General features: G+C 34.9%; 13 protein-coding genes across 16 annotated transcripts; 7 read left to right on the top strand and 6 right to left on the bottom strand.

Annotated features, from left to right (window-relative positions):
* Nucleotides 1–7,751: 7,751 nt before the first annotated feature.
* On the bottom strand, nucleotides 7,752–9,475 carry LOC105965832 (transcription factor MYB60). 2 transcript variants are annotated; one of them, XM_088824241.1, is made up of 4 exons: nucleotides 9,359–9,475; nucleotides 9,079–9,219; nucleotides 8,679–8,808; nucleotides 7,752–8,576 (listed from the first exon to the last, which is right to left on the bottom strand). In XM_088824241.1, exons 2-4 carry the CDS (start codon nucleotides 9,209–9,211, stop codon nucleotides 7,853–7,855), a joined length of 987 nt encoding a protein of 328 aa, XP_088680367.1. In that variant the 5' UTR covers nucleotides 9,212–9,219; nucleotides 9,359–9,475; the 3' UTR covers nucleotides 7,752–7,852. The 2 variants fall into 2 exon arrangements, with proteins under 2 accessions (XP_088680367.1, XP_088680366.1); XM_088824240.1 differs by lacking the exon at nucleotides 9,359–9,475 and having other exon boundaries at nucleotides 9,079–9,258.
* A 3,278-nt stretch (nucleotides 9,476–12,753) lies between these two features.
* Nucleotides 12,754–14,880, top strand: LOC105965835 (maltase-glucoamylase, intestinal protein). The gene is made up of 4 exons (XM_012990386.2): nucleotides 12,754–12,991; nucleotides 13,181–13,436; nucleotides 13,531–13,589; nucleotides 14,606–14,880. Exons 1-4 carry the CDS (start codon nucleotides 12,944–12,946, stop codon nucleotides 14,771–14,773), a joined length of 531 nt encoding a protein of 176 aa, XP_012845840.2. The 5' UTR covers nucleotides 12,754–12,943; the 3' UTR covers nucleotides 14,774–14,880.
* A 1,676-nt stretch (nucleotides 14,881–16,556) lies between these two features.
* On the bottom strand, nucleotides 16,557–18,238 carry LOC105965833 (pentatricopeptide repeat-containing protein At5g66520). Its single transcript, XM_012990383.2, has one exon. It carries the CDS (start codon nucleotides 18,104–18,106, stop codon nucleotides 16,592–16,594), a length of 1,515 nt encoding a protein of 504 aa, XP_012845837.2. The 5' UTR covers nucleotides 18,107–18,238; the 3' UTR covers nucleotides 16,557–16,591.
* A 6,403-nt stretch (nucleotides 18,239–24,641) lies between these two features.
* LOC105965837 (putative aspartic protease At2g35615) lies at nucleotides 24,642–32,647 on the bottom strand. The gene is made up of 2 exons (XM_088824805.1): nucleotides 32,227–32,647; nucleotides 24,642–25,693 (listed from the first exon to the last, which is right to left on the bottom strand). Exons 1-2 carry the CDS (start codon nucleotides 32,255–32,257, stop codon nucleotides 24,723–24,725), a joined length of 1,002 nt encoding a protein of 333 aa, XP_088680931.1. The 5' UTR covers nucleotides 32,258–32,647; the 3' UTR covers nucleotides 24,642–24,722.
* Nucleotides 32,648–41,641: 8,994 nt separating this feature from the next.
* Nucleotides 41,642–46,008, top strand: LOC105958126 (nuclear pore complex protein GP210). The gene is made up of 4 exons (XM_088824129.1): nucleotides 41,642–41,835; nucleotides 41,869–42,045; nucleotides 42,293–42,561; nucleotides 42,801–46,008. The coding sequence occupies exons 2-4, from the start codon at nucleotides 41,888–41,890 to the stop codon at nucleotides 45,770–45,772; spliced, it is 3,399 nt and encodes a 1,132-aa protein (XP_088680255.1). The 5' UTR covers nucleotides 41,642–41,835; nucleotides 41,869–41,887; the 3' UTR covers nucleotides 45,773–46,008.
* A 1,546-nt stretch (nucleotides 46,009–47,554) lies between these two features.
* LOC105958128 (GTP-binding protein Obg/CgtA) lies at nucleotides 47,555–50,736 on the bottom strand. 2 transcript variants are annotated; one of them, XM_012982128.2, is made up of 6 exons: nucleotides 50,581–50,736; nucleotides 50,045–50,222; nucleotides 49,758–49,866; nucleotides 49,054–49,136; nucleotides 48,885–48,947; nucleotides 47,555–48,803 (listed from the first exon to the last, which is right to left on the bottom strand). In XM_012982128.2, exons 2-6 carry the CDS (start codon nucleotides 50,177–50,179, stop codon nucleotides 47,634–47,636), a joined length of 1,560 nt encoding a protein of 519 aa, XP_012837582.2. In that variant the 5' UTR covers nucleotides 50,180–50,222; nucleotides 50,581–50,736; the 3' UTR covers nucleotides 47,555–47,633. The 2 variants fall into 2 exon arrangements, with proteins under 2 accessions (XP_012837582.2, XP_088680370.1); XM_088824244.1 differs by having other exon boundaries at nucleotides 50,045–50,225; nucleotides 50,593–50,733.
* A 2,409-nt stretch (nucleotides 50,737–53,145) lies between these two features.
* On the top strand, nucleotides 53,146–61,945 carry LOC105958129 (villin-4). The gene is made up of 23 exons (XM_088824128.1): nucleotides 53,146–53,473; nucleotides 54,333–54,433; nucleotides 54,675–54,774; nucleotides 55,141–55,209; nucleotides 55,313–55,549; nucleotides 55,642–55,819; nucleotides 55,904–56,036; nucleotides 56,369–56,531; nucleotides 56,609–56,756; nucleotides 56,901–57,001; nucleotides 57,323–57,478; nucleotides 58,136–58,204; nucleotides 58,297–58,365; nucleotides 58,482–58,619; nucleotides 58,699–58,827; nucleotides 59,028–59,175; nucleotides 59,292–59,302; nucleotides 59,387–59,527; nucleotides 59,624–59,749; nucleotides 59,869–59,934; nucleotides 60,032–60,368; nucleotides 61,072–61,277; nucleotides 61,379–61,945. Exons 2-23 carry the CDS (start codon nucleotides 54,378–54,380, stop codon nucleotides 61,490–61,492), a joined length of 2,895 nt encoding a protein of 964 aa, XP_088680254.1. The 5' UTR covers nucleotides 53,146–53,473; nucleotides 54,333–54,377; the 3' UTR covers nucleotides 61,493–61,945.
* A 7,857-nt stretch (nucleotides 61,946–69,802) lies between these two features.
* Nucleotides 69,803–71,291, top strand: LOC105958111 (F-box protein At5g07610). The gene has a single exon (XM_012982113.2). It carries the CDS (start codon nucleotides 69,921–69,923, stop codon nucleotides 71,076–71,078), a length of 1,158 nt encoding a protein of 385 aa, XP_012837567.2. The 5' UTR covers nucleotides 69,803–69,920; the 3' UTR covers nucleotides 71,079–71,291.
* Nucleotides 71,292–75,525: 4,234 nt separating this feature from the next.
* LOC105958112 (F-box protein At5g07610) lies at nucleotides 75,526–77,042 on the top strand. The gene is made up of 2 exons (XM_012982114.2): nucleotides 75,526–76,634; nucleotides 76,726–77,042. Exon 1 carries the CDS (start codon nucleotides 75,544–75,546, stop codon nucleotides 76,588–76,590), a length of 1,047 nt encoding a protein of 348 aa, XP_012837568.2. The 5' UTR covers nucleotides 75,526–75,543; the 3' UTR covers nucleotides 76,591–76,634; nucleotides 76,726–77,042.
* Nucleotides 77,043–78,702: 1,660 nt separating this feature from the next.
* LOC105958114 (F-box protein At5g07610-like) lies at nucleotides 78,703–79,895 on the top strand. Its single transcript, XM_012982115.2, has one exon. It carries the CDS (start codon nucleotides 78,735–78,737, stop codon nucleotides 79,893–79,895), a length of 1,161 nt encoding a protein of 386 aa, XP_012837569.2. The 5' UTR covers nucleotides 78,703–78,734.
* Nucleotides 79,896–82,676: 2,781 nt separating this feature from the next.
* Nucleotides 82,677–84,117, bottom strand: LOC105958116 (F-box protein At5g07610-like). Its single transcript, XM_012982117.2, has one exon. It carries the CDS (start codon nucleotides 83,946–83,948, stop codon nucleotides 82,767–82,769), a length of 1,182 nt encoding a protein of 393 aa, XP_012837571.2. The 5' UTR covers nucleotides 83,949–84,117; the 3' UTR covers nucleotides 82,677–82,766.
* Nucleotides 84,118–89,409: 5,292 nt separating this feature from the next.
* On the top strand, nucleotides 89,410–95,021 carry LOC105958130 (protein LSD1). Of its 2 annotated transcripts, none has more exons than XM_012982132.2 (7): nucleotides 89,410–89,776; nucleotides 89,875–90,012; nucleotides 92,622–92,732; nucleotides 93,255–93,367; nucleotides 93,522–93,602; nucleotides 94,434–94,505; nucleotides 94,618–95,021. In XM_012982132.2, exons 2-7 carry the CDS (start codon nucleotides 89,901–89,903, stop codon nucleotides 94,657–94,659), a joined length of 531 nt encoding a protein of 176 aa, XP_012837586.1. In that variant the 5' UTR covers nucleotides 89,410–89,776; nucleotides 89,875–89,900; the 3' UTR covers nucleotides 94,660–95,021. The 2 variants fall into 2 exon arrangements, with proteins under 2 accessions (XP_012837586.1, XP_012837587.1); XM_012982133.2 differs by having other exon boundaries at nucleotides 89,553–89,776; nucleotides 93,258–93,367.
* Nucleotides 95,022–96,846: 1,825 nt separating this feature from the next.
* ATL43 (RING/U-box superfamily protein) lies at nucleotides 96,847–98,364 on the bottom strand. Its single transcript, XM_012982122.2, has one exon. It carries the CDS (start codon nucleotides 98,243–98,245, stop codon nucleotides 96,995–96,997), a length of 1,251 nt encoding a protein of 416 aa, XP_012837576.1. The 5' UTR covers nucleotides 98,246–98,364; the 3' UTR covers nucleotides 96,847–96,994.
* Between the last annotated feature and the right edge of the window lie 5,747 nt (nucleotides 98,365–104,111).

Genomic DNA, 104,111 nt, shown 5'->3' with positions numbered 1-104,111 from the left:
ACTAGCGCATCTCGGCTCTCCGACGACCACCACCACCAGCAGCGCCTCCCAATTCTGCGACGACCACCACCACTTGCGCCTCCCGATTCTCCAACCACCACCATCGCAACCAGGCCTCCCGGCTCTCCGACGACCACCAGCAAAGCCGCTCTCTCTATCGGGTATTTTTAGAATAAATCTAATTTAATTGATTCAAATTTAATCTTCATTCAATTGATTTAATTCAATTGTTGTGTGTTTTTGTGTGAGATGTTCTGTTTTGCTACTGTGTCGGTGCTCATTTTTTTTTTTGTTTTTTTTTTTTTTTGGGAAAATTCTGAAAAATTCCGAAAATTTCCGAAAAATTCCGAAAATTTCCGAAAAATTTCCGAAAATTTCCGAAATATTTCCGAAAATTTCCGAAAATTCCGAAAATGAATATTTCCGAAAAATTCCGATTTTCCGAAAATTCCGAAAAAATCGGAATCGGAATCACTTTTTGAATTCCGAAAAAATCGGAATCGGAATCGGAAGTCGTTTTGGAGTTCCGAAAAAAATCGGAAATTTTCCGAAACACCCAAATCCGATCCGATCCGTCCGATTTCCACCCCTAGTGGAGACAATATAGAGTTAGGAGGTGACATGGCTCCCCCAACATTTCTCAAATTACCCATAGCTCTTTATTGTCTACACTACTTCCGAAATTCATAATCCGTTAGAACTCTATCGAAATAACATGTTCAATGCATTATCTCATTAGAGTTTCTAATAATGTTTCAAGGGTGTGAGTGCAATTATCGATACCACATGGACCTTAAAGTTATTTTAGCATACCTTAGGGGTGTGCGTGTAATTTACCCTAAATATTATTTTGGTTGTACTTTACACCATAAGCTAATTTTTTGTTGGCATTGTGCAACAATTTTTTTTTCAAAGGGGCAACGTGCAAAAAAAGTAATGTTTTTAAGGAGTACCGTGAAACAAAAATAATATATAATAGGGCAACGTGCAACAAGAATACTCAATTCCGATGAATAATTCCTCAGAATTTTGCTATTGGGAGCAATGTGCAACAAGAATAATATTTTTTTAAGGGGAATATTCACTTTTTAAAATTTTGAGGGGGTAAAGTGTGAAAATTAGAAATTTTGAGGGGGTGATGTGCAATTTACAATATTTATTATTAGGGCAAATTGCACTTCGCCCCCTTAAAAGAATCATTTTTTGCACTCCCACTCAAAATATAGAAATAAGACTGTCCCCCTTCGAAATATACAACTCGGTGCACTTTGACCCAAATGTGTATTTCCGGCCTAAGTCTTGCCTAATACACACATATGACAAAGTGCAAAAACATGATTCTTTTGAGGGGGCGAAGTGAAATTTGCCCGTATTATTATTATGAAAATTTCAATGCAAGCTCGGTTTCTTTATGTTCAATCAAACTATATTATACGTTACCTTAAATGCAAGGCTACAATTAATTGAACTTTAATGCATGAAATAATTTTGACGATTCGAATAATTTTCTTAGGGATTTTTATGCAAAAGTCCCCAACCAAGCATGTTTATTATTCTAGGTATAGGGGACATATCTCTTTCACCAATAAGCCCATCCCTTTAATATTTATTATAACTAAAGGAAACATTCATGTATATCCCAATATTACCCTCAATCATTTATACCCAATTCTTAATTGTAATCCAAATTAATCAATTTTGTCCATAAAAGTTCAATTTTGACCACAAAAATTCAATTTTGACTTTTTTTTGGAGTATAATTTAATATGCTCCAATTTCATCCTTAACTTACTTTAACTTCAATTTGACCCCAAATTTCACAAATTATTCAATTTTGACCCAAAACTTTTTTTTGCCGCCGGATTCCGGCGTTGACCGGCGGTCAACGCCGGTCTCCGGCGTTGACCGGCGGTCAACGCCGGTCTCCGGCGTTGACTTTTTAAACTTTTTTTTTTTTTTTTTCTTCCGGATTTTTTTTCCGGATTCCGGCGTTGACTTTTTTTTTTTTTTTTTTTTTCTTTTTTCTTTTTTTTTTCTTTTCTTTTCTTCCGGATTTTTTCGCCGGTTTCCGGCGGTCTCTTTCTTTAGTGTTTTTTTAAGTTTTTTTTTTTTTGTTTGGTTTGTTTTGTTTTTCCACGCCCGCCGCTACACGTTGACCGTAATTGTGCTGTCACTGACAGTAATTTAGCGTAATTATACTGTCAATGATAGTTAATTAACGTAATTGTACTGCCGTTGACATTACATTTATGTAATTGTGCTGCCGTTGACAGTAAATTAATGCAATATTATATTTTTTTATTTATTATTATTTTTTTTTATTTTTTTTGATTTGTTGACAAGTCAACGTAATTATATTACTGTCGTTGACAGTAAAATAACTGTAAACACAATAATATTACTGTCAACAACATCAATATTATTATTTTTTTGGGGTGTTTGTTTTGTTCGAGTTATTCACGAAGTAACGTAATAATATTACTGTCTACTATTGTAATATTACTGTTGCTATAGTAATATTACTGTCACTCACAGTAATATTAATTCTTTTGGTTTTTTTTTATTTTGTTTACATTTGTTGAACGGACAACATAGTAATATTACTTTATTATACAATAATAATGAATTTTGTTGTGTTAATATTAATGTGCTAGAGATTAATATAGCAATATCAATGTGTTAAACTATAGTTTAGTTAATTCTACTGTGTTTAACAGTAATATAGTTAATATTACTGTCATTCACAGCAATATTGCTGTTTAAACGGAAAAAAAAGTTACAGAAAAAAAAAAAAAAAAAAAAAAAAAATTAAAAAGTCAACGCCGGAGACCGGCGTTGACCGCCGGAATCCGGAAAAAAAATCCGGAAGAAAAAAAAAAAAAAAAAAAAAAAAAAAAATTAAAAAGTCAACGCCGGAATCCGGAAAAAAAATCCGGAAGGAAAAAAAAAAAATAAATAAATAAAATAAAAAGTCAACGCCGGAATCCGGCGGGAAAAAAAAGTTTTTGAAAAAAAAAAATTTGTGAAAAAAAAAAGTTTTGGGTCAAAATTGAATAATTTGTGAAAGTTGGGGTCAAATTGAAGTTAAAGTAAGTTAAGGATGAAATTGGAGCATATTAAAGTAAGAGGGGTTATTTTAGTCCTTTACATAAATCTGGACCATGTGTGGACTTATTGGTAAAGGAGAATATTGTCTGGATCTCTTTATGAATAAGTTCCCACTGATGGGCTTATTTGTAATATGCCCATTTTCTTATACGGTAATATAATTTAATAGTTCGAATTATCTATTGAGTTAAACTTTCTCTAAATTGATACGGTTGACACTAACAAAATTCTATTAATTTAATGAAATATTGAATAATCGAATTAATATTTAACATGTTTTACTTCTTAGGTCTGCTGAACTACTAGAAATGAGTCAAAGTTTGCAAAACATAATTAATTAGGTCCCCATGTCATTGAAAGCCTTAATTAAGATGTGTGATCTTAGGCAACATACCCTATATACCCTTCCATAAATATATTTGCAGGGCCACTCCTACACTCCACGTGGCCTCTTAAAATACAGGCCACCTGTAAAAGCACAAAAGAAAGAAATAAAATCACTTTTGAATTGGTTTATTCCATTTTGCTCCCTTAAAATATAGCATTTTGGTATTTGACATCCTTAAAAAATATTAATAACTCGCACTCGAAAAAAATAATTCAGCCACAATGCACCCTGGATTGAATTTTTATAACTTAATGAGAGCATGCAACTTCATTTTATGGTTTTTTTTTGTAGAGTACAGACTAACAAATTAAATTGTTATTGTTCTTCTATCCTCCAACTTAATTTCAAGGGTACAAAGTGAAGAAAAGAAAATTCCCACCGAGTCACTTAAAAACTATTTTTTTTACCAAGAAAAGAAAGAAGCATAAACTTTTTTCCATAAATTGTTCGATTGGTGGATTTTTATTGTAAATTGGTGAGAATATTTAGTAGAAGTCATTGTAAGAAAATATAATTTTCAAATAACTTGATAACAAATTAATAGCTGAAGATTTTTTTTTAAATATTTTTTTTGTGATGAAAAAAATATAATTATTAAATATATTATGAAATGTATTTTTACATTTGTACTTTTGTAGTTTCGGAATTGGCTCGAAGGATTGATGAATATAAAAAAAAATTGACATTATCCTAAAAAACACCACTTAAAATATTAATTTACCTTCAATAGCTAGCCATAAGAATCCATTAGGGGTGCATTGTGTATGATTTATTGTGTTTCAGGGGTGCAAAGTGATATTAAATTTTTTGAGGGTGCAGAATGCCAAATTGCATATTTCGAGAGTGTAAAGTGTAATTAATCACAATATTACGTGGTAGTGTAATAATTTATAATAGGAATTTCTTAATATTTGTATGAAGTGGTCCCTTAACAAAAAGAAACCTATTCATGAGGATCACAGCCATAAGGGGGGCTTGAATCACATGCATTGCCAGCCCATGTCTACTGTTAGGTAGCTTTGAAAATAATGTATGGAAAGTGATGCTCAAATTTTACCTATACTTGATTTTCCCTATAGTCAAATATCATTTATAAATTTTGCACAATATTATTTTTCATTCTGAATTCTGAAAGATTATGATTTTTAATTTTAATTAATTCCAATTTGATTCATCTAATTTCTACCAGTAATTTATTTTTCAAATATAAAGGAGTTATTAATGACTAAAAAAAAATCCAGTAGCAAGGGGTTGTATAATTAGTATATACAACTGGTTTACACTATGTTACACGCGATGAAATACACCAGGTAGATCTTAATCATTCTCATACACACAAACACACAACCACTAACATTGATGTGTTTAGATCTACGGTAAAAATTTACCTGGTGTAACTTTCACCGAATATAATATAGAAATAACCGTATACGACCCGATCAAGACATGCCTCGTTAAACACACACACACACACACATACTGAATTTATTAGCGATACCATGATGAAATTAGGCCTTGCTTCTTTTGTAAAGATAAATCATGATTAATAACTATAAAAATGAAGATTTGTTGATACTTAATATGTCAATAAATGTTGGGATATGCCAAAAAAAAATATCTTGGTTGGTCCAATTTTTTTTTTTGGGAAGAATGAAATTTTATCTTAATTTATAAAAGAAATTGTGTATTAAACCTTCATTAGAGTGTATAATCTTATTTTAATTATTAATATAATATTTTTAAAATCAGACCGATTACAAAATTAGATAGTCATCTCGGCTACAGTTGGACCGGTTTCACTCGATTGCACATAATTTTCTTTTTATCAATTACTTCATTCGTTCATGTTTAACTGTCACTTTTCGGCTTCGCGCAAATATGCCTATTGTGGTCTAAAAATTGCGAGAATCTTCAATTTTTTCATCAATTAACAGCTATTACGGTGATCCGTCCCTCAAATGACACAAATGCCCTTCAATTAGACAGATTCATGGCAATTCCGATGAAAAATACTCAAAATACTGTACTTAAGAAAAAAGTGCAACTACAACAAAATTTTGAAGGGGGAATCTTTTTTTTTTTTTTTTTTTTAATTTGTAGGGGGAAAGTGCAAATTTTGAATTTTTCTATAGGCAAAGTGCATTTTGTCCATATATATATATATATATATATATATATATGTAATTTGGATTAAATTGAGGTAAGTAACAAATCTACTCGCTAATTATTTAGTTAGTAAAATGTTCCTGTTTTGTTATATATAGAGCATGCATATGAATTGAATAACATAAAAATCTAGTAGTGTTTAATATAATAATGTTTCCCTTCTTGAATCAGAAACTCCATGGTTTCCCACACCGAAAGGTGAAGGAAACTCACATGTTTCTCTCTCTCTTTCTCAAATGATATTTATTAAAGAAACACAACATTTATTTATTTATTTATTGGATTTATTTATTTTTGTTTTTACAAAATTAATTGGCAGGAAATTCGTGACACCATGCTGTCAAAATATCCTTGCTGTCGTTTCTAGTTTCTTCCTTCATGTAGGAACTAATTAAGAAGGTCTTATTCATGCTTACTTTTTGTGTCAAAAACCATAGCTTATACTTACAAGTTACATACATATATCGCCCATTGAATAGTTCAACATGCAACCCTAGCTATTCACATCTCGAGGGGGCGGTAACCCCCTTCAGTTTAGCTATAATTTACCGTTTCAATAATTTAACACTTTTGGTCCTTTTTGTTAATCTACCGTTAGTTCGTCAGTTAAGGCAGTCATCGGCACACGCTTGATTCCGTTAGTACTAACGGAAAATTGACGAGGAGGACTAAAAGTGTTAATTTTTTAAACATGATGGACCAAATATGAATTTGGTGCAAACTTAAGGGATGAAAACTGTAGTTTCCCAAGAAAAAAGTATAATATACATGACAAAATGCACTTCGCCCCCGAAATTTCTCGATTATTTCACTTTCACCCCTACAAATTAAAAAAAATGAGATTCTCCCCCTTTCATAATTTTTTTCATACTGTAGTTTGCCCCAAATTACAATTTCTTGCAACGAATACGTTCAATTGAAGAGCAATATTTGCGTCATTCTAGGGACGGATCACCATGATAGCGACTAACTGAAGAAAAAATTGAAGATTATCGCAATTTTGGGTTCAAAATAGGCACAATTCCTTTTAGGAGAAAAAAGATTCATATATTTTTTTTCTTCTGAAATTAGTGAAATGGATTGTATTTTTCATGTATTAAAAAAGATATGAATATTAGGATTTGGACGGGAATAATGAAGTGACTCAGATGCCCTTGAAGTGGAAGGATAGATGGCCAATAAGACGGAAAATACATCGAAATTTATGATTTGTGGCAAAGTGCAACTGTGATAAAATTTTGATCGAGGAGTCTTCTTTTTTAATTTTGTAGGGGGGAAAGTATGAAAATTGAAAATTTCTAGGGGGCGAAGTGCATTTTGTCCTATTATAAATCTCATATTAATAATGGGATTTTGGCTTGGATAAAATATTTAATATTTAGCAATGAATAATCATTTATTTGAGATCATCATAATGTGGGGCTAAGGAGTTACACTCAACAATTTGATGCACTCTCTTTCATTTGGCCACTGATTTAAATGTAGTAGTGCTTTCTTTCTATTTAATGTTCTTATTTGAAGTCGCCATCTTTGCAGCTAGCCGGCCTAATAAATATGCCTACGAAGTGTTCAAGATCAAGATTTGGATTAATATTAGTTCTTGATTCTTGACTAATTAATTAGAGACAAGTACATACATATATTTATCACCACTTTCATTTGATTTAAGACATAATTAATGACATATACAGTAGAACCTTTGATAAATTTATACTCGATAAATCATTAATTTCGCTTAAATAATAATTTCTTACGGTCCCGATCCAGTAAAAATGTGCTGAATTATTAGTTTGATAATTTAATATTTTGATAAATTAATAAAAGTTTGTTACTTCTGTCTGTATTGATTTATAGAGGTTTAATTGTATTTACTTTATTCGGTGAAAATATATATGAAAACATTTAATACATAGAGATGAAGAAAATTGATGAGACAAATTGAATACTTCAGAAAATAGGGTCCATTTAGGAACACATACCTAATTATGAAGTTACAATTTTGTTAAAGAAAGAGCAATAAGAAATTGCAAAACAAAAAATAAAATAAAATAATTAAAAAAAAAAAAAAGAGCAAAAGGATCCAACTTTTTGGAACCCTAGCAGAAGATTAGTTACTAAAACGAACACAAACTAATGATCCTTTTAATTTTCCCCCCTCCATTTATTGTTCTTGGCAAATATGTCCCTCTACTAGAATATTGGTGGCAATTCCATCACTCCTTCCACTTGACCTGCACTTTCATCCAACAACCACTTCTCGAGAAACGACAACGGTGGAATATTATTGTTGTTTTCGATCTTCGCCTTATGCTCGTGCACAAATCGGACCTTCGATTTCTCACAATTAGCCATATTGCTAATCAAATCGCGATGATGATCGTCAAAGGACAAAATAGATTCCAACTCATCATTCGGAATATTCCCATTCTCGCCTTGATGCTCAATTTCCTGCGGCCTATAACACTGGAGTGAAGCAGAAGCTACACCCGACGACTGATGATCAGTCGTCGGGATCAATTTCCCGAAATCGCAATAAAATTTATCGCAATTTTCGGTCAAATTGGAAGTACTACTATTATTATTGATATTATTATTGGCATGTGGAGGGGAGGCCCTCATCCATCCTTCTAGAAGCCTCGATATATTCTCCGCACTCGAGGCGTATACCGATGAATTCTCACTTACCACAACCTTGTGATTATTATCGATGATTCTTTCGGCGCCATTATAACTTTTCGAAATGAATTGACGATAAAACGTCGAATCTTGAGACGCCGCCGCCATTTGTGGCGTTGGTGGTGCTTCGAAAGGCGGTAGTTGGAGTTTCTTGAGCTTCTTTTTCAAGTGAGTGTTCCAATAATTCTTGATGTCATTGTCTGTTCTTTGTGGCAAGTATGTTGCTATAGCAGCCCATCTGTAATTAAAATTACAAAAAAATTCACATAATTATAATTTTATCATTAATTAGCATAGATTAATTAAAAAAAAGAATTATTAAAATCAATTAATTAATTACTTGTTGCCTAATAAAGCTTGGAGATGGATAATCATCCCTTCTTCATGTGGGGTGAAATTGCCCCTCTTGATCCCTGGTCTCAGATAATTAGTCCACCTCAGCCTGCAACTCTTGCTGCACCTCAACAAACCTTAAAAAGAAAATGCAAAAACAAAATATAAAAAAATAAAAAAAAAAAAGTCGAGTTTTTCGAATATCAAGACTAGTATAAAAATCACTAAAACCAGAACCCGAAAACCCAAAACCCGAAACCTAAAACCCAAAACCAGAATAATCTTCAAAATATATATGGTGTGTGTGTGTGTTTTTTTTCAAGAATTCATCCAAAACACACACACACACACACACACATATATATATATATATATATATATATATATATAAAGACAAGAAGTAATACCGGTATTAGTAGGAACAGCTCTCCAATTACCAGGACCATGTTCTTGAATATAAGACACTAAAATGATGTCTTCTTCAGGTGTCCATGGTCCTTTCTTGATTCCTACTTTATCACAGCATGGAGGCCTTCCCATTTTAATTCCTATGTTGGGGGTGGTGGGGGTGGGGTGGGGTAGGTGTGTAAGAGAAAACTTGTGTTCTTGATAAATTAACCTTGTATATATATATATATATGTATGGTGATGATGATAAGAGAGAAAAAGGGCAGTTTTGTTATTCACCTGCAGGATATTTGGTGTGTACTTCTAAATTGAAGAAAAAAAAAGAAGTCAATTATGTGGATATATATACATACACATATATACATGCATACACCATTATTATATATCATAAGGGAGATTTAATGCTTTAAAGAATTACATATTTTTGCTCTTCTGATATATCTTGTGTGGGATCACGTGGTGGAACAGGAACTCTTTTATTTTTCTTGTTGACCTAAGATTTTTAATTAATTATTATGGAAAATTGCACATCAACCCCTGTAAATTTATAATTTTCGCACTTTACCCCCTCAATTTTTTTAAAAGTGAATGCCCCCTTTAAAATAGTATTCTTGTTGCACATTGCCCCGATATCAAAACTCTAATGGATTATTGATCGGAATTGAGTATTTTTGTTACATATTACCCCTTTAAACGCTATTTTTTTGCTGCATATTGCTCCTTAAAAATACTACTTTTTTGCATGCTCTCTCTTTAAAATGTCATATTTGTTGCACAATAATTGGCTTATGGGGCAAAGTGCAATCAAAATAATATATTTCGATGGGAAAATATCCCTTTTTTGAATTTTTAGGGGGGAAAGTGCAAAAACGAGAAATTTCCAGGGAGTGAAGTGCATTTTTGCCTAATTATTATTATTATTATTATTATTATTATTATTATTATTATTATTATTATTATTATTATTATTATTATTATTATTATTATTATTATTATTATTATTATTATTATTATTATTATTATTATTATTATTATTATTATTATTATTATTATTATTATTATTATTTTGTATTGCATGTGGTGTTAATTTCTAGTAGCTTAATAATTATGATTTATGTCGATAATTGATGGACAATAATTAACTTTAATTTGTTATTATTTATTTCCAGCAAAAGACACTTTGGGAGTACCTTATGCTCTGTATACTTGTACCTTGTCTTTTGATAATTTCTGATCAGAGGGAAACAGAGGGGGGGCCTGTCACCAAGAACACACACACACACACACTCACACACACACACACACACACACACAATATAGACAGACATATAGGATCTATACCTAGTATATTTACACATGCTACTGTGTGTTGACTGTATCTGTATGTTATGGCAGTTAATGGTGGTTGTTGATTGAACAGTGTTAAGTACTTTCGGGCCGGTACTTCTGCTATACGGTTTTGGGCCGGCCCAACTATAAATAGTAATTTTTTTTTTCTTTTTGGACAAAATGCACTTCACTCCCTATAAATTTTCAATTTTTGCACTTTCCCACCCTAAAATTTCAAAAAAGGGATACCTCCCCTTCGAAATATTATTTTGGTTGTACTTTGCCCCGGAAGTCAATATTTTGACGGCATTACGCAACAAAGTTTGAAGGGGCAACGTGGAAAAAAAATAGTGTTTTTAAGGGGTAACGCAACAAAAATACTCAATTTTGATGAGTAATTCAACGGAGTTTTGCTATTGGGGCAATGTGCAATAAAAATAACATTTTGAAGGGGCATTCACTTTTAAATTTTTTGAGGGGAAAAGTGCAAAAAATAGAAATATACGGGGGTGATGTGAAATTTGCCCTTTCTTTCTTTGTCTTTTCCTGAGAAAGATATAATATATGGTAAATTACGAATATACATTTGAGGTAAGGTAAATTCCCGAATGAACCCCTTTCGTTATTGAAATTACAAATATCCTCTCAAACTGATGATCATGAATAAAAAGAAAAGAGAAGAAACGAAAAACATGGGTAGTTCAACTGGTTCCCGGGTGGTAAGTTGGTACAAGTAGAAAAAGTATTGAAATTTAAAGTGTCTCTTAATTAAAAAATCCCTCTTTTTTTGTAAAATTAGATTTACGCCCTCAAACTATCAATATATTATTTTTTGTAACAAAAATTATGAAATATCTATGTTGTTGTCTTCTTGAAATAATTTAAAATTAGTAAATTGTGAAATATCTAAATTGTGTCCGCATGGTCAGGAAGTTGATCGTGGGAACATGATGGGGTTTGTGGCAGGGCGTTACTCTGAACTATGAATTAAAAAAAAAAATAGTTATTTTGCAATGATACTTTTTGAATATTAGTTTTGCCCCCTTAATATTTTTGTAAACATGTCTCTGAACTCTTTATTTTTATGTTTTTTTTTCCATAATTTTATATAAATTATACACTTCTGAGTTATGATAAAATAACTTTAAGGTCTCTGTAATATTGGTAATTACATCCACATCCCTAAAATAATTACCGGAGCCAAGATTTCATGTCCTGGGGACCAATATGCATTGTATGTTTGTATTTGTTTCCCGCGGGGCCGTTATACTATAGATGAAAATTTATAAATCTTATATAAACTAATAAATATTTAAGAAATGTTAGGAAAGTCATGTCACCCATAGCTTTATTTTGTCACCACCACTGCCTGAAACTAATAGTCCATTAGGACCCTAACGGAATAACGTATCCAATGCATTATCCCGTTAGGGTTTCTAACAATGTTTCAGGGGTGATTGTGATTATCAATTTTACAGAGACCTTAAAGTTATTTTAGTATACTTAGTGGTGTAGGTGTAATTTACTCTAGATATAAAATCATATTTAATATAACAATTTAAAATAAAATAGATACAACTTTTATTGTTTTAAGTAAAATTTAGGGTAAATTACGAGGACCCCCTGTGGTATGACCAAATAACTTACACACCCATGTGATATCGATAATTACAAATACCTCCTCTCAACTATTGCTCTGTCTAACAGTTACACCCTTACGGAGCTATGACTAACAGAATCTTGAAGATTCAATGGAATATTCGATATGAATTTCCAGATCTATCCCAGGGGGCTAAATGTAATATAGAGGAGGTAAATGTAATATGTTATCTTATCTGAGGGGTATCCTTAATTTACACAAATTTTTTTTTTTTGTTAAATAAAATGGTAAATTTAGACATTTCATTCATTCCGTTAGGATTTATAATCAGGTGTTAGTTTTAGGAGTATTTGTAATACCAATACCACATAAGTTTGTAGGCTACTTGGTCATACCTTAGGGGTCCCCGTAATTTCACCTAATTATTTTTTTTTTGAGAAAATTCAAATCCATTACTAGGAGAAGTAGGGGAGAGGGGAGTGGAACACTAGACCGTTACTCTATTGGTAAAGGCTAGATACCAACTCCCCTAATGAGGGTTGGCAATTTAACATAAAATTTATGAATGTACTTATTTTTTTTATTTTTTCTTCTTCTCAGTGCTTCTAAACAATAACCTAGTGCGATACCAGGGTCGTAAATAAGTCAAGTTCGAGCCAAGCTCGTCAAATTTTTCGAGCTCGAGCTCAAGCTCGTAAAACTTTAATTTACCCATAAAATTAAAACCCAAGTTGGGTTCTTGCTTACGACTTTTTCATTCTCAATGATTAAATGTAAAGTCAAAATGAAAAACAAAAATTCAAAAGAAAAACAAATTGCAAGATCTCTATCCCAAAACCAAAACCCCATCAGAAATCTAACTTCAAATTTCAACACCACCGTAGAAATCTACAATACCTCACTGCAAAATCCTCACACTCTCCCAATTTATTCTCATGGCAGAGGGCAACGATAATTCAGAAGTCAAACATGCCCAACAACCCGTAAGTTCTCTCTCCATCTCCGTTATTTTTTTTGTAATTAATTTCGCCGTAAAAATCCAGTCTTTGGTGATGGTTGATTCTTATTTTTTGCAGCGCTCTATGTTAGGGAGTTTTTCCCAATTGTATTCAAGAAAATCTGATTTTTTTTTTATAGTTTTTATTTATTTATAATTTTCCAATATTGTGTAGTTTTTGGAGGTGGTGTGCAAGAGTTCGGGCAAAATTAGGCGTTTTTCGAATGGAACCGAAGCGGGTTTTGCTGTTAATTTGATAAACAAGAAATTGTTTAATGGTGGTGGTAGTGGGAATAGCTTATTGGCTTCCCACATTGAGGCTGTTAAAGAAGGAGAAGAAAAAGAAGAAGAAGCTGTTAGCTTCGGCCCCAATTCGTTGCTCGTCGATTATGGGTCCGGTTGGAAGTTGCAAACTGTTGTTGAATCGCATGGTGAATTAATCGTTTGTGTTGCTATTTTTTTTTATAAGTTGTGAATATTGAGTGTTGTTGATATGTTATTGTTGTGTTTTTTTCCGTTTGATAGGCGATAAAGGAGGAGATATTGGCACAAAGAGAGTGAAGAAGGCTTCTGCCGATTACGAGGTTTGTTGTCTTTGTGAATTGTTGAGGTTAATGATTTGAGAAAATGGGTTTTGTTTGGAAATGATACTAATATAGGGTAAATTACAGCGACCCCTGATGTAAGGTCGAATTACGAAAAAATCCCTGTGTTTGGATAATTATAACCACCTCCTTAACTATGAATCTTCTTACACGTCCACCCTCTACCCTTATGGTGTCAGAATGTTCTCTAGTTTGTATTCGTTTTGTGCAAAAATGCAGTTATACACCACAATCTGATATTTACAAGCCAAGAGACACATCTTATGATCATCTTGTTTTAAAATGTGGAGCTCGAATGGGGTAAAACGGGTACAAACTGGAGAATATTCCACATAATCTAGAAGATTTCACTAAATTTGACACCGCAAGGGTGGACGTGTAAGAAGATTCATAATTGATGGGTGATTGTAATTATCCAAACCGGAGGGATTTTTTCGTAATTAAACCTTACCTCAAGGGGTGGCCGTAATTTACCCTACTAATATATTATGAATGAGAATGCTTGAACTGGAGTGGTGAAATTATATGCGATAGTTTGAGGTTTTGGATGTTAGAACAAATGTGGTTTTGGGGATAAAGATTGGTGTAAGTTTGTTGTTTTAATCAGTTCTCCATTGGAAAATCTTGAACGACGACTTCGTTTCAGTTTTAAAAGTTCCCAATTCAAATTGAATCAGTTGTTCACTCTTTGAAGTCTTGAAAAGAAAAAAAACGACGACAACCTTATTACTATGACAACCAATAGCCTTGTCACAAATTATGCAAGAACGGAAGAAGTATGTCACGTATCATCTTTAACTAATGTTAGTTCGCTCCGAGAAAGAACCTTCTATAGTTCATATTCCGATTTTCTCTGATATCATTGTATGTATAAGTGACACAATGCATAATTTTCTATTTACGATTTTCTTTATTCGGTTAGTTTCTTAATCGACTATAGGAGTTGGTTGATATTTCGATGCATAACAATTAATTATGCGTTTTTTTTTTTGCAGGACTATGATGATCCACATGCCAAGAGGGGAAATCAGTCGCCTCTCACTTTAGTGTACGTTGGAAAGATACTATTCGCCTTTCTTCTGATATTTGTGTTCGGTGCAGTTTTCACCTTGGCTTTGGAAAACCTGCCCCGATTCATCTTGTATATTAACTCGTCACTCTGATTTTATTTCTGCGTGTAAACTTTGTTTTTTTTAATAAATTAATTAAGTTCTTACTTGTACTGCTGCTGACAATGTTTATAATTTTATCATCATGTATTTCGTCTAAAGAAGCTAGTAGGAAAATTCTTAACGAAAAATGTAGTAGGAATACATATTAGATTCCGATTTCCGATCTGATTTTAAGTTACGAAAATATTTTTGAAAATTCTGAATATTTTTTTCCGGAAATTGCACTGATAATATTAATATGTATTTTGTGATACGGGTGACTAGAAATTTGGAATTTCCGATTCCCGCCGATTCTAATCCACAAAATTCCATTATTGGAACAAGTTTTTTCGTTCCAATTTCTAAATTTCGACTTTTGATTTTTCTGAAGGTTTCTGGAACGGGATTGGAATTAGGTTTCCACTTCCGAAAAGAATGTAACTTTTCCAACATTGCTAATTCCGATTCGTCCGATTTCCACCCGTAGACGCAATAGTTGTATTCAGAAGTTACTTAGAAGAGGAAAATTCTTACGAAAAATGTAGTAGGATATACTTTGATAATTGAACAAAATTCTAAAACAACATATGATTATTGTTCAGTAAGTTTTGTGCTTCAACCTCTTTTTAAGAGGCAACAGGTGTGGAAATGGAACGGAAAATTCACATTCCGACGGTTTCGATCTGATTTTTTTTCTTCTTTATTTGGAACAATATTTTTCATTCAGAACTTCGAAAGTTCCGATCCAGATTTATTTTTGGAACGGAATTGATTACATATTAGATCCCGATTTCCGATCTAATTTGAAGTTACGAAAATAGTTTTGAAAATTCTGATTGTCTTCCGAAAATTGCACTTAAAATATTAGTTTGAGTAAATAGCATTAAACCACTGCCCGCTTTTGCGGATTACCACTTCAAAAAATTTGATGGCCTTTTCATTTACGTGCGTTGCTTTGATTCGCGTATGCTTGTGAGTTTCTAGGAATTTTCGTGTAGAGGCTGAATCAATGTAAGTAAAATTTCACGATTAAAATGGAATTTCAGGGGAATTGGATGACTTTTTGAAATCTAATTCAATTGAGTCCTTAAAACTTTCAATTTCACCACCAACGGATATATTCAGATGAAAAGACAAAAAAGCCATGTGCCTCGCACATGCGCCGGAATATTCCAATATTCGCCTAAAAATTAGACGCATGTGGTTAAGTGGCTCGAAATAATGCGTTTGGGCGTGCCCGGTGCCCGTGCAATTTTTTTTGTTGAGGTGGTAATCCGCAAAAACGGACAAAGTTCCGATGGTTTAATGTTATTTACCCTATAGTATTAATATGTATGTTGTATTATGGGTGACTAGAAATTTGGATTTTCCAAATCCCGCAGATTCCAATTCGCAAAATTCCATTATTGGAACAAGTTTTTTCGTTCCAATTTTTGAAATTTCGCCTTGTAATTTTTCTGAAAGTTTTTGGAACGGGATTGGAATTAGGTTTCCACTTCCAAAAAAATGTAATTTTTCCAACATTGCTAATTCCGATCCGTCCGATTCCCCCCGCGTCAGAAGTTACTTGGGGTTTAAAACTCAGTTAGGATTTAGTTGAAAGAGGCAATTTATAATTTTCAAGATCACCTCTTGTATTTCATGACTTCCAATATTTTCATTCCAAGATTAAATTGAGCTTAAATATCGTCTCTTTACAAACTTCCCCTTGCTCTAAAAAAACTTCTACTTAGTCCAATCGAACACGAACATATAATTGTACCGGAACATGTGAAAAACGCAAGACGTAACATACGACAAACCAAAAATATTACGTTACGTATTATCAATTTAATCATACTCGTACAACGATATAGGACACGACACATCACTTAGTAAAGAATCGAGAATTTCACACATTCTATCGTCCCTCGGATGCACAACATCGCCTGCAAAAAACTCTCTAACAATTCCATTAACTTCCACAGCACTGCAACCCGGTTTTTTCCGCATTTGTTTCATCTCCATCAATCTCCTAACACTCTTCGCCACGTCATTCAAACCAGCTTCTCGGTACATATTATACGCAAGCACATAAATCCCGTAATCAACCACTCCCTTATTAGCTATCTTTCTCCACAACCTATTCCCGATATCAATTCTCCCATATACCCGACATGCCCCTAATAAAGCTCCCCATACATTAAAATCTCCTTCACCAATTTCACCGATTTTCTCATCAATAAATTCCTCAGCTTCCTCTAACTTACCGGATCTTGCCAAAAGATCAACCACACACGCATAATGTTCGATCTTTGGCCGAATCTTGTGGACCCCGCTCATGCTTTCGAACAAAGAAAGGCCGGTTTCGACCAATTTTGCATGAGTGCAAGCGGTTAGGACAGCAACAAAAGTGGCTTCTGTGGGTTTGGTCCCACTCGAGACCATGTTGTTAAACAGCTCGAGCGATATTGTGGCATCGCCATTCATTGCAAATCCGGATATGATAGCATTCCAAGCTCCACTATCTTTGTAATGAATCTTTTCGAAGATTTGTAAAGCCAATTTCAAGAAACCGCATTTCGAGTACATGTCAACCAATGCGGTAGCTAGTATGGGATTGGATGTGTATTTGCGTTTCTCGGCGTACGAGTGTATCCATATACCTTGAGCCGATGCACCGAGATGCGCACACGCTGTGAGAGCACTGACAAGAATGGATTCGTTGGGCTTCAAACTCGACTCCTCCATTCTTCTGTACAAGCACAGCACTTCTCTGAAATCGCTTGCTCGTGAATATGCTGCCATTATTGCACTCCAAGAGATCACGTTTCTCTCGGGCATTTCGTCGAACATCACCCTAGCTTTCTCGACGTCCCCTGTTTTACCGTACCCGTCGATCATGGTCGTCCACAGCACCACATCTCTCACGGGAATTTCGTCGAACAGGTCCTCTGCAGTCGCCATATCTAGAATCGAATTGTAGAAGCTAATCAGAGCGCTTGCGATAAATGGGTCATGGAGAAAACCCAACTTTGCAATGTGGGCATGTACTGAAAGACCCATATGCCGGAGCTCAGGCGAAACCATGGAACAAGCTTTAACTAGAGGTGTGAAGGTGTAGTTATTTTTTATGAGTCCGTCTTTGAGCATGTCTCTGTAGCATAAAATGGCATCTACGGGCTGGTTCGACTGCACATATCCTCTGATCATAGTGTTGTACTCAAAAGTTGTACGGCGCCGGTGATTTTGGAATGCGGAAGAAGCATAGGAGCAGAAAGTGGTGTTAGAGGAGGTGGCGGGGCACTGGAAGGAGGGGAATTTGAGACCATGGCGGCGGCGATTCGCTGAGAAAAATCCTCGCATAAACGTTGATGGTAGATTCCGACGGCTTGAGATGCAGTGGGATGCATGAGTCTGCGGCAGAGATAATTTTCTCGGCGGTTTGTGGGCTAAAGACGATTTCTTGCGCCGGTTTTCTAGTTAAAGTTAAAGTTTAAGAAACTACAATTTGACCCCATGTTTAGTATTTTCTGATATTCTAATTTCAGTCCCTCCAGTTTTGGGGGTTTCTTGATTATAGCGGGGGCAAATTGAAAAAAATCTTTTTTCTTTTTTTGGCCAAAAGATTTTATTATTCCATTATTGATAGGGTAAAATTTATTTTGCACCCTTGTGCTATGCGAAATGTATCATTTACTCCATGATGTATAGAAAACATCAAACACCCTCTACCGTTAGTTTTATTTTCTTGATTCCGTTAGTCAAACCTTTTGACCGACTGTTGCTAAGGGTTGTTGGCTTTTTTATTGACGAAAATACCCAAAAAATGGCTTTTTTTTTTTGACAAAATACCCAAAAAACCTCTATTTATATCTTGCTTTGTTTTTGGCCATTTTTCACCATTTTTTTTTTCGCTCTTTTCAGCTTTTTTTTCCCATTTTATTCAGTCAAGTTTTTACTCTTGTCAGCTTGTCTCTCTTTTGATTATGCATAAAAAAATTTTAAACAATCGAATCAATAAGAATGAAGCTTTGTAGATCATGAATGCAAAACCCCCCCAAAAAAAAAAAAAACTGAAAACCCCTCAAATCTAAAAGAAACCTTAAAAGTGAAATAAAACCTTATGAAAGAATACAAATTAAAAACAAAACTTTCATATTATAAAGGCAAAACCCAAAAAAAAAAAAATTGAAAACCCCTAAACTCAAACACTACAATCGACAAAAAACCCTACTTTAAATGAACGCTATAAATCGTCAACAATCCATAAAAATAAACTTTAAATAATTAGGGATTATATCATACATAATGCAGGGTAAGAAGTAATTTCACACTCAAATTTAACACTATTAAAAGTTTGACCACTGACCGTAAAAAATAGGGGACGTTTGATGTTTTCTATACTCCATGAAGTAAATGATATTTTCGCATAGTACAGGAGTGCCAAATGAATTTTACCCTTATTGGTGCTGTCCTCCAAAGGGAAATCTGAGGAAGAAACAAAAACTGCGGCAGGGGCCCCAGGTGGGGGTCAAACTGTAATAAAAATAAAGCTGGAAAACCTGGGCTGCTCCACGTAATAAATCCCATCTGGACGTAATAAACTTGTCGCTGATGTAAGAGGCCCGAACCTCAAACGGCAAGCTGACTCCGGAGAAGAAACCTTGGCCAATCTAAAATGAGATTCGATTACAAGTTATTTTGTCTTTTCCGGAGAAGAAACCTTGGCCGATCTAAAATGAGATTCGATTACAAGTTTGATGATGCTAGAGATAGATCACCTTAGATAGTTGAGATAGGATGAGCTGGAAGAGCAGAGTGGATCACTGGCTCACGAGCTTGATGACCTTGAGATACCTGCGATCATAGAACACGTGAACTAGGCCGGGGGTTGATCCGGCGGAAACCTCTCTGACGCCCAAGTAAGACGTGTTGATAGTATAAATAGTCCAGAGAATACATATTGTAGTATTGCTCAGATAATAGGACGTACCTTAAGGAATGAGTTCAAACCTTTATTTATACCTTGGGTGAGATTGTTGGGCTCAAACCTTGTTTGAAGGTGATTGGGCCTCGATGATAGTGGTCTTCAATATTGTGCTCGTGGTCCAATATATCAATAAATTATAAGCCCATTGGGTTGGCCCAATTATGCATATCATTAAGCCCCCCACTCTCGAGTCGATGTGGGGGCCATGTTGAAATGGGTGTCAGATCGTGTCGAGAGTAAAAATTGTAGAAGTCGATCGTTGGCGTATAGCCTAATGGTGTGCGAAAACGTGTTGGAGCGTGTGTCGGAGGGGAGTGAAGGCGCGTTGGCGCGTAGCGCGACCAATTTGTCGCGATATAAGTTACTTGAGTCGTCAGTGTTGTCCCGCGACGATGTAGTAGCTCGGATCAAGTTATCTCCTCGTGGGAGTTGTCTCGTCGTGGGGTAATATAATTGATCGAGTTATCTCCTCGTGGGAGTTGTCTCGCGATAATGTAGTAGCACGGATCGTGGGAGTTATTATTTATCGACATTGTCAATGTTTTGACGCGTTGCTTGTAGGTGTTTACATATAGCCTTGTGCGTGATGTACTGGAGGAGGGGATCGGGCTCTCAAGATTTTTTTTATGGGGATCGTGCCCCTTGTTATACCTCGTGGGTTGTAAGTATGTTTGGACCGTGGCCACATTTTAATGAAGGACCCATCGAAAACCAGTAGATAAGTTTTGAGTAATCAAGCTGGCCAGACTATATAGATTCCCATAATATCTCTAAGTGTTTCTAGGGTTGTAACCGTGCTAACTTGAGCTTGCGATTATATAGTAAATTTCAGGCAAGTTGTCTCCTCATGGGAGTTGTCTCGCAGCGAAGTTATAGGAGCATTGGACGCGCGACTGGGGAGAATGCGGATTCAGGTCGCTCTGAGCGAGTTGTCTCCTTGTTGGAGTTGTCTCGCATCGAGTCTTATTACCGAGCGAGGTGGCTCCGCGTGGGAGTTGCCTTGCAACGGGTTCATAGTGCCGAGCGATTTGGCTCCTCGTGGGAATTGTCTCGCTGCGGGTTGGTAGTACCGAGCGAGTTGTCTCCTCGTGGGAGTTCTCTCCCTGCGGGTTGGCAGTACCAAGCGAGTTGTCTCCTCGTGGGAGTTATCTCGCTGTGGGTTGTAGGACCGAGAGAGTTGTCTCCTCGTGGGAGTTATCTCGCAAGCCCCCCACTCTCGATTCGATATGGGAGTCAAGTCGAAAGGATCGCGTCGAGAGTAGATCTGTGTTGTAGTGTTCCATGTACTGTTGGTGTGGCGTGGAGAAATAATAATTTTTATTTAGAGAGCACACACGATTTGGTAGAGCGCGTTGAAATTCTCGCGCGATTTGGTGAAGCGAGGTGAAATCAGTACGCGATTTTGTGGAACGTGTTGAAATTCGCGCGCAATTTGGTTTAATTAGTAGAAAATCGCGCGCGATCTATTGTGTGTAGACATAGCCGCGCGACTTGATGGAGTAGCCGCAGGATTTGATGTAGAAGAGAGGTGATGGGTGATGGGACGCGCATTAATGGAGGAGAGAGGAAGGCTTGCTTTGGTGCTTTAGGAGATGTGCTCATGTCCACGTGCTTGTGCTGCTGCATTTCTCTCTCTTTTTTTTTATTTTTTTATTTTTTTATTTTTTTTTAATTTGTCTGCCAGCGCGCGCGCGTATCGATGAGGCGCGCGGTGCTCCACGCCTTCCTTTTTTTTTTTTTTTTTTTTTTTTTGCTTTTCTCTCTCTTGGCAGCGCGCGCGCTGAACGAGGCGGCGCGGTCTGGCGCGCGTGTTGTGCACGTGCGCATGCTTTATCCACGTGTTTTTTTTTTTTTTCGCGGGCGCTAACCGAGGCGCGCGTTTGCAAATGCGCGGCTGGCCATCGCGCGTGCTGTGCACGGGTTAGCCATTTTTTACGTCTTTTATTTTTGCGGGGGGGGGGGGGGGGGATTGCGCGCGCGCCACACTTTCTTTTCTCTTCTTTTTCTTCTTCTTGTTCTTGGGTCTCGCGCGCGCGATTTGAAGCTTTCGCGGTCGTACGCTGAAGGTCCTCATCGGTTATCTGAACCATTAGAGGAGCAAGTAGAAGTTGGTCTTGTTGAAGTTTCGGCGATCATACGCTGAAGGTCCTCTTCGGTTATCTGAACCGTTTGAGGGGGGGGGGGGCGGAGGTAAGGCCGCAAGGGAGTCGATAACCCTTGGCGAACGAAATATTTTAGGGGCTCTATAAACCCCCAGGGAGTCGATAACCCTTGGCGAATGAAATGTTTTGGGGGCACTGTAAACCCCCAGGGAGTCGATAAGCCTTGGCGAACGAAATATTTTGGGGGCACTATAAACCCCCAGGGAGTCGATAACCCTTGGCGAACGAAATGTTTTGGGGGCACTGTAAACCCCCATGGAGTCGATAACCCTTGGCGAGCGAAATGTTTAGGGGGAACAGTAAACTCCCATGGAGTCGATAACTCTTGGCGAACGAAATATTTTGGGGGCAGGGGTAAGCGCCCAGGGAGTCGATAACCCTTGCTAGCGTTGAAGGGCCTCATCGGTTGTCTGAACCGTTCGAGGGGCGGGAATAAGTGGATCCTGTTGAGGATCTAGTGGGACATCACGAGGAGGGTCTCGTGATGGATCCCGAGCATGGGAAGGAGGAAGTGGCAAGCCAGAGCCTCCACGAGGTGGGAGGTTGTTAGCAGTGTCACACTCCCCTGAGCAGCTGTCTCAAGACCATCTTGCGCGCTACGTGATCTTGTTTACCTTCCCACATACGGCGCCAAAATGATGATGATAGAGATAGATCACCTTAGATAGTTGAGATAGGATGAGCTGGAAGAGCAGAGTGGATCACTGGCTCACGAGCTTGATGACTTTGAGATACCTGCGATCATAGAACACGTGAACTAGGCCGGGGGTTGATCCGGAGGAAACCCCTCCGACGCTCAAGATAGACGTGCTGATAGTATAAATAGTCCAAAGAATACATATTGTAGTACTGCTCAGATAATAGGACGTACCTTAAGGAATGAGTTCAAACCTTTATTTATACCTTGGTGGAGATTGTTGGGCTCAAACCTTATTTGAAGGTGATTGGGCCTCGATGATAGTGGTCTTCAACATTGTGCTCGTGGTCCAATATATCAATAAGTTATAAGCCCATTGGGTTGGCCCAATTAGGCATATCAAAGTTATTTTGTCTTTTTCAATTTTTTATTCATATGTGCCTAATTTCATAAGAGGCTCACGTGCAAAATGTCAAAACCAAAAGGGGTTGTGTACCTAATTTCATACCATAAGGGGTTGTGTGCAAAATGTCAAAACCAAAGGGGGTTATGTACCTAATTTCATAATTTCATACCATAAGGGGTCATGTGCAAAATGTCCAAACACAAGGGGGTTATGTGCCTCATTTCATACCATAAGGGCGTCATGTGCAAAATGTCCAAACCACAAGGGGTTAAGTGCTATTTACCCTAAAATAACCAACAAGTGCTATTCACTTGATAAAGTGCTATTACAGAAATAACAACTTTGAGAAAATAAAATAATTAAAATAAAATCTAGAAATAGCAAAAAAAAAAAAAGAACTTCCAATATTCCAATAATACTAAATTACTAATCATTCGAGTTGTATATCCACCAAAATCTACTCCAACTCTTCAAGAGAAAATTTGGAGAAAAAACATGAAATTCTTTTCAACAAAAATATGGATAAAGACCGGATTTAATATCGGTGGAAGTGCAACGGGCATTAAGCGCCTTGATTCGATCGGGGCAGCGGCTGCGCGAAAGTTGGCAAATTTCGATATCTACATCGGTTTGATTGTAATTATGATATATTCTGAGGGCTTCTACGTAATCCTCCGACAACCGACCGGTCTTCTCGTAATGGTACCGAACCTCTCCGTAAGAGTATCCGCATCCGATTAAGTTAGGTCCGGTACAGTTTATTTCCCATGGATTACACGTGCGATTAGAATTCCTCAACCTCATGCACCATAAATAAAACTTCACCGCCCTTCTCGTAGCTAATTCCGGAGGCGGCGGCCTTTGATTGTCTGCTACTTCCGGCGGTTGATCGGCGGCGGCGGCAAAGAGTGCGAACACCAAAATTGCGGCGGCGAGAATTGACCAGAATAAATTGCTTGCCCTACTCGTTGCCATGGATTTGTATATCGATTTAGTATTCTGTGTTTGTGTGCGTGGGTAAATAATAAACATTCTCTCTATGTATATATATAGGGCAGAATTTTACTTTAATTTGGACTCTGAAAAAGAATTCCAATTAGATTAGAAAACTTTCGACAAACGGAAAACTAAAATGTAAAAACTTCACTAGAATTAATTCCAAGTAATTTTAGGGACCAATCTAAAATGAAATTTTAATAAAAGTTCAATTTTTAGAATATGTTTGGGCAATAAAATTAAGTTCTTCTTTGAATTTTGATTGGCTTTTCTAAATTGGATGTTTTCAGATTTTAAAATCTATTATTGGCTTCTATTTTCACTTTGTGTCAAGGATGATCCGTGAATGCTACATTCGGTGAAATATACTGGGTGGTTTTTAACCATTGATGTGGTTGAAATAAATTTCCACTGAGCACACTTACACATGGGTGTGTGTGATTCTGTGCAGATCAACAATTAATAATGATTCGATGTAGTGTGTAGGTAACAATTAACAATGATTCGATGTAGTGTGCAGATGAACAATTAACAATGATTCAATGCAAAAGTAACCATTCAATCAGCATGTCTACTAAAAACTGAACAACTTTTTATAGTTTGGCAAAAGATTGTTAGTTCACATGTTCAAGTTTTGGTGGATAACTAGAAACATGCATCCACTAATTAAACTCATAGAGAAATATTAATTCTAATTAACAATAATATTTTAAATGATTGATTGCATTCACATTCAATGAAAAGAAAACTACTTATTTATTACAATTGTCACATATGATTCTCTTTGCCTATAGGATATAATCATCCCATGCGCTACAATCCATAGCTTTAAATGCAAATCTCTCCTTAAAAACATCGAACGCCATGTACCAAAACTGTTGCATTATGCTGCCCAATACGCTAACCGTAGCACCCCGATTCACAATCTCAATTGGCAAGATTCCCAGACAAAAAGTATCTTCCGAAATTTGATGAAAAACGTTTTCAGGAATCATTTCCATACTCGCATCGCCTTGGAACACAAATCGCACAATTGGAAAAGATTTCAAGTCTCTGGTTAGAACTCTGTCATAGCATAGCCTGTTGTACACTCCTTCAGGTCCTTCGTGTAGGATGGACTCATTCCTCGTTATTTTGACAAGACTGTAAGGATTTTCGTTGGCGTTGTAACTAATCACTCTGATCACTTCAGCCTCGATCATTTTCACTACCACTTGTGGCATGAAGGTATAGGTTGAACTGCTATCGACTATCATTCCACCGGTGTAGTCATCTGAGTTTCTTCTGAATGTCTGTGGATCAACGGCTAACGTAATATCACCAATCACTATGCGTTCCAAATTTATGTAATATTTACTGTCTACAATCAACGGCGTCTCAAAACCTGTGAAGGTAATTATATCCGCTATAATCAACCTGCTATAGAGATATGACCTATCGCTGATATTGCCTAGGCAGTAAGCAAATTTCGTATAACCTCTCTGCGCACGGAGGGAAAGAGCACTGCCACCAAGCCCTAGAACACCATTGGCATTAATACCTTTGGAGTAAGATGAACAACCAAATACAATGCCTTTTAGCACTTGTGGACTAATTCCAAATTTAAATTGTTCCTTGGCAAGGACTCCTTTACTAAAAGCTGAACCATATTGTATCACAAAATTGCATTTAACATTGTCACAATCAATGTTAACTGCACCAGTTCCTCGGCAAATATCATCATAATCGTTGCAATCTTCTAGCTCATAGGTAGAAGACTCTGTTAGAATTTATTTCGTGCAGATATAAATTATTTGTGTCAGATTCAGTTTTTCGTTACTGTTGCGTGAAGTGTTGCAACAGTTCGTGAAGCAGTTCGTAAAAACAGAAATAAACGAGACACAAATTTTAATGTGGTTCGGATACAACTGTACCCTACATCCACGGGGACCTGCAAATAAAATTTACTAATTTTTAGTTTTACGAATACAATAATAGGACTTAATCAAAATACAAAGACTCCCTCTTTGTTGACGCCGTTCTTGTATACTACGCTGAATTATAAATCTTCAATTTGCAGCACGTCCCTTGCTCCGCACGGTTGAACTCCCTTCAACGCTGATTTCTTCAGTCGGCGGATCGATCTCCTCCCGAGATCTGTTTAAGCCCCTCTCCCGAAGAACCGGTCTTCTTTTTGTATAGAAGAAGCAAACTTGTGATACTCGTTGAATCTTGGTGTCTTCACCACAAAGCCTTGAAGCCGATATATTTTCTATGAAAATCACGTATCACGATGGAGCAATAAAAACGAGAGGAAAAAAATATTTCTCTGAAATCTTCTCTCGATAGAAAAACTCCGGAAGAGCAACAAAGAAAAGAGAATTATTTTTCTCTCCAAAAAGCCGCGCACAATCACGTTCTGATGTCTTCCTTTTTATACGTGATTTAATCTTCCTATACAAGAAATAAAGAAACCCATTAGGTTTTATTGTTAGACGTACAAAGAAGAGTTTTAATAGAAAAGAAATATTAGCCCACTACTAATGAATACTTAATTCCCATAAAATATAAAATACCAATGAAATAAAATCCATTAGGTTAGGGATTCTTATTCACGTAAGAAAAAGGATTTGTATAACAAAGGAAGGTCTTAGTCATAGAAATTCCTTGTTAACACATCACTTTATGTAATTAAATAAATTAATGACAAAATAAGAGTTTAAAGCATTAAGAAAACTTCCCTAGCTTTAGACACACGTTTTTCACACACGTGCTGAAAAACCGAAATTAGAATCCTCTCGGATTCTAACAATCTCCCCCTTTGTCATCTATTTATTATAATCAAGTCCTCCCCTTAATCAAATACCTGAGAAAATAAGACAATCAGATGATAGACGGAAGCAATAAAACAAAGATCATTATCAACTTTTTCTACAACAAGAGTGGCATCAACTGCTGCAATAGTAAGTGCCACAGTTTCAGCAACTGTTCCCACAGTAGTGGCTTCGGCAGGTGGTTCACAACGGAGTCGGCTCCCCCTGCATGTGTATCTCACTTTGTGAATGATCTTTAGGCAGCTCCTCTTGTAAATGCATTCATTCTTCCCCTTTGCTTACTCGGCTTGATAGACTTGGAAGGCGGTGGATGACAACGTGGTAAATTATCCACGTGATAAAAAAAACTCAGCAAATAATGTCTGCATTAGCACCCCCTTTTATATTCTTGTGAAGACCTAAACCAATTAATGACAATAAACATCTCTATAGGTTTCCACTTGGTGTTGTGGACTTAGAATCCCACCGATATTCTAACACTCTCCCCCTTTGGCATTGATTGGTCAGAACATTTACTCCCCCTAAATATATGATACATGCATGAACAAGGGTTAGCAAATTCAGAATAACATCTGCACATATAAACTGTTGCAACAGTTTATCAAACAGTTTAAGCTCTTAGCAAAAACAGCTTAGGAAAGCATATAGGTAAAATTGTTCAATTAAGCAGGGAACAACAAAAAAAATGCAGTAGCTGAATCAACTTCCCTTTACAATGAATTCCTCCTTAAATCACCTCCTCCTTGAATGACCTCCTATTCTTTTTATTGTGCCAAAAACTGTCGGATGAACTGTCTCAACAGTTGTCTGAACTCCCCATGTATTCCACTACTGTTCCAGCAATTGTTTAGTGCACTGTGGCAACAGTTGTTTGAACTCCCCCTGTGTTCATGCCAACTTTACTGTTCTTTTTCTTTTCTCCCCCTTTCTGGGCAATCACCATGCATAGATAAATTAACATGGACTAATGATCTTGATGTGTCGAGCAATCTGTTCAAACACTTAACAAAAAGATCAAACGAAGAGAGAATTTTGAAAGTAAGTAAGAAGAATCACCATACATGACGTGCACACAAAATCACAAACTCACAACTCAATACCACACGATAATTGCAATGCGAAAATCAAAGGATAGTGATATCAAATCCAACATTAAATAACAAAGACTACAGACTTTGCCAAACTTCCTAAGAAACGTGGAGATGAGAGGAGTAAACTCAATAGATCCGGCTGCAACAAAAAAAATAAATTTAACCGGCACATAAACAAAAATCCCGTCTCTCTTTCTCTCTCTCTGTTTTTTTTTTTTTTTTTTTTTTTTTAAATAATGCCTAATGCAAGACAAGAAGTAAACATGAGAAATAAACATGAGTGAAGAGACATATGTGAATAGGATACAACATGGGCTAACAAAACATATGAGATTTATCTTCACATTCACGATAAATGCAATCCCCAAAAATCCGACTGCCAATGCAACCAATAAATTTAATAATCCCAAGTCAAACACAAAGATGCTCTTATTAGGTAGCGTACACACACGTCTAATGGTAGCTTTTTCTCATGAAAAATAGAGCAATTAAAAGGAACGAGATTATGGTGGTCGTGCAATGTGTAGTCCCCTGGGCTTTCTAATTGAGCCTTGTAGTGAGTGTTCGGTCAAGTGGTTTACTAGCTCGACTCAACTAGGCTTCGAACTATTCACTGACCATATGTATAATTTATATTGGTCGTGCAATGTGTAGTCCCCTGGGCTTTCTAATTGGGCCATGTAGCGAGCTTTCGGCCACGTGATTTACTGACTCGACTCAAAAAGGCTTCGAACTATTCACTGACCAAATGGTTGTAGATATATATATTAGTAACAGTAGTTCAAGAGAGCTTTCATTCATTAAAAGAGGCAGCTTTTCCCTATAAAAACATCCAACCATGACAAGACTATTCAGATAAATAAATAAGTTGGAGCCTTTTAAGTAATCATTTTGGGAATTGGTGAAGTTCTACCCCCACAAAGTTTAGAAGAACACGAAGTATCAAATTCACATTTGTCTCAATCATATGCAGTATGCTTAATGCAGGTCCTATATGAGATGCAAAAACATATGAAGTGTCCTACCACTAAAAGTTGCAAGTCTGGACACACAGACTGTTGCAACAGTTCATGCAACTGCATCAAATTAAACAACATAAATTCCCAGCGATTTTCGCAAGGAATCAAATTTCTGTGCATCAAGGGTTTTTGCAAAAGCATCAGTTAATTCATTCTCCGTTGCACCATAATCAATTGAGACAACCCCCTTTTCGACCAAGCCCCTTATGAAAAGATGACAAATATCAGTAAGTTTAGTTCTCGAATGCTGGATTGGATTCATAAACTTATTTTTCGCATACAAATTATCACAATTCAGATTACCAAGTTTTTTATTCCCCAAACTAGCTTTGTCACAAGAAATGTTGGAACAGTTAGTACTATCATCAGATGAGTTTAAAGAAGTAATGGCAGATAAACAATTAATATCAGACTTCTGTACCCAGATTTTTTGTTGAGTTTTATTCACTAAATCAACCTTTATCTTGGGTTTTTGAGACGACACAAAAGTGTGATCAATTTTAGCGGAAAGTGGTGAGCGGGCCATTATTATTTTAACCATTTTCAAGTACTTAAAACACCTGGGTCGTATATGACCAGGAACATGACAAAAATGACAGGTAGGAACAAAAACTTTTCTTTGAAATGGCTGTGTTGGTGCAACTGTCGCAACAGTCTGTGAAACAGTGGATTGCTTAACAAAATTGATTTTTCTTTTAGGATTTTCTTTCTGTTTCGATGCACCAGTAGATAGCTGGTTACCCCCTATACCTATACGACAGTAGTTCGGCTGATTTTTGTTCAAAATTTCATTCAAAGTTACTCTACCAGTATTAAACTTAGAAATAACATCTTGGGTTTGAGCAAATTTAGCCTGCAAGCTATCTATTTCTCTACTAGAAGAAATAACATTTTGTTCAAGAGTAGAAATTCTTACCTTCAACACTTTATTTTCCTCTATGAGAACATGCTTATCATTTTCAAGGCGCTTATTTACCTCAGATACTTCAAGCCACTTCCGGTACATTTTTTCATATACATCTTTCACCTCTTCAAGTGTTGGCTCTTCATCATCACTACTGCTCTCAGATTCACCTGCAAAATTAAATGATGAAGTCAGACTGTTGTCCTTATTTAAAGATAATTCATCATACCTGAAATCTGTCGGACAGACTGTTGCAACAGTTCCCTCGGTTCTGCTCATCAAAGTAGTACCACTGAATGCCATAAAGTTAGTGGTTTGATCTCCTTTGTTGTTCTCATCCTCATCACTGTCCTCTTTATCACTCCAAACAGTGGTGAGTGACATCTTATTTTTATTCAAAGTGTTTGCACACTCGGCCTGAATATGTCCAAAACCCCCACACTCTCGACATTGTTTTCTCCTAGACTTTGCATCACCAAAATAACCATTATTAGAAAACTTTTTAAATTTGTTAGGGTTAACAGACTTACCTGATTGAGAGGAATTTTCTCTATTTTCGATTTTTTGACGCAGGCTTTCGAGGTTATTTGACATAATTGCTAAGGATTCTTCAACATCAATGTCACACTCATGAAATGTTTGGCCTTGTGAGATGCCATGGGAAGCTTCAGCTTGGAATGCCACATTCTTCACCTTTTTCTTTTCTCGAATATTTGCTCTCAAATTCATTTCTTGGGTTTGCAGTTTACCCATGAGTTCATCTAGCTTTAGTGTATTGATATCTCTCACTTCTTCGATTGCTGCAACTCTGTAAGCGAATCTTTCTGGTAATGAACGTAGTGCCTTTCTTACCAACTTTGTTTCCGAGTATTGTTCACCTAGTGCATACGATTCATTTGAAATATCACACAGCTTAGCGTGGAAATCGGCAATCGTCTCGTCCTCCTCCATATGAAGACTCTCAAATTTCGTGGCTAGCATCTGCAGCTTAGATGTTTTAACAGTTGATGTGCCTTCATACGTCACTTGTAGGATCTCCCATGCTTTTTTTGCTGATTCACACGATGCTATCAATTTGAACTGATTGTCACCAACGCCATTGAAAATTGAGTTTATCGCCCTTGAGTTGTAATTGGCAAGTAATATCTCTTCATTAGTCCATGCTTCTTTTGGTTTTACCGTTTGCATACCATCCGTTCCTTTAGCCATGGGCGGGGTCCAACCAGTCACGATAGCACGCCAAGCTCGTTCATCAACGGACTTGATGAACATCTTCATCTTCGATTTCCAGTAAGAGTAATTTGTTTCATCCAAGAGAGGTGGTCGTACTGTAGACGCTCCTTCACGATGAAACATATCTGCACAAAACAATTTAAAAAATTAAATCCCAAAATCTCACTAAGTGTATCTAGTGACATGCTCTGATACCAATTGTTAGAATTTATTTCGTGCAGATATAAATTATTTGTGTCAGATTCAGTTTTTCGTTACTGTTGCGTGAAGTGTTGCAACAGTTCGTGAAGCAGTTCGTAAAAACAGAAATAAACGAGACACAAATTTTAATGTGGTTCGGATACAACTGTACCCTACATCCACGGGGACCTGCAAATAAAATTTACTAATTTTTAGTTTTACGAATACAATAATAGGACTTAATCAAAATACAAAGACTCCCTCTTTGTTGACGCCGTTCTTGTATACTACGCTGAATTATAAATCTTCAATTTGCAGCACGTCCCTTGCTCCGCACGGTTGAACTCCCTTCAACGCTGATTTCTTCAGTCGGCGGATCGATCTCCTCCCGAGATCTGTTTAAGCCCCTCTCCCGAAGAACCGGTCTTCTTTTTGTATAGAAGAAGCAAACTTGTGATACTCGTTGAATCTTGGTGTCTTCACCACAAAGCCTTGAAGCCGATATATTTTCTATGAAAATCACGTATCACGATGGAGCAATAAAAACGAGAGGAAAAAAATATTTCTCTGAAATCTTCTCTCGATAGAAAAACTCCGGAAGAGCAACAAAGAAAAGAGAATTATTTTTCTCTCCAAAAAGCCGCGCACAATCACGTTCTGATGTCTTCCTTTTTATACGTGATTTAATCTTCCTATACAAGAAATAAAGAAACCCATTAGGTTTTATTGTTAGACGTACAAAGAAGAGTTTTAATAGAAAAGAAATATTAGCCCACTACTAATGAATACTTAATTCCCATAAAATATAAAATACCAATGAAATAAAATCCATTAGGTTAGGGATTCTTATTCACGTAAGAAAAAGGATTTGTATAACAAAGGAAGGTCTTAGTCATAGAAATTCCTTGTTAACACATCACTTTATGTAATTAAATAAATTAATGACAAAATAAGAGTTTAAAGCATTAAGGAAACTTCCCTAGCTTTAGACACACGTTTTTCACACACGTGCTGAAAAACCGAAATTAGAATCCTCTCGGATTCTAACAGACTCTTTCGGGTGAAATAAAGGACCCAACACATTAAGACCGCATGGTTCACAGTTTATCCAAAATAAGCTACTGGCGGTGTCCATGTAGACATTTTGGGACATATTTCTCGACCCAACCTTTAGATGGACGAGAAAACCTGTATTTCTCCATGAATAAAGTTCCGACTCAAGGTCGGTTAAGTGCAACAAAGAACTAGTAGTGTTGCTTACCAAATAACTTGCTCTATAGATAGAGCTTTTTAAATCGAAGAGACTACGATCTTTCATACTAAGTTTAGAATCAAAGAAAGGAGAGTTGAAAGAATGATGGTGAGTTAGTCTCGTGACTAACCGACCATCATCTTGACTTAAACTAATATGAAACAACAGTATTTTGAGATATGAATGAGAGAAAATAGAACTTTGGAATATAGTCTATGCATATCTGTTACCTATATATATATATATATATATATATATATATATATATATATATATATATATATATATATATATATATATATATATATAAAAGTCAATAGCAGTTGTACCATCAACCTAAAATTGACCTAAATAAGAGTAGTGAAAAAATACATCACTAATGAACCATCAACAACAAATCAACAAGAATACAAAAACACAAAAACCATGAGAAAAAGTTAGTTAAAAATTAGTTAGACCATTCACTCATCTTCATCATTGAACAAGAATACATGAAAGCAAAAACCCATGAGAAAAAGTTAGTAAAAAATTAGTTAGACTATGCATTCATCGTCATCATTGTTTTTAGCATTTAATTTTTTACCATACTATCAACCTAATATCAATCTAAATAGGGTTAGTTAGGGACATATTTGCCAACAGTGCAGGCCCAAACAATTTTTACCATTTTTTGATACCCCTCATATAGTATTTGAATTTAACATAACCTATTAATCATAACAAACTCAATTATGCCCTCACTACACAAACTGCCAAACCCAATTAGGGCTCTACCATCGTCTCATTCTCTCACTCTCGATCTCTCCAAACCCAATTAAGGCTCTACCATCGTCTCATTCTCTCACTCTCGAGCTCTCTCTACTTTTCTCCTTCTCTATCATTTTTTTCTCTACTCCACCACTGTCCTTCGCCACCTGGCGCCCTCTTCTCCGCTCCTCCACAACCGCCTCCTCCGACGTCGAAGTTAGCTGCCGGCGTTAACGGCAGAACATAAAGTGTTCAAAAGTGGCAAGTTAACGGCAGAATATAAAGTGTTCAAAAGTGGCAAGTTAAAGTACATATTTCGTGGATTGAAATATTTTAGGACATAAGTCATTTTAGTGGTAAAGTTTAGGGACATAAACTGTAATTTTCCCACAAAATTATTATCTGAGACAGTAATATTGAACACCACTACTTATACGTAATTACCAAAATCGCCCCGATATTTTTTTCCGTCTTACATCGACCCCTTGCAGTGTGATTTTTCACGTGATATTTTTATTTTTAAAAGATATTCCCTAAAAAATGTTGATTCTACCCCGAAGAGAAGCCTCTTAAATGTAGGTGGCATTGGTAGTAATAGTTTATGTTAGTAGACTTTCACGATTGCTAATATGAACCATCATAGCATATATAAGCAATTTCTTAAACAATGTGCATGGGCACAATCATTCTATCGAGGCATTTTTCGTCGAATATTTCCGAGGTTCTGTGTAAGATGGAAACAAAGTAAGATCAACAAAATTTTGGTAATCACGGATAGGTCGAGTGTTGTTCCGTGATTTAGCGTAATCACACGGATAGGTTTTCGTAATTTAACCTATATCTTAGCCCCAAAATCACTTCTTTTCATTCAAATCATAATCCTAAAATATGTAGTATGATAAAAAAAAAATGTATGCTACTCATCATATATAGCAAACAAGCTGCATATCCACCAAAATCTACTTCAAGGGAAATTTTGAAAAAAAAAACAAAGAAAAAAGAAATTTAACATCTATGACCACTTCACATATTTGAACAGAAAAAACTACCGGATTTTAGCCCTACGGTCGTGCAACGGGTGTTAAGCGCCTTGGTTTCATTGGGACAACGGCTGTAGGCGAGGTTGCAAATATCTATATCTACATCGGTTTGATTGTAATTATTATACATTCTGAGGGCTTGTACGTAATCCTCCGACAATCGACCGGTCTTTTCATAACGGTTCTGAACCTCTTCGTAATGGTATCTGCATCCGATTAAGCTAGGTCCGGTACAGCTGATTTCCCATGGACCACAGTACCGCGTTTGATTAGAGTTCATCATCGTCATGCACCATAAATAAAACTTCACCGCCCTTCTCGTAGCTAATTCCGCCGGCGGAAGTTGATTTTTGGCTACTTCCGGCGGTTTATCGGCGGCGGCAAAGAGTGTGAAGACCAAAATTGCGGCAGCGAGAACTGACCAGATTAAATTCCTTGCACTGCTGGTTGCCATGGATTTGAATATCGATTTTGCTTGTAGTTGTTTGTATTCTGTGTTTGTGTGCGTATGTAAATATTCTCTCTCTCTCTATACTTTACTTTAATTTGGACTCTATAAAAGAATTCCAATTAGATTAGAAAACCTTTCAACTCTTCTTTTCTTTTAAAGAAAAAAAAGACGTTTTTCCGCCCACAAAAACGCTTTCCACCCACAAATTGCAATGTACACTGATACGGAAAAGACGATACGGGGAAACGGGAAAACGAATACGGAGAAACGGCATGTTCCAAAAATAGAGATACGGGAATTTGGGGAAATGTGTAAATATTAAAAATAGGTATCTTTACAAATAAGCCCATCAATGGATACTTATTCATAAAGAGATCAAGACAATAAACTCCTTTACAAATAAGTCCACATATGGTCCAGATTTTTGTAAAAAACTAAAATAATCCTATACTTTAATATGTTCCAATTTCATCCTTAATTTAATTTAACCTCGATTTGACCCCAAATTTCACAAATTATTCAATTTTGACCCAAACACACATTTTTATGGACAAATTTGTCCGTCACCGCCGTTGACTGCCGGTCTTCGGCGTTGACTTTTTTTTTTTTTCCTCCTGATTTTTCCGCTACCGGTTTCCGGCGTTGACTTTTTCGATTTTTTTTCTTTAACATTATTTTTTCGTTTAAACATCAATATTGCTGTGATTGACAGTAATATTAACTATATTACTGTTAAACACAGTAAAATTAACTATACTACAGTTTAGCACAGTAATATTGTTATATTAATCTCTAGTACAGTAATATTAAAACAACAAAACTCATTATTATTGTGTAATAGAGTAATATTACTATGTTGACCGTTCAACAAATGTAAATATAATAAAAAGGCAAAAGAATTAATATTATTGTGAGTGACAGTAATATTACTATAACAACAGTAATATTACCGTCAACCACAGTAATGTTACAATAATAGACAATAATATTATTTACGTTACTCCGTGAATAACTCAAACAAACAAAAAAATCCAAACAAAGTAATAATATTGATGTGGTGGACACAATATTACTATAACAATAGTAATATTACCGTCAACCACAGTAATATTATTGTATTTACAGTAATATTACAATAATAGATAGTAATATTATTACGCTACTCCGTAAATAACTCAAACTAAACAAAAAACCCAAAAAATAATAATATTGATGTTGTTGACAGTAATATTATTGTGTTTACAGTTATTTTACTGTCGACGACAGTAATATAATTACGTTGTCTTGTCAACAAATCAAACAAAATAAAAATAAATAACGAAAAGTAAAAAATAATAATATTACGTTAATTTAATGTCAACGGCAGAACAATTACATAAATGTATTGTCAACGGCAGTACAACTACGTTAATTAACTGTCATTGACAGTATAATTACGTTAATTTACTGTCAGTGACAGCACAATTACGGTCAACGTTTAGCGGCGGATTTAAAAAAAAAACACTAAAAACTAAAAAAACACTAAAAAAAATCAACGCCGGAATCCGGCGGCGCAAAAAAACAGACCAGAAAAAAAAAATTAACGTCGGAAACCGGCGAAAAAATCCGGAAGAAAAAAAAAAATAAATAAATAAATAAAATCGAAGAGTCAACGCCGGAATCCGGCGGCAAAATTTTTTTTTTTGAAAAAAAAAAGTCAAAATTGAATTTTTGTGATCAAAATTGGATTTTTGTGGACAAAATTGATTAAATTTGAGTTACAATTAAGAATTGGGTATAAAGGATTGATGGTAATATTGTCATATACATGAATGTTTCCTTTATTTATAATAAATATTAAAGAGATAGGCTTATAAAACCCCTTAAAAATATAGTCGTGTAGTTATATATATTCTATATAAACATATATGTGTTTTTATTTATAAATAAATTATTTTTATATATTTTTATACAAACATATTCAAAATAAATTTTACTATCAACTATTAATTTGCAATTGATCATTAAATCATATATTGCTATTCAAACATGTTTTTAACTTTTTAGAAATTGCATAATGATCTGTAAGGTGTCAGGTAGATGTTTTTGAGTTTCCGAAACGCTGAAACGTTGAGAAGTTGAAGTTTTCGTGCATATAGACAATTTTTTTTTTTACTTTTTTTAAAAGCAAACAAAAGTAATTGGCCTAAACGATTTTTCGATTTGGGGGAACTGGTTGAATAATACTTCAAAATGAAGAAACTTTCAAAGAAAAATCACCTTGATATGAATTTATATACTTTTATTGTTACAAAACGAATTGATAGAAAATACAATTGTGCAACATTAAACATCATTTTTTTTTAAATCAATACGTCTAGGTGTAACATCTCATTTTTTGAATACTTGTAAAATTGAACTTGTGATAAATCAAATACATACTCGAAAATCATGTTGAATAATACTTTATTTTTAAATAATTGTCCAATGAGCACATAATTCGATCAATAAAATTAATTCATATATTTGGTTACATAATTTAGACGGAAAATTTGATGATGATTGCAGGTGGTATAGTTTAAATAAAAATTTAATTCGGATTCTAATAATTGGAAAAAAAAACCAGCATAACCCATAACCCAAATTAGTGGAATCCATATCGACTGATCCGCTCAAAATTTAATCTCATTTTTGAATGTGCTATAAATATATAATGCGAGCAGTGTTTAACATACCATTTCGTGTAAATAACAAACACATATTCTTCTATTAAAAAAAACGAATACATAGATTCACATGCTTCAACCAAGCAAAACTACGATTTGAATAACGAAAGAAAACAATAATAATAATAATAATAATAATAATAATAATAATAATAATATTAATATTAATATGAACAAAAAAGAAATTTAACACCTATTTATTTTTGTTTCAAGAAACTAAAAAGTAATTAAAAAAAACAATAAAAATCACTACCGGTCAATCTTATCTCGGTGGACGTGCAACGGGTTCTGAGCGCCATGGTTTTATTGGGACATTGTGTGAAGTCGAGGTTGCAAATATCGATATCTACATCGGTTTGATTGTAATTATGAAATATTCTGAGGGCTTCTACGTACTCCTCCGGTAACCAACCGGTCTTCCAGTAACGGTTCTGAATATCTCCATGAGATAATTTACAGCCCAGTAAACATGGGCTCTCCATTGGATTACACGTGTCCAAGTACGTGTAATTATAGCTAGTCGCCATGCACCATAAATGAAACTTCACCCTGCTCGTAACTAATGCCGGTGGTTGTTGAGTGTCCGATACATCTGGCGGTTGATCGGCGGCGGCGGCGGAAGCGGCAAAGAGTGCGAACACCAAAATTAAGGCGGCGAGAATTGACCAGAACAAATTGCTTGCCCTTTTCGTTGCCATGGATTTGTCTACCGATTTGTGTGCGTGTGTGAAATTGTGAATACTCTCTCTCTCTATATATTATATATAGCAAAATTTTAATTTAATTTGGACTCTGTCAAATAATCCCAATTAGATTAGGAAACTAATTACTTCACGAGTTTTTTTTTTTCTTTTGGCTCTTGGGCCCATTTGTTTTTTTCTTTCTTTTCGGACCAAATTAGGTTTGTGTTGGACAACAGCGGGATTAAATTATGTATTATTTGGGGGATTGAATTGAAAATTTTGAGAACTTTATTTTAGAACTTATTAAAATTATGGGGTGAATTTATAATTTTCTAAACTTCTGGCTTAGAGGGTATTTGAGTCTTTTCGTGTCAAAAAACACACCCCCAATAATGGAATTGCAAATGTATTTCATTTTTCTCTTTTGCTTGTTGAATTGTATTGGATTATTTGATGGTGTGGGGAATCTTTTAGTGGTTTTATGTGTGTGGTGGAATTGAGAAATCTGGTTTTCGGTTGATTTGGATAGATGGCGTTTTAGGAAATATTGGGGATTGAATTGAAAATTTTGAAAACTTTATTTTGGGCCTTATAGAAATTATGGGGTGAATTTATAATTTGTGAGTTAGAGGCTATTTGAGTCTTTTCGTGTCAAAAACACACCCCCAATAATGAAATTGCAAATGCATTTTATTTTTGGATTTGATTGAATTTCAGTTTTTGTTTGTTTAATGGTACTAGATTATTTGATATTAAGATATATTGGTACCATAAATTTTGGGATATGATTAGATATTAATATACATTGTATTATATTGTGGGATTTGATTAGCATGTAATTTAGAGATTTGATTTTATTATAATTAGGTTTTCCTTGTTTCGTTTTATTCTTTTGTATATAAATACCCATGCCTCTATTGAGAATGTTCATTGTGTATTAGTTTTGACAGTACTAACCCATCGCGTACCTTTGGGTCAAGGACCCAGTAGTTTGCTCGTGATCGGAATTTGCAGGGCCGGTTTTGAGGGGAGGCGAAGTAGGCGGTCGCCTAGAGCCCCGGGTTTTTTTAAGAATTTAGGGCCCCCAAATTCTTTTATACCCTTTATATATATTAGCATTTATCCAAAAAAAAATTCTTATATTATATTATATATATATAATTATTAAGAACCCAAATTCATTAATAGATATAAATCAAAGATTATTACTTGTATCTATTATTCTTCTAATTATGGGGCCCCTAATTATTAAATTTACAATGTATTAGTTATTTATTTATATGTATATTCACTAGTTTTAGTGCTAGTTCATGTAAATTATCCTTAAAAAAAATCGCGGTCGCTGCCCCGAACCCCTGCAAACTTTAATTCCACTATATTACAAATTTTATAGTCTTAATTGTCATTGGCTATATACCTTACAAAAATGAGTTAACATCGAGTTTATCAAGTTTTAAGAAAACAAATGAGTTTTATTTTAAATTTTAGAAGGGCCCCATTTTTTTTGCCGTCTTCAAATCTCGCCTGGGGCCCCCAAAATCTCAGGAACCGCCCTAGGAATTTGGATCAGTCAAAAGCAAAGAAATCCAGAGCAACACCTTAAAGCATATACATATACATATACATAACATAAATCTCCGGAAATCTCTATTTTCGGGGATTTTTTATATGATCTAGGCATGTCGTGATTTGAGTGGACTGATTGGATAATATTTGCAAAATATAGATACTTTCTAGCAAAATTTGGGGGATAAAAGCAAAAAACTATATACACGAATAAAAAATACAAATTTGGAATATGGGACATTAATTTGTTTCAAATAAAAAACACGTTCAACATAGTATCAGAGCCTGCAGCCAAAATGAAGTCATTCAATCATTCAACAAATTTTAAAACTGGACTAATGATAAATCAAATAAATAATCGAAAACCATGTTACATAATAATTTATTTTTAAATAATTATTGAATGAACACATAATTCGATCAATAAAGACAAAGATATCACACGAGTTCATATTGTCTAATAAAATGAAATCTAATAAATAACATAAAATAATAATAACATTACCACTTCACATGCTTCAACAAAAAAAACTATCGAATCTTCTGTCAATGGACGTGCAACGGGGCTTAAGCGCCTTGATTCGATCGGGGCAGCGTCTGCGGGCAAGTCTGCAAATATCGATATCTACATCGGTTTGATTGTAATTATGAAATATTCTGAGGGCTTCCATGTAATCCTCCGGTAACCAACCAGTCTTCTCGTAACGGTACTGAATCTCGTCATAAGATAACGTGCAGCCCAGTAAACAAGAGTTTTCCAATTGATTACAACTCGCGTATGTGTAATTACAGAGTAAACTGCAAAAAAACCCCTGTGTAATCTCTAAATAGCGAAAACCCCCCTATGATAAATAAACTAATAAAAACCCCCATTTGAAATTATTTAAATAGCACACTCGGCCCATTTATCATTTGAGTGTTGACTTCATATAAAAAGACACAAATACCACCGGGATTTTGCAATTAATAAATTCTTATATTTTTTAAATATTTTAATTATTTTATTTTTGTTATATCTTAATTATAAAGGTACAATGGGGTCTTTAATTTATTTTTGTTTTTATTATCACATAGTTTTTGTATATATTTTAAATTATCGCTACATCAAAAGAAAATTTAAATTCCGTAATTATATATTTAAAAAAACTTATACTTAATTTGATTAACAAATTTTTAATAATTTTTAAATTTAATTATTTAATATTTTTTAACAATATTTTAATTTCTAAACAATTAAATTAAAAGGAAAATATATATACATATAATATATATACATATAAATACATTTTTAGGGACAGTTTCGTCATTTCACGTCCAAAAACCTACTACCAGTCGCGCAATCCGCGAGTGAGCCACACTTACGACTAAATTTCATAGGGGAGTTTTTGCTAGTTTATTTATCACATGGGGTTTTTGCTATTTGGAGATTACACAGGGGTATTTTTTGTACTTTACTCTGTAATTATATCTACTCTGCCGTGCAGAATAAATGAAACTTCACCCTACTCGTATCTAATTCCGGCGGTCGTTGAGTGTCGGCTACTTCCAGCGGCTGATCGTCGGCGGCGGCGGCAAAGAGTGCAACACCAAAATTGGGGCGGCGAGAATTGACCGAAATAAATTGGTTGCCCTGCTCGTTGCCATGGCTTTGTACTTAGATATACTTGTATTCTGTGTTTGTACATACTCTCTCTCTCTCTCCCCTTTTATATATATATATATATATATATATATATGGCAGAATTTTACTTTAATTTGGACTCTGAGAAAGAATCACAGTTAGATTAGAAAACCTTTCACTAACGCGAAGGGGAAACTAAAAATCTCACGAAAAAAATATTGAGCTTTGGCTCTTGGGCCCATCACATGCATATGTACACCTACGTCCCATAGATATGTTAAAATAACTTTAAGATCCTTGTTTTTTTAGGGGTAAAGTGCAAATTATTAAAATTTTTTGGGGGCGAAGTGCAATTTGGCCATAATGTAATTATTGTCTTACTTAATCGAAAGTGCAATTTAGTAATTTACTCTAAATCTTCGACCACAAATAACGCCGTTCGACATCAGTCAAGGACACGTGGCCAACTGCCGTTCATCTTCCCCAGTTTCCTCTCCGCAAAACTCTACCGGCCAAAATCACAGTCCCCCCAACAAATTTCCTTTTCCAAAATGTAACTTCCACTAAAAACCTCTTCAAATCTCCCCCAATTTCACCTGAGTAAAACATCAAATCTCCCCCAATTTCACCTGAGAAAAACGAAAAACCATGCCGCTCTCAACTCCGTTTCTAGTTTCTTCACTCCTCCTTCTGTTACTGCACACGGCGTCGCATCAAGCAATCGCCGACGGCGACATACTTTTGCCTCCCAAAATGACTCACCCCGCCGAATATAGAATTGAAAGCAGTGACGGTTGCTTCAAATGGTAATTTATTTTTCTGTTCTTTTTTTTTTTGCCCTTTTAATTTAATTTATGATATATTTTCTCAAGTATCGCGACGTTGATAATTTATTTGTTATACAGTTAAACCTCTACAATTTAATAGACCAGCAAAATTCTATTAATTTAGCGAAATATTAAATTATTGAACGTTTTTATCGAGTCTAGAACCTGAGAGAAATTATTATTTAAGTGAGGTTATTAATTTATTGAGGTTTTACTGTATATCTAGGTCATGGGACGATCATGATTTGTTATCGGTGTTGCCGGAGTATAATTCCAGTAGCCAGCATTGTTCGACTAGTGCTCGATTAAAGTCTATTGCTCCTTACAATGGACGAAAGGAGACAATTGTTTATGCAACTGATTCACACACCGGAACGGTGGTTCGTTACCGTGTTTATGTCGATGCAATATCGAGGATTCAAATATTCAACAACCCTCCCAAGCTTGATGTTGATGGTCTTGCTACTCTAAGGGTCCGCGCCTTTGATAGTGAAGGTATATTTAGTTTCTTTTTTTTGCAAATTTTTTTTTCTTTATGATTTAATTTTCCTGCGAGGCGTCAAAATTTCGAGGATTGTTTACTTTTTGTTCTCTTCTGCTCTGGTTTTTTTCTATGTCAATTCTCTGTATTCTGATGGAAAGAGTGGTTAGTCATTCTATGTTGTATGAAGGTTTGCATATTTTTATTTCGTGTATTGGCTTATGTGTTTTTTTTTCCCTCCTTGTGGCTACAGATAATGTCTTTTCCTCCTCGGTGGGCCTGCGATTCATGTGGCAAATGATGCCCGAAACTCACGGATTGCCTCGTAACCTCGTCCATGTACCTCTAAAGGACTCTCCGTTGAATGATTATGGTGGCTTCTTCCGTGATTTGGATATCCAAGTAAATCTTGAAGAGAGTGGTGTTTTTTCGGATTTGTGTGTTGTGAAAGGCACTGAAATTGGCGTTTCGATTGTCTCTGTCAGTTTACTAGAATCATCTTCCCGGGACTTGAAAGACGAGATTACTTTGACAGTTGCAGAGGCAATGTCTCTCGATCCTCCATCACCCGTGTATGTCCTCATCGGCGCAGTTGTCCGTTATACCCTTAAATCCATCCGTAGTGATACGCCACGTGTCGTGAGCCTACCATCTCCATTCCATCACTGGTCGGCCTCGAACTCTTCGGTTGCTGAGGTGGACGGAGAAACGGGTACAGCTCGTGCGTTGGGCTTGGGAGCAACACAAGTTGTTGTTCGAGACACCCGAATTCTCGGACAGATGCAGATATCATCTCTCCATATTGTCTTGCCCGATAGTTTGTTGCTATTTCTGAGGCCACTCTATCTTTGTGGTGACTGTAATATTCCCGCAGCGTCGCGTTGGTATTTAGTGGCTGGCCAACAATATATCATTCATTTAAAGGCTTTATCGTCGACAGAAACGGGTACGCATGAGGTTTTTATAACAGCGAACGACGAGATTGTGATTGATCTGGATCATTGGGGGCAGTTTTTCTGCAATATTCTCCCGGTTTCTGTTAGAGTTGCTAATAAGAACAAGTACAGACTACTAATTGCATATTCATCTGGATCGGAAAAGCTTATAGCGACTTTGGCTTACCGCACTGGGCATGGTATTAAGAAAGAAGTTCTCAAGGTTTCTCAAGAATTCACGGTTTGTGATCAAATTGAGTTCGTTAAGGAACGAGCGGGTAACCGTTTTAACAGAATTCTCCTCCCGTGGGTCCCGGGTGTCTACCAAGAGTTTCAGCTAAAAGCAAACGGAGGTTGTGCTGTGTTTTCCAGCCACTATAAATGGCTATCTTTAGACGCAGCGGTTGTGTCTGTATCTGCCTCGGGCATTGTTCGGGCAAGAAAGCCCGGAAATGCAACTATTAGAGTAGTGTCGATTTTCGATCCATTGAATTATGATGAGATGGTTATTGAAGTTTCTGTCCCTTCTTCGTTGGTCATTCTGCCTATCTTTCCCGTGGAGGTGCCTGTCGGGTCACATCTTCAAGCTTCTGTGACATTGAGAGCATCGAGCGGCGCGTATTTCCATGCATGTGATGCTTTCGGGTCATATATAAGATGGAAAACCGAGAGCGAGTCTTTCGTAATTGTCAACGCAACTCTGAGATTATTGGCTGTTCGACTCAATTCCTCCTCGTCGTCCGGCCCGGCTTGCGCATCGACTCTCATTTACCCATCGGGTCCCGGCCGCACCATCGTGCATGCAACGTTAAATAGAGAGAATCGACCCTCGGAATCTAATGTCTTGAATGTTTCCTTACGTGTTGCTGCATATTCACCGCTTACTATACACCAGGCGAGCGACGGGAACCGTTTTGGTGGTTACTGGTTCGATACGGCTCGTATTGGATCTTGGAACGAGCTGGGGAGATCGGATGATGTCAATCTCGCACTCGGAACGTACTTGGATGTAATGCTTTCTGGAGGACCAGAGAGGTGGGGCGAGGATGTCGAGTTCGTTGAAACTGTCGATGTAATCGACGAGGGGAAAACTTATGCGAAAAGTAGAATTTTCCTGGATCGTATATCGACCGTTAACGGTAATTTATACCGAATAGGATGCAAAAGTCTGGAGCCGTTCTCGGTTATTTTCAGAAGGGGAAACCTAATAGGCGAAGCGCATCGCTTTACAGCTGTATCCGAAGCTGAAATGGTGATTATATGTAGCTGCCCATCTTATATTCTAATAATACCTGATGAAGAATTGAATGCTCATCCAGTTATACGGTCTGCAAGGGGGGCTGAAAGAACGGTTACAGTAGCCAACGGACGCGAAATTCGAATGTCGGCTGTTGGAATCTGTAATTTCGATATAGCTTTCGCGAATTCGTCTTCGTTTATTTTAAGGTGGGAATTAAGTGGATGCGAAGGGCTGGCGGTTTTCGATGATTCGAAAGGGTATTCGAGCTGGGAAAGGTTTTTGAAATTGCAAAATACATCCGGACGGTGCACCGTGCGCTCCACTATCGTCGGCTTCAATGATTCTCTAAGCAATCCCGATTTGTCTATGGTGCTCGGGAGTTACGTAGATCTAACGGCTGCAATCCAGCTGCAGCTTGTTTCGCCGATTAGAGTGAGTCCGGAATTCAGCTTGTTGTTTTTCAGTCCCGTAGCTAGGTTGAATATCTCGATTATCGGAGGAAGCTGTTACTTTGACAGATTGGTTAACGATACTGAAATTGTGGAAATACATGCTTGTGATGACTGTTCGCAACTAACATTGGCTCCTAAAAGTGTGGGTTCTGCACTTGTGACAGTTCGCGATATCGGACTCGTTCATCCTCTTTCTGCATCTTCCACCGTCCAAGTTGCAGAAATGGATTGGATTAAGATTTTAACGGGAGGAGGACACATACGCATTATGGAGGGAAGTTTCGAGTCTGTAAATGTTTCGGTTGGGGTTGATGATGGGCGTGTTTTCGACCCGTCTCAGTACGTTTACATGGGGATTCGTGTCGATATCGAGGAAAATATAGTTGAGGTTGTCGACGACTATGATTTTTCGATTTTGTCAGAGAGATACGTACGTGGGCAAAATTTGGTATTACAAGCTACGCATGTTGGGGTGACGACCATATATCTTAGTGCTACCAAACATTCTGGTAAAATACTGAGTCAACCGGTTATGGTGGAAGTATATTCTCCACCAAGATTACATCCCAGTGATATATTACTTGTACCAGGCTCGTGATATTCGGTATTCCAGAACGGATGATCAGATGGCCGAAATTCACAAGTTTTCGGGTCACCTGGAAACTGTGTACCTTAATTGCCACAACGAATGGTGATAGTGACATCATACCGATGTATTGGATGTACCTCTTATGAGCTTCTGGATCGGAATTGACGGAATTTGAAAATTTCATTCTGATTTCCACCCCTAGGCAGAATTGCCCCTCAGATAATACAATTTGACTTACTTATAAAGAATCCAAATTAGGGCGTTGTCGCTTCAAATTGGTCGAGTGTGTTATTTAAAAAAGTTTGTAGGGGAATTTCAGTGAGATTTTATTTCACAGAGACTTTTTTTGCAATTGGAGATTTCACAACGATACTATTTGCAACAAACTCCTTTTCTCATTAACTTAACTTGATTTTGAAGTAAAATTAGCTACTTTATGTTCTCTTTTTTTTCAAGAAAAAAAAAAACCTAATAAAAAAGAAAATAAAAAATTCAAAATCTATAGGCGAATTCGGAAATACTGATATCTACTTGGGTTTGATTGTAATTATAATATATTCTGAGGGCTTCAATGTAATCCTCCGACAGTCGACCGGTCCTATCGTAATTCTCACCGACAAATCCAAAAGAGAGTCTGCATACATCGTTCCAAAGTATCTCCTCCCACCTCGCTTCTTCCACCTTACCGCCATCGCGCCTCCTCATGCATGTTACGTGTGTCTCCACGTTCCTAGCGCTCCGTTTCGTCCCTTTTTCCGCCGGCGGTTCGTCGCTCGCTACCAATTCCGACGACTTATTGTTGGCTATTTCCGGCGGTTGATCGCCGGCGGCAGAGGATGTTAACACCAAAATTGTGGCGGCGATGACGGCGATAATTGACCAGAAAAGTAAATTGCTCGGTCTGCTGGTGGCCATTAGAATTAATGTGTTTTTTCTCTTATTTCTTTTGTTCGTAGAATGTGTTTGTGTTTGTGTGTAATACATAATAGGGTATACATATATATATATATATATATATATATATATATATATATATATATATATATATATATATATATATATATATATATATATATATATATATATATATATATATATATATATATATAATTTTATTTTAGTTTTTGTTCTTATTGTTTATTTATTAAAGAGGTAGTATTGGTTTAGGATACCCATCTTTATAGGATTTTAGTTAGTTAGGATTGTCTAGCATTAAATTATCGTCCCACAAAATTAGGACTGTGCTAGTTATTAGGGAAAATTGCATATCACCCATGTAAATTTCTAATTTTCGCACTTTACTTCCTCAATTTTTTTAAAAGTATATGTGCCTCTTCAAAATATTATTCTTGTTACACAAATGCCCCGATAGTAAAATTCCAACGCATTATTCATCGGAATTGAGTATTTTTGTTACATGTTGCCCCTTTAAATGTTATTTTTATTGCATGTTACCCCTTCAAAACATTATTTTTTTGCAAATTTCCCCTTTAAAATGTTATTGTTGTTGCACAATGCCCTCTCAAAATTGAGTTATGAGACAAAGTGCAATCAATATAATATTTCGAATGGGAATATCTATTCTTTCAATTTTTAGGGAGAAAAGTGTGAAAAACAGAAATTTATAGGGGGCAAAGTGCATTTTGTCCTAGTTATTATTTTCTATTTTAAATTTGTAATCCCGTATCGAATTGAAAAACCATTTATCTGATTTTCCAACAATTTGGACTCAAAAGAATCCCAATTTGATTAAAGTCCATTCAACTCACCAGAGTACTATCATGTGAAAGAAAAGCAGAAAAGCTGAATTTAGTTAATTACGTAATTTCTCGTGCATAAAAAAAAAAAAGTTTAAATCATGTGTACGCTCTTAATCAACTAATACACTCTCCAAACTAAGTCCAGACAACTCCTCTCCCCCATTGACAAGCATCTTCAAACCATCTTTCAACGCCGGTATCCCTTCATCAAGAACAGCACAAACCGGAAAAATCGGAACACCCGTAACCCTCCTCCTCAACTCCTCGTACACCTCATCGCACCCCGCCTCATCAATCTTATTCGCCACCACCAAACAAGGCCTACTCGATAGCCCCTCACTATAAAACTCCAGCTCCACCATCAAATCCCTCAGCTGCTCCCATGGCGGCACACCCTTTCTGCCACCTGTCCCTGCAGACAAATCCACCACATAAGCCAACACTTTTGTCCGCTCAATGTGCCGTAAAAAAGCATGCCCGAGTCCTCGATTTTCGTGGGCCCCCTTTATCAGCCCCGGTATATCAGCCACCGTAATCGAAAGGTCGTCGTAGTTTAAGTTTCCTAAATTAGGCCTTAGTGTAGTGAAGGCATAATGCCCCACTATAGGTTTAGCTCTTGATAGTGCACCGAGAAGAGTGCTTTTGCCTGCATTCGGAATTCCTACAAGGCCCACGTCAGCAATACTCTTGAGCTCCAATAAGAGAATGGTTTCAGTACCGGGCGTGCCTATATTAGGCGCCACGTCATCATCGGATAACTCTTTGTTGTCCCCATTTGTGTTGCTGTCTTTGTGGGCCCGATATACTTTTTCAGATTCCAAATTCCCTGAGCCACCTTCACCTCCTCGAGCAACGATTATTCTTTGGCCGGGTTCTGTTAGTTCAGCAATATTATATTGTATTTGCTCTTCTTCTTCTTCTTCTTCTTCTTCGTCGTCCGACTCTGGTTCGGAAATATCCGTTTTGCCATCAAAATTGTCCCATTCGCTAAACCCTTGTGCCTCACTGAACCAATTTGTTTCGGGTTTGTTTTGGGAATCTTCTGTTGGAGGAAATCGGTTTAAGGTCTGTTTAGTTGAAGGAGTGAGGCCCTCGTCTTTCTTCTCGATCTTGACGCTTGTTTTGTCAATAGGAGATTGTTGACAAGATTCTTCGGAAGAGAAATCGAGTGTGCCTGGAATATCCCATGGATCCAAGGGTCCAGAAGATTTCTTCTCGACTGTGGACGGAAGTTCGCCTTCTAGAAGGTGAAGAACAGTACCAACAGGTACTAGAACAATCTACACTTAAAAACAATGACAAATTATGGGCTAGAGAGAGAGAGATTGATGCTGAAATTCTTGTGAACGAAAAAGTGTAACCTTGTCAGCACCACGACTTCCGATCATATTCTTGGGGGCCCCATGCCCTCCTCTCTTTGCATTCTGGGAGAATGTAAAAACCATTAACCCAAGATTTCTTTTTTTAATTAAAGAAGCACAGATGAAATACATTCACATAAGCGAAAATCCTCAAAGCAGGGTAGCTTACAATATGGTGTTGCACACTGCTTAAATCCCAGACTGATGAGGAACATTCTAGAATGACGTCACCACCTCTTCCACCGTTCCCACCTGCATTGCACCGTTAATCAAAAAGGGTGACATAGCAAATCATAGTTTTTTAAGTTTGCTCCTTGATATATGTAAAGGTTAAACAAGTCGATAATTTGGTGCGTTGATCGACATATAATGGATGAAAAGGGTTCATTAGCTCAATCTGAAACAAAAGGAATAACAAAAAAATCCTATTTATCTTCTCATGAGCGTGTTCGAAGCTATTTATCTATTCAAAGACAATGTTGAAAACGTTGAAGCACTTGGGTTGTATTGTAATTTCAAATTTTTAAATTTATTTAATAAAAATCTAATCTTTTAGCATTTCGATAAAAGTGTCTGTTCCAGCAGCAAAAAACGCCGTGACGTTGCAATAAAACTGGAACCATGAATATTACTATAATACGTACAATATGAAACCTGAATATGCTCTTACAAACCCATGAGAAAAATAAAAAAATGAAGCTATTACTCATTTCCATTTTGTTTTTTATCTAGAAAAGATGACTCCAACACATTAAAGAAGCACCATGAAGGGGCTGAACACCAAATCAGTAAGGGAAAATCTGATGACTTCAAATCCAAGAATGATAATAAACAATAAATTTATTTAAGAAAAAAAAAAAAAAAAAGACATACCATCAGGTTTACCACGACGATCTGAACGGCTGCGGCGAAAGCTGGAACAACCATTTCCACCATCCCCTGCTTTAGCCCATAGCCTGATCCGATCTATCATTCTCCGCTCCTACACCAGAAAAAGAGAGGTTAGCATATATACAGAAAGACTAACAACTTATATCAGTGAAAACTAAATATGTAAAAAGGGAAGAAACGAAAACTTAGTACTGTATCTGAGGTGATGTAAATTCATAGCAAAGCACAAAATGCATACAAGAGGAGAGAGAAAGAGATAACTATTTTACCTGTAGTGGTGCCATTTTCGTTTTCTTGCAAGAAATGTCTGAATAAGAGCAGGATGTCAAAAGCCATTGCGATCTTGAGAATTTTGTTACAGCTTCCAAATATGTGACGGTGTTCCTGCTCCTTGACCACATCATTTTTCAATGTTTTGTCATTCGGGGAATCTCGATTGCTGAGTCACTACAAACAACGAAACAAGGTCTGAAAACAGGGCGTGCATTGGTCATTTTAAGATATATATGAACAATTGGAAAAAAAAATAGATTGCAATACAACTCTCAAGGGGAGCCAACAATACTAGACTAGTTAAAAAATTAAATATTTACGTAAACTATACATGAACATCATTCACACATTTCGTCGAACACTAAACATGCATTCAATATTCAGCCACGAGCTTAAACAAAGTACTCCAACCATCAACTTCCCAAATCATCTTCCAAATTTATATCATCAACATAGAATATTCTAGTCATCTTGAACAAGAACAACCAATAAACTGTCAGAAAAATCAAGAGCAGATCAAAGGAAAACTCACAACTAGTAGTTAAAACAAAATTCGCAGTTGGGCTAAACGGAAAGATCGCCGGCGATAGGGTCAAAATCGGTAACAAAGAAAGCTATGCTGATGGAAGACGCGGCAGCTCCTTCATGGAAATTATGGAGGTTTAAGAGTCGAGGTTTTTGTCCCTGTGGAAGAACAGTGTTGAAGATGAACGTATATATTATTTTGATGGTAAATTACAACTAACTCCCTGAGTTAAAGTGTAATTACAAAAAGAAGCTCCTTATGTTTTAGGAATCACATCTAGCGCCTCCGGTTTGTAAATTTCTTATATTCACCCCCACAAGAGGGTGTTGATGTCCGAATTGCAGGGGGTTGATCTAATTATGGAAACATGAGGGTTGTTTTCGTTAATAGACCTTATCACAGGGGGACGTTTGTAATTTACCCTATTTTGATTGACCAATTTAAGGTGGTGTTTGCAAAAACTTTTAAAAATAGATTATGCGTTTTTTTTTTTTTGCACATAATCTGTTTTTAGGTGTTTGCAAAACAAGTTTTTCTTAACATAAGCTGCATTAAACTATAATTTCAAAAGCACCTATGACCATGTATTTTCTAATTTAGTTGATTTATCAGTAAATTTGCAAACACCCCAAATTTTAGAAATAAACATTTAATTTCAACTTGACACATAATTACTAAGTTCTGTTTTTAAATAAGTTTTTGCAAACATCACCTATCACCTGATAAATCTAAGAATTTTGGATTTAATTTTGAAATTGTAAACAATTAGAATTTATTAATTTTCAAAGATTGCTTGACTGCTATCTTTTAAATCAATTGTTTGGGTTCAACATGCTTTTATTTATTTAAAACATTATTGATATAATATATCAAAATAAGTCACGAGCTAGGTAATATAATAATGCAATCAAGAATTAAATAATCTTTCTTTTTTGGCATAAGACTTATATAATCATGATTGTTGATTTTGATTTGAAAGTTGAAACTAATACAAAATCACAAACATCAAAATTTAATAAGCCAGACGAGTCAAACTGTACGTTCAATGATTTCTTAATCTTTATGCGATTTTAGTAATAACATTTAAAAAATAAAATATTGATAATTGCAAGTAAAGTTTAAAATAATGTTTATTCGATTGGTAGATATATATATTTCACTTTTATGGTCATGCATTAATCATGGCCTATCATCCTTCCCACCCCATTCCCATCACTCTTTTCTTTCACACCAATAAAATTGAATATCAACTTTAATTGTCCCGCAATAAATATCGTAATAATTGGAGCAAGTGAACATTCGTCAATTAATTTAGGTTCAAATTTTCTTTCAACAGTCGTTTGGTCGATTTTATTACACATACTAAAAAGAAAATTTAAATCTATCCTTTCTTAGGATATTTGTATATAGTTACAATTAGAGTTATTCGACATTGGAAATTTACATAAATATCTAACGAAGTTCGATTATATCCAACACTTAATCCCATCGAACCCTTAACTTTTATTAAAAATTTCAGTTTCCCATTGAACCACCCCGATAGGAAAATCGCATTGCAATGCTTGATTATGTTTTAATTTCATTTTAATTTTATTTTTCCCGAAATGAATTTGTGTTAGTTTAGTTTTTTAAGAAAAAAAAATCCTCATAACAGTTTTAAAGTTTTTCTCTCATCCAGATATAAAAGCATCTTCGGTAAAATAAACTAACATACTTTAATTGTCATATTATTCTTCTAAAATACATTTTTCAGCAACTTTAAACATGATTCGACTGCTACAGTTTATCTCATCTCATCTTAAAATATAAACAAACATTATTTTCATTTTCGAATTATTCTCTCAAAACATTGTCTGAGACCGAATTTCTTTTGATATTGCAAATGCCTCACTTAATTGAAATCCAATATACTTTTTAAAGAACAAATATTAAGAAATTAAAATACTCTTTATTTTATTCAATTTCCTTTTAGCTTTTCCTTTAGTATAATTAATCTTGATTTGTTTAATGAGGCTCGTTAAAAATCTTTAGGGTATTAATCAAAATAAAAAGAAGTAAATCTTTAGGGTAAATTACAACCACTTCCTAAGAAATGGTCAAATTATGAAAGAATCCCTCTTGTTTGGGTAATTACAATAACCCCTTCAACTATAAATTTTCTTACAAGTCCACTCCCTTAAGGTATGATCAAATTGTCTTCGAGATTATATGGAATATTCTCAATTTTTTTACCCGTTTTATCCCATCCGAGCTCCACATTTTGAAGCAAGATGATCATAAGGTGTGTATTTTGGCTTGTATATATCAGATTGCGGTGCATAAAAAACTGCATTATTTTTGTACAAAATGAGTACAAACTAGAGTACATTCCACGGGATCTAGAAGATTATGTTGGATTTGACACCATAAGGATGGACGTGTAAGAATATTCATAATTAATGGGTATTTATAATTATCCAAACATGAGGGGTGTTTTTTCATAATTAGAATATGTCAGGGGTGGTTGTTATAATTTACCGAAATCTTTACAGTTCATTTCTATTTATACTAAGTTAAGCTTCTTTTTTTAGCGTCCGTTAGTGATGGGCACGCCTGTCGGGCAACGAAGAATCACCATTCCCTCCATTTCTTTCTCACACACACACACACATACACATACTCACACACACACATACACGTACTTTCTCTCTTCTCTCTCTCTCTCTCTCTCATCAGAAAATTTCTGTGTCCGTCAAAATTCTATTTTTTTTTTCTCACTGTTCGACGCACGACCCTTTCCGATTGAATCTCGTCACTCTATATTTGTTTCGATTAAGCTGAGTGGAGTGATTGCATTGGATCCGTTTGATTCGTTTTCGAGTTGGCTTGAGGACTGCTATCAATTCTCGATATATATAAGGTAAAATTGGCGTATAAAGGAGTTTTTCGCTGTTTTCTTCCTTGTTTCGTTCGTATTTTTGTAGATTTTAATGTCGGATTGAATGCCTAATTTGATTTCGTAATGCCGTGTTATGGGGGTGGTGGGAACGGAATTTTTACGCCTGTGCTAGTTTGTTGGTTGATTTAATCTTTGAAAAAAGGTTGGAATTGATGATCATGGGCGCCATCATTTTCATTTGGAAACTCCAATGTGTTTGTTTGAGGCAATGCTATTTTCGGCAAAATTATTGTGTATAAAGGGATAGTAGGGCTGAGTGAATCTCCCACAGATGAAATCTGATTTGGGCTGATTTAAGGCTCTGTGCCATGTCGTTTGTTTCGGAATTAGGATATATTAGTCTAATTTCGACACCTTATCTAGCATTTTACCGACAGGCCTAAGAAACGACCTTAGACGAAGAAACGAAAGGACATAAAATCAAACATGGATATAGTTGGATAAAGTGTACTAGACATTTCAGTTGTTTTCTTTTTTCCTGCCGGAATTAGAGACCATTCATTCAACGTGTTTCACTCTAGGCAGTAGGCACAGAATATTATAGGTAGTAAGATACGGTCTTTGAATTTAAGTGACAATGCAATGTGGTTTTTGCTAAGCATTGCACATGCACTGATATTTCCTGAAAAACATTGTATCGTTTGATTGATTGTTTTTTCTATGACCATTATAAGTTGCTGTTATATTAGTGACATACTATTGTTTTGGCTCGTTGTCTTGTCTGTTTTGACTCCGAATGTTCTATTGTATATTTTGTTATTCTGGTTTGGTGTTTTCCTTTTAATTACAAGTATTGATGTTTTCCCCATTATTGTTTCAGGTCAACTTTCGGAGTAGACAGCTTTAAAGAAATTGGGGAAACAGTATGTCTGTTTCATCGAGAGATTTGGATCCAGCTTTCCAAGGAGCTGGACAGAAGGCGTATCCTTATTCTAACATGATAAAATTTCATATACACCATAGTTAAGTTGCAATTATAATGTTTGTTTGATGTTTGCTCTTTTATCTTTGAAACATGAGTTTTCAGAAGAATACAATGTCAATAAGATAGTTCGAACTTCGAAGTTGAAATTGCAGCCTGATAGGTGCACATGCAGTTGTTTCTTAAGTTATGTTGTTTTATGATCACTCTACACATGTTTGCCTCCTTGACTTAGTTTAGTGGCATTGAGATATGGAGAATCGAAAATTTTCATCCTGTTCGAGTCCCAAATTCTTCACATGGAAAATTCTTCACCGGGGATTCTTATGTGATTCTGAAGGTACTGTTGAGTTTTTCTTATTTAAAAAATTCATTCGGAACTATGTTGATTAGGGAGCACAAGAGGCCACCTTTGGAGTGCAAATTGCTATACTTATCTACATTTTACTGTACCTATGTATTTGATTTTTGGTCTTTGCTCTATCATGATGTCATTTTGCACTTTTTCAATGACCATAAACATTGCACTTTAAGGATAAGCATAAATGTAGCAATTGTAAAAGTCAAATTAGATAATACAGAGATTACTGAGCTCTTTTGCTGTTGCTATATGCAGTGGTCTTTCGTTTTGAGAACGTCGTCACTTTATTATTACAAGTATAATAGACGAGTTTGTCTGAGTGTGTACTTAATCTCCTTTTTGCAGACAACTGCACTGAAGAGTGGTGCCCTCCGTCACGATCTTCATTATTGGCTAGGTAAAGATACCAGTCAGGTAAGTCTTCTATGTTATCTTTTGTCTATGACTTAAGCCACTCCTACAAAAAAAAAATTAAAAATTAAAAATTACCTAACTATCTATGTATTTTCCTGTGTAGGACGAAGCTGGCACTGCAGCCATCAAGACAGTTGAACTAGATGCGGCACTTGGCGGGCGTGCTGTTCAGTATCGTGAATTACAAGGCCATGAAACAGAGAAGTTCCTCTCGTATTTTAAACCATGTATAATACCTCAAGAAGGAGGAGTTGCCTCAGGCTTCAAGCATGCTGAGGCTGAAAAACATCAGACCCGTTTGTTTGTTTGTAAAGGAAAGCACGTCGTTCATGTGAAAGAGGCAAGCTGTACTATTCATTCTCCTCTTTTTAATAGTTCATCATCCTAATACAAATCTCTTATGTTAACATTTTTTTGTTTGGTGTTGGACAGGTGCCTTTTGCTCGATCCACTCTAAATCACGATGACATATTTATTCTCGATACAGAGTCTAAGATTTTTCAATTCAATGGTTCCAACTCATGTATTCAAGAGAGAGCTAAAGCTCTTGAAGTTGTTCAGTATGTTAAAGATACGTATCATGACGGAAAATGTGAAATAGCATCTATTGGTAATTATGCTACTACTTGCACGTTCTTGTATGTTAATTACCGAGGCATATTTGCATTACAGCTGCCGTTTCTTTTGACTGCAGAAGATGGAAAACTAATGGCCGATTCTGAGGCTGGAGAATTTTGGGGCTTCTTTGGTGGCTTTGCTCCGCTCCCAAGGAAAGCAAACACTGATGAACCGAAGAGCAATGGTGTTATCTCTTCTACGCTTTTCTGGTATTAATTTCTTCCACTCATGATGCTTATTCTAGTATCTCTCACATGCATCTCATCTATATTTAGTCATTTTTTTCGACTTTATTATACACGTCTTTGGTCTTCGGCATACACATTGCAAAATATTTACAAAATGATAGTGATACTTTCTTCCCGGGATTAGTCACAGAAATCGTGTCTGCATCGATTAACATACGATAAATTGGAAGTTCACATTTTGCTTCACCTAAAAAAGTAAAGGGACATTTGCTTAATTTGACATGATGAGAACCATATTTATAATTTGACATGTTAGTGTGCTGACGGCTGACAGCCGTCTTTAATGTTTGAAGTGTTGAGAAGGGAGAGGCAGTACCAGTCGAGGCAGATTCTATGACAAAAGATTTATTAGACACAAATAAATGTTATATCCTTGATTGTGGGGTGGAAGTCTTTGTTTGGACTGGGAGAAATACTCCTCTTGAGGAAAGGAAAGCTGCAAGCAGCACTGTTGATGTAAGTTTTAGCTGGTTTTACTACTTCTCGAGTTCTATCCTTGCCTTTTAACTCAACGGTTGCTTTTGGAATGACAGGAATTATTGCGTAGCCTTGATAGACCTAATTGTCATATTATCCGTGTAATTGAGGGGTTTGAAACGGTGATGTTCCGCTCGAAATTTGATTCTTGGCCCCAATCGACCAATGCAGCTGCGTCTCAGGATGGTCGAGGAAAGGTCGCAGGTCAGTAATATATGCCAGAATTGTGCTAAATTTTGAACATCAATTTCTTTATCCAGTACTTGTTTTTGTTGCCTTTAATTTCAAAATTATCCATTATTCATACTCATCGTTCTTATTTTCTGCTCTTATTTTGATGTGTTATAGCACTTCTAAAGCGCCAAGGTGTTAATGTGAAGGGTCTTGTGAAAACAGAATCTCCCAAAGAAGAGCCTCAACCATACATAGACTGCACAGGCGATTTACAGGTGACTGCAAAAAGCAGCTTGTTTGTGTTTAGTGTGTCTGAAAATAACCATCTCTATTTGGGCATGAATTCTATTATGAAGTAAAAGGAAAGCAAGATTCTTTCAACCATCAATCCAAGGAATTCATTCCGAGAGATCTGTTGAATGCTACCTTGGCCATTTTTATAGAACTTTTATGAATTAATATACTTCAATTACATTAATGAGAAATGCGTTTCTCTGTTGTTGATAGTCTTCCTTTTACTAATAGTGAATTATAAATTAATTTTTTCCTTGGTTCACCCTGTATTGATTTATTACTTTGCTGCTTACATGGACCAGGTTTGGCGTGTGAATGGTCAAGAGAAGATTCTTCTGGAAGCTTCTGACCAGTCAAAGTTTTACAGTGGAGATTGTTATATCTTTCAATACTCTTATCCCGGGGAAGAAAAAGAAGAATATCTCATAGGAACATGGTTTGGAAAGCAAAGTGTTGAGGTGAAGTCTTGAGTTCTTGCTTAACATTTTTTTTTGCACGGACAAAATTTATCACTCCTAACTATTAGGAAGAAAATTCATCTAATTCTAATATGTTTTTTTTTTATTGCACGACTATTCTTATTCTGCAAAACTTTAAACAAATAACGGTCTATTGTTGTACAATCAGCTGAATTATTTGAAATAGTTAATAGGACTGAAGTGCTGCTAGTAAAATTTGAATTTTAAATTAGAATGCTTTCTCTTACCCCTACAGCCACTTTATGGAACTAAAGAAGAATGTAAAGAGTGTTTATTGTCATATTTATCATAAACTTCCGTGTAAGTGTAGTCTACCTTAAGGATTTTTTGCATGCGTAAGCATCCAAAACGAAGATTTTTTTTGTTTAAAATAAACTAACAAGAGCATGTTCAGTGTCCTAGGCTTTATATATGTTTTTGAAGTCATTTCACTAGAATTATCTTACGAGTTACTTTCCAGTCATGAGATCTTGTTACAAAATCATTGAATAAGTGGTGCTTAACAATTGTCAGTATAATACGAACTGTCAGTGTAAATGAACTATAAACAATTCATACAGTCATGCATACTTTATTTATAAATGTTATTAAAAATTTACTAAGAGAATTATTGATCACGCTATGTATGTTCTACAGGAGGATAGGGTTGTAGCAGCTTCCCAGGCTAGCAAGATGGTTGAGGCAATGAAGTTCTTACCCACTCAGGCAAAATAACTCGATAGCTTGATTGTATTTAGTTTATTAATGCTTCTGTCTTTATGTTTATATTAACTTTTTATTGTTATGCGCATTTCTAGGCTCGGATTTACGAAGGCAATGAACCAATCCAGTTCTTCGCCATTTTTCAGAGCTTCATCGTACTTAAGGTTTGTCAATATACAAACAGTTTTTTTTTTTAATAATTTATCTTCCTTTCGTCTTATAAATTTCATATATCTTTATTAATCAATGTTACGACAATATAATTTTATCTGCACATCAGGGAGGTCTTAGTGAGGGATATAAGAATTACATAGCTGAAAAGGAACTTTCAGACGATACATATTCCGCGGAGGGACTTGCATTATTTCGAGTTCAAGGAAGTGGACCGGAGAATATGCAAGCGATTCAAGTTGAACCTGTAAGTCTTATACGCTTATTTATTGTCTTATTATATCTGTAGTGAAGGAAAATTAAAACTTGTCATTTAATTCATTCAGGTGGCCTCATCGTTGAATTCATCGTACTGTTACATACTACACAGTGGGTCCTCTGTGTTTACCTGGTTAGGAAATCTTACAACACCTGAAGACCAGGAGCTCGTAGAAAGGCAGCTGGATATTATAAAGGTCTTCTGTATTTTCAGTGATAACATACTATATTTACTTAGCATATTACATAATTAAAAATGCAGATGTCGTGATATTTTGGTTATTAGTGTCATTATTGCATCTTACTGCATATTATGTCAGTGAGGGAACGAGTTGACGTACAGAAAATGTTAGCATTTCTATTGACTCCACGTTATTGTCACCCTTTATATTTACAGCCAGAAATGCAGTCTAAATTTCAAAAAGAAGGATCAGAAACCGAGCAGTTTTGGGAATTGTTAGGTGGAAAAACTGAGTACCTAAACCAGAAAATCGAAAGAGAGGCTGAAAGTGATCCTCATCTATTCTCGTGCACTCTATCCAAGGGTAAGACACTGTTTCCGTTGTTTATATATATATATATATATATATATATATAGAACTGACGTGTTTATTTCATCATTCCTTGTACAAACTATGGCTGAATATGACCCCGGGTTCAGGAGATCTAAAGGTGTGTGTTTCAGTTCTTATTGCCTTCGTTTTTTCAATGAATAGTTTATCCTCCAAGACGATGAGTTAAAAATTTGTATCGCAGGTCACAGAGGTATACAATTTCAACCAGGATGATCTAATGACTGAGGATATATTCATTGTTGATTGCCACTCAGACATTTATGTCTGGGTCGGGCAACAGGTTGAGTCGAAGAATAAGATGAATGCGTTGAGTTTGGGGGAGGTATGTTTTATATTAAGTTTGCTCGATTCATTTTTAAAGTCAAGCTGTTAATAAATGGAAAATAGTTCAATTTTCACATGTTTTGGCTTCTAACAGAAATTTCTGGAACGTGATTTTCTTCTCGAGAAATTGTCCATGCAAGCTCCAATATATGTTGTTATGGAAGGGAGTGAACCGTCGTTTTTCACTCGTTTTTTCACTTGGGACTCCAAAAAATCGGCAGTAAGTGCTCTCTCTCTCTCTCTCTCTCTCTCTCTCTCTCTCTCTCTATAGTTACCTGAGGTTCTTCTTCGCAAATGATGCCTTGTGAGATAACTTAGTGACTTTATATATGGTGACAGATGCATGGTAACTCTTTCCAAAGAAAGCTTGCTATTCTTAAACACGGAGGCACTCCAGTGTTGGATGTGAGTTTCTTCGTTTCCATATTAACTCAACATTTGATATAAATCTCTATTTGTTCTCTAAATTATTCTTCCTTCTTATATGTATGCCAAATTATAGAGACCAAGAAGAAGAATACCCGTTTTTGGCGGAAGATCAGCCGCACCGGAAAAAGCACAGCGTTCAAGAAGTGTGTCTTCGTTTAGCACCCCGGATCGAGTTCGTGTAAGAGGAAGATCCCCTGCTTTCAATGCTATAGCTTCCACATTCGAAAGTCCCAATTTGAGGAATTTGTCAACTCCTCCTCCAATGGTGAGAAAGCTCTACCCTAAATCAGTCACCCCAGATTCCGATTCGTCTAATAGCCAGGCCTCGAGATCGGCAGCTATAGCTGCATTAACATCAAAGTTTCAACAACCATCTGCTGGACAGTTCATTATCCCTCGTTCTCTTAGAGGTATATATATAACCTTTTTCAACTTTTTTTTAGAACCACAATCATAATAAGAAAAAGGGTAAATTACGACCACCCCTGAGGTATGGTCAAATTACGAAAACTCCCCTCCTGCTTGGGTAATTACAACCACCCCTCAACTATAAATCTTTTTAAACGTCCACCTTGCGGTTTCAAATTTAGTGGAATCTTCGAGATTATATGGAATATTATCACTTTTGTACCCACTTTATCCCATTCGAACTCCACATTTTGAAGCAAGATGATCATAATATGTGTTTTTTGGCTTGTATATATCAGATTGTGGTGCATCAGAAGCGGTATTTTTACACAAAACGAGTACAAACTAGAGCACATTCCACAAAATTTAGATGATTATGTTGAAATTTACACCATAAGAGTGGAAGGGTAAGAAAAAATCATAATGGAGGGGTAGATGTAATTATCCAAACAAGAGGGTTTTTTTCGTAAATTGACCATACCTCAGGTGGGTGGTTGTAAGGTACCCTAAGAAAAACCATTGAGCTTCTTGTTTGCATTCAACAATGGGTTTCAAAATCTTTAGCTCTAAAAAATTTCAACTAATTTGAAATGATCATTTTGTAAATTATATGATCAAATTCAAATCCTCTAAAGTGCACTCTCACTGTTCCATTCTTGAAAGATTCTTATTTTCTTTTTTCTTTTTGCTTTCGATCATTTTCAGTGAGCCCCGAGTTACCAAAACCAAGATCCGAGGCGATTTCTAAAGAAAACTCGGGAGAACAACTGAAACCGAAGCCAGACACTATACATGAAGATGTAACTGAAGGTGAAGTCGAGGATGAAGAGGGGCTTCCAATTCACCCATACGATCGTCTTACGACTTCATCAACTGATCCCGTTGAAGATATTGATGTGACTAAACGAGAGGTATTAATTAATTAACTGCATTCAGGATTAATTCTTTTAGTTCGTATATATCTTTAGTTAACGTTTTTTTTATATATATTAAGACGTTTTCTGTTCTGCAGACTTATTTGTCTGCAGAAGAATTCAAGGATAAATTCGAGATGACTAAGAACGCTTTCTACAAATTGCCTAAATGGAAACAGAACAAAATGAAGATGGCACTCCAACTCTTCTGACTCATCACATAGCATGCTCGGAAATTTATACGTTTTTTTTTCTTTCTAAATACATATATTCGCCAAATCTAATCACTTCATTTCAGAAACAGTCTATAGACACCTTCATTTATACAGCAACGGCAAAGCGGTGGATTTTTAGCTGCAGTCTGATCCCAGGAAGCTTTTGATGCATCGGGATTTTTTTCATTTTTTTATTTTTTATTTTTTATAGTGAGTTAGTTTCTTGATATTCTTTTCGGTCCCAATTTTGCTGTTAGCTTGCATTTTTGTTTACGTATATTCAATTATACTTGCTTTTGGGTTTCGTTTAGCAGAGTGATAGGAAGTTGTGCACAAATGCAGGGCTTTTTAGTGTAAGGACTGAAAAATGTGTACATGAATGTTAAAAACCCAAGTGCAGTCATTATTTGATTATTAGCAAATAAATGTTCGATTTTGTTCTTGTTAAAATTGTTCTTTTTACTTGGGACTTTTTTTTTATTTAATTGGACAGATTATTGCTAGAGAAAGGGTTGTGGAAATTATGGAAATACAATTTGCATTCCTTATTTTTGCACCGATTTCACATTTGGTCTCTCATGTTAGAAAAAAACACATTTGGTCTCTCATATTTCAAAAATTAAACAGTTTTAGTTTTTTTCGTCAAATTTTTGTTAGTACTAATAGAATCAAGTGTGTGCAGATTATTGCCTTAAGTGACGAAATAACGGTAAATTGACGGAAATACCCAAAAAAGTTAAAATTATTGAAACATGAGTGACCAAAAGTGGTTTTTTTTTTTTTAACATGGAGGACCACATGTGAAATCGGTGCAAATATGAGGCGTAAAAATTGTAATTTTCCATTCTTTCTTCTTTCTTTATTTTAATATTTTCACACTCTCTCCAGTGGACACTTTCCCGCTCCCTAGCCGCCTCCGTCACTTTGTCAGGCCCCTATTTCGTTTACTTTCCCTCTTGTAGGGATGGATGTAAGAAATTTAAAAATTACAGGAATTTGAACTTGGATGTAATTTCATAAAAATATGGACTTTTTGGTAATTAGACTTTACCGTAGCGAGGTGGTTGTAATTTACCCTATTTTAAGATACGGGATTAAAGTACTAATCATTTTTAATCATGATTAAGGACTGAAAATCTTGATGGAAAAGATAGAATCACAAATTCTAAATTCAAAATCAAATGCATTATGAATTTACTTCAAATAATTTACAGAAATCAAGAAATCCACAAACATCAGGTATGAATGTAATAGAACCAGTCAAACCTTGAGGAAGTTGTGTGCTTATAATCGAACCAGATATGGGTAATATGCAAAACAGTCAAACCACAAGGGGTTAACTGTTGTTTATCCTTTTATAAGATAACTAATTAAAATTAAAATTTAACTAAAAAAAATAATATAACGACATAACCTCGCGCGATAAGTTAATAATCTCCCTTAAATAAAATAAAAGGATAGATTCGTAAATTGATGAGTACATGCACGACGTGTATATCATCATGAAATACGAGATGCAGTACCAAATACGACAGCCAAAAAATTAAGTTGCGATTCAATACGATGTGATTGGACGAGCGTCAATTTTTAGGAAATCATTTATTTTCCAAGTTGTGTTTTTTAGGAAATCGTATTTGTTCATATTTATTGTGAAAATTATATTTTGCGCGTGAATTTAATGTCAAGAACCTCTTTTTTTCGAAAGAATTTATTGTAAAATACTTTACTTTTACAACTCATGTACAGCCTATAACGAGCGATAAAATTTCTTAAAATGCATCTCGTTTTGTTTGAATTTTGAAAATTTTGGAAAAAAAGTACATAGAAAAATAATAAAAATGGTAAATATCATTTACATGAATCAAAATCATTTCTTTAGGATCTTCATTATTATTGAAAATGACAACCATATATGGAAATTTTTCATAGCAAAACATATTTATTACAAATAACAAACAATAGTTGTATCCTTGCTCTTTCAATGTATGTGAATTGCTACACTCAATTGGAATAATGGGAAAACAAATTCAAATCATTTCGAAAAATGACTTCGATTACATCAAACACCAAGTGAAAAATAAAAAAAACATCATCGAGTAAACGAGTAGAACAATTTGATACGAAAGTTGGATTCCTTCGGATCCCAATAGAGACCAATGTAGTCATCAATCTTGAAGTTCCTATCTCTCATAACCCCCACGCAAGTGAGAATGCAATTCTCACTCGGAGTTATCTGGAAATAGACCTCGTTCCCATCGTACTTTTTAGGTTTTTTCTCGTTCGTCACATCCCACACGGCCACCGCAACCCTATGGCCTAAAATGGCTATGTGGTTAGCCATGCAGAAGTTCCAATACCGGAGAATATGCTCGAACGTGTCGTTAAAGGAAATTACAATCTTGCCAGATGAGATTTCGTAGTGATTCAGGGTTTTCTTGATCTGCCAGGGGTGGTTGGGGTCCACCACCGGCGGGGGGTACAGATCCCGCATCTCGACCAGCATTCGGTTGCGGCGGGACCCCAACGGGTGGGGATTGGCGGCGACGGCGGCCGAATCTTCATCACCTTTGGTGGGGAAGAAGTTGTAGTAGTATGTCTTCTTTAGGGTTTGGTGTGTTACCAAAGCCATTAGGGTAGGGTAGGGTAGGGTGGGGTGGGGTGGGGGTGTATAATAACTTTTGCTCTTGTTTGTTTTTTTGATTTGATGAAACATTGGAAAATGGTGGTGCAATATTTATAGGGCTAGTGAACCTCTTGTTGGAGAAAGTTTGTAATGTCACACTTTATGATTGTAAATATCAAGAATCCAATTGGATATTCAAATGAATGGCTATTAAGGAAAAAAAATTTAAATTTTTTTGTGCAACTTCTAATTACTATTTTTTATGTCGAGGAAATAACATTCATGGATTTGCCATTGCCTCTACTTACCAATTTTTTTTATGAACTTTTAATTTTTATTACCATGCAAAAAGTCCAACCAAGACTGGATTTTTATACAATTGTGTCTTGGATGTTATTTATTTATTTCCTTTTTATTATTTAGGACAGTTGGTGAACATTACTTCTATTTCTAATATTCTCTACTTATTATTTTTATTTTATTATTAATTAAATTAATTAATTTTGTAGAAGAAATTTAGTCACAATATGTAACATTATGGCTGAAAATTTATTGAATAGATTTCCTTCCTCACTTGGCCATCTTTTAACCTAAAAATAAATAAATTTCAAAGATATATATCTTTATGTATTATTCAATATGGGGGATTATCAAAACTATAATAATAATTAACGTAGTTTCCAAATTAATTAACTACGAATCGTCGGGATTTGATGAATTTTTTTGACATGTAAATCGTTTTTTTCTTTTCGTTTTAGTCATTGCTTACAAAATTAATCGCAATGGTACAAAAACTACTATTTGTACTGGTCCGTAGTTTTCGATTGGGGATTTCAACTAATATTTGATGCGAAAAAATAAGAATTTATAGATTAACTACTCGCCAAACAAGGAATCAATTAATTTCGGTCTATATCGACAAAACAGTTAGATGGATAAGTTGGCGTTGAGATTCAAATCAATTAATAGAGTTAGTTGTATTATTTTGGCGTAAACGATGTCACGACAACAGATCGGGTTTAAATATTTTAATTTAAACAATTATTTGTTAATATCAAATTTCAAAGAACAGGTTAAAAGTTTTTCTAGGGTTTAAGAACATAAGTTTCTGATTTCTGATTCAAAATGACAATAGTTTGGATGTTCTGATTTTTCGAACATGATAAATGAATGGCCTCCATAAATTTTGAGCTTATTGCATTTATTATCTCTATGAAACTCGCAACTGCACGATTCCCCCGTATCGTAAAAAAAATCAGTAAATACCGTTTGTACTTATTAGTCGAAGGCAAAAATCCTTCATGTGTTTTTGATATAAGAAAAGTCCAGTCCTTGAATAGACAATTTTTAAAGCTAAAAGGACTAAACTGAATTTGTGAAAACATTGCAGAAACTTAAGGGATTAAATTGCAAGTTTACAGAACTTGATTAAAATCTTAACCCTAGCTATGAACCCCTATTCCGCCGCTAGCACCAATCCCCCTCCCCACCCCACATTCATCTTTGCTGATGAGCCAAACTGCCGGAACAAACTAGGACTCAAATTCAAGAAACAACCACCTATCTAAATTCGACTACAAAACAAGCAATCAATACAAATTAAATGATACTGCGCGATTCTAGAAATTAATTGCAGGGTGGGCTTAAATTTTTAAATGTTCGCAGGCAGCACCCTCGAAAAAAGATGTAGGACTTCTTTTTATTTAGTAAACTATTACTTCTTTTGAAAACACTACAAAAGAAACTGGTTTATGTGACGCAAACACTCGTCGCAAAAACTCAATATTTCGTCGCAAAAGAATTTAGGTGACAAAATTTTTCGTCACAGGGGTCATCGCGTAGGTCCCATCGCGAAAGGTGTTATGTGACAAACTGAAGTTTTCGTCACAACATATTGTGACAAAGGAAAAATTCGTCACATAATGTTTTATTGTTGTGACGAAGTGGTCGTCACAAAATTTGTTCGTCACTAAAAATATTTTTCGTCACATGAAGTAATCTTCTCACTTACTTCTTGTGACAAATTATTTTGTCACATGAGACATAATATCTATTGAGACAATTATTTCGTCACAAAAAAAAATAATAATAACAAATATATAATTTGTTATATAATATTTATATTATTCATACTTAAATTATATAAACTAATAATACAATTCCACAGAACTAAACAATGATTTCGAAAATAAAATTGTATTGCAATATATCGTACAATTACACATACAAAATACATGAGTCAATAAAATCAAATTGAAACTTACATTAAAAAAATAAACTACATAATATATAGACACCGTCCTTCCTTCAGTCGAGCGATATCCTTTCTCCTACCAACATTCTTTGTACTTTAGAATCTGTAAATTGAAAATAAAAAGATCAACAAATATAAACAATTTATATTTAGCCGAAATTAAAAAATATTATTTCCCTGCAGACAGGCCCGTTCCTGGGAATTCGGGGGCCCTAGGCGAGGTTTAAAGAACAATTGAAAACATGGGCCCCTATATGATGAACCATTTTTTTTTTATTAATAGTGTTCGAAATTGAATGTAGTAAAAAAAATTATATATTTTTTTTAAATGAAGAAAATAAAGATTCTGAGGGTTCGGGGGCAGTGCCCCATAATATTTTTTGAAATGTATGAATATAAAGTAATTAAAAATATGGACAAAAATTCAAAATTAACAATATGATTTGCTGGTTCACTTCCTGCCGTGACTTATAGTTTTTATAGCAATAGACTTCAAAAATATTTATAAACTTGAATACATTAATAAATATTGATTCTTATTTTAGAATAAAAATAAGTAATTAAGACATTATAAATTAATATTTAGGGGCCCCAAGGTCAAGAAATTATAAAAAAATATCTATTGATCTTTAGTTTAAATTTATTTTAGAACCAATGTTTCAAAATATTATATATAATAAATTTTTAAAAATAATTACTAATATATAAAGTGTATATAAAATAATTTGGGGTCCCCAAATTTTTGAAAAAAATCGGGGGCCCTAGGCGACCGCCTACTTCGCCTCCCCTCAGAACCGGCCCTGCCTGCAGAAAATATATCAGAAATTTAAAAAATCTTTCAAACACGAAAATCAAGATTAACGAAACAACATAATACCTTGTCGACCCAAACATCTTTATATTCAACTATATACCAATGGCATAGCATTGGAATTAACCTTGTCTCCAAACATAGACAGGCCTACATTAGAACTAACTCTTGGACAATCATTATTCATTGAACAATATGTTTGTCCACTAGCAAAATAGTTCAAACTCGAAAAAACAAATTACGTAATTCCGGAACACTCAAGAACGCAAGTATTTAAAAATAACCTCGTGGCACTCTTTGTTCTTGAAATTCTGTCTCCTTAGAGAGACGAATTTTCTTTAGAACGTACCTGCAAGAGATGATTCAAAAAATTACTTAACTATTCAAAAGGTAAATAAAAACATGATCATTAACCTTCATAAAAACACGATACCAACCAACTTCAGTCTTCAAAAGCATGTAACATATTGCCATCAGCATCATTCTCCAGGAATAACAAAAACAAATGATTAACACACTATAAAACTTACTAAAGAAAATGAAAGAACATCTGATCAACAAGTGCATATACCAAAGATTCAAGAACTTGTAAATGATAGTGAATAAGGTTATGAACAATCATGGTGCATTTGGATGGAGGGATTTGGGGGAGGGATTTCAAATTCATAATAACAAATCCCTTGGACTTGTTTGGATTGAGGGATTTGGAGATGGATTTCAAATCCCCACCCCTCCTTTTTAGTTGTTTTTGGAGCAACAGTGGTGGATTTCAAATGACTCCAAAATTGGAGTCATTTCAAATCCATTCCCCAAATCAAATCCCTCCCCAAATCCCTCCATCCAAATGCACCCTCATAGTGTGTAATGAATACATTAATCCTCCTAGACTGCAAATGTATCAAATTAGCACACGATGGAAAAGATTTCAAGAGGAAAAAAACAATGAATCTTCTTCAAGAGGAAACATACCATGAATTCATATAACAAATATATAATTTGTTATATAATATTTATATTATTCACTGAAACAGTTATCCATTGTGTCCAAGATCTTGGTCCATATACAAAAAATCAAAACCTATTATCACAGAGAACAAACAAAGCAAAACAGATGAACAATAGATGTCAATTCACATCTTGAAGAACATCTTCATATTTACAAATGAAAAAAAAATAAAAAATCGAGCACTTTGTGATAGCTAACGACAAACAACTTAGCCAATAATCTATTAACCGCGAAAACTTACATAAATTAATGGCTTTTCTTAATTATATGATCAAAACATATTCGATTTGGATAAATAGGCATAATCAGATCAAACTTAAGATAACTTATTCAAAAGCGGTTACCGAATTTTCTTAAACAGTTGTTCAACATACTCAAGCACTCGTTCATCCCATTTTCCAGCAGAATATTCTCCATTAAAGATGCTAAGATGTATTGATAAAATATATATATCCATGTATTATATAAAATATATATATATGAAATCAACAAATCGACCAACAATTTCATAACAAATTCGCTTCAATTTTTTTTAACAACGAATTCTACTATTCATTGTATAAGTTTGAAGTACTTATATCACTGCATCTAACAATTCAAGGATTGAAGTAGAGAGAGAGAGAGAGAGAGAGAGAGAGAGAGAGAGAGAGAGAGAGAGAGAGAGAGAGAGTGTTACTAAACAATAAATATTTGGTGAACTCAACAATAATATAATGAAAATTAGGACCTTTTTGCGTTAATTTTAATTTCGAGTGGACTAAATAAATATATAGATATAATATAGTGAGAAAAAATAATTGATGGTGTGCTTGAGTCCACTCCTGCCCAAGAGTGGACTCGCTCCTGAGTACGATGATATAATTGGGTTGTTCGACATAGGGTTGGAGCATATATAGGCGGCGTGAATAGTGGATGAGAAGGCGGTGGCGGATTTGAACCCTGTGGTGCTGGTGGTAGTGTGGCCTCGAAGAGTAGAGGTGGTGCTGGTGGTAGTGTGGCCGTGGCGGAGCAGAGATAGTGGTGATGGTGATGTCTCCATTGTTCTGCTAATGGGAAGAAGATGAACGAGTGAAATGGGCCAGTAAAAACAATGGCTATCTTAATCACCGAAGGTCATTTTCGTCTTTTCATGATTGGTCAACTGGCATAAGGTAAATGAGTCGAGTGAGCATCCTAAAAATAAGTATTGGGGAATGGGGGTATTTGCTAATTTGTTTATAGAGGAAAAATGCGCAGTTTCGAAATTCACAGGATAGTGAATGCAATAAACTCCCAAAATTCTACCTTTCGAAAACAGAAAGGGTAAATGGCACTTAACCCCCTTGTGGTTGCGATATTTTGCGCATGACCCCCTTATGGTATGAAATTATGCACATAATCCCATTATGCAAAATTATGGTTTCCCAAGGGAGTTCAAGTGCCTAATTTCATACCATAAGTGCAAAATATCCGAACTACAAGGGCTTAAGTGCTATTTACCCAAACAGAAATTCAAAAAAATTCAAAATAGTTCCTAATTGCGCGCAACGGCACAAACCCACCTCCGTATATTACAGAAATTTTTGAAAAATGCAATCCAGCTTCAGATTTGCTTCCTCAAAATTCAAAAAAAATAAATAATCATCGATAAATCATAAATATATAATTAGAGAAATACGAATCACTCCCAATATTCATTAGCCATTTATAAATTCTCAACACATCTTTTTCACAAACCCTAACAAAGAGAAAATGGATCCCAAAAGACCACATTCCCGGCGATCGGCGGAGATAATCGCCGGCAACGACGATCTACTGACGGAATTAATCCTCCTCCACCTCCCGGCAACATCCCTCCTCCGGTTCAAGTCAGTAAGCAAACACTGGCAAACCCTCATCTCCGCCCCCTCTTTCGTCCGCCAACACGCCACCCACCGCGGCGGCGGCAATTCCCCGCCTTTATTCATCTTCCGGTCAAATTCGCACCAATTCTTCTACTTCAACCCCGCCACCAAAACCCTCCGCCGCCAAAAATTCTATCACCGTTACCGACACACGAGGATCCTGCAATCAACCAACGGCCTAATGCTCCTCGAGTGCAGAAAATCGAAGTACGGCCAGAAACACTACGCCGTCTACAACCCCACGACGCGGTGGTCGAGAACTCTGATCGACGCCAAGAGGAAGAACAAGGCGGCTATCTCCGGCGTCTGCTTGGTTTTCGACCCGTCGAGATCACCCCACTACAAAATCGTCTGCGTCCGATCCGGTAAGAATTGGGAATACTCCAACCCCACAATCGACATTTACGATTCGCAATCCAGAACGTGGAATTACCGACTACACTTCACTCCGATTAAAATCAAATTCTCGAGTGGGATTTACCGGAACGATTGTATATATTGGATCCGACCGACTTCGAGATCCTATTACTACAATCTCCGAACGGATGCGGAGGGTAAAATGATGAACAACCTCCCGCGGATTAAAACTCCGTGGAGACGAAACGGCGAAACGAACAAGAACTACGTGATGGAATCGAACGGGCACGTGCATATTATCTGCACCTATGTGGGGCCCGAATTCAAATCAATGTTCGTGTACGAGTTGTCGGAGGATAATTCGGGTTGGTACGATAAGTACCGGGTCGATTTGGGTCGGATTTCGTCTGTATTGGCGGAGAAGAACGATCCGGTCGAGTTAGTTGGGATTGTTAGGCGGGAGAGAGAAGAAGATTCGTCGGTGCTGCTTCACTCTCCGGGGAGGATTATACGTTACACGTTTTCCGATGGCAGTTTCGAGGTTTTGGTTGATTTTAGAAATAGGAGTGAGATTTACAAAGAAGGTGATGGATTGCAGTTTCGCGGGCATTTTTGTTATCAGTTCGTCGAGAGTTTGGCTCGTGTTTGAATAACGAATTTTCGTACGATTCTTGTGTGCATGTTTATGGGTAACTTTTTTGTTAGTTAATTTCTCCGATTAAATTTTGATTGTTTCATGTAAAATACTTATATGGTGTTTACGGTCGGCGTTAGGGTTCGAAAGGTTTGATCTTTTAGATGTTATATTTGGTAAAATATACAAATAAATGTGCGCATTGTGTTAGTTAAGATCAATGAGCATGGATCAGTTCGGCTCGATTTTTGGCAAAAACCGAACATGAACCAATAAATTCGGTTTTTATGAGATACGATCACACACATACAAATTTAAGGTTTGATCTTTATAATTATATCGTAACTATATAATATACAAATTTAAGATTCAAATTGCATGAGTTTCAAAATATCGTAACTATAACATTACTGTTGAAATTGGAGGTAAAAGTATAAAATTTTGCCAAATACACAATCAAATGAGCTTTGAGTATAAGGATTCAAATTGAGTTAGAAAGCCCACAAAATGATATACAAATTTCAAGGTCAAAATAACATAATAACATTTATCAATATAGTAAAATTAACCTAGCTAGGAAAAGAAAAGAAAAAAAAAACGAGGGTATTTTTTTTTTCCGCCGAATTCCGGCGTTGCCTTTTTTTTAGGAGTTTTTTTCTCATAAAATTTTTATCCCTTTTTTTACGCTACGCCGCTAAATGTTGACCGTAATTATACTGTCATTTATAGTAATTATACTTTCACTAACTAACAAACAGTACATTAATATAATTGTACTGTCGTTGACAGTAACATTTATGTAATTGTACTATCGTTGACAGTACAATTAGAGTCACTTACAATATTATTATTTTCTTGGATTTTTTTTCCATTTTGTTTGATTTGTTGACAAGTCAACGTAATTATATTACTGTCGTTGACAGTAATAACTTCAAACACAATAATATTACTGTCAACCACATCAATATTATTATTATTTTGGGTTTTTTGTTTTGTTTGAGTTATTCACAGAGTAACATAATAATATTATTGTCTATTATTGTAATATTACTGTAAACACAATAATATTACTGTGGTTGACTGTAATATTACTGTTGTTATAGTAATATTACTGTCAACCACAGTAATATTAATTCTTTTGGCTTTTTATTATGTTTATCTTTGTTGAACGGTCAACATATTAGTATTACTCTTTTACACAATAATAATGACTTTTGTTGTGTTAATATTATTGTGTTAGAGATTAATATAGCAATATCATTGTATTAAACTGTAGTATAGTTAATTTTACTCTGTTTAACAGTAATATAGTTAATACTACCGTCAACCACAACACTATTGTTGTTTAAACGGGGGCAAAAATATGTTAACGAAAAAAATTCAAAAAAAAAAAAAAAAAAAAAGAAATTGGTGGTGGAAAAATCAAGAAGAAAAAGAAAAAAAAAAGAGTTCAACGATGGAGACCCGTGGTGACGGACGGAATTGTCAATAAAATTGTGTTTTTTGTCAAAATTGAATAATTTGTAAAATTTATGGTCAAATTGAGGTTATATTAAATTAAAAAATGAAATTATAACATATTAAAATGTGAGTTGTTATTCTAGTCGTATACAAATCTCTGATCCATGTGTGGATTTGTTTGTAAAAAAATTTATTATATGAACATCTTTATTAACAAAATAATTTTTTTTCCCTAAAACACTATTAATGAGGGTCTTTCTAGGGTGAGATCCCATGTTCTAAACTTTTATGAGATACCCCCTTTATATTGCGCCACGTGTCCCTGCCAAAAAATCCATTTTTTCCTCATTTACGTATTGTCGTAAATACCCTTCGTATAATTAATATTTTCAAAAAATCGGCCATTATATATTACTAATGTAATGTCAATTTTACCCTCTATATTTTTAATGCAATTTTAAATACATATTTATTGTTGAATTAAAATTTATAATGTCAATTATATCATTATTCGTAAAAATCATTAAACCACCCATCCAAAATTGCATCAAACTAAATTCGAACTCGTGACCATCTGAAAACACACATGAATACTTACCATTAAGACACAACACATAATTGACAATAAACTAACAATACGGATATATATCACAAAGCTACAATTTATAATGGTTATAAAACTTATATAAATAATGTTAAATAAATTATTAATTCTCATATAATTATTATTATTACATATTAAAAATATCCCATACTAACAAATCTTTATATAATATAATTTAAAAATCTAAGGAAGGGTTGTTCAACTCGTGTAATTTAAAAATGAGTTTCGAAAGAATTTGAAGTTTGAATTGAATCGTAAATTGGAAGATTTAATTAAATCGTAATATTTGAATCAATTAAACTCATGTGTTTTCAATTCAAAAACAATATTCAAAGATTTGATCGATTAAGCTCAACTCATTTCAATTCGTATACAATATTCAAATATTTGAACCGGTTAAACTCAATAATTTACAATAGCGTATTAATCAATCTGTGTATAGTTAAAGTTTAGTAACTTTTTTTTATTGAATTTTATTATAAAAAATAATAAAATTTAATTTGTAAAAATCGTAAGATTTAATCGGTTCATGGTTAGATTAAATCTTACGATTTACGATCTGATTCTTACGATTTTACGAATTAAATTATTATTTTGTTGTTAAAATTGAATTAAAAGGATAGTAGACTTTAATTATAAATAGTTAACTCGATTAATACGTTCTTGTCAGTGGTTGAACTTAATCGATTCAAATTTTTGAATAATATTTACAAATTAAAAGGATTTGCGCTTAATTGATTCAAATCATACGCTTTAATTAATCTTATGATTTGATTCTTGCGTAATTTAGGAATTATTTTTTTATGATAAAATTGAATTAAAAATGTATTACACTTTAATTAATAATAGTTAATTTGATTAAGACGTTCTTGTCAATAGTTGAACGCGCTAATGAATCGATTCAAATATTTGAATAATGTTTACGAATTGAAAGGACTTGAGCTTAATTGGTTCAAATATTACGCTTGATAAAATATTATGATTTACGATTGGGTTCGTACATGTGTTAGGAATTAAATTTATTATTTTTATGACAAAATTGAATTAAAAAGATATATAGCAGACATTACTTATAAATAGTTAAATCAATTTTGTAACATGTTATGTCAATAGTTAAGCAACTGATTCAAATATTTGAATAATGTTTACTAATTGAAAGGGTTTGTACTTCATCGATTCAAATCTTACTAGTTGATTAAATTAAATATTAAAAGAAAATTCACAATATAGTATTTGTAGTATATAATTTTATTTTAAAGTAAGAAAACTACTACTTGGAATGAGTTATAATTTTTTCTTCTTCTAAATAAACATATTATTTTAATTTTTATTTGGATTTGCCACACTATCGACTAAATAACATAAGTGAGTTTGAATTAAGTTATGCATTTTTTTTATTTAATTGAGCATTCTTTACATTTTTAAATTGTGGTTTTTACTAATACTTCTAATATTATATAATTAATGATAGATGTTTGGCGTATTGAACTGCAATTCTTTATATTTTTCAAACTTTATTTTATTATTTTTTTTAATAATTTATTTAATACCATTTAATAATAATGAATGTTGCAATTAATATTTGCATTAACAGTATTTATACAATTATGGTTAAATATTTCATAATAAGTTAATGTGCTTGGATGGTTAGGAGTGATAAATGTATTAAGAGGTTACAAGTTTGATTTCCAATGAATGCATTTTTTTCGATTATTTATCAAATAAAACTCATTCACAATGAATTTAAATTAATTATTTAATTAAAATATAGTAGGGGGTAAATTAGACAATTCAATGTTAATCAATTTTATATTAATTTAATAAACAAAATAATCGAAGGATAATTTGGTAAATTACTTCATTTTTTAGAACACAAGCCATGTTATTTTTCTAGGGTCCAGATTTAATCTTAGAAAATTAATGGTGATTAATGCATATCTCATAAAAGTTTAGAACATGGGGTATCTCACCCTAGAAAGACCCTATTAATGATTAGGATTTTGCTAAAGGATTTGCAAATCTAATTTATTACCCCATCTGTTTAACAATAACTGTCTCTTTTTAAAAATATTTTTGTTCTATATTATTTGTCAGTTTAGATTTCCAATATTGCATTACATGCATTTTCCCTGTTTTAACCTTATTCATGAAACTCTATTCATTAATTTTCACTTATAAATCATTAAATAATGAAGGTTGTGTTAGTCATTTTTATATGATTTTTCTAAAATCAAAATATATTTATTGAGTTTCTTAATCTTAAAAAAAAAAAAGTGACAATTATTTAGGAACGGAGGAAGTATAAAACTTGTTGAGAATAAAAGGCTAAGAAATAGTAGATAAAGGATTTTTCTTAGATCGTAGTTTCTTACTTTTATATATACACAAATAGCTTATAAGAACCCTACAGAAAAGATGGATGCCAAGGGATCACGTTCCCCCCAAGCTGCGGCGGAGTTAATCACCGAAAACGACGATTTGCTGACGGGATTAATCGCCGAAACCCTACCCAATTTCATCCTCGCCACCGCCGCCCAGCCGCCGGAGTTCTTCTCCTTCAACCCAACCACCAGGGTTTTCCTCCCGTACACCTTCGAACACCCGCACACCAAAATCCTCCAATCAAGCCACGGCCTTCTGCTGCTCGAGTGCGGAAACCCGCGATTGGGGTTCCCGCGCGTGCACTACCGCGTGTACAACCCCACCACGCGAAAATCACGGAAGGTTGAATTCGACGAATACGAAGGCCGGCTGGCATGGATTTGGGGGCTGTCACTTTCATTCGACCCTTCGATTTCCCCTTATTACAAACTCATATGTACGAGGAGACCTAATTTCTGCTCAACTCTCTGGATCGAGATCTACCACTCAGAGCTCGACACGTGGCAGCATATCACAGGCGTAGAGATCAACTACACTCCGATTCACGACCTTCAATACTGGGCCGGCATTTCGTGTAACGATGGGGTGTATTGGATCCGACCCGGTTCGAAATCGTACCGCTTCGACGTCAAAACCCGGCAATTGGAAGAGATGAGTGTGATCAAGTTTCCTCGGGGCGAACCAGATTCGTCGTCCGGCAACAATAACTTCATCGTGGAATCAGATGGAAACGCGCATTGCGTCCGCACGTATTTCGGTTACGAAAACAAGTATTTGATTGTATACGAGCTGTCACCGGATCGTAACACGGGTTGGGTCGAGAAATACCGGGCCGACTTGAACCCGGTGTCGAAGGCTATTGGGTGCCTTCGGGTGGTGGGAATAATCGCGAGGGGCGACAAGGAAGAAGATTCTTCGGTTTTGCTCCATGCACCGGGGACGATTGTTCGTTACTGGTTTTTCGATAAGAGATTTGAGGTTTTGTGTAATTTCGCAAATAGTACGATTTATAAAGAGGATGAGTTCCAATTCGAGACTAAGTTTTGTTATCAATTCATTGAGAGTTTGGCTCCCGTTTGAACCGAATATTAGTTTACTTTATGTTTTGTTAATTTATATCGAAGGTACGCAGTTCGTAACTCTTAACTCTTCTATTTTACAAAGTACAAAGCTGACTTGAGCTTCTTAACGACTTTTTGTGATGATACCATGCAGGTAATGCCTACCCAAGGAAATCAACAAGTGCGAGGGAGGAATTGCATAATGTGACGTGGAATCGTACCGCATCAGCCCTAGTTTTTATCAATCGTTTTTTTATTTTTCTTTATTTTTTTTTTCTTCCAGTGGTAATATTGGGTGTTTAACAACTTTTTTTTTCTTAATCATACGTCTCATGCATTATAATTAGGGGTGGGAACGAGACGAGCTCGGCTCTTTTGGCCAGCTCGAGCTTGAGTCCATGTTACCGAGTTCGAGCCAATTTTGGCGAGCTCGAGTTCGAGCTCATTTAATTTTTTTTTATTATTACTTAATTTTTTTATTCAAATCATCTAATTTTTTATTAAAAATTATTTATAGGAAAATAAAAAAAATTATAAAATAAATAATTAACTCTAGTTATATATATTTTTAATTTTTCTATTACTATTATTATAATATTTTATAATATTATGAATTATTTAAGTAATATAGATTTGTTTCTATTTAAATACTAGAAATATTTATTATTATAGACTATTAACCATTTAGTTAATAATAATAATAATGATAATAATCTATATATATATATATATATATATATATATATATATGTATATATATATATATATATATGGGCTATTAGTGAGAAACCCATTCTTTTTTATTCTCAAATTTACCCTCCCACTATTCACTACCAATATCCACTAGTTTGATGTATTTTTTTTATTTTTTTTATTTTAATTTTAATTTTCGTTTTTGTATTTATTTCTTCTTTAAAAAATAATAATTTTTTAAAAGAAACTTTTTTTTTTAATTTTTTTAATATTTTTCTTTAAATATTTTTTTTCTATAATATTTTAGTTTTCAGTTAAAACAACTATATGCCAATAAAACGACTATTATTAAAACAATTAGTATTAAAACAATGATACATCAGTTTTACAATTTATTAAATTAATTATATATTATATTATTTCCATTGTAAGATTAACTAATTATTTAATCAAAACATCTCCAAAACAACTATTTGTTAAATCAACTATTTATTCAAACCAACTAAAAAGTAATGAAAATAATAATATTGTTGTGAAAAACAACTATATTGCTATACGAAAACAACTATATTGAATCAACTACAAATTATTGAAATCCACAAAAGCAAAAGCAAAAAAACACACCAAAATTCCAACAAAAACGACTATTATTAAAACCAACTACAACCGTAACGAAAACAACTACATCTTTTTGAGTAACACGAATACAATTTCAACAAACGAGCCTCCCAAACAATACCTCCTCCTCGAAGTCAATCTATTCCATTACACCGGTGGTGGAGGCGGTCTTCCGACGAGGATTCCAGGAAGACTTCCAAAAATCGAAAGAACAAAAATAAAAATAAAAAAATACCAGCAGATCTGCTCATCCATCAGAAAGAAAGGGGGGAGACCGGAGGGCCGCCGTCCGCCCTAGATTTAGCGGCGTCGCCTTGTTGTTGTCGAGATCTGGAGCGGCTTCATCCTCTCCTTGCCCCACATCCTCTAATTGTATTAATATTAATTTAATTAAATAATTAAACGGGTTGTCACTAATAATAAAAATGAGGTTATATCCACCTTAATATAAATAAATGAATTGGGTTTTTTTACTAATTATCCCATATATATATATATATATATATATATATAAAGTAAAAAAAAAAAAAAAAAAGAAGGCAGCTCGCGAGCCGACTCACGAGCTGTCGAACAACTAAATTTGGGCTCGAGCTCAAGCTCGGGTTCGAGCCTTTGTCGAGCCGGCTCGTCGAGTTCGCGAGCCGGCTCGGCTCATTTACCACCCCTAATTATAATATTGAACGTAATTTTAATGTTATTTGATTTGTTGATTTATTTATTTATTGTAGAGTTGGTAATTACTAACTAGTCCTTGAGAAACAATATAAATACACGACTTATTCCTCAATTATAACTCTCTCTCTCCTCTCCTCTCTCTCAATAAAAAGACTTATCCCAAACCCTACGGAAAAGATGGATCCCAAAAGATCACGTTCCCAACAATCGGCGGAGATAATCGCCGGAAACGACGATTTACTGACGGAATTAATCCTCCTCCACCTCCCGGCGATATCCCTCATCAAATTCAAGTCAGTAAGCAAACGCTGGCAATCTCTCATCTCCGCCCCTCTCTTCGGCGCCGCCCACACCAACCACATCAGCCGCCGCCGCGAAACCCTACCCAGTTTCATCCTCGGCACGGCCGCCGAGCCGCCGGAGTTCTTCTACTTCAACCCCACCACAAGGGTTTTCCTCCCGTACACCTTCGAATACCCGTACACCAAAATCCTCCAATCCAGCCACGGCCTGTTGCTACTCGCGTGCAGAAAAACGCGGTGCGGGCGCGTGCACTACTGCGTGCACAACCCCACGACGAATCAGTCGAGGAAATTGGAACACATGCGCGAAAGCAAGAACATGCTGACGTGGATTCTGGGGATGTCGCTGTCGTTCGACCCTCGTACTTCCCCGTACTACAAAATCATCTGTACGAGGAGATCACCGTTACCCTGCTTCGAGATCTACCACTCGGAGTTCGACAGATGGGAGCATGTTCCGAGCGGAGATATTTACCGCGGTCTCCTCGGCATTAGGTTATCGAAAGGGCTTTCGTGTAATAACGACGGGATATATTGGATCCAGCCCACTTCTCCCGAATCGTACTACTTCAACATCCGAACCCGACATTTGGAAAAGCTGTCGGGGAACTACGCCCACCGCAGAAAACTGCGTCCGTGTTCGAACAAGAACAAACTCTTGGTATCCAACGGGCGCGTGCATTGTGTCAGCACCTATTTCGGTCCGAAAGTCAAATGTTTGATTGTGTACGAGTTGTTGTCGGATCATAATTCGGGTTGGATCGAGAAATGTTGGGCCGATTTGGGCCCGTTTTTGGAGGTTGACGAGGGACCCATTGGGTTGCTCGGGATTGTGAGGGGCGAAAAGGAAGAATATTCTTCGGTTTTGCTTCTTGCACCAGAGAAGATTATTTGTTACTGGTTTTTGGATAGGAGATTCGAGGTTTTGTGTGATTTCACGAGTAGCGAGATTTATAAAGAGGATGATCAGTTGCAGTTTCGATCCTTTCGGGGTAAATTTTCTTGTCAATTTATTGAGAGTTTGGTTCCTGTTTGAACCAAAACTAGAATTGGTGAATGGATACGAACCATGGTTATCGTATCGGCATATATCGTAAGATATTTGATTAACTATTACAAATAGTACAAAATATTTAAAGTCAAACCATTCGTTCAAAACGGATTTAGATTCAAGTTTCAACATTAAATTATTGACTATGACAAAAGTCGCAATATTTAGAAATGCTAACGTTGGTTTTATTACATTTTGCTAATATAGATCGCTTTTATCTGAAGTATTTTTTTGTGGTTTTGCCTTAATTAAAAAATATATATATATTATAAACAAAATCGCACAAATTACCCTAAAACACTAGTAGAAATTTTGTTTTTTACTACTAAATATTTTGCTACGATCAAAAGTCGTAATAAAAGGGACTTTTTACTACAGGACAATTAAGAAGTCGTAGTAAATATTAGGATTTACTGTAGCAAAAAAGTATTTGGTACGGCCATTTACCGTAGCAAAGTTTTTGTCACGCCCGTATATACTACCGGGCAAATTCATAGCAAATGCATAGCAAAAGCCTTTTTACTACGAATTTGATACATTTTGGTACGGTTAATGGTCGTAGTAAAAAACTATTTTTCTACTAGTGAAAGATGTTGAAAGTCGCACAAATCACCCCTAAACGTGTTGTCGTAATTATCTTATCGTATCAGATATCTTTTATTGTCATTTTTTGATTACAATCGATACATATGCCGAGTTATATCATTTTATACCACGATATTATTACACCGGTACGAACTAGTTCACTAGTTTTGTTTGTTTTATTGATTTACCATTTATCAAACAACCTCAATGCTTTTTTTTTTTCAAGTACAAATAGTTCTTTCAATGTTATGTTAAATTTATACATGCAAGTGGGTTAAATTAGTGTAAATCTCTGATTAAAAGATTAAAGAAAAAAAAAAGAAAAAAAAAGCCCTAGTGGATTACACATCAGTTAAACTTCACATTAGAATTGGATTCGGATTTCTTGGCTTACATAATGTTAACATATGCATATATACTTTATGTTGTTGCATTGGGATGTGATAAATGTTACGTTGTTTAAGTTTTGGTCACCCTGAGTTATTGTCAATTTACAAAAAACCCCTTATGTTTGAGTAATTACTGTCAGGACTTCAAACACTTGACTATATACGAGCTGTCGTCGGATCATAATTCGGGTTGGGTCGAGAAATTCCGGGCCGACTTGAACCCGTTTTCGGAGATGAAGTGCCCCGTTTGGTTATTGGGGATCGTGAGGGGCAACGACAAGGAAGAATATTCTTCGGTTTTGATTCGTGCACGCGGGATGATTGTTTGTTACTGGTTTTTCGATAAGAGATACGGGGTTTTAAGTAAATTTTCGAGTAGAGAGATTTTCGATTTTCAGTTTGATACCGAACTTTGTCATCAATTTATTGAGAGTTTGGTTCCCGTTTGAGCCCGGAACTAACGAAATCGCAGTACGTACTTGTTCAATTTAGTTTATAAATTTGATTGATTAGCATTCTATTCTATCTTTTATTTTGATCAATGTTGTAAAGTACGAATATATATTTTTTCAATGTTATGTTGTATTTACACATGCAAACACATTTGGTAAATTGGTGTAGCATGGAACAAATTGTTGTATGGACTTGTTTGCGATATTTTTTAATCTCGAATTTTATCGATTTTTGCGTTTTGTCCGAGGTGATGTAGATGTTACATCTTATTTACACTTTATAGATTTAAACCTTATCTGCGATTTCATACTGGTTTAGGGCTTACCTTTGTTGGGTTATTTCTATGCTACACCTGGTGAAGGTTACACTAAGTGAATTTTTATCGTTGATCTACATACACTAATGTGGATGTGTGTGTGTTTGTGTACTTATGAATGGTAAAGATCTACCCAGTGTATTTCACCGATTGCAGCATAGTATAAACCCATTTCCAATCATATAGGGGCATTGGGTAAATCTACACTCTCGATTAGTAGATTTGCAAACCATTTGGCCAGAAATTAATTCTTTTAAGCATGATCCTTAATTTTTCTTTGCCTTTCTCTCTTTTTTTTTTTTTTTTTCTTGAAATAAACCTTCATTTTATTACAATACATCTTAACTTACTCTTGAAAATAAAATTATATATATAATAAATCATATATGAACCCTACGGAGAGGATGGATCCCAAAAGATCGCGTTCCCAACAGCCGGCTGAGATAATCGCCGACAACAACGATTTACTGGCGGAAATAATCCTCCTCCGCATCCCGGAAAGATCCCTCACGAAACCTACCACTCAGAGTTCAACAGATCGGAGCACAATTCAGGCGGAGGGATCTAATATACCCCGATTGGCTCGAAATTCTGGATGGCATTTCTTGTAATAACCGGATATATTGGATCAAACAAAACTTCAGAATCATACTATTTCAATATCCAAACAAGACATTTGTAAAAGCTGAGTGGAATCAAAGCTCCTAGGAATCAAAATGGAAATGTACATTGTGTCAGCACATATTTCGGTCCCGAATTCAAATACTTGATTGTATACGAGTTGTCGTCGTCGGATCATGGGCTCAAGCTCGAGCTTTGTTCTCGTATATGAAGTACCGCGAATATTATATCAATATCACACCATTATTTGCATTCCTTGATAATAATCACACAGCTAGTTTTTTTTTTTTTTTTTTTTTTTTTTTTTTTTTTTTGGCTGAAGGTTTATGTTTAGTTCAAGAAATTTAATAAATTCTACCTTACAATAACTTATACCATTGTTTATTTAAAAAAAAAAACAAATAGTAGGAGTTTAATTTCATTTCCAAAGTAATGAAACAATTCACTATGCCATTTCTCTAAATTTCTATAGTGCTAGGTTTCCACACCACTTCAAACACAAGCCAAACTCTCAATAAACTGATACGAAAAATTACACTTAAACTGGAACTGATTATGTCTGTAAATCCTACTATTTCTGAAATTACACAAAACCTCGAATACCCGATCGTAAAAACTGTAACTAATAATCATTCCGGGTATATGAAGCAAAACCGACGAATCTTCTTCTTTATCGCCCCTCACGATTCCCAGTACTCTGATCAGCCCTTTGATCTCCGGCATTGCCGAAGAAATCGGACTCAAATCAGCCAAGTATTTTTCGAACCACACCGAGTTACCATGCTCCGACAACTCGTGCACGGTTAGGGTTTCGAGTTTGGTACCCAAATAGGTGCACACGCAGTGCGCGTGCCCGTTCGACTCGACGATGTAGTTCTTGTTCAGCTCTCCGCCTCTCTGGCGGGGGATCCTGACATTCGGGAGCCGGATCAGATTCCTCGTTTCGAGATTGAAGTAGTGGGATCTGGAAGTGGGCCGGATCCAGTATATTCCGTTGTTCCACGAGATTCCGTTGAAGAATTTTATGTTGGCCGGAGAGATGTCCGGGTTTCCGGCGCCGGCGATTTCTTCCCAATTGTGGGATTCGGAATCGTAGATTCCGATCGTGAGATTGAATTGGGATTGGGAACCGGCGGTTTTCGTGAAGGAGATAACCTTGTAGTGTGGGGATTTCGAAGGGTCGAAATAGAGGGAAAGCCCGAGGGGAGCCGGCGACGTCGTTTTCCCATCGGCGCCGGAGACCGCCAGCTTCCGGGATTGTCGGGTGGTGGGGTTGTACACGCAGTAGTTGCGGCGGCCGTACTCGGTGTTGCGGTGCTCGAGGAGGAGGAGGCCGTGGCTGGATTGGAGGATCCTGGTGTGGGGGAATTCGAATTTGAAGGGGAGGAGGGTTCTGGTGGTGGGGTTTAAGTAGAAGAACTCCGGCGTGGCGGCGGAGGTGCGGAGGAGGAAACTGGGGAGGGATTTGAGGCGGCGGCGGCTGTGGTGGTTGGTGTGGGCGGCGGCGAAGAGAGGGGTGGAGATGAGGGAACACCACTGTTTGCATACGGACTTGAATCTGGCGAGGGATCTCGGCGGGAGGTAGACGAGGATTAATTCCGTCACTAAATCTTCGTTGCCGGCGATTATCTCCGCCGATTCAGAGCCGTGTGATCTTTTGGGTTCCGACTCCATGCTGTCCTCTAGGGTTCAAGAATTTGAGATGATATGTATATATATATATATATATATATATATATATATATCGCAGGTGCATGTACGTATACGGAGAGATGAGAGAGAGAGGAGAGAGAGACTGAGAGATGAGAGAGAAAGAGGAGAGAGAGAGAGATTGTAACTGAAGTTGAATTTTATTTTGCTATTTAAAAACAAAATTGATTCTGTACATATACGGAGCTGTGAGCGCAATTAGGGACTATTTTGAAAAACGGTTAATATCTCCAACTGGCCGGTGGGGGGTGGGGGTGGGGGTGGGGTGGGGTGGGGGTAGGGTTGGGGTTGTTGGGGGGAGGGGGGGGGTGCGTGTGCGTTTTTAAAATGAGGGTACGATTTGCTTATTAGAGTTTAATATAATTGAAATTAAATATGATATTGGATAATCTCGAAGAGCCAATCTTACGTGGCATTTATATCTGCATATTTGTACAATTAGAGAATGCACATATATTATAAATTAAAAAAAATGACTTATAATGGTACTTTTTTTATGTTTAAATTTTGTATGATTTAATAATATAGTATCTTTGATATTAATAACTTTAATTTTATTTCAGAATTCTGTATTTTACTGCAACCATATTATAATTTTATTGTTAAATTTCAATATAGTATAAATCAATACATCCATAATTTAATAAAATCAGATACTTAAATTCATAAAAAAAAGAAAAAGTTATACATTCCCACACTACAAAGCTTTATACTATGCTACACCAGATGAAATACATTAGGTAGATCTTTATCATTTATTCATAACTTAATGAACCCTACGGAAAATATGGATCTCAACAGGTCACGTTCCCGGTGATCATCCGAGATAATCGCCGACAACGACGATCTACTGACGGAAGTAATCCTCCTCCGCCTCTCGGCGAGATACCTCATGAGATTCAACCCCACCACGAGAAAAAACGCGGAAGGTGGAATTCGACGAAAGCGGCGGCAAAAGCTGGGACGGGCTGATGTGCGTTCAGGGGCTCTCGCTCTCTTTTGACCCTTCAATTTCACCTTACCACAAAATCATCCTTGCTAAAAGAACCAATTCCCGCTCAAATCTCCAGATAGAAATCTACCACTCATAGTTCGACACGTGGCAGCATACTACAGGAGGAATGCTCCACCGCACGTCGGACGGCATGAAATTCTGGAACGGCATTTCTTGTAATAATGCTATATATTATATCCAACCCACTTCAGAATCCTACTACTTCGATATCCAAACCGAACATTCCAAAAGCTGAGCTGAATCAAGGTCGTTCCTCGTAGGAATCGAAAAGCCTCGAACAAGAACTACATTGTGGAATCGAATGGGCTTGTACATTGCGCGCGTCAGCATGTATTCCTGTCACGAATTCAAATATTTGATCTTATACGAGTTGTCGTCGGATCATAATTCGGGTTGGGTCGAGAAGTATCGGTCCGACTTGAACCCGTTTTCGGTGATTAAGTTAAGGGTACCCCCCTAGGGTTATTGGGGATTGTGAGGGGCGACAAGGAAGAAGATTCGTCGGTTTTTCTTCATGCACCGGGGTTGATTGTTTGCTACTGGTTATTCGATGAGAGATTTGAGGTTTTATGTAATTTCACTAGTACGATTTATATGGAGGATGAGTTGCAGTTCGAGACTAAATTTTGTTATCAATTCATTGAGAGTTTGGCTCTTGTTTGAGCCATATCTAGCTAGTGAATGGGTGAATGAATTGTATACGAGTTGTCGTCGGATCATAATACGGATAGGGTTGAGAAATACCGGGTCGATTCGAAGATGTTTCCGGAGGTTAAGAATCTAGTCAAGTTACTGTGGATTAATGCGAGGGTTTTGCTCCATGCATGTACCGGGTAAGCTTGTATCATTTCATTACGACAACATTTCTTGCCGTTTACCGAACTGAGTATATAAGTTGGTTCGATAATAACCGAATTACACAAAATTTATGTAAAATATTCAAAAAGAGGGGTTGCTGTAATTATCCAAACCAAAAGAGTTTTTTCGTAACATACTTCAGGGGTAGCCGTAATTTGACCCGTGCGAGGCTAAAGAAATTATGGGAAAAGTTTGTTGCCCATAAAATATAAATAGATCTTCGAAAATTAATTATAAATTATATAGGGTAAATTACACCTATACTCATTTGCCAAAAAAAGAAAAAAAGTACACCTATACACATGAGGTATGCTAAAATAATTTTAACGTTTATGCGATATTCGTAAAATTACAGCCACACTCCTGAAACAATTACCGGACCCTAAATTTCATGTCTTGGAAACTGATATGCAATATATTTATTTCCCGTGGGGCCGTTAATACTACACGCTACCAAAGACGGAAATTTATAAATCTTATATAAAATAATAAGAATTTAAGAAATATTATGAGAGCCATGTCACCCCCTAACTCTATGTTATCTCCATCACTGTCTGAAACTAATAGTCGGTTAGAATCTTACCGAAATAATTTATCCAATGCATTATTCCGTTAGGGTTCTTACAATATTTCAGGCATAATTATAATTATCAATACTATAAGGACCTTAAAGTTATTTTAGAATATCTCAGGAGTTGTGGGTGTAATTTACCCAATTGTATATCTCATATCTTATATATAAAAGAAAGAAACGCTAGGGCAACCCTAAGAAACCCTAATGTCATATTTGTAAATTTTTTTCAATTTTTACCAAATTTTTATCCCCTTAATATTAATTTAAATATTACTTTCGAATTTTATCATATTTGTATCCCCTAAATATTATTTTAAATATTATTTTTTATTTTTTATCAGATTTTTGTCTACTAAATATTATTTTTTTATTTTTATCAAATTTTTATCTCCTAAATATTATTATAAATAATTTTTTTTTAATTTTATCAAATTTATATCGCCTAACTATAATTTTAAATATAATTTTCAACTTTTAGCAGATTTTATCTCCTAAATATTATTTTCGAATTTTATCAAATTTATATCTCCTAAATAATATTTTAAATATTTTTTTCGAGTTTTATCATGTTTTTATTATTTTTTTATATCCAAACTCTTATATATAAAAGAAAGAAACGCTAGGGCAACCCTAAGAAACCCTAATGTCGTATTTGTAAATTTTTTTCAATTTTTATCAAATTTTTATCCCCTTAATATTAATTTAAATATTACTTTCGAATTTTATCATATTTGTATCCCCTAAATATTATTTTAAATATTATTTTTTATTTTTTATCATATTTTTGTCTACTAAATATTATTTTTTTATTTTTATCAAATTTTTATCTCCTAAATATTATTATAAATATTTTTTTTTAATTTTATCAAATTTATATCGCCTAACTATAATTTTAAATATAATTTTCAACTTTTAGCAGATTTTATCTCCTAAATATTATTTTCGAATTTTATCAAATTTATATCTCCTAAATAATATTTTAAATATTTTTTTCGAGTTTTATCATGTTTTTATTATTTTTTTATATCCTAACTCTTATATATAAAAGAAAGAAACGCTAGGGCAACCCTAAGAAACCCTAATGTCATATTTGTAAATTTTTTTCAATTTTTATCAATTTTTTATCCCCTTAATATTAATTTAAATATTACTTTCGAATTTTATCATATTTGTATCCCCTAAATATTATTTTAAATATTATTTTTTATTTTTTATCAGATTTTTGTCTACTAAATATTATTTTTTTATTTTTATCAAATTTTTATCTCCTAAATATTATTATAAATAATTTTTTTTAATTTTATCAAATTTATATCGCCTAACTATAATTTTAAATATAATTTTCAACTTTTAGCAGATTTTTATCTCCTGAATATTATTTTAAATATTATTATCGATTTTCATCAATTTTTTATCTCCTAGATATCTTATCTATAAAAGAAAGAAACGCTAGGGCAACCCTAAGAAACCCTAATTTCATATTTGTAATTTTGTTTTTCAATTTTTATCAAATTGTATTCTCCTTAATATTATTTTAAATATTATTTTCGAATTTTATCATATTTGTATCCCCTAAATATTATTTTAAATATTATTTTTTATTTTTATCAGATTTTTGTCTCTTAAATATTATTTTTTATTTTTATCAAATTTTTATCTCCTAAATATTAATATAAATAATATTTTTTATGTCTGCAACATTTGAATTTTATGTCTTCCCTACCTAAGGCTTCTTGTTTTGGTAACCCGACTTTAGATTTTGTTTCTTATATTTTTCTTCATCCTATTGACTGTGTGGCAATTAGTTTATATTTTTTTCCATCATGGCTTATAGGTAGTTTCATTTTGTTAAATTATGTGTTTCATTAATTTATACCAAAGTTTTCAAATTTTATGTATAACAATTATTTCATTTTATATGTTATTGCACATGTTATCTTATCTATAAAAGAAAGAAACGCTAGGGCAACCCTAAGAAACCCTAATTTCATTTTTGTAATTTTGTTTTTCAATTTTTATCAAATTGTATTCTCCTTAATATTATTTTAAATATTATTTTCGAATTTTATCATATTTGTATCCCCTAAATATTATTTTAAATATTATTTTTTATTTTTATCAGATTTTTGTCTCTTAAATATTATTTTTTATTTTTATCAAATTTTTATCTCCTAAATATTAATATAAATAATATTTTTTATGTCTGCAACATTTGAATTTTATGTCTTCCCTACCTAAGGCTTCTTCTTTTGGTAACCCGACTTTAGATTTTGTTTCTTATATTTTTCTTCATCCTATTGACTGTGTGGCAATTAGTTTATATTTTTTTCCATCATGGCTTATAGGTAGTTTCATTTTGTTAAATTATGTGTTTCATTAATTTATACCAAAGTTTTCAAATTTTATGTATAACAATTATTTCATTTTATATGTTATTGCACATGTTATTGAAAGGGATGATTTGAGAAAGTTATACCAAAAATGGGCGGAGCCACAAGCTATTGGAAGTCGACCTTCAAGACTTATTGTTTGTATGCGATATTTAATTTATTGTTTCTTAATTTTCCAATTGTTAATTCCAGTGGCAAAACAGCCTTAAAATGAGGCAGTGGAGAAGGGCTTAGTTCCGATGCAAGATGTATAGATGGCTTTTTACGATGGTATGTTGTCGATAGTTTAGTTTTGATTATGTTAACTTAGTTATTAAATCTAATTACTTCTAAGCTCAACATGAAAGACATAATTGATGATTTTTTTTCTGGTTCAAATTTTCAATCTACTGGTATTAGCTGATTCAATTCATTTGGAAAATTATTCAACAGTAAAGTTATGTCCTTTTTTTTTTGTGTAGTATACTTAATAATGTTCCAGTATAATAGAATTTTAATCATACGATACATCAAACGTTTGTTTATATTCTTACAACATCAAAACAATGTAATTTGTTGTCCCGTGCATCGCACGGGTACAATTACTAGTATGAATTATGATATATGCACATCGTATATACGTATATATTATATTAAAAAAATAAAAAATAAAAAATAAAAAATAAAAAATAAAAAATAATAATAATAAGCCGGTACAACGAAAAGGGCAGCCCCACCATTACCCGTCAAGTCAGTGATACCAGTGAAAATAAAGTGGAGGAGGAAAATGCCAACACACACGCCATCTTCTTTTCTCTCCTAATTGAACTACCGAGATAGGATTTCGATTCCGATTCCGATTTCTTCCCCCACCGTAATCCGCCATCTCAATTCCCCGATGTATCCTCTTTCCGCCGCCTCCGATTCCTCGTTTTAATTCTGTTCTGCATACCCCTTTTTTTTGGGTTGATTTCCGGTGAGTATTTTAAAATTCCGATATTCTTCTGCAAAGTTTCCGATTCGACGATTTTTTTTTTCACTGACGAATTTTTGGTTTTGAAAAAAAAATGTCAGTGTGCGTGGGTGGGGGGAAGAGAGGGATGCAGAGCCAGGTTGTGTGCAGCGGGTGCAGGAGTCTTCTCATGTACCCGAGTGGAGCGACCAATGTGTGTTGCGCCGTGTGTAGTGCTGTCACCGCCATTCCTCCTCCAGGTTAAATTTCTGGATTTCCTGATTTCAGTGTTGCGATAAAGAAAAATATACTGTTTATGCAAAGTGTTTGATGAATGGAACAATTCCCATAATTGAAGAAGGAAAAGTTACCCAATATTATGTAGGCCAGAGAAGTTCAATTTGTCAGATGATTCTGTTGTTTGAGTTTATGCGAGCGAGTTTGTTGGAGATTTTTTTATGTCCGACTCGATGAATATCTGAATGGATTTAATGTAGTTTCCACCTTTATGCTGGTGCATTGCCATTATATTGTAGATGCTAAAGAATGTGAGGATTTGAGAATTGGATTTTGTTGTAATATCTTAATTAAGGTAGGGTTTTTTGTCGGAGAAAATGACGTTACCAACTGGATTTCAACCTTATTAAATTGCGTTTGATGTTGTACTATCATGGAAAATTCACTGGATGTGTGCTTTCAACTGTCTTGGATAGCTCGTCCGCCTTCTAAATATGCGTTCACCGTGAGAGAAGTAAAGCATGCAACGTACAAGATTGTGGTACATTATAATGAATAATAACCGAGGATGGAATGGGAATTTGGTGGATGATGCTAGTGCTTTCTCTTATGTTTTAGAATAAGTCACGGAGATAAATGATCTTATTGTCTATTAATGTGTAAAAAAAATTGGCCGACACCAAATCTTAGCAACATACTCACTAAATATGGTCGAAAACCAGTTTGCAAGAGAAAACACGTTGGTGTTACTGTGCTCTTTGAGATTTTGCATTTTGAAAGGGTTTTTGCTATTTTGTTTTATCATTTCCCGTTAAGAATATTATAACCGATCAGTTTTCTGAAGCAAGTAGACCTAAATCAGTCCCTTATTTAAGCCTTATGCTGTCTTAAAACATGGAGAAGATGTAAGCTGGAATGTGGAGATCCATTGAAATTTTGGTACATTATTCATGCAGTTTTACTTCATCTATTATCTATGTATCTATTTACTGTGAAATAGGTATTTCTTTATTTTTTAACTTAGGATGGAAGAATGAGTTCGTACTGGCACGGCTATAAGTATGAGTTATTTAACCTAGAGTATGACGCAGTTCAGGCATGGCTATAAGATCCTTCATTCAATGTCATATGAAATAAGATTGCAAATATCGGTATTAAAATGTAAAACGTAGGATTTTATGATTTTACTACCCCATAAATTGTAAAATCTTTCTCATAAACCAGGCAAAATTGTTTGGAATCAAGATCAAAATCATTAAAATCATGATATTCTGAAACTCGGGTTTTAAGCCTCATTAAATGATTTATTCTTTAAAAAATCATAAACCCATTAAATTTCACATTATGTCTCATGTTTGCTCCTGGGAACAAAGAAAAGAAGATAAACTGTACAGCCAAAAGAAAATCACCAGCAGCACCGGTTGCGACCAGTTAAATGATGTTTAATTTATGTGAAGACGTATTTTTATTTATGTTTGGACTATATTTACTGTGTGTTGAAACATGTTTTGTTAATGTTGGGATGATTTATTTATGTTAGGCTCATATTATGTATGTTGTAAGCATGTTTTATTTGTATTTGGAGATGTTTATATTGAAATATATATACACTTTGGCTTGTTATTAATTTTACAATGTATGTAAAATCTTATGATTTTATGATTTCGATTATTATAACCCCTCGTTGATTCATTCAACATCCCGATTTTAACTACCTTGTATGAAAATAACTCTGATTTGACTCGGATTTTTGAAAATTGTATATTCTATCTACGACATGAACAATTAATTGAAATTCTTGTTCCGTTTAAAGGTACATATATTGACTCATGAGCAACATGTTAGCACTTAGAAGATGCACTTCAACTTTTAACCAACCACATGAAAAAAGTACTGTACTAGTTTCAAATATGGAAGTTATGCCTTTCGGCCAAAACTTAAGTTGTATATGTTCGTGCATATAAGACCATTTAATGTTTTAATAGTTTATTAGAGCTTTTATTACGTAACGACTTAGATCATGTTTGCAAAAGCTTTTGGAAACATATTATGAACTTTTTTTTTATTCATAATCTGTTTTGGAGTGTTCGCACATACTCTTTGCTTTTGCTTCACTTAAAATACTCTATTTTAAGCCATAATCTCAAAAGCACCTGTGCAACTTTTTTCAATTTAAAGCTGCATTGGACATTTATGCCCTTATTATTTTACTGAATTCACATATTTAACCATTACTTGTGCCGAAACAGGCAAGATGTAAAAGTTCGACCTTTTCAACTGTAAAGTTTGTGAAATATAATAACATATATGTACATTGACAAAGTAATATTTAGTCATCAGGTTTTCTAGCTTTAATGTTTGAGTTTAGCTTTGTCGTCACATCTTTTCACTATTTCAGCTGACTTCTGCTTCATCTTGAAATCTTTGGGTTCAGATATCAGGAATTCATTGTGCATGCTGTGAACTATGTGTTTTTAACTGTTTACAGTACTGTGATTTGCATTTCAAGTAATAATTATTTCATTGTTGCTGTTTTATCAAATATGTGGGAGTGTATAAGTACGTACGTTATGCCCGAACATTGGATTTCAGTTTTAGATTCTACGCAACTTAATACCTACTTCATTCTTAGGAATGGAAATGGCCCAACTGATATGTGGAGGCTGCCGTACACTACTGATGTATACACGCGGTGCTGCAAGTGTTAGATGCTCCTGTTGTCACACAGTAAACCTTGCACCAGGTAGCTAATAACTAATGAAAGAGAACGACTATCATAATGAATGAGAGTGTCTTGTGCGTTACAAATGAGTTACGTACGGAATGTATATTACTTTTTCGTATATATGCCGTGAGAAAGTGATCATATGTTTGGTCGAACTTTCCTGGATGTTTCTGTTTTATCTATTAGAACCATTGCCCTTCAGATCTTCTACGATTATTGGATTCGTAAGGGGATCCGTTACCAGGAAATAACTAAATGGAGAATTATTGCAGGATATAATAATATATCAGGACCCATACAAAATAAAATAAATGGAGAATGCTACTTGTCAGTGTTACACACACACACACACACACACACACACACACACACACACACACACACACACACACACACACACATAATAACTGTCAATGCCCAATCTTCAATCATTAACTACCTCTGTTTGTTGAGCTGTCATATCTCTGTAAATTTGCAGCTCTTTTTGAATCTTACTGTATGTATTCTTATGCATTTATTTGGGGTTTGGTTGTCTGTTAGCACCAAATAATATAGCTCACATCAACTGCGGAAACTGCCAGACGACGCTCATGTACCCTTACGGTGCTCCATCGGTCAAATGTGCTATTTGTCAATTTATCACAAATGTCAACGTAAGTAGATTCAACATTTTTTTATCTTATTCGTTATATATTTAGTTGGACGAACATTATATAATCGAACCTCTGTTCCTTTCTTCGTAACCGGAATTCATCTAATGCTGGATTTTTTTTTGCTATGCATAATTTTGTTGCTTCATGCTGGCAGATGGGAAATGCTAGGGTACCCATTCCCATGCATAGGACAATTGGACCACCCTCTTCAGCATCAATGCCTTCAAGTTCGGCAGTAAGTTTCTTCTTTATCTGTGACTGAGTCCACGTAGAAATTGACGTTGCATTTTGGATTAAATGATTCGGAGCTAGTGATTTCAAATCCTTAATAACAAAATAACTTGACCTTATTTGGGCGAGTTTAATTTTACAACGAGTTCAAAATCCTTACTTCTCAATTTTGAACTAGTTTTTGAATTATTAATGCAGAGTTATTTGCAATCCTTCTACCAAATCCTCTCATTAAATCAAAATCCTTCTTTCCAAATGCAATCCTATGGTTTTGGATTACCTTATAAGGGAAAAATCTTTCTAGCCGTATTAGGGGGAAATTGGAACTTAAATTCCAACATCTGCCGATTCCGATTCCGTAATTTCCGATTTTGGAACAATATTTGAATTCCGAAAGTTCCGATGTCTGATTTTTCCAATTATATTTTTAGGAACGGAATTGAAATACATATTAGATTCTGATTTTTGATTTGATTTTAATTTCCCAATATTCCAACCTCTTTTTTTACAAAATTACACTTAAAAGATCAATATTACTATGCATTTTGTATTATAGATGACCAAACAATTTGAATTTCCTAATTCCTCTGATTCCGATCCGAAAATTTCCGATTTCGGAACAAGTATTTTCATTCGAATTTCCGGAATTCCAATTTTTCGATTTTTTCGAAATATTTCTTTGAACGAAATTGGAATTAGTTTTCCACTTCCGAAAAATATAGGAATTTTTCCGAAAGGGCTAATCCAATCTATATGTCCGATTTCCACCCCTAAGTGGTATGTTTTATTTCATTTCCCATCCAGTTTACCTTCTTTTCTTTTCCGTTCAATGCAGGCAATGCCGAATCTGCAGAGCCAAACCGTTGTTGTGGAAAATCCTATGTCTGTCGATAAAAGTGGGAAACTGGTAAAATCTTTGTGTGTGTGTGTGTGTGTGTGTTTTATTTACAGTCCATGTCATATTTTTTCCCTCATTCAATCTGAACCATAATTCGGAGAATATTTCGAATTTATTTTAGGTAAGCAACGTTGTGGTCGGAGTAACCACCGACAAAAAGTGACGTGGCAAAAAAATCATCCAATAAATCAGTCGGCATTTCGGGTAATTACGAGGTGTGTATATTTATGCGGGATTTGTATCTATATTATCGCATTTGGCGGCTTTTACAGTTCGGCGAAATCTGTATTATGTTGTTATTGCAAAGTTGCATGTGTGCTAACTGATATCACATATATATGCATGTATAGTGTGTAGAGAGAGCGCTCTCTTCTCTACCTATTGAAAACATTTGTGTGGAGATATATTTGTCGAAATTGCAATTAGGAACTAATGAAGATGACTGTTAATGAGTTGTTCACAAATTTGTCTTTGTGTAAACATGAACTTGTTAATTAATGTAATTGTAGTAGTTATTGTTCTTAATGTAGGTAGCCGTTTCACTTTTTCGCGCTTTAATACGGTTTTGTAGATGTTACGCCCGGTGATTCTGCAGTATTGATTTACACATAATAACACATACTTATATGTATGTGTACTTAATGAGTGGTTATTAATATAGATATATGATGCAAAATTATCCTCACAGACCCTTTTGCAAATTTTTTTTTTTTTTTTTTTTTTTTTTTTTTTTTTTTCATGTCAAAAAAAAAAAAAAACTTCACTTTATAAATGACCATTAGGCCATAGAATTTTGAACCATCAATATGTTTCTACAATGAAAAAAGTAAATATCATTTAGGTTAGGTGTAGAAATCAGACAGACCAAAATTGGAAGAAAAAAAATTATTTTTTCGAAAGTAAAAAATGAATTCCAAAATAAAAACGGAAAAATTCGATCCAAAATCAAATTGAAATTATTTGGATACGAGAGCGGAAATTATATATTTTCTTTAATCCATTTGTAATATGATTTTGTAGATCCTACACCTGGTGCTACAATACACGAGTGATTGTGTATTAATGCAGGTGTAATATTTCATAGACCTTGTAATATAAAATATTAATATTATTAAGTGTAACTTTTAGTAAAGAAATACAGATATTTGGAATTATTTTTGAAAATAAAAATCTTCGAAAATAGAAATTTTTATGCACAAAATTAATGGAATCTAAAAAATCGGCCAGCATCCACCCCCAAATTGGGCTAGATTTCGGTGGTGATGCTGAGAGCATCTATAGATACTTGTTACTTACTAATAATTTTGAACAGTTGATTGTCAGATGGTAGTCCAGCTACTAAATGCTACTGCCAATTTTATGGGGATTTTTGTCTTCTTATGTGATTTATGTTTATCTTTCTGTTCATTTTTTTTCTTCTTTTTTTCTAAATTATAAATTAAGGTTTATTATAGTACAGATTATATCAATCATTTTTAATTAAAAGAATTGAAATTTTCACTTTGCTCTTATTTTCATTTCCCATAACCTCTAATCCAATTAGAGATTGCTTGCAAATATCCTCGTATTGTAACTGTATGCATCATTTATTAGCATTTAAAATATGGTTTATTGCATTCAACATTTGTATTAGGAGGGATTAATGTGTTTCTTTATGTTATTAATCTTTCTTAAACATTTATTTAAAAGCTTCTTAAGACAATGGGTTACAGAAAGTGGCATCGGAATTAGCAATTGAACAGTGAAAGTATTGGAACTCTAAATTGTGGATAACTACATTTATTAATACCTTTTGGTCGATGATTGTTTTTTTATCCCTGCATGAAACACAATCTAATTTTAAGGTTTAAGTAATTCTTCCTGTGTGTCAAAACGTTTAGAGTAAAATTACAAATTTTCATGACTGATTTTATATTATGTTTTTGATGTTTCAAAACAATTTAACACTTGTAGTCATTTTCGATAATTTACTGTTACTCTATCAGTTAAGGAATTGATGGGCACAATTTTGATTCGGGTAGTACTTTCGACAAATTAATTGACGGAAGTACGAGGGACTAAATATATTTTTTTATTAGCATGGGAACCAAATGTGAAATCGATGCAAACTTAAGGGACCAAAATTGTAACATCCCCAAATATTTACCACTTCGATTTGTTGCATATGACCATTGAAATATAGTAAAAAAAAAAAAAAAAGGACTATTATGATTTTCTCTTTGGCTCGTAAAATCTATGTTACAATCATGAAATACATCGGTCATGCAATACTGATTGGTGTACACACTCATGTGTACATTATTTAGTGGATGATTGTGGTATAGATTTATCGTGCAAAATCACACAATCCTTTTCATCAAAATGTAGCATCTCGTAGACCAGCAAAATCGAACATTCACTATGGACTAAAAAGAATGTAATTGGAGATACTTAAGAATGTGCTAAAAACAATTATCTTGAAATAAAATCAAGAAAAAAAAATTTGAAAAATGAAAAAATTATTCATGAGTAAGATTGGAAGAAGAAGGAGGTGGGTGTTGGGAATGAGAAATCCAAGCCAACCACCTCTTAACAACACCTTCCTCCACCATTCTTTCTCTCTCCTCTTTCCCATTATTACTTCTGTACCTACTCACCCCTGTTATTTCCGACACGCTTCTCCCCTTTATTACGCTTCTGCCACTCTCTTCTCCAATCAGCATCTCCGACCCCAAGTACAGCAATTCCGCCGCCGCCTCCACGTCGCTCCACCTCCTCTGCCCCTCCTCCACCCCCTCCCCTCCTCCTCCGGATATTATTATCCGGTGCTCCACCCTGTGCTCCACCGCCTTCACCGGCAGCTGCCCGTCTTTCCTCGCCGATTTCGACCTCCTCCCTCCCCCCGCCGCCGCTGTTTTCCAGCTGTCAAGCGACTTGCTCCTCGAAACCTGGTCCCCTGTTTTCCGCCTCGTTGATTTCCAGCTGTCCAACGAAATTCTCCCCCGGAAATCCTCTCTCGGCATCGGGTTCGGATTCGGATTCTCCACTATGACCTCCAGGGAGCCGCTCCTCTCGCCGGCGGACGAGTGCCGCCCGGAGATTCTAGGGTTCGCGTGCTCCTTCCCCTTTCTGCTGCTAGCGCTGCCGCGCGGCGTATCGCCGCCGCCGCAGTGGTTGTAGAGCGCTCCGCCGCCGCCGTCGACGACGAGGAGGATGTCCTCCGGGTCGACCCTGTAACGGCAGAGCGGGCACGTGGAGTGCTCGTCGAGCCACGTGTCCACGCACTCGACGTGGAATGCGTGCTTGCATTTCGGCAGCAGCCGGAGAACCTCCTCCGCCTCGAACCGGTTGAGGCAAACCGCGCATTCCAGGCCCTCCTTCTGCCCCCTCAGCGACGAGAACCGGAACAACGGCAGCGATTCTATCACCTTCCTATTGATCCCGGAGTTCCTCCGAGAGAGACGGTGGCCCCCGCCGCCGCCGTAGGAGGCCGAACCGTCGGCCGCGTAGCCGGACCTCTTGCAATGCTTCACGTACAGAAGCAACAAAAACGTCATCGCGAATATGGTTGTGATTATTCCTACAATCGCCGCTATCCCGGGCTTGAACGGCGCAATCCTCGATTCCACCGCCGTAGGCGGCGGCGCCGCCGCCGCTGCCTTGGTCGAATTAGCAATACCCCCTTGAAAAGCCACGGATGGACGATGGTGGCAGATAACCGTGAAGATGAGAGAGAAAACACATACACACAGGGGATTGTAAATCCCCATATATACCAGTTTGTGCCGGTGACGAAGAACAATATATATATACTTATATATATATATATATATATATATATATATATTTATTTTTTTAATTTCTCTGCAAAAAATAAAACAAAGAGGAAGAAGAAGACAAGAGGCGTGTAACAGAATGGGATCTACCTTTGCCCAACACTATTATAGTCAAATATGAAATGACATGTATATATATATATATACATATACATATATGTATATACATATTATTATGTAGTACACAGAGGAGAGAGAGAGAGAGAGAGACAGAGAGAGAGAGAGAGAGAGGTAGGTTTGTCTGAAAGTACAGAAAACTTCTTTACTTCTGATGATTTTCAAGAAAGAAAGAATCACGAGTCTTGATGTGTGTCTCTCACTGTGTGTGTGTGTGTGTTATGTGTGTATTTTTGTGTGTGTATGTATATATCGGCGGTCTTCTTGAAAATTGAAACTATGCATGCAAACCCAAAAAATAATTAAAAAAAATAATTAAAAATTAGAAAAAAAAAAGGAAATAATTGTGGAGAAGAAGAAAGGAAGTGACAAATGGTTGGTGTTAGAAGAATTAAATAAAACCAGAGATTAATAAATAGTAATTTTGTTGACACTATTTGAAGGTCCACTTGGAATTCCTTGGGAACATGTATATCATAAATCCATGTGCCTTATTTCATCACTTCCTACCTAATTAGAAACTATGTTGGATAAATTTGTGAAACAAATTTTGAATTCGGAAATTGGAACGAAATTTCTGAACGATTGGTGTGTGTTTTGATTTGTAAGTTTCGATATTTGGATTTTTATTTTTTTTTTATAATTCTTTTTTATTTTTAGAATTTCTTACCTTCGTACATTTGGGATCTAAATTGAATTTATACATTGGAGTTATAATCTTCAATTTTCAAATTTTCGGGATTATTGTATGATCACTTCCTCCTTTTCATTTTAATTATCGTTTTGAATTAGTACCGATGTGTTATGAAAATCGATAAATGTGTATAGATTCTAAGAAAAATCTAATAAAATGACTGGAATACCTCAGTGTATCGACATTAGTTATTTCCCAATAAATTAGAAATAGAAGGGCATAATTGAAAAAAAGTACACTAAAAATGCTTCATTGAATTTCTAAAGTGACAAATGAAAAAAAAAAAAACCTCTAAAGCAACAAATAACATAAGAATGAGTGAGTATTGTATATTATTTTACAAATGACGACAATTAGAACATAAATTCTCTTTGATCCTAATTATTTATAATTTCGATTCAAACTCAGAGTTACCATTTTTCTTTCCCTGCAACGTATATTTTTAAATAGTAATACTTCCAATCTGCAATTTTTTACCCTTCGTAAAACACTGTCTAACAAATTCACAACGAGTCGCTACATTTCAAGAAAATCGTAGTAAATATTTTCAAATAATGGATTGAGTTAATTTGTTGATGTAACAAAGCTAAAATGTGTTTCATTTCAAAATTTTGTGTATGTATGTATATATGTATCTATCTATGTTTGAAAAAGAATAGAATATACCACATAAATTATTATATTATTCCTACACATTTATGCAGCCATAAGAAGCACAGCTCGGCTGCATTGAATAAAATGATTGTGCATTGTCTGTTAGAAAGAAGAGATTATGATGTATCATAACAATTTTGCATTACAAACATTTTGCACAGTATTTTAAATGGAGGGGTCAATTGTCTTGAATGATATGTATCATAGTCGTCTGCTATTTAATTAAACTATTTGTGAAAATAAAAAAAATAAATGAATAAATCATGTTATATATAAATGGTGAAGTATGAGTTTATTGCATTTAGTACCTTCGTTTTATAACTTATATATTGAATTGTTAAAGAGACCCTTATATGATAAATATTAGTAAATACTGCATCTTTTACTTCTTAGTTGTCACTTTTGTTAGTTGCATATATACATAGGGCAAATTACGGCCACTCCCGAAGGTATGACTAAATTACGAAAAATTCCCTATTGTTTGGGTAATTACAACCACTCATATCCTTTTAAATATTTTTACATAAAATTTAGGGTAAATTACAACCATCCCCTTGAGGTATGGTCAATTTACGAAAAAACCCCTCTTGTTTGGGTAATTACGTCTACCCCTCAACTATGATTGTTTCTTACACTTTTACCCTTATGGTGTCAAATTCAACACAATCATCAAAAATTCGTGGAATGTGCTCTAGTTTGTACTCGTTTTCTGTAAAAATACAGTTCTCATGCACCACAATCTGATATATACAAGCCAAAAAACACATATTATGATCATCTTACTTCAGAATGTGGAGTTCGAATGGGATAAAGCGGGTACAAGAGATAATATTTCATATAATCTCGAAGATTTCACTAAATTTGAAACCGCAAGGGTGGACGTGTAAGAAGATTTATAGTTGAGGGGTGGTTGTAATTATCCAAACAGAAAGGGGGTTTTTGTAATTTGACCATACATCAGGGGATGGCTGTAATTTACCCTAAAATTTATGTAATTCGGTTATTTACCAAATCAAATCGTATATTCAGTTCGGTAAATGGTATGAAATGTTGGCGTACCGTAATCTCAGTTCGGTTTTACCGATTTACCATCCCTAAATTTACCTCTAGAAGGGTATTTTCGTAAGATAATACATAGTTGATGGGCGGCTGTAATTACCCAAACAGGAGGGGAGTTTTTGTAATTTGACCATAACTCAGGAGATGACCGTAATTTGCCCTATATACATATTAAGAAACTCAAGAAATAGTAACAAAAGGTACAACAAATTACTAAAATGCCCATATCATAAAATTAATTTTTAACTAGTTATCTTTTAATTAATTATGAGTGATAAAGAGCAAAATTATGAACCGATGGATATTATAGGGAAAAAAAAAAAAAAAAAAAAAGGAAATTCTAAAAAATAACCGATGTTATGTTTGACAAGATGCTTAACTAATGAAAGATTCATTGAATCCCACTAATAAATCAAAAACTCTATAGCATTCACACGACATAAAAGAATATTAATTTGACCCCATATTATATTAAATTAATATTTAAACTGAATTTTGGACCCATTAATGAAGTTTGTGGTTTCTGCTCAAGCATTCACATAACGATACATACATAATTAAACGATTTCAATTATTAAAAAAAAATAGTTAGAATTTACCACATAAGAAAATAGTTGCATTTCAAAAATTAGATTAATTATTTTTTTACTGTAAATTACAACCACTTCCATGATATAAAGTGTAAGCACAAAAAAATCCTTCTTTTTGAAAAATTACATCCAGTCCTTGCAGTTTATAATTTTTTTACGGTCAACTCCTAAAAAAAAGGTGTTAATGTAAGAAATTTACAAATTACAAGGGTTGAATGTAATTATGGAAAAATGAGGGAATTTGTAGTAAATAGAACTTACATCTGGAGTGATTTGTAATTTACTCTTATTATGCACATTTTCTTATAATTAGTTTGTTTTGTAAAGATTCATCAAAATGAATCATCACTCTGATCTATAAAGTTCTAATCTTGAATATGATTGACGATTCAACTCTGATTTAATCACATTGGGAAATAGCGAAAGCTTCTGCAAAAATTACAGAAATTGTACTTTTAATTGACGCCGGAATTCATACCGGTAGTCACATTCCGGCGCCGGTACGGTTGCCCTCCGGTTGTGGCGAAGTGAAACCGAAATCCTAGACCACTTATATATAGTAAATTAGTAATCTTTCTTTTTCTTTTTCTTCCTCCAAATATTTTTTTTTTCATTTTTTAATTTGTCAGTCAATTATTGCGTTATTTATTTTTAAAAGTTCGGGGTGTTTACAAATGTTCTGAATAGCTTTTTTTTAAGAAGAAATCGAAATTTCATTAGACATAATTCGCCATGATAGGTGGAAGGGAGGAGCCCTCCTAAGAGTCAAGATCGAAAGAACTAGCAAGAGAGTGAGCTAGAATATTGCAAAAGAAAACGAGCGACTTCTGAATTGAGAAGAAATAATTCTAATGTCTTCCAGAAGAGCACCATACGATGTGATCGAAAGGAAGATCTTTTTTATTCCCAAGGCTCTAATAACTTGAAGGCAATCGCCTCTTGACGATAATGTTTGACCATCCTCGAAATGCTGCTATTTGGATTGCTTTGAGTGCTGATTTTGCCTCGTCTTCGATTGGTCGAGTTCGGTACAAATACACACTGGAATCTAAATCCCAACATCTTCTTATCAAACTCCACTCTTGGAGAAACTCTAATACCACTCACTTAGATTATTAGCTTTGGAGGGTGTTCACCTAAACTTATAAGTTGTTAAAAAGAACTTATACGATATTTAAGAGTTTATAAGCTCTTCTGGAGTACTTGGTAAATCTTTTTAAAAAATATATTATTTAAAAAAAATTGCAGAAGAGCTTTTAAGATCTTTTAAAAAATGTACATCTACGAGGAAGAACTAATCAACTTTTTAAAATAAACTTAGCCAAACAGACTCTTAGTCGTGAACCTTACATGACTTGTTCCAACCGTTGTAATTTTAAAATAAAATTTTCTAGTATATATATATATATATATATATATATATATATATATGGGAACAATATTAAAATAAATGTATATCTCATGGACCGAGTGTGGAATAAAAGACTCAAAAAGTCCAATTAAGACCCATAATGTCAAAATTGATTGCAAGTTGGGCCGATTTGACTCCATTATCATCCATTCATACAATTCCAATTGTGTGAAAATCATTATGCACAAATAATTGCGATATTTTGGAGATTAAATTATGTACTAGAACTTCCTAGCTTCAAAATTCAACTTGATCATTGTTGTATAGCCAATTAGCCATGAATCCACAAGGCCTTAATTTGTTTTTAATTAAAAAAAAAGTATTTTTTATCGATAAACGATTACTGATGGAAGATAACGAGCTGATTATTTAAGTGAATTAAATTTATTTTTCTATAACTATTTGTTGATGAATGAGAAATTCATTAATCACTTAAAATATTTTATTATAGAAAATAATGGGTGAAGTACTACTATTAAAAGTAAAGAGATTTTTAGACATTCGATCGAAACTTTTTCTGAAAAATTGTGACTATCGACCAAATAGATCCTGCAATCTACCATTTGACTGATTAAATCCAAAAATTACTTTATGGAGTCCTTTTTTAGTCCGAAAATATTATTTATGAATTTTTTTATTTAATCTTATTAAAAAAATGTATCTTGAAAAACAATATAATATTCAAATATCATTGAGGCTATGTATTTTGGTTCATATATAGGGGCCATGAAAATCACAACTTGGCCACGTTGGTCTAGCTCGTATCTATAGATTGAGAATATATTGCATTGAATTTATTTATCGAAGTGGCCACATTAATTAATTTAATTACTTCTTATTCGAATAATAAGTGTTGACTTATTTGAAAATCATGAAGTCGTTATAGAACATTAGTAACACCAGTTTTATAATTAATTATTTAAATATAAGTTGTTGATTTATTTTGTTTGGATACAAAGTAAGATTGTCGAAGTTTGGAAGTTATTATTATGATAATTTTGCAACTAATTAATTAGAAAATATAAAAATAGGAAGAAAATTTTCAAGACCTTGTTTTTAGAAAAAAAAGTTACAATCTCCCACCAGTAGAAAAATAAATTTTCTTTATTACGATCATTAACCATAGCAAAAATAACCAAATTCAAAGTAAAAATATTTTTGCTACGCATTTGCCACGTAGCATATATGGGCGTGACAAAAACTTTTCTACGGTAAATGGTTGTGGCAAATATTTTTTTGCTACGATAAATCTTAGCAATTACCACGACTTCAAGA

The sequence above is a fragment of the Erythranthe guttata genome, chromosome 10 (assembly GCF_056151865.1).
Source record: "Erythranthe guttata isolate IM_541 chromosome 10, IM_541, whole genome shotgun sequence".
Classification (NCBI taxonomy): domain Eukaryota; kingdom Viridiplantae; phylum Streptophyta; class Magnoliopsida; order Lamiales; family Phrymaceae; genus Erythranthe; species Erythranthe guttata.
The sequence above is the reverse complement of the archived record's forward strand: the minus strand, read 5'-3'. Positions and strand labels throughout refer to the sequence as shown.

Coding starts and splice junctions, on each gene's coding strand:
- LOC105958126 (XM_088824129.1), top strand. CDS start 41,888: ATGCCGCTCTCAACTCCGTTTCTAGTTTCTTCACTCCTCCTTCTGTTA. Junction 42,046..42,292: donor AGTGACGGTTGCTTCAAATG/GTAATTTATTTT, acceptor CTGTATATCTAG/GTCATGGGACGATCATGATT. Junction 42,562..42,800: donor CCGCGCCTTTGATAGTGAAG/GTATATTTAGTT, acceptor TTGTGGCTACAG/ATAATGTCTTTTCCTCCTCG.
- LOC105965835 (XM_012990386.2), top strand. CDS start 12,944: ATGGCAGAGGGCAACGATAATTCAGAAGTCAAACATGCCCAACAACCC. Junction 13,437..13,530: donor AACTGTTGTTGAATCGCATG/GTGAATTAATCG, acceptor TCCGTTTGATAG/GCGATAAAGGAGGAGATATT. Junction 13,590..14,605: donor AGGCTTCTGCCGATTACGAG/GTTTGTTGTCTT, acceptor TTTTTTTTGCAG/GACTATGATGATCCACATGC.
- ATL43 (XM_012982122.2), bottom strand. CDS start 98,245: ATGGGGATTTACAATCCCCTGTGTGTATGTGTTTTCTCTCTCATCTTC.
- LOC105958128 (XM_012982128.2), bottom strand. CDS start 50,179: ATGATGTGGTCAAGGAGCAGGAACACCGTCACATATTTGGAAGCTGTA. Junction 49,867..50,044: donor CGAAAATGGCACCACTACAG/GTAAAATAGTTA, acceptor TTTCTGGTGTAG/GAGCGGAGAATGATAGATCG. Junction 48,804..48,884: donor GAAGTCGTGGTGCTGACAAG/GTTACACTTTTT, acceptor TTTTAAGTGTAG/ATTGTTCTAGTACCTGTTGG.
- LOC105958130 (XM_012982132.2), top strand. CDS start 89,901: ATGCAGAGCCAGGTTGTGTGCAGCGGGTGCAGGAGTCTTCTCATGTAC. Junction 92,733..93,254: donor CACAGTAAACCTTGCACCAG/GTAGCTAATAAC, acceptor GTTGTCTGTTAG/CACCAAATAATATAGCTCAC. Junction 93,603..94,433: donor CAATGCCTTCAAGTTCGGCA/GTAAGTTTCTTC, acceptor CGTTCAATGCAG/GCAATGCCGAATCTGCAGAG.
- LOC105958116 (XM_012982117.2), bottom strand. CDS start 83,948: ATGGAGTCGGAACCCAAAAGATCACACGGCTCTGAATCGGCGGAGATA.
- LOC105965837 (XM_088824805.1), bottom strand. CDS start 32,257: ATGTGTTGGGTCCTTTATTTCACCCGAAAGA. Junction 25,694..32,226: donor CCTTTATTTCACCCGAAAGA/GTCTGTTAGAAT, acceptor AAATTCTAACAG/AGTCTTCTACCTATGAGCTA.
- LOC105958111 (XM_012982113.2), top strand. CDS start 69,921: ATGGATCCCAAAAGACCACATTCCCGGCGATCGGCGGAGATAATCGCC.
- LOC105958114 (XM_012982115.2), top strand. CDS start 78,735: ATGGATCCCAAAAGATCACGTTCCCAACAATCGGCGGAGATAATCGCC.
- LOC105958129 (XM_088824128.1), top strand. CDS start 54,378: ATGTCTGTTTCATCGAGAGATTTGGATCCAGCTTTCCAAGGAGCTGGA. Junction 56,037..56,368: donor ATCTCTTCTACGCTTTTCTG/GTATTAATTTCT, acceptor TAATGTTTGAAG/TGTTGAGAAGGGAGAGGCAG. Junction 59,528..59,623: donor ATGCGTTGAGTTTGGGGGAG/GTATGTTTTATA, acceptor GGCTTCTAACAG/AAATTTCTGGAACGTGATTT.
- LOC105965832 (XM_088824241.1), bottom strand. CDS start 9,211: ATGGGAAGGCCTCCATGCTGTGATAAAGTAGGAATCAAGAAAGGACCA. Junction 8,809..9,078: donor AGCTGTTCCTACTAATACCG/GTATTACTTCTT, acceptor TTTCTTTTTAAG/GTTTGTTGAGGTGCAGCAAG. Junction 8,577..8,678: donor CAAGCTTTATTAGGCAACAA/GTAATTAATTAA, acceptor TTTTAATTACAG/ATGGGCTGCTATAGCAACAT.
- LOC105958112 (XM_012982114.2), top strand. CDS start 75,544: ATGGATGCCAAGGGATCACGTTCCCCCCAAGCTGCGGCGGAGTTAATC.
- LOC105965833 (XM_012990383.2), bottom strand. CDS start 18,106: ATGCGAGGATTTTTCTCAGCGAATCGCCGCCGCCATGGTCTCAAATTC.